Here is a 140,683-nt window from a genome sequence, read left to right on the forward strand (position 1 = left end):
TTTTTTTGTGGCCACACACCCACTGTGTCTCTCTGTGTGTCCAAATTTCCCCAACCCTATTAGATTAGGGACCACATAGACAGCCTCATTTTAAGTGAATCACTTATTTTAAAACCCTATTTTCAAATAGAGTGACATTCTGAGGTACTGGGCAGGGGTTGGGTTTCAACATACAAATTTTTGTGGGGTGGGGGAGGGTAGTGGGGGTACAATTTAGCCCATAACAAAATCAAACACCAACCAAAGCTTATCGCTGGGCAAGACTGCGAAGACAGGACTCCCAGGAGGGAGGCATCAAGAGCTAGGTATTCTGGGAGTTTCCTGAAAGAGAGAAACTTGGAGTTTTGGTCAAAAGAAAGAAAGGTAATAACAAAGGGCCAGGAAGTCCATGCTGAATGTATTCTCAGGGGCAGCCTGCGGTGTCTCGTCAGCTAAGGGTCCCACTCTTGATTTCTTGATTTCACTGCCATTTTGCATTGGAAAACAGGTCCCCCAAAGAGCTGGGTCTCGAAATGCGTGGTGCGACAAGCAGCGGGGGAGCAAGCCCCGGCAGCCCTAACAGGGGGTGGAGCTTTCTTGCAGCCCTGTGGGCAGTGTGCCTCTGCCCCCGTTGGTCCCGCTCTGCCTCAGACCCCGCCCAGTAGCCCCGCCCCACATGCTGCCCCGCCTCGCCCTGGGTGGTGTCCTTAGCCGGGTGCCCGAAGTGTGGTCGCCCGCCCGCCTGGCTCCACTGGTCTGGCTGAGTCAGGCTCTGCTGCCAGTATGGTGACCCTGGGACAGCTGAGAATGGAGACTGGCGACAAACAGAAGAGAGAGAGGAAGGGGTGTGGCCAGGTTGGGGAAGGAGGGTTGGACCTGGTGACTGGCCAACCAGGCTTCCATGGGAGCCTTATTTTGAAGGACTGTGGGATCTAAAAGAACTTGATGAACTTCTCTGGGCTGCATTCATCCAAAGAAAACTTAGGGTACATTTGGTGTGTGCCAGGTGCTGGGGATATGGTGGTGAACAGGCCCCATGGTGGCGACCAAACCTTGGTTAAGGGTGTGAACAGGGAATCCCAGTTTTATACCCTACTGACTGGGTGACCTTGGGCAAGGTAATCAACTTCTCTGTACTAAATTATCCTCATGGGTAATTTGGGAGTAACACCTACCTCGTAGGGCTGTGAGGATTAAATATATGCATACGTGTAAAATCCTAGGAATAGTGCCTATTAAGCACTATTATTAAGTGCCTGAGAACCTTCATTATTAGCTGTTGCTATCTTTACCCTCCTGGAGCTTGTATTCGCTGACTTTAGTTTTAAAATTTCTTTTCCATTATGAACTGACATATAAAAAAGAACATTAATGCTGTGTTCCCACCATCCTATTTAAGAAATAAAGCATTATAAATACATTCTCTTTGCCCTAACTTGAGTTAAGCCTTGATATTTCCTACACCAGGAGCCTCCAACCCATCCTCTACAGAGCTCACCGTGTGTGAGAGATCCAAATAAAACACAAACTGGACCCGGTCATAACTTTGCTTGAAAACTTCCACCTAGAAGATAAAGTCAGACGCACCCCCTTGACGTGCAGACCCTTCACCTCTGATCCTTGCCCACACTTCCTGTTTGGTCTCCGGCACTCATTTTGGTAAGTTCCTCTTACCATTTCTGGTCTTCGTATATGTTGGTCCCTTGGGCTGGGGTCCTGTGCATTCTCGCTCGCTCGCTCGCTTACTCATTCCAGGAGAAGTGCCATCCTTTGATTCCACCCAGCCTCCTGAGACCTTCCCACTGGTGTGAGTGAGCGTCTGTCCTCCCCTAGCCTGGGAGCTCCTGGCAGCAGGCCATGTGCTGACTCATTTTCATCTGCTCCTGGTAAAGAGAAGGCATGTACCACACTCCACGGTTGGGTTGGAGCTGTGTCTGGGGCACCCTGCTAGGGTGTGGTAAGGATGGTCATCCAGTGACTCCAAAGCCATCCTTTTCATGGGGAATTATAGTCCCTCTGCGGTTAAAACCACTGCGGAAGAATACAGAGGTCATTAAATAGGGTCCCCATTGTAAAGCCACTCCAGCACAGTGCCATTTTCTTTCCGTGCCCACTTGCCCCTCCCAAGCCCGTGCTAACTCTTTCTCGCTTCTTGCTCCATCCCTGTCTCCTCTCTTTGAGGACACTGGGTCCCTCCTGATGAGTAGATCTTCCCCAGGGACTGAGATGTAGGCCATGCAGTGACTGTGGCATGGATCCAAGAGGCTTGTGGTTTTGGGCAAATCAAGTGGATGCCAAGTCTGGTCCCAGAGAGCCTGGGTTCTAGGAGCAGAGAAGAGATGCTTTCAGAGGAGAGGCTCCAAGTCTGTTTCTGTCCTGTCAGATGTATTTGCGAAGCAGAGCCTCATCACAGAAAGAGGGGGGCCTAAGTCCCCATTTAAGTAAATGGGGAATAAATTGGTCAGTGCCCTCAAACTTCAGGGAGGGAGCTGGGAGCTGGGCAGAGAGGGCTGGGGGAGAGGACAAAAGGGACATGTCTATGTCTCTATGGATATTTTGAATTTTGTACTGTATTCACATCCGACCTATTGTTTTAAGAAATGAAATCCTACATTGGATGGAAATCAGAAGAGCTAGCTAGCTTCCAGTATTGCAAATACAAATTACCAGTCTGCTCACCTTGGTCTCTCTGAGCCTCGCTTTAATAACCACCCAGGTCCCAGCTCAAAGGGTAGGCATAAGGGAGACCTTTGTAAACTTGGTGGGGCTGGGTGAGCTTAATTGGTATTTACCCTTCCTTCAGTTTATGTCCTAGACAATAACTGAGCCCTTCTCTATGGCCGCAGTGCATAGGTCTCTCTGTACAAGTGTGGGTGTGTATGTCTGGGTGTGTGCTCTTCTGGACATGTCAGGGTGGCCTGTGGGATGACTATGAAGTTGGCCATTATGGGGTCCCTGCCCGAAGGAGCTTCGGGCACAGTGGGACAGGTGACCAAGTAAACACTTTCCTCTAACACCCTTGAACTCTATAAAAGGCCAAGTAAATGCATGAAAAATGTGATGGATAGAGGAAGGGACATACATTGAAGCAGGGGCCTTTGCATTGGCTGTTCCTCCTGCTTGGAATGCTTTTGCCCCAGGATCCTCAAGGCCCACCCCCTTGCCTCCTTCAATGCTTTGAGCAGATGTCCGCTTCTCAAGGAGGCCCACTTGACCTCCCCCATTGAAATAGCAACTCCTCCCTGCACACCCCAAACTCCTCTCTCTTATTTTTAGCCAAAGTCCTTATTTTCAATGGCAGCGAAGTTACCTATACTGAAAGTAACTTAAAATACTCTGCATTTTACTCATTTTAATTGTCTGTTTCATTCACGTCCTTCATTAGAATGCAAGCTCCATGAGGGAAGGGACCATGTGTGTTTTGTTTACTGCTGTGTACCACCCCATTCCACCCTGGGCCTAGAACAGTACCTGGCCTAGAGTAGGACCCTTGGTTCCTGTTTGGGAGTATGGGGGCTCGGGGGTGGGGCTCGGGGTGGATGGCAGAGCGGCCATGGCCATGCCTGGGGAGGTAGCCAGAGGCCCAAGGCTATGGCCATGGACAGAAGGAGCGCCCTGTGATGTGGGCACTGATGGAGATGTGGATGGTGGATCGGGAATTCTCTAGTGGGCATGAGGTGAAAGACGTGACCTGGAGAAAACCTGAGACACCTTGGGGACCATTCTGTATGCTCCCAATTGCAGCTCAGTGCCTATCCTTTCCCTTATCCTGAGAAATGGAGCCTGTTGCTATGAGGGAGGGGAGACTCAGGGGCCCCGCTGGTTTGTTGGGGAAGGTGATGGTGGACACATTTGTGAAAACCAAATGCCACTGGCAGGTCCCTTGCCTATGAGAGAGTACCTATGGGGGGCAGTGGGCGGTGTTGAGAAGAAAAGAGGCAGCAGAAGGCCCTGTGCTGGTGATGGCAGTGGCTGGATTGTAGACTCAGAGCAGAGATGTTTCTGTGAGTGTCAAGAGCAGAGAGCAAGGCCCAGGTAGAGGGCACTCTTGGGACCAGAGGCCAGAGAAAGAAGGAAGCAGACACTGAGGCCAGGTTGGGAAGGGCCTCGAAGGCCAGGCCAAGGAGTCAGGAGAGAACTCAGGAGGTCTAGGGATCACACGAGCATCTGGAGCTGAGAGCAGAAGGTGGCCAAGGAAGGAAGCCATGTCCAGGAAGAATTGCCATTCAGGGGTCTTTACCAGTCTTTACCGAAGAGGGGGAGGAGACATGCTCTCTAAGGCTTGGAGACTAACAAGGGGGTAGAGTGGCCATTTCACCTGGATGGCCCATTCCTTTACTGTATCAGGCACTTAATGAGTCTGCACTCTATGCTGGGGAATGGGGGTGCCATGAGGAATCCGTCCTAAACTTTGACCCCACACAAGGGAGAGGGTACCCTGGGAGAGATGTGACAGGAGGCTGTAGTTATGCTAGCTCAGAGATTAGGGAGGGCTGCCCAGATAGGAGGCATCTGAACTGGGCCTTGAATGGTGGTGAGGGGTTTGAAAGTCAGCTGATCTGTGAGAGAGGACATCTGACTCAGAAGCTACAAAACAGGGGGCTTTAATGGGCCCTATTACACTGCATTCTCCTAGCAACTCTCAGAAGAGGGAGCCAAGGCAGAGGGGAGGATTTATCTTAGGGGTAAGGATATAAGGATCTTGGGACCAAATCTAGAGAGGGTAAGGGCCTAGCCCTAGGTCACTAGCCTGAAAATAGCAGTTGGTTGGAACCCAGGGCTATTGGACTCCCAGCCAAGTGCTCACCCTGTGGGTCCACAGCTGCCTCTGGCTATTTGGAGTTTGATTCACTGCGGCTTTCCAAAGTGCTGCAAAGAAGCTGTCAGCTCATCTTCCACCCCCAGGATCTTGATCTGCCTCTGCCTGACCCCAGCGAGGATCCAGGACACAGACCAGTGACCCAGTCTCAGCTCCTCAGTGGTTGGCCAAGGGCAGGCAGAGGCCAGGATGGAAAAAACTCGTCAGACTCTGAGTCTGAGGGCTTGTGGCTTGTTTCGGCAGCGTCATGTCCTGTCTATACAGCCTTCAAAGCGTGTCACCTACCTGCCCTTCCAGCCTGCTTCACCGTCAAACGGGGACACCATTAGCCCAGCATTTCCCACCTTCGGTGAGTTGAGAGACTGAGGACATGGTGGGTGTGGCCATCCCAGAGAAGAGTTAGCTGGTATTCCTTTGAGGGACTGGGGGTTCCCTGCACCACTTGAATAATGACGAGAATGCTATCACCCTCCTTCCTGCAACCTGACTTTCTCTGAGCCCTCACCAGGTCCAGAGCTAAGGGCTTTCCCCATGGTAATTCATTGACTGGAACGTGGGTTGGAAAACACTGGAAGGAGCAGCACTACTGTCCATATGTACAGTCTATGAAGATGATGATGATGACAAAGGGGGTTCCCAAAGCACTGTGAGAAATGGATTCAGAAGTCCTTGAGGGCAATGGAGAGTTTTGCTGACAACATGGCCCTACCCCTTGGCACAGCTCTGGTCCTTTGCTTCCTCCGTCTCAGTGACTGACATGCTCCCTGCACAGGCAGCCAGCTCCCTACCCTCAGCCCCCGACCCCTGGAGGAGGTATTTAGGCCCCGAGCCAGGCCAGCTCTAGGATTCCTATTCCCGGGCAGCCTGGCTGTAGCCCCAGGAGGACAGCCAACAAGGGGCCCAGCGGCTTATCGCACTGCGGAGAGTCTCCAGTGGGCAGACTGTCTCCGCTGCTGCTGAGCCAAGCTGATAATGAGGACAGACCCTTGTGTTTACTGTGGCTGGGAGAGTGGGGCCTCCTGGGGGCGGCCCCGGCTCCTCTGGGAACAGACTGTCTGTTTGCTGAGATACCATCGCATTCCTGCAGCCTCAGCCACCCCAGGATGGATGGGGGTGGGGGGGCGGTGTGCAAGGGGAGGGGAGGAGGAAATAGGACAGCTGCTGGCCCTCTGTTCCCCTGGGGCCCTCACTGAGAAGGCTGCCGCCCTGGGTCCTCCAGGGGGGGTCTATGGTTTTCTGGCCTGCTTGTTGAGTACTTTGGAAAGCTCCTTATTAGCCAACGTGGGTACCCCACTCTACAGTTTACAGAGCGTTTTCTCAACAATGATCTATTTTGCTCTTCCAGATAACCTTCTGTGTAGGTAGTCTGGGGTGCTGAATTTCCACAGAGGAGAGCTGCCTAGCCAACAGCGAGTATGGCCATCGTTGGAGCAGGAGCCCTTGAATGAGCCCCAGCTGACCAGTTCCAGCCACTGGGAATGCTTACCGTATGGCGGTGACTGTCAAAAGCACGTTAGATGCATTAGCTTGCTTATTCTTCACCAACAGCCCTTGGGAGGTAGGTGCTGTCAGTCTTACAGATGGGGAAACTGAGGCGGATCCAGGCAGAAAGTAGGAGAGCTGGGATTTGAACTCTAGTTAGCATGACTGGGCTACAGATGTGTCTGGCTGAAAGCCAGCTAGTGACACTGGCTTACAGAGGCAGGGGCATTTCTGACGGCAGAGGCGGCCTAGCAAAGCAAGAACAGGCTTTGGGATTAGGCCTGGGTTCCACTCCCAGCACTGACACTAGTGAACCCTGAGGCCTCCCCTCCCCTGAGTCTCCATTTCCTTCTCTGGAAAGTGGAAATAAGACCTGCCTTAGCAGTGGGTGTGAGACGTGATGGATGAGAAAGTTCTGGTACATGGCAGATCTTCGTTAAATAATTACTGTTATGACTTTGATGGCTGAGGTGGGGAGGCGGCCTGCCCAAAACTGAGACTTCAGAAGAATATCTCTTCAAAGAGAGGCCCAGTCTTCCTCAGCTATGGGAGCACCGAGGAGGGAGGATCTCTAGAAGGGACCTAGTGACTTCAGAGGAGGCAGCATGAGTGTATGTTTGGGACCCTGACTTCAGAGACTGATAGACGCAAGTTCAAGTTCTGCTATCCAGCACATGCTCTTTGGGTGGCTCCTTGGAGAGCCTTGGGGAGTTGCTTAATTTATTTGAGTCTATATCAGAACACTCATAGAACCTTCCTCATGGGAGTATGAGAATGGGTGGGATCAGTCAGGGAGAGGAGACCTGGGCACACTGGTGGGCACATAGCATGTGCTCAACAAAACATGGCCGCCATCAGCATTCATGGATGGGGGGGGTGGTAGGTGGAGGAACGGCCTCCGGGGAAGGCACTTGTGTATGGTGTATGGTGCCTGGAACCTGCGAGTACTGTTCGGTTACATGGAGAGGAGAATTGCACTTGCTGGTGGACTTGAGGTTGCTGGTCAGCCGACCTTGAGGTGGGGAGATTATCTTGGCTTGTCTGTGGGGACCCATTGTAATCACAAGGGTCCTTACGAGCAGAAGGAAGAGGGAGAGAGAGAACTCATGTCAGAGTGAGGAGGAGAAAGACCCACCAGCCATTCTTGGTGCTGAAGGTGGGTGAAGAGGACATGAGCCAAGACCTGCAGGCTGCCTCTAGAATCTGGAAAAGCTCCCTTGAGCCCCTGGAAAGGTTTACAGTCCTGCCGATGTTCTGATTTTAAACCAGTAATACTCATTTTGGACTTCAGACTTCCTGAACTGTAGGCAATAAAATCTGAGTTGCTTGAAGCCGCCAAGCTTGTGATCATCTGATATAGCAGCAAAAGGAAATTAATACAGTGTATAAGTTGGTCCTCGATGACTGACAGGATGATAACTGGTGGAGGAGGAGCTTAGATGTATGAGAAGAAGAAACTGGATCCAACAGCCTTTAGGCTAGAAAGCACAAAGCATTTTCGAGGACTGGTGGGAAAGCCTGTTTGGTTCTTTGCAAAAATGGACATTTTTCCTTGCCCATATCTTCCTTGCAATGTAACTAGGCAGCTCTTCTCAACAAGACATGGCGTGTATCTCCCCTGTGCCTTGAATCCGCACTTGGCCCTGTGGCTTGCTTTGGCCAAACACATGCATGTTATGAGCCCAGTCTTAAGAGCGATCTTACACACTTCTGCACTCACTCTTGTGGTTTGGAAACCAGTCTACGACCAAGCTCAGGTGTGAACTGCAGCCTCCAAAGTGGCTCCTTATAATCCCCACCCCCTGAGTTGAACGCCCTATGTAATCTCCTGGACTCATGCCTCCCTTCCAACGCACAGAATACAGCAGAAGAGATGAGTTGGAGCTTCTGAGATTAGCTTACCGAAAGACTGTGTGACTTCCATCTTGCTTTCCCTTTCTTGCTCTCTTGCTGGTTCAGAGGGAATCCAGATGCTCTGCGGGGAGTGCCTATTGGAGGACCCCATACCCCATCTGGCAAGGAAAGGGTGCCTCTGGCCAACAGCCAGCGGGACCGGAGACCTACCCAAATCTTTAGGAGTGAGCGAGGAAAAGCAGGTCTACCCCTGGAGCCTTGAGATGGCAGAAGCCCTAGCCAACGCCTTGACTGTAGCCCTGGGACAGTCCTTGAGCCAGAGATACCTGGCTAAGTGACACTAGGCATCCTGACCCCCAGGGCCTGGGAGAAAATACCAGTTTGTTGTTTTTAGCTGTGTAATTTGCTCTGCAGCTCTAGACAACCCTGTATCTAGTATCCCACCAGACTGGTTTGCTGGGTGATGAGTGACATATGACCCAGTCCCTTCCTTTCACCTAGACAACCGCTAGACAAGGGAGTGAGGCCATCCTAGACCCGCTAGTCCTTAGCCCACCTGTCAGCTGCTGGCAGATGCGTGAGTGAGCCAAGCCAGGATCATCTGAGTCTGGCCCAGAGCTGCCAAAGTTCCGGCTGACCTTTGACTTGGTAGCAATAATATACATTGTTATTTTAAGCAGCTGAGCCTTGGGATGACTTTGTACCCAGCAGTAGCTGACTGATAGAACCTGTCTAGCCCGGGGGTCCTGCGTGCAATAAGAAATGGGGCTGGGAACCTGTGTAGCAGCCTAAATGCATAGGGCTTTATGGCCAAGTGAGGGCATTTGGAGTGTAGTTAGCAGGCCATAAGGGCAGGTGTGGAGTAGGAGAATACGATCCTGATCAGAGCTGTGGTTGCAGACATTTCTTGGGGCAGTGGCCTGCCTCGAAGGCAGGGAGATCACCTAGGAGGCTGCTGTCACGCAGCAGATGAGCCGTGATGGAGGCCTGAAATTGGGACAAGGCGAGGAATGGGAGAGACCAGTAGAGGCAGGATCAGCGAAGACTGTTCTGGATTGGGTTGGGGGCAGGGTGACGGGAGAGTCAACACCCAGGTTTTGTTCCTGGGCACCTGAATGGTTGGTGGTGCTGCTGCCAAAGATGGGGCGGTCAGCATGGGGGACAGGGATATGCCACCTACCAGGATGGACTGAGGGTGCCGTGCAAAAGAGACCTCTGGGAAGAGGCTCAGGAGACTGTCCAGGCTTCAAAGGGAGCGTTATCCTCTGCCTCGTGTACTGTTTGGTCTCAGGAAGGGTAGAGAATGCACCTTCGGATGGGCAACTGAGAGAAATGGAGAAAGGCCTAATTACAAGGGTGTGTAAAGGGTTTGGGCATTGCACAGAGCTGGTGAATGAGCCTGGGCTGGCAATGGGGAGCAGCTGTTCTTACCCCTTAGGTTGGAGAAGCCCCTGAGCATAGGAGCAGGAATGAGAACCAGGAGAGAGTGCATGGAGAGGGCTGCCTTACAGGAGTTGTGGGCCCATGCCACCCAGCAAGGAGGACACAGAGGAGTGAGCACCCTGGCCGCTCCTTCTTCCTGCCTGGGAGTACTTTCTGATGTCGCCCACTGGCTGAGTCCAACCTGGAGGCCAAAGGCAAGGCTGCGTGTTGATGCAGCCCCTGCTCACCAGCCTCCCAGGACGCCGAGGAGGCCGGGTGGGGGGAGGGGTTAGCAGAAGGCACCTAGCCACCTAACAGAGGAAACTCCTGTAGCTAAAGTCCATTGGTGACCCTGTTCTGGCAAAGGAGATTTGGGGTGATATTCGCTAGGAGTTTCTGGGAAAAGTTTCTTGACTTTTAGGAAGGAGGATGTAGGAGAATTGTTCTTCATTGTGTCTGCTGTGCTGGCCAGAGCTGCAACAGCTCTCTTGCCGTGATGGGGGAGCCAGCCACAGTTAAAACCAACCCACTGAGGATGGAAAAGCAAAGAGACGGAAAGAACCGGGTCCTTGATGACCTTGTGGAACGCCTCTTAGAACCTAGGGTTCTTTTTTTTTATCCATGAAATAATGAAAGCATTATTATTATTCTTAGCATAAGAACCACTTTGAGTTGGATTTCCCATTACTTGCAGCTCAAAGCTTCCTAAAGGACAGAGCTGTCCCCCACCGTCTCCAGGCCCGTGTGCAAGGGCTCCAGGCTCCCGCAGTGTGCTAGCCAAGCCCTCCTATTTCCCTCTCCTGACAATGGGCTTGCAGCCACCACAGCAGATTTGATGCAGAATTGCAAATGCTTTTTCAGTCTGTTATGAAGCATCTGAAGTGCAATGGGCTCTTCTCTGTGGTGCTGGCCTGTGGCTGCAGAGAACGTCCACAGCATGTAGACCTCCACAAAGGCAGGAGGATGGGGTGGTGGGGGCCACAGGCCTTGTAGGTTGTCAGAACCAGCTTCAAGGCTGAGTCGACTGCTTTCTAACTGCGTGACTTTGGGCAAATTAGTTAACATCTCTGAGTCTGGGTTTTCTCCCTGGAGGTGGTAAGGGTTGAATCAGACAGAAGAAAGGAAAACCAGTCAACCCTGACATGAATCCTAGACCTGAGAGACCACCCTCTAAAGACTTCCTCCCCTTCTCTCCCTATTCCTTTCCACTGCTGGGTTGGATATGAAGGAGGTTGAGAAGGGTCCAAAGGGATATTGGCAAGAGAAACAACTCAGTGAGTTGACCTGCCACACAAAACAAAATGGGGCTGTTCTCCTCTCAGGGAGAGGGGTGAGCTGTGCACAAGTAGGGAGATCTGAGGTCTGCGGTCATCCCAGAGAGCTGCACAACCAGTAAAATGCCTTACCACCTCCAGGGAGAAAACCCAGACTCAGAGATGTTAACTAATTTGCCCAAAGTGCATGTGTTTGATGTATGAATGTGTGAATGAGTAAAAGTATAAATGGGGGGAGAAAGAATGAGAGGGCTAGAAAGACAGGGAAATTTCACCCACAGGAAGAAAGACTGATAGAAGACTGTAAAATTCCCCAGGATAAAATTTGCCCAGCTGAAAAGAAATCCTCATTCTGCTACTAAAGAGAAAGAGGGAGAACTGAGGTTGCCATAGGCATCTACGAGTCTCTACCAAGGGTTTGCAGTCCTGATTGCCTAGACCAGAACAACAGATACTTCGCTTACACTGGGCTCTCCAGTTTGCCACAGACCCCTCCACTCCCTAATGCCTCCCCCCAACCCTTGCCAGTGTCAGCTACTATTTACCAATGGGCTCATGCTGGCTTTATCTTTTCTTAGTGGGATTAATAGAAAAAAAGAAATATTTCCTATGTTTCTATTAGAAATCAAAAGAGCAAAAGATATACCAACAGAGACACATATTTCAAGAAAAATGAGATTGGAAGCCTATTTCTTTGGGGAAGAGAAAAATATTCCTAGCTGTGCATCATGCAAACAAGGTGTATTTAAAAAAAAATGTATCTTAACACTATTAAGAAACAGCTGACTTGCTTTTACTCCCCACTCTGGCCTGGCAGGCATTTTACTGGTTGTGCAGCTCTCTGGGATGACCGTGGACCTCAGATCTCCCTACTTGTGCACAGCTCACCCCTCTCCCCGAGAGAAGAACAGCCCCATTTTGTCCAACCCCTCTTACCCCTTGTTTGGAATGCTGTCGCCCTTCTTTGTGTTTGGGGCTTATTTTGAGCAAGTTCAAAACCGTCTTGCAAAGTTCAAGATCATTATGGCAGGCAAAAATGCAGTGAAATAGCACACCACTGTCAGTTAATTACTAAAAATCCTTTAATAGCTGACATTATTATAAATTATATACCCATTATGACAGGGACAATTGGGCTCTCTGTTTTTCTTGCCCTGCATTGGAACCCCACACAATGCCGGCTTGTTGGGGAGAGTGACCTGGGTGCACTTGGAGGCAAGTTGGGAGTTTACATGGGCTACCTATGCTGACCACAGCAGCCTGCGGGCCTCTGAGGATACCCTGTCCCTGGGTGGGGGTGAGACCACTGCCTGACAAGGCCCCAGAATCCACCTGTATCCATTCCTACCTGCTGCCCCCTGCTTCTGTGGCTGGCTACAAGTCCCTTCCCTGTGGGCCTCCCTACTCCCTCTGTCCTGTCCCCTGCTCCCCTCCATGTCTAGGCTTAGCTCAAAGGACTCCTCCTCTAGGCAGCCTCCCCTGATTCTCTTTCCAAAGCTCCAGACACATGGTAGGCTGGTTCTTATTTATTATTTATAATTTTTTAATGATTTTATTTATTTATTAGAAAGTGGGAGGGTGGGGGGCAGAGAGAGAGAGAGAGGGAGGAAGAGACTCTCAAGCAGACTTCCCGCCAAGCAGGGAACCTGACACTGAGCTCAATCTCACAACCCCAAAATCATGACCTGAGCCAAAAACAAAGAGCTGGACGCTTTACCAACTGAGTCAGCCAGGCGCTACAGTATTTGTTTTATTTTTGTCAGGTGCACCTTAAGTGTCAACTTTGATGATTTTTTTTTAGCTGTGAACACTGCATGACCCCCACCCAAATCAAGATGTAGAACCAACCCCAAAATGTTCCTGTGCACGGATATCCCCTTTGGAGCTTGTAAAAAATGCAGCTTCTCACTGAACCCAGAGATGCTGAGTTAGTGGCCCAGGAGGGCAGGGTGACTGCACAATATCTTCAGGTGGAGGGGGCCCACAGCCCCTTGGGGAAGCCCATTTAGCGCTTGGTGGGAAAGTCCTTGGGTCTTATAGTCTTTCCCCTCCTGTTAGCTGGGAGACATGCACTGGTCCTTTCCGTCAGTGTGTCTGTCCAGCAAGTTTCCAGGCTGGGAGTGGCCCCCACAGCGGGCATTGTGGCTGGCTGCCATCTGAAGATGCTCAAGATGGGGGCGCTGTCTTTAAGAAAAGTAACATTTGCCCCACTGTCTCCGGCAGCCACTGAGCGCCGTGGGCTTGGATGTTGTCAGGGTGAAAAGCTGTCCACTGGACGAGACAGCATTCCCCAGCTCACTCCTTCCGTGGGCAGGAATCCCACGCAATGCTCAGCCCTGCCTCCTGTTAGAATCCCCAGGGCGGGGTTGGGGGGGGAAGCTCTAAACAAAAAAACAGGTCTGGTCCCACATCAGCTCCAGTGGAGGCCAGGCTCTAGTAGTTTCTAAAGCTCCCAGGTGATTCTAATGCCTGGTCAATGATCAGGACCCTATGCAGAGAGGCCTGTCTCGGAATTTTAAGCTATCTTCATCTGACTGTGGTATGTGTCCTTGATGCTCACCTACAGAGGTCTCCCTCCAACCTGGGGACAAATCATCCAATAACATCGGGCGATTATCAAGCCCCTAATCCTCATGGCAGCACTACATGTTAGCAGTGGGGAAGTTGAACTCAGGAAACTTTAGTGATGGCCTTCAGAGCCCCAGGGGGTAAGGCAGAAGCAAGGATAGGGTCCATGTGGCTTTCCCTGGCCAGGCTGCCTCCAGCAGCAGTGCCTGCTTACTGACCACGAGCCAGGCCCAGGGCCAACTTTATCCTTAGGCCTAGAAAGACACAGGCCTAGGACCCCACGGTAATTTTACGGGACTGATGAAGTGTTTTCAATTTGCATTTTGTCTGAAATCAGAAAAAGAAATGACTAATAATGAATGTATCATAATGAGTCTAGCCTGGATTACATTTGTCTTTATACCAATATTTTTGTAAAATATACTTCCTTTTTTTTTTTTCTTTTTTCAGTGGAAGGGGCCCAGGAAGATGGAAGTGTCCAAGGCCCACAGAAGTCACAGCACAGCCCTGCATATAGTCCTGGGCTCTGGAAGGCAGGCTCTGACAACTGTGTCCCTCAGTCCCTTCCCCAACAGAGCATGGCTGGTGTTAGTGGGGCCGGGGGTCAGAAATGTTTATCACACACTTGCTGGCTGCCTAGCCCTGGGGAGGAAAGTTGAGCATCGGTGGTGCCCTGGTCAGCCTAGGAGGAGAAGATGTACATACAGGGAAACCAAGGGCAAGGTAAGACAGGACACACTCTCCAACTGTGGTCAGTCTTACTTGTATCTCTTCTTGTGTTTGTCATTTTGTCTGTCACTGGGTCAGGCCCTCTTTGGTTATAGCATTGTTTCATGTCTTTGATTCTTCAACCATTTTTTTGTTGGTTTATTCCTTTCTTCAACCAATGTTTATTAAATTCATTATTCAGGTTTTTTAAAATTTTATTTTATTTATTTATTTGATAGAGAGAGACCACAAGCAGGGGGAGTGAAAGGGAGAGGGAGAAGCATGCAGAGCTTGCTCCCAGAACTGTGGAATCATGACCTGAGTAGAAGGCAGATGCTTAATTGACTGAGCCACCCAGGCGTCCCTTTATTTTTATTTATTTTTATTTAAAAAAGATTTTATTTATTTATTTGACAGGCAGGGGTCACAAGTAGGTAGGGGGTGGTGTGGGGGGGGTAGTAGGCTCCCCACTGAGCAGAGAGCCCCATGTGGGGCTCAATCCCAGGACCCTGAGATCATGATCTGAGCTGAAGGCAGAGGCTTTAACCCATTGAGCCACCCAGGTGCCCCATTTTTTAAAAACATTAAAAAAAAATTTTTTTTTCCAGGCATCCCTTTAATTCAGGTTTTTAAAAAAGATTATTTATTTGAGAAGGAGAGAGAGAAAGAGAGCAGGTGCATGAGAGTGGGGGTGGGGTGCAGGGGGAGGAACAGAGGGAGAGAGAAACTCAGTCAGACTCCATGCTGAGTGTGTCAGACCTTAAATGACTGTACCACCCAGGAGTCACAATTTAGTTGTTTTTTTTTTTTTTAAATATTGAGGGCACCTGAGTGGCTCAGTGGGTTAAAGCCTCTGCCTTCAGCTCAGGTCATGATCTCAGGGTCCTGGGATCGAGTCCCGCATCGGGCTCTCTGCTCAGCAGGGAGCCTGCTTCCCTTCCTCTCTCTGCCTACTTGTGATCTCTCTCTGTCAAATAAATAAAAATAAAATATTAAAAAAAAATATTGGAGGGCACTTGGGTGACTCGGTTGGTTAAGTGACTGCCCTTGGCTCAGGTCATGATCCCAGAGTCCTGGGATCAAGTCCCATATTGGGCTCCCTGCTCCTCGGGGAGTCTGCTTTTCTCTTTGACCTCTCCCTCTCATGTTCTTTCTCACTCTCTCTCTCTCTCAAATGAATAAAAAAAATCTTTTAAGATAATATTGGATTTAATTATTTTTGAGTGGGTAATTCTTCCCACAGTGCAAAGATTGAGGAGGTACCAAAGAGGGCAAACCAAGAGGGCAGGATGCAGGAGAGAGAGGGTGGCTTCTTTTGGACTGAACTTGGGTCTTGCTTAGATGTTGTACCATGTGTGATCAACACCTATTTAACAGAATGACTTAAAACAAGCAAGCAAGCAAACAAAACAACCAGTTTTGGGCTGAAAAATAATCTTCATTTCATTTAGCTGCCACCCCCAGCCAACCTCTCCAACCCCACAGACATCCACCTTGATTGGCTTATCCTGTGTCTTCCCAAAGACATTGTATGCACATGCACACTATCCTTGAAAAAGAATTTACGCAAATTGTCGCATCCCGCCTGCATTGTTGTTGGTCATTTGGTATCTTTTCATACTGAAGGCTGCCTCTTTTTAACAGCTGGATAATATGCCATCATTCATTTAACTAGCTCTCTACTGATTAACTTGTTCACAATTGCTTTCTTCTAAAGTGACCTGATAGGAGGTAACTCCCCATTCTTGAAGCAACGCAGAGGTATACATAATTTCAGTTACGAGCAAGCACATCGGGATGCTCTCTGTAGAAAGTCAAACCCTAGGGTCAACAGCTGTGGGAGGGGAATTCGGGACAGCTGCTCTGGGGAGGCCGGTTTGGCTGTATCTATCAAAAATGAAATCCCTACCCCCCATTTCTAGCACCTCCTGGGTGCTAGGGGAGGGCTGGAGAGATGCGGGGCACTCGGCTGAGCTCCTGAGGGGCTCTCAGATGTAGACAAATCATTCCCAGTCCTGGGAAGGAGGGATGGCAAAAAGCAAGGAAAATAGCCTCAGTCCTCTCCCTGGGGAGAGAGGAAACATTTGTTCAGGGGGAAGGAAGGATGGGCATTCTGGGCAGAAGGTCCAGCATGTGTGAAGACTGGACGTCACAGAGGAAACAGGGCATTGTGGGGTGTTCCGAGGAGCAGGCCCTCTCTTGTTCAGGGTCCATGTGGGGGGAGGGGGACGTGAGGTGGGACCTGTGTGGCTCTCTCTGGCCATGGTGGTATGGCTGAATGCAGACATGGCTTTGAATAAATTCCGAGTCCTGGAGGGATATTACACAACTGTATGTATTGTCACAAATGCCTTTGGCTTCTCGCAAGTGCCCAGGAGAAATGTGTTGAAGTGTAACTAAGCCATATCCGTGGGCACTGGACTCCAGCGAGGGTCCCTGTGTTCCTCTGAAGGCTGAGGGAGTGAGCCTGGGCCAGGAGGCCCCGGGTCAGGCCTGGGGTGGTGGTCTGATGCTGCTCGTGCTGCCATTCTTTGGAAGTCTGCCTTCTCTGTCAAAAGCTCATGGGAATCTTGCATTCTATTCCTTGATATATCTGGGTTAGCTTTAATATTAAACATGGACTACATTACAGTGTAAAAATAAATTTCTCCAACATTTTGGAAAAAAAAAGATTTTATGTATTTATTTGTCAGAGAGAGAGAGTGTGTGTGTGTATGTGTGCAAGCAGGGGGAGCAGCAGGCAGAAGAAGAAGTAGGCTCCCTCCTGAGCAAGTGGGACTTGATCCCAGGACCCACAAAATGTGACCTGAGCTGGAGGCAGACAGAGCCACCCAGGCGATCCTCTTCAACTTTTTTTTTTTTTTTTTAAGTAGGCGCCACACCCAGCGTGGAGCCCAACACGGGGCTTGAGCTCATGACTCTGACATCAGTACCTAAGCTGAGATCCAGAGCTGGACGCTAACTGACTGAGTCACGCAGATGTCCTTTCTTGAACATCTCTGAGTCAAATGAACTCTTTGACTTCAAGAAGCCCCCCCAGTCGCCCAGCCTGAGAAGGATGTAGATTACCTAGGGGTGGGGTAACCCAGCTGCCTTGCAGTAAATCCACAGTCCTCACTCTGATCTCTGTGCAGCTGCCTGCAGCCCTCTTAACAATCATGAGACGTGTAGCACTTCACTCATTCATGCCTTCATTCATTCATTCTGTACTTGCAGCACTTCACTCTCACTCATTCATTCATTCATTCATTTTGTATTTCTGAAAGCTGATAATGGGCAGGGCGCTGCCTTCTCTGCTGTGTCATCCACAATGAGTTGAGTGAGAATAGCAGCTCTAAATGCTTTGCATAATCTGGGTCAATACTCAGATTTGACCCTATGAGTTAGGTCCAGTTATCAAGGATGGGAAGCTGAAATAATAAGTAAGCATAGGCAAAGGGACCAAGGCCACTCTGTAAGGGGCAGAAGCAGAGTTAGAACCCAAGAAGTCTGACCCCAGAGCCTGCCATCCTGGTTTCGTCACCACATCCGCTGTGCTATTGGGTTGAGACACCTTAAGCCATGGGAAGAGGGACAGGGAATCCCGGGAGTCAGAAAAGCCTTGGCCGGATCCCTGGCTCCCTGCAACTGGCTATGTGATCTTGGGTAAGTAAGCCTCCTTCTCTGGTACTAGGTCATCTCTCCAGGCACCTCCATCCCTGCCCCCTTCTGCTCTGCGCTGGTGAAATGCTGCTTGGAGAGTGGTGGATTTGGTGCAGCCCAAGGGGTGTGATCTTTAGCACAGGAAAGGGATGATTCTCTGGGTTCCCTTAACACAGCCGGCCTTCTTTCTCCAGGTCATGTCTCACCATGGGCTGCTGAATCCTACTGTGTGGCACAACTTAACTCCTCTCACTCCCACCTCAGGCAGGTAGGTCCGCTTTATAGATGAGGAAACTGAGCCTCCGGGGCTAGTTTTAACCACTCTGTTTACCCAAGTTTGTCCTGGTAAAGACTGACTCCATGCTCATTTCACTAATCCCAGCTACCATCATTTACTGAGCACTTACTAGGTACCAGACCCCGTGCTAAGCATTTTAATCTTGAAAACAGTCTCCCAATATTTTTATTACTGGTTACGTCTCAGGCTCCCCACCTGGAATCTACCATCTGGGCATGAGCATAGCACCTAGTTAGAGGGGTAATCCTAGGAGGTAGAGGAAGTTGCCCGAGGCCACACAGCTAAGAGGTCGCTGAACAGGATCTGAACCCTGGTCTGTTGGGCTTGACAGAGCAATGGTAAGGGACCACCACTCTGTGCTTGGTTGCCTGGAGGGGCCAAGAGTAAATCCAGCATTCAGTGCATGGGGGCTATGGGAATGGGTCCCCTAATTTTAGACAGGAGCTAATTATAGGTAGGAAAAAGAAATCATCCTTTCTGCGAGAAAGTAGTAAAAAGGCAAGCAAATAAATAAGCAAAAAATCCTGTAAGTGGGTGATTAGCAACTGGCTGAATCAGCGTCCTCAGCATTGCATGGAGCTAGGTGGTCCCCAGGCTAATTCTAGATGATGCGCAAACATATTTTATGTATTTACTTTATTATTTTAAAAAAGATTTTATTTATTTATTTGACAGACAGAGATCATAAGTAGGCAGAGAGGCAGGCAGAGGGAGGGGAAAGCAGGCTCCCTGCTGAACAGAGAGCCTGATGTGCGGCTCCATCCCAGGATCCTGAGATCATGACTTGAGCCAAAGGCAGAGGCTTCATCCACTGAGCCACCCAGGTGCCCCTATATATTTACTTTAAAGTGATAAATATAACTAGCACATTGGGACACCATGTATATTATTGCTTACGACAAGGCTAAGTAAGAGTGAATTGATTTTAAAAAATTAAGCAAATAAGAGTCAATAACATGTGTTCACCATAGAGATGTTCTTTCATACTCAGATCTGTAACAGCAAATGATGCTGGCTCCGTCTTCAAATATGCCCAGGATCCAACCCAAGCCAGCGTGGTCTCTCCAGGGACAACCCCCCACCAAGTCCCTGCTGCCGGGTCTGTCCCCTTCACGCCAGTCTTCACATGGCCACTAGAGGGAGCCAGCTAAAACAAGGCAGAGCATGTCCCTCCCCTTCTCAGAACATCCAGGGGTGCTCTAGGTGCTCAGGGGACCAGCCAAAGACCCCACAATGGCCTGTGTTACCCTTCGATCTCTCCCCCAGTATTTCTCACCTATTATCACCTCTCTGATGGTCCTGGAACACATCAGGCACATTCCCACCTCCGGAACCTTGTACTTGCTGCTTTCTGTGTCTTGAACATTCTTTTGCCGGTAGTGTCGTAGTGGTTCCCCCACCACTATCAGGACTTTGTTCAAATGTTACCTTCCCAGGAAAGCATTTCCTGACCACTTTCTCTGAACCATGCCTACCCTCTCCAGGCATTCCTCTCTCCTCTTCTCTGCCTTATTTTTAACCTCGATCCCTTTACCTTCCCAAACACCATATACCTGATTGTTTTGTTTATGGTCTGTCCTCCCACTAGACTCCTTGAGCTTAGGAATTTTGTGTTTTGTTTATTGCATGATCCCTAGCCCTTTAAGCAGTCGCCTCTTCCCACCACCAAGAAGCAAGTGCTGCCTTGTATGATTTCTGCTGTTTCATGCCTTGTGTCTTCCCAGCTGACATGGAAACTTCCCAAGGGCAAAGGACCATGTTTCCTTTTCCAGGACCACGTGTTAAGAAGATGTAGCTCCAGCATCCCTGGGTTCAGCTCTGAACCCAACTCTGCCACTTATGGGCTGGGTGACCAGGGACAAATTACTCAAGCTCTCTGTTTCCTTCTCTACAAAACAGGTCTAGTAAGAATGGTAACTTCTTCACTGTCTTATCTGGGGGGGGGGGGGGGCTTGATGAGATAGTGCATATAAATGTTTGGCACAGGATGTTACGCACAAAGCTTGGCAAAGTGAGAGATTTGAATTCAGCCATCTCCCAGATTCTTACTGAATGCCTGCTATGTGCCAGGTGTTGGGCTAGGGACTGGAGAGAAGGAATGGGGTTGTCTTGCATGAATGACCTTTGTTGATCGCCTAGGGTGGTCTCAAATGACCTTTGTTGATGGCACAGGGTCTGACTCCCCTCCCTCAGTGCTGCTGCGGGTGGCTTCATAGTTTCACCGTCTCTCTCCACATGGGGCTTACGTTCCAGAAACAGAGAAGAATGGACACAGAATTGTGTGGTTATGAATTGTGCTTCACTGTAAAGAGAAGCACAGGGTGCTTCCGGAAAACACTGGAATAATGGACTCTGACGGGTTAGGATTCGTTCTTTGTGATGTGCTTTCTGAGAAATATGGCTGCAGAGACCTGAGGAGTGGCAGCTGGGACCCCCCTCTCCTCCCCTCCTACAACCCCAGGTAACTAGAGCTTGTGTTCCAGAGGGCGGTCTAGGACCGTGCCCTTAGGCCCTAGTTCATAGGCCCTGCCCTACCGGGCTCTCACACACCCTCTAGTGGTTATAGTGCAGGCGGCGCTAGAGGGGATGGGCCCTGGGATTCCAAGGACGGTGGAACTGTCACTGCCCTTCCCTTCCTGATACTCTCTCCACTAACAAGCATCTTCCTGTCATGACTATGGGTCCTCATGTCATTTAATTTTGGCAGCAGCCTCAAACATGATTCTTGTTTCCATTTTTATAGATGAGGACCCAGAGGCTCATAAAGCTGAGGGAGGTTTAGGAAGGTCAGGACTAAACTCGGGCCTCCCAGACTCTGGTTTCAGTGCTCCTCACGTGGCATCCAACAGGTGCCTAATGCCACCCCACCCCTAATGTCACAGCTCTGCCTGAGCAAGAGCAGAAGCCAAACTTTGAGTTATTGCCCAGAGAAGAAGGTAGCCATCCATAGGATGGTAACCCATCTCCAGTCTGCTGCCCCATGACCATTGCTTCCCACATGCCTGCAACCCGCCCCCCAACTGGTTGGGTTCAAATCCCCCCTCTGCAACTATCTAAAAGCTTGTGCCAGTTAAAACCTCTGTGCCTTAGTGTCCTTATCTGTAAAGTAATGGTAACAACTATCTCTATCCCTAAAGTGTAAAGTGGCCTGTGTCACCCCATCATACTTTGATTCAGCAGGTCCAGTGGACCACATTTGGAAAGTCACTGCCCTGGAAGGGTGTGTTCTGGCAACACAGACCCACATACCACTTTCTAGCGGTTGAGAGTGAGCATACATACTGGTTTAGGCACTCTCAACACTATCTTCATGTCAGTGGCAAATTGAATGGCAAGTTCCTGCACCTCAGTTTCCTCATCTGTAAAATGGAAATAGTAATAAAACCTAGGAGGATTGTTGCGGGAATTCAATGACTGAATCCTTAGCATGCCTGAAACCATTGCCTTGCTGGTAGTAAGGAGTCATTAAGCACGAACGATTGTTACTGCAATCCACAGCCAAACCAGCAACTACCCCAATAAAAGGAAATATTTTACATTGCATTGAGTTTCTTTTTGTATCCAACCCCCACCTCCCACCAGGGGTGAGAAATGACTGAAAGGGACCACGAGAGGAGCTTCTAGGTGCTGGTTACGAAAGTGCTGTATTCACTTGGGAAATTTCATCTTGCTGTTCACTTGGCTTTGTGCGCTTAAAGTGCAGTATCTCCCAGGATCTTCACGGTCCTGCGAAGATCGTCATCTCCATTTTTCAAACAAGAAGCTGACAGCGATTTTGATTTGGTCAAAGCAGCAGGGGATGGGGGTGAGGAAGCTCCTTTCTAGAGAACCACCAACTCTCCCCGAGAGCACGGCGCCAGCAGTACCTGGCTCTAGGTAAAAGCAAATGGTTCTGAGTCGTTCCTGAATGTACTGCCCTTCCCCCAGTGCTCACGCAGGCTCGCAGCCCTGAAGGGTACTTGCAGATGCACACTCAAAGGGCCAGCCCCACCCGTGGGCACCCCTGGGGGAGACCTGCGCGCGGGGACCCCGCGGGGGAGTGGCGCCCAGCCCCGGGCCAATGAGAGTAGCGGAATTTCTTTCATTCAGTGCGGGGCCCGGCTCCCGCCCGGAAAGGGGCGGGGCGAAGTGCCGGGGGCCGGGCCGCCGCGCGCCGGGGAGGGGGCGGTGCCCGCCCCAAGGCCGGACCAATCGGCGCCGCGACCGGGGGGGGAGGGGGGAACCAGGCCTTTTTTCCCTCCGCGCGGGACCAATCCCGACTTTACAAGCTTGAACTTTTGCCACCCTCGGACGAGCTAGCGCGCCCGAGGAGGTACCCCGCCGCGCCGGCTCCAGGGGCAGGAGCGGCCTTAACCCTTCCCGCGCCGGGAGGCTCGCTGCTACCGCCGCGCCCCCCCCCCCAGCCAGCCCGGGGCCAGGCGGGGCGGGACCCTGCCCCCAACCCACCCCATTTCTTTGGGGAAAGCACGACCCCTACCCACATTCCTCTCGGTGGTGTACGGAGTCAGTTGGGGAAAGGGGAGGAGGAAGCACCCGGCCTCGAGGGGGCCCGGGACGCCTGGCGGTCCGCCTAGCTCCGAGAGAGGGCCGTGGCGACCGTGAAGAGCCGGAGAGGGGACACTCCCCGCCTCTACCCCATTCCCTGTAACTCCCTACCTCGCGCAAGCCTGGAGCCCCCATGCGCCAAGCGTCCCACGCCCTCCGTTTGGCCCAGCAGAGCGACCCCTGACTGCGCAGGGGATGTGGAGACCTTGAGCCATCGCGGAAGATCCCGCTACCCCAACAAATCAGCCGCTCCCCAGCTCCCAAGGGACTGGAGCCGGGAAGGCACACACGCACACCCATATTTATTAGCCTTCCCTGGGATGGGGGTTTGGACCAACTCGAAAGTGCAATGTGTGTTTGCAAGTTTGTGCACAAGCCAGGGAGAGGCAAAGCGCTCCATTTGCATACAAGTCTCAGTGGGTCCACAGAGTCCTCGCGCGCTCACCCCTGGTTTGTGTAACTCGCGCGTGTGTGTGTGTGTGTGCGCGCGCGCGCGCGTGTGCTCGCTCGCATCCGTGCCCGCGGCGCAACGCGGGCCAGAAAGCGGGCGGTGGGCGCTGTCAGGCTCGGGGCGGGGGTGCCGGGGCGAGCGTGGGGCGGGAGCCCGGACTCGGCCCGCCCCGGGAGCCGGCCCCTCGGAGCCTCGGGCCCTGCAATGGGACGTGTTCTCCTTTAAGAGTTAAGAAACTTGAAACCTTGTTTGCGCAACAATCAGCGCCGCGGAGCCGCCAAAGTGTCTAGACTGGCATATGATGGGAGGCAGCCAATGACTCCGCGGCGCTCCTCCGGGGGCCCTCAGTGTGCGTTTGAGGAGAACAAAAAAGAGAGAGAGCCGAGCTGGGGAGCGAGCGAGGGAGCCGAGCCGAGAGAAAGAGCCGCCGGGCGCTGCCTCGCCAGACCTCGCAGGGACCGTGGGGCCACCGGGAGGCACTTTTTGTGGAGGGGGGAGGGGGACGACCTCTGCAGCCGGGGCGCCCCGGGCGTCCGAGCGCAGCGTGGGGCGGGCTGCGACCTCTGCCTCGGTGGATTGCATTTTTAATTAAGGATTCCCAACAGCTCTTGGGATTTTTACAGTTTCCACTCAAGTATTGACACCCGCGTTCTGGAGAAACTTGCTCCAAGTGCATCTAGCGCCTGGGACCTGAGACGGAGTTGGCTTCTCGTGCATGCAATTCCAGGATTTTGGTTTTGTTTGGGGTTCTTTTTCTTTCTTTCCTTTTTTTTTTTTTTTTTCCTTTTTGCAGGGAGTAAGAAGGAAGCTGAGGGTATCAACAAGCCTGCCTTTCGGATCCTGCAGGAAAAGCCCATGTAGTTAAGCGCTTGGGTTTTAAAGGCAGGGCTGCCCCCGACACGTCTGGGGGGTTCGGCGCGAGCGCTTTGTGCTCATGGACCAAACGCGCAACTTTTGAAGGCTCGCCGGCCCATGCGGGGTCTTTCTGGCGCGGCGCCGCCTGCAATCCCCCTCCAGCGCCGGGGCTGGAGTTGCTGAGTAGCCGGGCCGCCGGGGTCCATGTAGCCGCTGGCCCCGCGCGGACTGCGGCTCGGCGCGCGCCTGCTCCCCGCCGTCCCGGCCCGGCGAGCTCCCTCATGTTGCAGCCCCGCGGCGCCCCTTCGACGACAGGCTGTGCGCAATCTGCACGGCGCCCGGCGGCGGAGCTTCATGTGGGGCTGCGGCCCGCGCAGTCGGCGCCTCGCTGAGGGAACGGACCCCCGGTAACCGGAGACCGCCTCCCTCCCACCCCCGGCGCCAAAGGATATCGTATGTTCAGGTCCAAACGCTCGGGGCTGGTGCGGCGACTTTGGCGAAGTCGTGTGGTCCCCGACCGGGAGGAAGGCGGCGGCGGCGGCGGCGGCGACGACGAGGATGGGAGCTGGGGCAGCCGAGCTGAGCCGGCCCCGCGGGCACGAGAAGGCGGAGGCTGCGGCCGCTCCGAAGTCCGCCCGGTAGCCCCGCGGCGGCCACGGGACGCGGTGGGACAGCGAGGCGCCCAGGGCGCGGGGAGGCGCCGGCGCGCAGGGGGCCCCCCGAGGCCCATGTCGGAGCCGGGGGCCGGCGCTGGGGACTCCCCGCTGGACGTGGCGGAGCCGGGAGGCCCGGGCTGGCTGCCCGAAAGTGACTGCGAGACGGTGACTTGCTGTCTCTTCTCGGAGCGGGACGCCGCGGGCGCCCCGCGGGACGCCGGCGACCCCCTGGCCGGGGCGGCCCTGGAGGCGGCGGGCGGCGGGCGGAGTCGCGAAGCCGGCTCGCGGCTGTTGCTCCTCGAGCAGGAACTCAAGACGGTCACGTACTCGCTGCTGAAGCGGCTCAAGGAGCGCTCGCTGGACACGCTGCTGGAGGCGGTGGAGTCCCGCGGCGGCGTGCCGGGCGGCTGCGTGCTGGTGCCGCGCGCCGACCTCCGCCTGGGCGGCCAGCCCGCGCCGCCGCAGCTGCTGCTCGGCCGCCTCTTCCGCTGGCCCGACCTGCAGCACGCCGTGGAGCTGAAGCCCCTGTGCGGCTGCCACAGCTTCGCTGCCGCCGCCGACGGTCCCACCGTGTGCTGCAACCCCTACCACTTCAGCCGGCTCTGCGGGCCAGGTGAGCGCGCGCGCGCCGGTGGGGGCTGGGGGGTTCCCCTTCCCGCCCCTTCCCGAGGCCTTTTCGGGCCAGAACACCGCGGGCCGGCGGGCGGGTGGAGCTGCGGCTGCATCCGCGGGTGCCCCTGGAGCGTGGGAGCCCCGGGTGGAGGCGCCGTGCCGGGCAGGACAGCCCAGGAAGTGGCACACGTGTCAAATGGCACCTTTTTAAGACTTGGGCAAACTCGAAAGGGTGGCATTGGAGTTTCTCTGCAGCTTCAGGGACCTAATGTAGGCTGCAGCTTCATAGACGGTGAAAGAGGAGGGCAGGCCTAGGAGAAACCAAACGCAAGTGTCGTCCAGTCCCCCCCCCCCCCCTCATTTTACCCTCAGTCCGTGCCCAGGCCTGTAGCGTTTGTGTGCATATGCTTATCCCTATGCTGCACTTCCCTATATCCAGGTAGACACAAGTTGTGAAATTGGGCGTAGGAAATTCATATCTAGAGTCAGAAGTGTTCATAAATTGTCACATTGGTTCCTTTGTGCAATTTGAAGCAAAGCTGTCTCCAGGTGGAGATCACCTTCTTGCCCTGGTTGCTGGCAGCATCCCTTGGGTGTCAAATATCAGCCGCTCCCCCCCCCCCCCCCCCCCGTGGTGGTCATCACTGTCAGTTCTGTGTACAGTCTTTCTAGAGTTGAGGGTCCTGGAGGCGACTGCAGGTGGAGGAAGCAAGGAAGCCAGATAATTTATTTACCTCTGAGACCTGCCTCCCTTCTTTGTTCTCTTCCTGGGATTTCCCCCGCACACACCCCACCCCCAGCCCTGCTTACTGAGCAGGCCCTGGATTCTGGAGCAGAGGTGAGGACTGCCAGACGGCCCCCGCCCCACTCTGACCTCTGCAGTGCATGGCTCACACATTTCAGCCCATAGCATCTTAGGGGCGTGAGCATTTGGTGGCACTGGGGATTCGGTGGGGGTGGGACTTCTAGAAGATTGAAGGCTGTTGGGCCTGGGTAGGCTCTGAGCTCCTCCAGCCTATGTCCCCTTTGGAGAGTCAGCATCCAGCCTGGGGGCACATAGTGGGTCAGATCATAGATCTCGAGACTCCCAATGTGGAAGGGGACGGTGGGCCCAGGATTTGTCCCAGATGTCTTGTTCACATGTGGGGGTGGTGGCTGGGGGGAAAGGCAGGTGTAGCTGTCTTGGTGGTTCCTGAAGAGAGAGCACTGATTGGGGGGTGGGGGGAGGTTGGGGAGAAGGACCATGGATCTGGCTGCCCTGATCCCTGCATGGTCACTCCAGGCCCGACTCAAGGGCTTTTGGCAGTACCTGTGGCCCATGGGAGGCTTTCTGTGCTCCTTGTTCCTCTTTGGGACAGCTTCTCCTGGAAGTGTCTTCCTCTTGTATGGTACCCCGTCTCCTCCCTCACTCTGGGGCAAGGGTCCCTGTTGGTGGTTGCTCTGTCGCCGGTCATTTTTGGTGCATGGGAGGTAATTGGTGGGGCCCACTTTGTGCTTTCAGCAGGCCCTGGCAGCTTACTTTCTCTCTTACCAGTGTGCCCACAAATACATGTTGAGCACTTACTGTGTGCCAAGCATGGTGCTGGGTGCTGTATAGCAGAGAGAGTAGAAATATGAGTAGGGTGCCCTCGAAAAACAGTCTACCCGTGGGAGATGGGTCAGAGATGGGGGAAGAAGGGCCAGGTCTTTAGGTCTGAACTATCTGAGTGCTGTGGGATGTGGAGGATAACAGGATCCCCTCCTGGAGCTCCATAGTTCTGTCTGGAGACAGCCTTGGAGGGTGGGTCAGGGAGGTGGGCCGTGGAAGTGGGCAGAGAGGAGGAGAAGAGGGCCCGCTGAGAGTCAAGGTGCCTGGTCTGCTCAGGTGTGTGAGAGCCAGAAGGGATGCACACCCCTCTCTCCCCAGCTTAGATGCCAACTTAGATGGTGGTTTGAGTTTGGCCAACTTGGGGATGGGGTACAAGTTGAGGGGTTGAGCTGTAGTGGAGCAGTTCTTCCCCATAACCCTGGTCCCAGGGTCTTTAGTAATTTAATAATTTTGACCTTGGATGAGTAACCTGCCCTCACAGTCTCCCTACTAGTTCTTGGGAGGCTCTAGGAAGATTCTCCATATCTGATTCTAGCCTGAGCACTGGCACTTGACTCCCTCCCTCCTCCCCAAAGGAGGCACTGTTACAGCCTGGTGTCCGTACCCTGCCTCTTTGCCAGCCCTCTCCCCTCTCCCCATTGAGGCCACCCTGGGGGTAGGTGGGAGGACAGATGGCCTGGGAAGAGTTTTCAGGAGGTGCCAGGTTGACCCTCTTGCTTCCTCCCCTGCCCGATGGTGTGGGCCGCCGGGACTGAGAACTGGGGAGCCCTTTGCTGCCCACTCCACCCCTGCTGCCTGGCCGCCAGCCTGGCTCCTAGAACTGGGCGGGTACATAGCTGGAGCTCAGCCGTGCGCATCCTGATAAGGAGACTGCTCCTTCCAGGGCTTGAGGGGGAAGAGGGCTGGGGCAGTGGGGTGGGCAGGCAGACAGACAAGACAGATGGACAGACAGACACGCTTGGGGAGAGGAGGCACCTAGCTGGAGAATATAGCAGCATACTCAGCAGGCCAACTGAGGGGCACCCACCAGTTGCCCCAGTGCCCACCTGACCCCCACAGGGAGCCCAGGTGGCCAGGAGGCCCCTTTCTGGGCAGTGCTGACTCCTGCTGCTCACAGCAAACCCTGATCCCATCCATCAGCTTGCTCTGGGACCCTGGGGCCAGTTCCCCTCTTTGGACCTCTTTTCACACGGTGTAAAATGAGATGGTGGGCAGAATCCTGGGGTCTGATGGGCAGATTCCAGGCAACCCAGGCCTTCTCCCCTGCCCTCCCCCATGCTTGTCTCAGAAAGTGGGGGTCCTCCCTCCTTTCGTGGCTCTGTCCTGCACCTCCGTCCCTGTGGAAGTCAGGCCCCAGCTGCCCTTCCCTCTTGTGTGTCTTTCTGTCCCGGGAAAAGCCAGTTCGCTGAGCTTGGTGCCTATGTGGACGGAAATGTGGAGAAATACTTTAATCACAGTTCTAACCTGTGTTTATATAGCTCCTTTCTCCTGAAAGTATCCATTAACTTTGGAATAAATCTCCTGCTCTTTGCTCCACCACTTTTTTTTTCTGTAATTATATTCAGTAAATTACTATTATCCAAATTGCGCCAGGGAAAGAGAGCGAGAGCGAACTTCTGAGCGACTGGAGGAGGCCGCCTAGGAAAACACAGGGCTCCCAGGCCAGGACTATAGGAATTAGAATGGGCTAAAAAGTTTTCCTTTTATTTGGCCTGGCATTATCCCTTTGAAATGAGATCAATTTCAAGTTGGGCTTCCAAGCCCCTGCCCCGCCCCTCTGGCGGCCCCTCGGCCTGCCCGCCCTGCTCCTCAGAGCTCCTCCTTGGAGGTGAGGAAGGGGTGATAATGTGCTGTTTGCCTCTTGCTGGCGCCAGCCGGCCGTGCTGTTTATCTGGCTGCCGGGGGAATCTGGGCAATTAGGCTCCGCCGGCCTTAAAGCGCCAGGAGCTCCTTTTTTTGAGGCTCCCATCCCCGGCTTGAGCTTGAGCCTTCAGGTTCTGGGGGTGCAGGGGACTGGTGCTTGGGAGGCCCCCTCCCCACCCACAGCCACCCCTGGGAGGGGGGCAACTGGGAGGCCCCTGGCGTCATGTGGATCCTTTCCTAAGGGAGATGTTGGGCTGCAGAGCAGGGGTGGAAGGCTTTGTCCCAAACTGAAACCTTACCAGGCTCTGGGAGAGGCTGGGAGCTCTTCTGGCTTTAGAATTAGGGTCTAGATCCCAAGAAGGCTAAGTACCCCCTGGGGGCTAACCAGAGGCCCGTCTGGGCTGGGCTGAGCTGAGCACTAACCTTCTGGTACCCTCGGCCCCTGGCTGACTGCTCTTCAACTTCTGAAGGAAGTTGGAGGAGATTCCTGAAGTTGATGCCTGAGGCTGGAGTGTCTGATCTCTCTCTCTCTCTCTCTCTCATCCAGTTCTTTCAGAGGGTCCCCAAGGGTTCTAGGCGCTCTCCCCTTCGAGTTTAGAGCATCTAAGTTATTACTGAAAAATTAGTATGACTTTTGGAAGCCCTAAGGTAGCTCCTAAAAGGGGACTGGATGGAGGGCCTGGAGGCAGCCCACACTTGGCCTTCTGACCTTTTGTCTCTCACCTGAGTTAATGACCTGGGGCTTTGATGACCTGGCGATCCCTTTGCCCAGATCGATCCCTTTGCCCAGATCGCCCAGATCCCCCAGATCAGCGGGAATGGGAGGCGTGGGAGTGAAGTGAAGATGCCAGTTAAAGGTCCCCCAGGACTGTACACAGCAACATTATTCCTAATAGTCAAAAAATGGAGAAAGTCCAAATGTCCATTAGCTGAGGAATGGCTAACCAGACATGGTATATCCATACAGCAGAGTATCATTCAGCCATAAAAATGTTCCATCGATGCTGTTGCGCGTGTGAGCCTGGAAAGCATTGTGCCGAGGGAAAGAAGCCAGACACAAAGGGCCACATAGTATATGAACCTATTCGTGGGAATTGTCCAGGATAAGCACATCCATAGGGACTGAAAGTAGATTTATGGTGGCCTAGGGTTTGGGGTTTGAGGGGATAGGGACTGACGGCTAACGGGACAGGGCTTCTTTGGGATGAGGAAAATGTCCAGTAATTACATGGTGGTGTTGGTCTCACAACTCTCAGTATACTGAAAACCCCTGAATTATACACTTTAAGAATTTTTTTTTAAAGTTTTATTTATTTATTTTTTATTTGACAGAGAGAGAGATCACAAGTAGGCAGAGAGGCAGGCAGAGAGAGAGAGAGGGGGAAGCAGGCTCTCCACTGAGCAGAGACCCCAATGCGGGGCTTGATCCCAGGACCCTGAGATCATGACCCGAGCCGAAGGCAGTGGTTTAACCCACTGAGCCACCCAGGCGCCCCCTGAATTATACACTTTAAAAGAGTGAACCTCAGTATGTGAATGAGAACTCAGTTGTTTGAGAAAAGGTAATTCAGAATCAGTCCCCACCTGGCCTCCTGCTTTGTTTCAGAGAAATAAAATAATGTCTCCTGCCTTCGGATGTAGCCTTGGACGGGTCCTGTACCTGGCTGGACCTCAGCTGGCCCAACCAGTTAAAAGGAGCAGTTGAGCTGGGTGAACACGTGACGTTATAAATCCCTGGGTCTTGGGGTGGAGTTTGTAGGCCTTCCTACTTTTTGCCCAGGATGGAATTTAGCGCTCAGCTCTCAGCCTCTGAAGTTGTTGAGCAGCTCTGTGCAAACCATTTTGTTGGAGCAAACGGGGGCCTGGTCAAGTCCCTCCTAAAAGCTTTGCAGTTCTCACGAGCTGGTGTGAGGGACATTTCTAATTTACAGATTTGCTTTCTGCTTCACTCACATTAGGAGACACCCAGACCGGGAGGGGCCATGGGTGGCAGGAATCTCGGAAGCAACCTCCTCTATAGCCTTTCTTCCCCTCCACGTTTTGGGTCTCAGATAAACAGATCCTGGGAGAAATGGTGGGGTTGATGACAATGGCTTGACTCCAGCCACCACTGCCCATTGCTGCCAAGTTTCACTCTGGGGGGACAGATCCGGGAGGGCAGTTGTCCAGAGTGCCCCACCGTGTGTGGCCTGAGCCTCAGCCAATCAGATTTTTGCAAAAGGAACCCTAACACAAGAATTACAGGCCTTCCAGTAAGTGAGTGGGGGCGTGGACAGGGCCTGAGACCAGGGATCAAGAGACCTAGCTTCTGGCTGAGGCTTTGGCTCTATTGTCAGTTTGCTGTGTGGCCCTGGGCAGGAGCGGGGGTGGGAGGGGGTCACCTCCTCCTGTCAGGCCTCTGTGATCACTGTATGGGTAGGAGCGCCTGCCTCAATTCTCTTTCCCTGTGGAGCTTTAGGCCTCCTTGCATTTTGCCTCTTGTCCTGAAAGGCTGGTCCTCACTCAGGTCTTGTTTCTAGTCCCTGCACAGCTTGAGGACCCGTGGGTCAAGTAAGTGGCTGCTACTGAAGGCAAATTGTTGCCTTCCTAGAGCCTTGTTGGGGGCTCCTTTGGGTCACCCTTTTCAGCCTCTAGGTCCTCATTCTCCGCACCTGTGTCTGCAGAGGCCCCAACTTCTCCATTATCCTGATTACCATTGTCTTTGTCTGCACATCATGTTGACCAAGCACTTTGGGTGCATGTGATGGCCTGATGCCTGGGGTGAACGAGTATAATACGGGGGTGCCTCTTGTTCCCTGTGTCCTTGGGATGTAGAGTCGAGTCAGGGCCTAGGTCCAGATTCCAGTTTCATCATGATTGGCTGGAGGGGACCCTGGGCAAGTCCGTCTTCTCATCTGTAAAATGGGAATGACAACGGCCATCTTAATTTATTTTTGAGAAAAACGAGTAGGCACCCAGAGTGTGATTAACCACACTGTACCTAAGATCCAAAAGAATGATATTACTTACAATAAATGAAGTTGAAAATGCCCGGCATGGAGAAAGACACAGGGTGGGCATTCAGCAAATGTTTGCCTCGGTCCCAGTGGCGCTTCCATGATTCACTTTTCCTTCTCCTAAACTCTGGTCCACAAAAGAGTCCCTGTTTCTAGACCTCAGAGCCTTGACTTTGTTGAAGTAATTTCAGGATGGAAAAGCTGGGTGGGGAAGAAGGGAAGCTGCACTGGGTGTACGGAGCAAACCAAATGCTCCTACAACTAATTGTGCCTTATTATAATTGCGAAAAACACTTATTACCCCTTGTGTCATTACTGATACCTGCCTAATAATAGTTATTACTGCTTTACTACCACTGAGAGTTTGTTTTAGTTTGCGATTTGATGGTGTTTAGTTTCATTTAGGGAAAATGAAGGGTCATTTCATTCATGCAAATTGTTACTTAGTTTAGCAAATTGTTACTTCCCCTAAAGCAAGAGGCTAAGGAATTCTTCTGAAGACAAAATATATGTTTTTAAGGAGGAGTATTTTAGGCAAATGAAAGGAGACCAAAAGAAAAATACCGTAGACAATAAGGAATCACAGAGGGTCTGAGCTGGGAGGCCACGGAGAGCTTGGGGTCCGCCCCTTCTCTTTACAAAGGGGGAGACTGAGGCCGAGAGCTAGCTGGAAGTGACTGGCTTAAGGTCTCCCATCTGGGGAGCTGGGTTTCCTTCCTGGCTTCTAGCCTGTCTTGCCCTTCTGTCTGCCCCAAAGAATGTCAGTTGTAATGCAGCTTATTTGGGAAGGAGCTTCTGTGTCTCTCATGCTCAGTTCTGATTAGAGTTGCCAAATTTAGCAATAAAAGGACAGAATGCCTAGCTGAATTTGAATTTCTGATAAAAAAAAAAAAGAACCCATAACAAAACACAGCACATAATTTTTCAGCATATGTATGCCCCTAATAGTGCAAGGGACATACGTATACTAAAAATGATGCCGCATATATCCCATGTTTTCTTAGGCAACCCCAGCTCTTACTTTCCCTGCACCCATGTGTCACGTGTTATCATGACAGCAGTGTTTGTACAGGTACTTTTGCAGAAGACCAAGAGCTGTTTTACATATATTATCTGTGTTTGCCCTCCTAGCGAACCTGGCAGGTCTTTATGATTATTAACCCTATTTTAGAGCTGAGGAGACAGGCTCCCAGAGGTGAAGGAACTTGCTTGAGGTCATACAGCCAAAGGGGCCAAAGGGAGCCAATGAGGGCTTGAATCCGGGTCTGTACCCCAAGCCTACAAGCCTCACCTGTTGAGTAAGAGACGTGCTGGGAGATGAGAGTTTCCTGGGGGCTGGGTTGAGTATTTGAGGACACCAATAATCAAAAGCAGGTCAAACCCCCACGTGTGACCTCCCCTGCCCCAGCCTTGACGTGTTGTGTCTCCTGTCTTCCAGAATCACCACCACCCCCCTATTCTCGGCTGTCTCCCCGCGACGAGTACAAGCCACTGGGTAAGTGTGTGCTCCTTCCCACCCAGCTCCCTTCCAGTCTGGGGGCGCCCAGCCTCAGTGCGTCCGGGCTGGAGGGGAGGGCTGGGAAAGCAGGCCTGGCTGCCTTTGCGACGGGACGATGGGATGAAGTTTTTACAAACACACCTACAGTTGGGCCAGAGGAGACTCGGGGTCTATAGTGGACTATTTACATCTCGAAATTCCTCCGCTCATCATTAACCTCTCTGTGACCTTTAAACATGGGCCTGTGGGAGATGAATGGGTTTTGGCTTAAGTACCTCACTGGAGATGGGTTGGGTTTTCTTCCTTTTCCTCTCCCCCCTCCCCCAGCCCTTGGTTGCTCTCCTTTGAGCCTGTGGTAATTAGCACTATGACAGATAGGAGAGCAGGAAGTCACCTGAAGGGGAGTGGTGTGCCCCCCCCCTCGCCCCCGGTTAAGCCAAGAAGTTCTCCTGGGCAGAAACAAGAGTTGGACCGTGGAGAAACCTGTGTGCAGTCCTGTCCGTGTGCTCAGTGGAGATGGTCATCCATCCTTTTAGGCGGGTCCCATTCGGGGGCAGAATGGGTTTTCTGGAAAACCTTGGGGCTAGATGGGCAGCTCAGATCCTGGAGTAGAGGCATGTGGTTTTGAAAGCAATGGCTTGTTTTCTGGCCCTGCTGTACCCTCCCCGGAGGATCCCAGGGGTGGGGCCCATGAATTTGGCTTTACCAGTATCAGGAGAGGGACTCTGTGACCCAGGCCGTTCCCATGGGATTCAGGCTCTTGAACTCAGCTAGCTCGGCAGGGATGCTCATACATTCCACCAAGTGACCACAAGAAGTCGGTTTTGTTTTGTTTTGGGTAAAGACCTCTTCCCAGTAGCCTGTGTCAGCATCGTCCGGGAGGTCACTTCGAAGTGTCCCAGACTCTCAGGCATCTGGGCCAGTTTGCTTTCCAGGCCCCCCTGGAAAGTCAGAGGTGCCCACCAGGTCCATTCAGGAGTTTGACCTCTTCTGTCGAGAGGGATAGAGGCTATCCCATGACGGTGTGTGAGTCAGTGGTTTAATGATGGCAGCTTCCTCATTGTTTCTCTCCACGTCTGGTCATCCCATGGAGGGAGGAGCTTTATTTAGTTCTCCAGGGACCTGAAGAGGTCATCTGGTGGGACCCTGTCACTTCGCAGATGAGGAATCTGGCTGAGGGATGGAGAGGGCCCCCCAGCTAATGAGCAGCAGGGCTGAGGCGGAAACCCACTAGCAGCCCCCTGTTTGGGTTTGGCCGTTCCCCATCCCTCCCTCACGGGCCTGTCTCAGCATTTCCCAAGTCAACATAATTGCACTAGTCGCTTAGAAGATCCCTAGTTCCATTAGAGGAAGGAAAAAAAAAAAAAAAAACACCCAAATGTTCTCAGTAAATGTAGCCTCTCTGTTTGAAAGTCAAGGATCATTGCCCTGAGGAATTGCGGGTCAGCCTGTGATAAAGCAGCAGAAATCAGGACAGTGCCTGGCCCTGCCGAGCAGCCATTTGGAAATCAACAGGTGTCTCGGTTATTTTACAAATGAGACAACTGAGGCCTAGAAAGAGGAAGTGACACTCGCTGGTAGTCACACAGCTCAGGAGTCTGCAGACTGTGGCCCGCCATCTGTTTTTGTATGGCTCGTGAGCTAAGGATGGTTTGCACTTTTTTAGATGCTTAAAAAAAGTCAAAAGAATACTATTTCCTTGTGTGTGAAGATGATAGGAAATTCAAAGTCTAGCATCCGTACTAATAGGCCTGTGGGAACATGGCCGTGTTCCCCTGTTCCCACATCGTTTCTGGCTGCTTCTGACCACACGGTTGAGTCGCTGTAACAGAGATCCTGTGGCTTGCAAGGCTGAAAGTTCTATTTACGATGGGGGTCCTTTGCAGAAAAAGTTGATGAGCCCTGATTTTTACGACTGGTGATGGAGGTGGGACTCAAACCTGTGCCCCCAGCTTCTAGGCAGGGTCTCTCCGTGCCGTGATCAAGGTCGGAAGTGTTCTTCAAGGTCATAAGAAGCAGTAGACGGGAGGCTTTGGAAGAATGCACACAATAGGGCCGTCCCACTTCTGGGACCCTCACTCACAAAACTGGCCACGTGGGCTTTCTAGCGGCTCCCTTGGAAGTAAGGTTCAGCCCTTCAGACAGGAAGAGGCAGCAGGACTCAGGGTGCTGGGGCGCCTGGGTGGCTCAGTGAATTAAGCCGCTGCCTTCAGCTCAGGTCATGATCCCAGGGTTCTGGGATCAAGCCCCGAATTGGGGTCTCTGCTCTGTGGGAAGCCTGCTTCCTCCTCTCTCTCTGCCTGCCTCTCGCCAACTTCTGATCTCTGTCTGTTAAATAAATAAATAAAATAAATCTTTAAAAAAAAAAAAAAGACTCAGGGTGCTGAACACTTTGGGACCGTTAGCTATGAAAAGCAAAACCCTCTTTAAGAACCTCCCACTTGGGCATTGTGGGTATTATTTTTATTTTAAAGAGGTTTTCCATCTGTCCTATTTCCCTCCTAACACGTTTTACTAGCAGATAACTTTCTCGTGCCCTGAAAAACAGTCTGAGCTATTTTTTTGTATTATTTTCTTTCCCTTGCATTGTTGCTTTTTCATAAACAAAATTGGTTAATGTTTCATCTTCCCGTTCCTCAAACCTTGTGGTAAAAGGAGAAAAAAGAAAAAAGTCCTACAGGATTGAATGGAATTCTAGCTCGCCAGGGCCTTGGCTAACGGTTTCTGTGCCAGGAATCTCCAGCTTGGAGTGGTTCTCCTGAGCGAGGTGGGACCAGCTGAGCCAGACCTGGGTCGAGCTGGGTAAGAAGGTGACGAGCTGTCAGCCTTCCAGAACATGCCTTATGACTCCTTCACACGGGCAACACCTCATGGCTGGGAACAGAGGAAAAATGTTGCGAGTCTGCCTGCCCAAAAAGGCATGGGCTTGTCTGGGTAGCAGCTCAGTATTCCAGAGAAAATGTGCAAAAGATTTTCCTTTCCCCATCTCACTCACTGCACAGACAGGGGAAAACAAATAACACAAGCCATATGAAGTACTTGAAATTACTTTAAAAAAAAAAAAAAGGCAAAAAACCAGTCCAGGCATTGCAAGTTGCTCTGTGAGCAGGTCTGGATGTTAAGAAGTGGAGGAGGGAAGAGGGAAAAAAAAGTTAATCTGGGAGCAAATGCTTGAGCCGTTAATTAGAGGGGTACAAGTGGGGCAGAGTGAGGGTGGCTGGTAACTTGTTAAAACAGAGCTTCCCCAGCTCCAGCGAGGAAGGAAGGAAGGAAGGAAGGAAGCAAGAAGGAACAACTTTAAGAATTTTAATGGTGGTAATTAAGTGCAGCAACTATGAATTGTTTAGGGGCTTAATTTAACCTTACCCACAGAGGCTCCAAGTTGATACTTGCTTAGTCCCCTGAACTTGGGTTATTTCTGTGGTCAGAGTAGTTGAGACTTTTCAGGTGCCAAGGCTATAAGAGTCAGCATTTTCCAGAGGAGTTCCAGGGCTGGCTGGCCTGGTCTCGTGTGATCATGGGACGAGGTTACAGAGTGTCATCCGAAAGCTGGGAGGGACACAGTGCCCTTTGCAAGCACTTACTTGTGAACACGCATGCATGTGCGCTTGCCCACATACGCGCGCGCGCGCGGGCACAGAAGAAAAGAGAGGACTGCCCCCACAGCCAACTAAGTTGTCTTTCTCTTTCCTCCGTAGATCTATCTGATTCCACATTGTCTTACACTGAAACGGAGGCCACCAACTCCCTCATCACCGCCCCGGGTGAATTCTCAGGTTGGCATTTCTGTCCTTGCACGGTGCTGTTGTGTTGAACTTCACGGAAGGGGACAGGTTGGGGGGGAGTTTGATGGAGACCTTTATGATTTCTTCCCTCCTTTTCTTTTCCCCTGTTCTCCACCTCTTGGATAGGAAGGCTCAACGGTCTTCGTCCCCAGCATCCATGGGGTTAAGAACCATCTGTATGAATGAGATCTAAAGATGGTCACTTTGAAAGTGCCTTTTGGGCCACACGCTCACCAGTTGTCTCCACCTTGTCTCTCGTGGGACTGGTGAAAGCCTAGCACGGCTCTCCATCCCTCAGTTTAGCAGGGAGAAGCCTCTTTTCCCAGCTGCTGAGAGGCTACAAAATGCATGTATTTGTATACATTTATCTTTGTGGCTTTCTTCTCCTGTCCGCCCTCTGGGGAAGGACTGACGTGGAGGGTCAAGAGAAGGGGGAATGGAGTGTGGATGGAACTAGCTTCCGGGGAGGGTCTGGCAAGCGAGGAGTTGGCCAAAGGCTGGTGGTATCCATGTCTCTCTCTGAGCAGTGGATGCTGGGCTAGGAAGCAGAGATAACCCCAGTTTGGAGTTCCCCAGGCCCCTGCAATGAAGAGTTGGCCACAGGGATCCTCCCGTTCCTGGGAGTAGCTAAACCAGGCTTGCCTCAAGAAATGAGAGGCTGGTGGTGACCTGGAGACATCGCGGGGCCAGGAGGGATTCTGGTGCCGAGGTCTGTGGGACCCTTTGGGAGCATGGTGGATGGGTGTTCTGGAAAGACAGCTGGGGCTTGTGGCATGGGTGTGCATGCACTGTGTGGCGTGATAGCCACTGGGTCCTAAGTGGACATGGCTGGCTGTCTGGGTGAGCACTTCTGTTTGTGTGCGTCCAAGCTGTCCTTCCCCTGCCCCATGCCCATGGCAATAGCAGTGACCATAGCTGTTGATGGAGTGTTTCCTTTTGGCCATGTTGTCTGCTCTGGCGTTGTACGTGCATCATCTCAGAATAGCAGTAAAGTACTCGCCCTGGGTCACATAGTAACAGAGCCATTTGCCACCATGCTACTGTGTTCCTGACTGCTGTCCCGTCCCCCTTTTCTGCAAGGGCTAAATGTACCTCCAAAGCCTGCATTCCCCATATGAAGTTCTGGCTGTCATTCTTGCCATCCCCTCCCCATGACTCTAAGAGGGACGCGATGCTGGCTGCCTGTGGCTGCCTGGCCATTACCCAGGTCCTAGCCCTTCCGCATTCATTCTGTATTCCATCACAACCGTGGGAGATCCCACGAGGGTGCCCGTTTCTGTGATAGGAAAACAAGAAGCTAGAGCAGGAAGTGACTTGCCAGGGTCCCGTAGTGGGGCTCATGGCTCAGGTACTGGTGTCCCAGTCTTCAGGGTCCCCCTTACCTTCTGGTCTTTGGTGGCCCAGACTGGTTGGGAGTTTCTTCTATGCCTGTGGGCCCCTACTTGGTGATAACGCCTGAAAGACCTTATCAGATGAGCACAAGAAGTTAATACTTTAATCCATTCTTTTTCTTCTGTGCGTACGTGGATGAAAGCCACATATAATTTTAAAGCAAGAGGCTTAACAGTGTTTCTGAATGCCTGATTCTGTGCCCCTGCCAGCCCTCAGAATGTATTTAATTTAGGTGAGTACATTGGCATGGGTTGTCTAATGGATGAGTAGTGTTTCGACATTCTCTGCTCCCCCTCCCCCTGTTAATGGTGGAAACTCCCATTTGCAGAAATGCTTCAGAGGGCCGTGGTTTGGGTCTGTTTACGGATATAGTCTCTTTGGATCTCTCTCTGTCCTCCCAGAGTGGCCTGGGTGTGTGGCTCAGGCAGGATCGGAGCAGACCCCAGAGTCCCTGCTAGAACCAGGAGAGAGCACCTTCTGGAGGGACATGTCCGGAGACCCTGGGGGCTGTTAGGTTTGGCCCCGGGGACCAGAGTCTGGGATTACCACCCAGTCATCCCCGAGTGGTGTGTGGTATCGCCAGTGAGCAGACACCCCTGGTGCTCTTTCCTGTGGGTGAGGCCCGCATGAAAATCTGGCATCCAGTGGAATTCTGAGGAACTGGGGAGGCAGTTTGGGGTTTCCGAAGTGGGGGTGGAGGGATCGAGTGGGGTCTGCTGGGCTTTGGTCTGAGTTCGAGGTTGTCTCAGGAGGTGAGCGTTCCCCATGTAGTCACCCAGGCACCTTCTGGGGACGTCATGCATCTCCTCCCACTCTGGGGGCTCTGGGGGCTCGCTGGCCAGCTTTTCCAGCTTCCTTGAGCTGTGGGATTCAGAGGACCGGTGGGTCGGCACTGCCCTCGCCTCCTGGGAGCTCCTAGGCTCGGGGCTGTCGTAGCTGTCATCCTGGAGGACAGGCTCCGGGAGGGAGGCCCTGCAGGGTGATGGGAAGCCCTGGAGAGGTGACAGGTCTCCTCCCTGGATGGAAGCAGGATTCATCCGGCTGAGGTGGAATGCGGGGCTTGCCCAAGGGCAGGACGGGAGGTGAGGTCAGAAAGCTGAAGGGCCAGGCCAGGATGTTTGATGTTCAAGGACAGATAACGCCCCTGCTGACAACAGTTGACACTTACTGACACTCCCTGTTTAGCTCTTTGCTAAGAGCTGGTCATTCTCCACCTCCTGGACTCCTTACCGCACCCCAGGGAGACAGGTGTGAGTCCCCCTGTCTTCCAGGGAAACTGAGGCTCTCTGCTGGGCCAGCTGCCCAAATTCCTGAATTGTAAGTGGCAGGCTCCAGCTGGGAGCCTGAGCGGTGTGACTGCCCAGCCCTCCTGCCTGAGGGTCCTGCCTGGCATTCCAGCTAGGGCTCCCAGCCCCCTGGGGAGACACACCCTGGTGGGGGATGGGGCAAGGGAGAAGGATCGAAAGAATCTGGGGACAGCCTGGCCCTGTTTAGGAACTGGGGATGGGGTGCAGGGATGGTGAGAGGCCTAGAGCTCAGCACCCATCCTTGCCACCACGCAGGAGGGTGCAGACTACCCCGAGACCACGCCGGCCGGCTGCCCCGGCCCCTTCTGACTCCCTGAGTCCCCAAGAGCCTGGCCCCTCTCTGGAGCAGAGTGTCTGTAGCCCCGGGACGGAGCCCACTCCTGTTTGCCTTGCACTATTTTTATCCAGCTCCAAAGTCTCCGCTTCACTTTCCTGTACTGTTGTTGAGGCCACGTCGGGGATGGTGGGCATTTTGAGGTGCTTTCATTGCCAGGGCAGGCAAGGACATGTGGGTGGCAGGGTAGGAGAGGGACTGGTTACCGCTCTCTGCAGAGTGGTTGACAGGACACTCGTCTGACCTGTTAAGGATCTCCTCGGTTCATGATCCTTGCTGAACGGAAGCCGGAAGCTAGGAGGGGACAGATGACTCTACCAAGATTGCTCCGTGAAGGGTAGAACCCAGGGCTTCTATGAGATTGAAAGACTCTGACGCCCAGAGTCTCAAAAACCTAGAAGTCCCCCTTTTGGGGTGCCTTCAGAAGCTCAACACTCTGGATTCCTGGCCTAACTCAGGGCCTGGGATGCTGCCCTTGACTAGCTAAAGTCTCCCCTCAGGCTGTCCTTATGAGCCCTCCCTGTGGCAATACCTCTGTCTTTCTCCTGTTTTTTGGGTTTCAGTCTAGTTTGGGGAGGACAATGAGGTTAGCTGGTTAAATTCATACTAAGGTGTGAGTGGCTGGGAGACAGCCCTTGTTGGCAGTATGAAGGTAGACTAGGCCATAATTCAAGGAATTGCGGGAGGAAGGGCCAGCCACATAGACATGGCCATTCTGAGGTTGAGGAAGGGGATTAGGGTTCTCTCGGCTCCCGGGGGCTCTAGGCTAGAACAGGATGTGCACTGCACAAGGAGCATTAGGCCCTTTGAGGAGCAGCCAGATGAGGCCCTGTGCTGGGTGCTGAGTGAGCGTTGGGCTGTTGAATGAGAGCCTGAGGTGCTGTGTTGCTTTGAAAGCCAGACTTGCTTCATCTGGGGGCTGCAGCGCTGGGCTGGCGTCTTCAGGAACCGGTGACTCCTCTCTGGTATCCTAGTGCCTAATGGATAACTGTTTGACGGCTTTATTAAGCACCCACGTGTGCAAGGTGCGTTGTCAGCTGCCAGTCATCGGGACTGAGCTGTCCCTTTCGCTGACCTTGGATGTGTTTGCTGGTCTCTCAGTTGTCAGAGCATGCTGTTTCTTTAGAGCTGCGCCAGTGAGGGTGAGCCCCTCATTTTTAGGGGGAAGAGTCCATCAAAGGAAGGGAGCTGCGGAGGATCACGTGGTTGGGAGCTCAGCTGCACGTGAGTGTCTTTCCTCTACCAACCAGACTTAAGCTTCTCGAGGGCACAGTCCATTCTCCAGGATTCTTACATTCTGTACACGGGCAGACTTGGGGAACAGAGGCTCAGAGAGATTAGGAGAGCAGCTGAGGGCCACACAGCAGGCATAAGCAAGAAGAGCCAAGTCCCCACCTGGGGGGGGGGGGGTCCACACTGCCCAAACGCCTGCCTCCTTTCACCTCTGTGGTTTCTGAAGAGGAACCCTTTGGGGTTGGTGCTATCTGGTGTTCATTGTCAGTGTCTACAGAAGCATGGAGAGGAGCATTGGTGGGCAGCACTGTTTCCTGCTGCTTCCTCCTTCTAGGACCCAAGTTGCTCTCCTCGGATGCTCCCGTCTCACAGACCCTAGAGCTCCCTGTTCTTCAAGTTCAGTTCATTCAGCCGGTGCTGAGGCTCTTCAGCAAAATCAGCTGAAGAGTGTGGGCTGCGCACCACGAGGCCCTGAGTTCAAGTCCCAGCTGTGCCCTTTCCTGGCTGTGGGACTTTGGGGCAGGCGCTTAACCACCATGAGATGGTGCCTGTGAATCAGCCACAGCTTGGCACATAGCATGTGGTGGATGTGGGCACGACAACGTGGCAGCCGCTGTGCTTACAGCTGGGAGCTCAGAGACACACAAAGTACATGATCTCTAACCTTGTGTGAAGACACAGTGATAATGAGAAGTAGTAGAAGATGCAGTCTAGAGGAAGAGATTAATGATTGACTCTTGGTGTGGTGTGGAGGCAGCCCAAGAAGACTTCCTGGAAGCAGTGATATGCCAGTTGGGTTTTATGGGATAAATAGGAGCTTATAGAAGAGACAAGGTTTGGGGCTGGGTTGATGTGTTCCAGGTAGAAGAAATAGCAGGTGCCAGGGTCTGGAGGTGTGAAAACAGCTGAAGGCTGAGAAAAGCAAAGGAATTTAGGAGGTCAAAAAGCAAAGCACCAGGTGTTGGTGGGAGTTGAGGCAAGGGGAGGCCAGGGCCTGGGTAATATTTTTTTTAAAACTTTATTATACCATAGAGTGTACAGTATGTGTCCAGCTCAGTTTTTACAAACTGATCCCACCTGGTGACAGAGTCCGGATAATGTCACTGTCACATGAAAGTGCTCAGGACCTGTAGATCTGGGGTGCTAAGCTCATGGTTTAGGAGGGAGGGTGGGGAGTGGGGGAGTTTTTGCTGCAAGGGGGTTTCACTTGGTTTTGGAGAGTGGGAAAGAAGTCTTATTCCGGGGTTCAAGGCAGATGGTAGCCTGGCACAATTAGGCTTGAACCCAGATGCATCCCCATGGACTCAGAGCTGGCTTTTGGGTATGGCCCATACTTGCTCTGCCTACCTACCAAGTCAGGCTCCGGCCTGGAGGTGGTGGGCCAGGACTGAAGCTGGGCTCCCGGGTCAGGACCAGGTTGCCATGTCCAATTCAGAAATGGCCCCAGACTCCTTGCCCTCTCTCAGGGCAGGGGAGTGGCGAGAAGGACCATTCACCTCTGGTTCCAACATGGCCAGCATTTGGAACTTGCACCAAGCCTCTCCTGTGTGTTTTGGTTTTTTTTTACCTTTTGACCAAAGGGAGGGAAAAATGCCTCTCCTTAAAAACTCCAGGGCAGGGCGCCTGGGTGGCTCAGTGGGTTAAAACCTCTGCCTTTGGCTCAGGTCATGATCCCAGGGTCCTGGGATCGAGTCCCGCATCGGGCTCTCTGCTCAGCAGGGAACCTGCTTCCTCCTCTCTATCTCTCTGCCTACTTGTGATCTCTCTCTGTCAAATAAATAAATAAATAAAAATCTTAAAAAAAAAAACAAAACAAAACAAAACAAAAACAAAAAAACTCCAGGGCAGGTCACCCAAAGACCCATTCTTCCCAGGCTGGTTGTTTGAGGCTGGAGAGGTGGCAGGGGTGAAGAGCAGCAGAGACAAAGGTGATTCTAGCAGTCCCAGGGGACCAGGCAGTTGTGGGGCAGGTCGGGGGAGGGGGTCTGGCCAACCTGGTTTGCCAGGAAGCAGGATTGGATGGCGAGCAGCATGCTGGAGTGGCTTCCAGGCCTGGCTTGGAGATTTCCCCAGGGACGTGACTTCAGGCAAGCACCTCCCCTCTTTGATCTCAGTTTGCTCAGCTGTATATTGGGCCACTGATCTCAAGGAGCTCCTTGGTAATTCTGTGTTCCAGGGAGGGTACCAGTTCCTGGGCCTCGGGGTTATGCTGGGAGCTGGGGCTTCTAGCCTGCCGTATCCGAGCTTCCCCTCATTGTCCCAAAGCAAAACCACACCTGGGACAGGGCCATGCAGGGGGAGGGGCTTCGTGTCCTGCACCCCACCCCCAACCCCAGAGCAGTAAAGCTTGGGGACTGGAGTAGGGGTACACTTGACTGATGAAGAATCCAAGGCCCAGAGGGGGCAACTGACATGCCTAAGATCACACAGCCTTATACCCTCTGGGGTCCCTGACAGAGGAACTTAGGGCTGGTGTGTTTCCTGATGGTTGGCTTTGAGATAAGGAGTCAATGTTTTGATCATTTATTAAGAACCTACTGCATGCCAGTGGCAGGTGATATAAAGTGAAGAAAGCCCATACCTTTCCTTTTAACAGCTAATGATCTAGCAGGAAAGGTAGGCAGCAAGCCGAGACTGGATGATTGCTTGTGCCAAGTGCTGTGGAGATAGGGGCAAGACTCAGCACCAGCACAGAAGCAGGAGCAGGGGATGCTTGCTGTTGGGATGGGAATGGGATGTTCAGGGAGAACATCAAGGAGAAAGTGATTCTGGGTTGGGTTTTATAGGATGCCTAGGAGTTCATCAAGAAGACAACAGGGTAGAGAGATAGCCTGTCGGATAGAAGGAACAGCTTGTGCAAAAGCAGAGAGGTGTGCAGTAGCCCTGTGTTCTGAATTGGTTTGTGGCTCGAAGGTTAATATTTGAGAGATGGGGGAACGGGGAAATATGAATCCAGAGAGATTGTCCTGAATCCACCATTTGGGTGACCTGCCCTGGAGTTTTTAAGGAAAGAAGGCTTTTTTCCCTCCCTTTGGTTGGTCAGAACTTAAAAACACACACAGGAGAAGCTTGATGCAAGTTCCAAATGCTGGAGGAATGGACTGGAATAGAGAGACTGTGGTCACTGGGGCCAGAGAAACTCCCGGATATACTTGGCTCTGGACCTTGTCTGGCATCCAGCACAGGACTTAGCCCATAGACAGAGATCACTATAGAATAAATGAACGAAAGAATAAATGACCTTTTTTTTTTTTTTTTTTTTTTTGCCTGGGACAAAGGGATCCAGAGTGAGAGAGAACACATAAGATGATGACACTTATTTGAGAATCACAGTTAATGCAGAGCTCTGTGCCAGGTTCTCTCCGAGTGCCATGCCTTTATTCATTCATGGAATCCTCCCAACCGCTCTGTGAAGTCGCTCCTTTTAGTAGCCAAATTAAAGGAGAAGTAACTGAGGCTCAGAGAGGGGGAATAACGTACCCAAGGTCATCCCACTAGAAAACGGTAGAAGTGGGATCAGAACTCAGGCTGTCTGGCCTCTGTGGGATCCCCCGTGTCTGGCACGGTACCCTCTCTGCTCTCCCCGGAACCATGCAGGACCGACACGGTTCCTGCTCCCTGTGGCACATCTGTTCCCCCCGGGAACCTGAGATCTGGCATGAACAACTCTCACCAGGTCCCGGAGCAGCTCTGCTCATCTGATGGTTGCTGGCTGAACACACCAATGACCAGTGGCATGCAGGTGGGGGTAGGGAGCAGGTGTCCGAGAGGGGTGAGGGTGGGGCCTGTTCCTGTCCCGGGTGGTTGGCTTGAGCTAGAGGCAGCCAGCGCCTACCCTACCCCTCACTCCACCTCGGGCAGCCTGTATCTCTGGGAGAACCAGCAGGTTTTTGGAGGAGACCTGAAATTCCAGAAAATGCACTTGGTTGCATCTAGCCTAATCACAACCATCTGTCTGCCAGGCTCTGTGGCTCGGCCTCCTCCTGTACCCCCTGGCACGCTCTCCCTGGGCGTCTGTAACAATCGGGAGCCGCGCTCGAAAGTTTCCTTGTCAGGGTAGAGTGGCTGTTGCCAAGAGCCTTCTTTGATGCAGAAAATATATCCTGAAGGTACTTTGTCAGATGTTTTTATATTAAACATTCTCCCTCCATGGCCCTTGGCTGCCAAGGGAAGCAGAGATGCATCGCTTTCCCAGCTGCCCTTTGTGGAAAGAATTCCTGGTGTTTTATGGGCCCTTTCCCCACACCACCCCTGTCAGGGCCTGGCACCCTCAGCTGGAGAGGGGAAGGCCTTGCGGGTGGCACCCCTGCAAAGCAGGGGCTGCCCTGGCCCGAGGGAGCGACGCTACCCTCACCCGGTGGTAGAAGCTTCTGGGTTTGGAAAAACAGAGGTCTCATATCTGGAGCAGACATTAAAGCCACTGCCCCAGACTGCAAGGTGAACCATTGCCAGGACTTCAACTGATCTTTAAAAGGAGAGGTAGGAGCTCAGAGATAGGAGCCTGGAAACCATTTCAGTCTCTCAGAGTCGTCCAGAGTTGTGCCCACACAGGACAGAGCTGGGAGCCACTAGGCTGGTGGGCCTTCTGTGGCAGGTGCGGGGAGAAGGTGGGGAGGTGGGTAACTGTGGGCAGCAGGGAGTGTCAGGAGCGAGGCAGGGGCCGAGTACACCTGTTCTCCCTCTGGCTCTGGCCTCTTAGGCTGAACGGGCTGAAATGGGGGCACCCAGAGGCACCCTTGTAGACAGGCTGTCCGCAGCAGCCCATCAGGATGTATGTATCCCAGCGAGTCCCGGACTGTGTCTCTCCCCACCCCTCCGCCTGTCTCTACTCACCTTCTTCGGTCCTCTGGTCTGCCGCCATCCAGTGCGGAGGCGAGAGGCTCCCGGGTCGCCGTGTGGGGTCCCAGCCTTACACTCAGTGGCTGTGTGGGCTTCTGCAAAGCTCAGATCGGCTCTGGGCCTCAGGCTCTGCCCTGCTGGGCCGAGGGATGGGGAGGGTCACTCCAACTCACCCCTAGGAGGAGAGGGGGCGCTTTACAAAACACGGACTCCAGGCCGCTCTCAGGGGGCAGAGGTTGGGAGTGAGGTTTGAGAATCAGGGCCTGGGTCTTCTCTACCTCGTGCCCAGCTCAGGGCCTGGTATGTAGTAGATACTGGGATTGTGTCTGTGATTTACAGAAACCCTCCAGCCCCCCACCCCAGAGGGTTTAAAACAGAGTAGATTTCATGGGGATGCCTGTGGCTTCTCCACACCCCTAGACTCTCATGTTGTCTGTCTCGGGCTCAAGGAAACCCTGATTTGGGTTCAAGGAAACCCTGATTTAGGTTCAAGGAAACCCAGAAGTCCTGCCTCTGGGGCACTCACTGCTCTTAGATCTGAGAGAGGAGCTGAGGATGGCAGAGAGGGCCCAGCGCCTCCTACCAGGCTGCCCAGCTCTTGTCTTAGCTGCCTGCCCTGTTCCGCACAGGGCAAAGGCTGGGGAGAACCCCAGGGGTTTCCTCTTGAGTTTAATAGTAGTGCCGTACCTGGCTTGGGGGGCCGGGAAACCCAGCTCCCGGTCCTGGCTCTGTCCCGCATCTCTAGGTGGTCTCAGGCTGCTTCTGTTTGGCTTCTCCATCTGTAAAATGAGTCCATTGGTCTGACTTATTGGTTCTCAATCCTCTTTGCACATTAGAGTGCCCTAAAGAGTTTCTAAAAGGCTCAGACCCATTCTGGAGTGGTTGTGGAGAGACCTACCATCAGGATTTAAAAAAACATTCCTCAGGTGACTCTGATATGCTGCCAGAGCTAAGAACCCAGGTCCAGAGGGACTTAGAGCGTCCAGGCCTCTTCCCCTCAAGGCAGGAGCCTGTTCCATAGCTGGGCCCCTAGCCTGTACTCCATCACTTCTGGGGATGGGTGCTTAAGGCGTCTTAAAACAGGTGGTATAACTCCCAGTTTTCGAGTAAGAAAACTGAGTGTGGGAGGTGGTGAAAATGATTTGCTCCAAGTCAGTCAGCTAGAGGCGAGCAGATGTCTGACGAGCTCCTCCTCCACGAGGCGGGTGTAACTTCCAGCTTCTGCAGTAAGGCGCCTTCTCCAGCAGCTGGAGGCAGCCCCACCTGAGCCCTACCCTCATTGCGGGGACGCCTCCCTTGGTGTGAGTAAAAAGGAACACGTTCCACTCAGCTCTGCCCAGGCCTGCTTCTGGACCTGGAGGTCAGGTGTGGAGTCAGGTGTATGGGTGATGGGCTACTCGGGGACCCTGCTGGGCGGGGGTGGAAAGCCCAGCCTTGGGGGCCAGACTGCTGTGTACATCACTTAGCCTCCCTTTTGCAGCCTTACTCCACTTCTCACAAGCAGGCTTGGCAACACCTCACAGACCCCACGGAGGCCCCCTGTGTAGGGTGTCTGGTGCGCATTTGATTTTCTGTAAATGGTCATGAGGTGACTTGGTAACCGAGTCTCAGCATGCAGGATAGGATTGCATGAAGGACAAGGTCCCCAAGGTAGCGCCTTCTCAGGAAACTTAGAATCTAATTGGAAGGATGGGGGCCGGGGGAGAATATCACTTCCTAGCGAGGCAGTTACGGTGAATGCTACTTCCTAAGGGAGCAGTGCAGGCTGGGAGACAGCAACTTCCCAGGGCGGCTGCAGGGGATGCTGGGAATGGAGCTGGGGCTAAGGTCAGACAGAGGGTTTCACCAGGCCACAGGGGAAAGGGCATCCCAGGTCTCAGGGCTGCTGGGCAAAGGCAAGGCCATGTGAAGATGCTTCTCTGGGAATGGGAGTGACCCTGGCAGGGCGGTAAGAGGTGAAGCCCATGGCAAGGCCTCGAATGCCAATTCAGGGATGGCCAGACTTTTCTCTGGGGTGAGCCACGGCTGGGTGCCCCAGGAATACTTCTGACAGATGGGTGGATTTGACTGTATGTTTCGAGGATGGGTTTGTATGGCCCAAGAGTATACAGTTTTATTTGTTTAATGTAAACTTTTTATTGATGTATATATGTGCAGAAAACCACATATATCACAAGGGAACAGGTTTTCCAGACTGAATGTGTTTGTGTTACTATCGCCCAGATCAAGAAGCATAATGTGACCTCAAAAGCCCCCTTTTATGTGCCTTTCCAGTCATTTCCCACTACCCCACCCCTTCTGCGTGGGTTCTGTTCTGACTTGAAATACCACAGGCTCATCTTCCTCTTTCTGAAGCTGGTACAGATGGAAACCTATACTCTGGGCTCTTCTTTTTTTTCCTGTTTAATTGAGGTATAATTGATGTCTGCCATTGTATTCGTTTGAGGTATACAGCATGACTTGGTATATGGTTATATTATGAAACGATTAGTGCATAAATTTAGCCAACATTCATAAACACTTAGTGACAATTTTTTTTTCTTGCGATGAGAACTTTTGAGGTCTACTCCCTTCATGACTCTGAAGTACACAATCCAGGAACATTAACAGTGTTGCACATTTTATCCCCCCCGGGATAGTTATCTTCTGACCGGAATCTTGTACCTTTTGAGCACCGTCCTCTAACCCCTTGCTTGTGGTAGGCACCCACCCACAGAACCTGTGGGCTCTTTAACGTGACAGAATGTTCTCGAAGCTCTCTATATTGCTGTGAATGCCTGCGGTCCATCATTCATTGCTGGATAGTATCCCATGGGCCCATGCCTCGGCTCTCCTAGGCTGATGGAGCCATCTGACTACCGATAGGCACCTGGGCAGTTCCCAGTTTGGGGGCTCCTACCCATGAGGTGACAATAAGGATTCTCGGGACAAGCCTTTCTGGGGACATGAGGACATCTAGCTGGGAGTGGGATCACTGGGCTGTGCATTACACGAGGTCAGCTTTATTCCATTTGCTGCCTGGCTGTTGTACCCTTCTAGGATGAACACTAGTTCATCCTACCCATTTTACAGATGAGATCGGAGAGGGGTGGTGTCTGACCTTGGCCGGCACAGCTCCCAGTGGATTCAGGGCCCCATACCCTACCTCCCCTCTTCACCCCTAGGGTAGGATTTTTAGCTCCCTGCCCTTCCCGAAGGGCCTGGGTGGTGCACGCTGGGAAAAACAAAAAGGAGAAAAGAGTGAAAGGAAACCAAACATTGGAAAAGAAGTGTGTTTCCAATAAACTGGGCCTTTCACCGGTAGCCAAACTATTACATTCCTGGGCCCTGGGAGCTGCCGGCTGGGTTTGCTCCTCTGGGCTGTAAATCTTGCCGGGCGTCGGGCTAGGACTCTAGCAGCATCCCTGGGACACACAGACAGGCAGTGTCCTTTGGGGACTCAGCTCCTGGGGCGTCGGGGTGACCTGTCGTTGTTTGGGTGGGCTGGCTCTGTCCCAGGGGCGGCCTCTGACAACAGAGCAGCCGAGCCCTTCTGAGGGAGCAGTGTGTGAGTTACCATAAGAGATTTTCTTTGCCCGCCCACCCCCTCCCTTTCTTGGGTGCTTTGATGGGTTTGAGGTGTTTATAGGCTTGATTCATGACTGAGTTACCAGGGTTTTCCACGGAAATAACTTATTAAAGGGGCCGTGCACACAGCGACATTGATGTCTGCAGAGGGGTGCGCATCAAAGGCGGCCCTCCTTCTGGAGCCAGGCAGTTTCACTGGCCGCTGCTCAGCCACGGTCCAGGAGGGGCAGGAGGGGGTGGGTCTTAGCTGCAGGAAAAACACTTGGGCTTAAGAAAACACTCCCCAGACAAACCCAAATTCAGGTCCATGGAGAAAAAAAACAAAAAAGGAGAGGGGAAAGTGAAAGCCCAACATTCCGGGCCAACCCTCCGTTGGACCCTTCTGCCCAGATGTGGGGACGCATGTGGGTACCCGGCTGACGCATGGTGCCTGGACCTTCTGCTGTCATGCCTGCACCTCCCCTCGGCCCCAGGCTGTTGCTTGGAAGGCAGTGCCAAGGCTGCGGGCTGCTTGCTGCTTTTTGCCAGGGATTGGGTGGGGGAGATGTAAGGGCTGGAGGGATCTTTTGGTTCTCCCCTTCCTGAGAGCTCCTTTCCTTTGACTTAATCACATCTGATTTGCCCTTTGAGGCTGACCAAAAGCCTTCCTTTTCCAGGAAGCCTTCAGGGATTGGGCAGCCCATAGCGGCTGCTTTTTTTTTTTTTTTCTTTATTCTCAACATTCAGTGGTTTTCACCTCCATACTGTTCCCTTGCCAGGATTCAACTTGGCTTTGAGTTTATCCCTTGTCCTGGAGCAGACTGTGTGAATGCCTTCTAGACAGGACCTGGGTCTACCTCTGTCCCTCGGGTGTGACCAGGAAACTAGTAGCCCTGGTCCCTGGTCCCCATCTCATGTAGGAAGACATGGTTTGGAGACATCCCCTGAAATTCAGTCCTGGCTCTTTCACAGAAATAACAATTGTCAAAGAAATAGTAATAATAATGGCCAAAATTCGAGGGTAGAACATGTGGCATACACAGTACGTGTTTCTTGAGTTCCTTATGACCTTTTAGTAAGGTAGGTTGTATGACTTCGTATCCCATTTTATAGATGAGCAGACTGAGGCTCACAGGGGCAAAGTCATTTGCCCCAGGGGGACGTCAGGCTAATTAGTGGTAGAAGTGGGCTTTGAACCCAGATCTGGCTGATGTCAGAGCTTGTGTCCTTGGACAAGTCGCTACCCTTCTCTGGGTGGAACCACCCCCTCATTTTGTCCATGAGTTCACAGACTGGTTGCAGAAACAAGACAAGCCCTCATGGGGCTGCACAGGGTTTAGTGTTTGTTTTGGTTTATGAAGATATAATCTGTATACAGTAAAACTTTTGAAAGTGTACTGTTCTAGGAATTTTGATAGTTAATGTAACCGCTGCCACACAGTTAAGATACAGAACATTTCCATCATCCCCAGAAAGTTCCTTGGTGTCCTTTTGTGGTCAGCCCTTAACCCCAGCCCCCAGCTGCTGGAAACCCCTGATCTGATTTCTCTGGAGTTTTGCCTTTTCCAGAATGTCCTACGAATTTAATCATACAACAGGTAGCCTTTTGTACTTTTTTTCTTTAACTCAGAAAAATGCTTTGAGATTCAGTCATGTTGTTTCGTGGATGGGCATTTGGGTTATTTCCAGTATTTTTGTCTATAAACATGTGTGGTCAGGTTTCTTTGTGAAACGTTCATTTTCACTTCACGTGGGTAAATACCTAAGAGTAGGATTGCTGGGTGTTTAGTATAAAAGAAGATTTAACTTTATAAAAAACTGCTCAACTGTTTCCCCGAGTGGTAGTACCATTTTGCAATCTCACCAGCTGCGCCAGGAGAGTTCCAGTTACTACTCTGTGTCCTCACCAGTGCTTGGTGGGGTCAGTTGATTTTTGTTTGTTATCCTGATAGATGTGTAGTGGTATCTCACTGTGGTATTAATTCACACTTTTCTAATGAGTAATGATATTGAACATCTTTTCATATGCTTGTTTGCAATCTGTATATCTTTGGTGATGTGTCTGTTCAGATCTTTGCATCTTTTTTTCTATTGGGTTGATTGCTTTCTTATTGAATTTTGAGAGTTCTTTATATATTCTGGTTCTCTGTCCTTTAAAAGATATGTGTTTTGTCAATACTTTCTCCTAGTCTGTGGCTTGTCTTTTCACTTTCATAATGGGATATTTTGAAGAACAGAAGTTTTTAATTGTGCTGATGTCCAGTTTATTAATTGTTTCTTCTCATGCTTTTGTGTTCATAAAGAACTCTGCCAAACCTATGGTCATAAAGATTTTCTCCTATGTTTTTTCCAAACATTTTGTAGCCTTAGGTTTATATTTAGGTTTATAATCCATGATAAGTGAATTTTTGTGTCAGGTGTGAGATAAGGGCCTGGGGTGTGTGTGTGTGTGTGTGTGTGTGTGTGTGTGTGTGTGTAAGTCCACTTATTCTAGTACCATTTGTTGAAAAGACTGCCCTTTCTCTTTTGAGTCTTCTGAGTCATGTTGGCCCCTTTGTCAAAAAATCAGTTGATCTTTTATGCACATTCTCCTTCTGGACTCTACTGTGTTTCATTTTCTATCTGTCTTTCCTTTTACCAGTACCACCCTGTCTTGATTACTGTGGCTCCGTACTAAATTTTTAAAGTGGTTAGCATGAATCCCCTGACTGGTTTTTTTCCAGAGTTTTGGCTATTCTAAGCATTTGCATTTTTCTGTTAATTGTACCATCAGTTGTTGATTTCTACAAAAAGGCCCGCTGGGATTTTGATTGGGATTGTATTGAATCTATATATCAGTTGGGCAGGACTGACATCTTGACAAAATTGAGTCTTCCCATCAATGAATATGGTATACCTCTACATATATTTAGGTCTTTGATTTCTCTCATCAGAGAATACAGATCTTGCACATCGTTGTTAAATTTTGCCAAAGTAGTTTACATTTCTTGGTAGTTTTATAAATTGTAAATAATTTTCCAATTATTACTAATATATAGAAACACAGTTTTTAAATATTGACTTTATATAAAGCACAGGATTTTAATGGCTTGGGTGCTTGGTATTGGGTACCATGTTTCGGAGGGAGAGTTGCAAAATGGAGATTTTTTTTGTTCTCCTGGGCTCTCAGGAATGTCACCTCTGTCCTATGACATTTTCTAAGATGGTCAAGTGTGAATTTTTCCTACTAAGACATGTGGCATCTTGGGTGAGTTGCCACAGCCTCCGTCTGTGAAATGGAAAGCGTTAGAGAGAACTGGATCGGATGACCCGATGAGATCCTTTCCAGCTCTGAGCTAGATGTTCACACTAACTATGGGGTGGGAGCTTTGGAAGGGAGCTGAGTCCTGATCTGAGGGAACCCTCTCTTTATTGCACAGAACTGGGAGGGGAGGATATGTGCCTGGGGTCCAACAGGGGCTGACCCTGACCAGGGGATGGATCTCCTGTTCTCAAATCCAGTCCCTTACCACCCCCCACCCCGATTCGGATGGGGAAAGACAGTGCAGCAAGACAGCCCAGTGGGAGATGACTCCACAGCTGGGAGGGAGGGAGAGGCTGGGGAGGCGGCCATTAGTGCTGGCAAGCCATGAAGCTGCCAGGCGCTATGACCCTCAGAAGTGGCCAGTTCACGTTTGGCTGTTTTCAAAGTATAAAAGCACCATGCTTGGAAAAGCGGGTTTTGGCTGACCTCACCCCAAGTGTGGAGTTTAAAGGCCTTTGTAACTCTTTGGTTTGGAACCGGGTCTGGGCATGGCTGAGGAAAGCACTGGAACCCATTAGTGCTCGTTCCAGTTGCTCTGCCTTGAGGAGAGGGAAGCAGCCTCCTCTCCCCTTAGCACTGCAGACAGCCCAGGAACCTGAAGGGTACAAGCAGTGGGGAGAAGGGAAGGGAGAGGTGGCAGGTCCATCAGTTATCGAGGACCTAGCCTGGCCTTGGTTGGATTGTGCCAGGAGCAGCTCAGCTTTTAATGCCTGTTTGCTTTGATATTCCTGGTACCTCTCTGAGTTCTCCCATTCTACAGATGAAGAAACTGAGACTCAGAGAGGTTTCATTTCTCCACCAGAGTACATGTGGAGCCAGTGAAGGAGCTGTGAGTCAGACCCAAGTTTTGTCTGAGCTCAATAGCTGTTGGACCAGGGCTGCTGATGGGCACAGGTTTTCTGTTGGGGTGAGGAAAATGGCCAGGGACTCGATAGTGGTGATGGCTGAAGAACGTGGTGAGTGTACTCAGTGCCACTGAACTGTATGTTGAACAATGGTTAAATGGTGGTTAATTTCATGTTAATGTGTATTTTACAACCATGAAGGAAAAAAAGCGCTGTGTGTCCTTTTCATCCATGCTGCCTCTCTCCACAGCAGGCTCCTTGGCCTGGGCGAGTGTGGGCCGTCACACCTGTGCCTCCTGGTCGGTGGGAGTGTCTGGGCTCCAGGCAGAAGGGCAGGCAGGGGCTTTGGCCAGTGGAGAGCCGCAGCTGGGTTGGCTGTTGATGCCATCCTCTCCTTTAAGGATAGAAACTTAGACCCTGGCAGGATCCCCAAGAGGATGCTGGGACACTGTCCCAGAGCTCTTGATCCACACAAAAGAGGTGGGACCTGGGGTGACCATGGCTTGCTGGCCACCAAAGCTGTGCCATAGTCCAGGGCTGGGCTGGGGCCAGAGCGGCTGCCCTGGTGCCCGCCCGGTTGGCCTCTGGTCCCTGTCCCTTGGCACTGCTGACACTTAAAGCTCTTTCCCCCACAGGGCCTTCCCCTTTGGGAGGGAAGTCAGGGAGGGAAGTCAAAACCAGACTGCCCCCATTTTTTTGGAGATGCATAATGAAGTACGTAGGGGAAATGATATGAGGTACTTCAGCCAAAACAAACAAGCAAATAACTAAATAAAAGGGGCTCAACGAAGCCATATTGGTAATTGTTGAATCTGAGTGAGTCAGCTTAGGTTGGGTTCTTAGAAGCAGAACCTGCGAGGGGGTTGTGCACACACATGGCTTATGGGGAGGCATGTTCTCAGGAGAAGGGCATGAGGGAAGCAGGACGGGGCAGCAAGGATGTGGCCTCAACTGGAGGCCAGCCTCGGGCTCCCCCATAGGGAGCTCTGGAGTTGGCACTGTACTGCGAGCCAAGGAGTCAGCCTTCTGTTCCCACATCGGTCGTTGGCCATCAACACACGCATGTGTGTGAACACATACGCACACATACCCCCGTGTTGGGGGGGGGGGCTCTAAACGGCTGACCAGGACACTGTTCCCATAAGGGGAATCTGGGAGCCATTATTGGCCCCGACCTCCCTGTAGCCGGGGATTAAAGGAGCCCCGGGTGGGATAAGCAACAGCACCCACTACTTGGATATAGATGGGAGTCTCTAGTCTCTCTACTTTGGGGGTATGGTTGAAAATTTTCAAAATGGGAAAAAAGAAATCTCTGCTGAAACAAGCTTTTGAGAAGGAAGGAAGAAAAAAGGGGACTCGTGAGGTGCCTGGGTGGCTCAGTGGGTTAAAGCCTCTGCCTGAGCCTTCGGCTCAGGTCATGATCTCAGGGTCCTGAGATCGAGCCCTGCATCGGGCTCTCTGCTCTGCGGGGAGTCTGCTTCCCTTCCTCTCTCTGCCTGCCTCTCTGCCTACTTGTGATCTCTGTCTGTCAAATAAATAAATATTTTTAAAAAAAGGGGGGGGGGAGTCGTGCCCGCTTGTGCTGGCTTTATGCCAAGCACCCCACTGCCTTCCTCCGCCTGGGTGATTTCCCTGATCCGAATGGAGTAGTCGAGACTCAGAAACTGAGTAGCCCTGAGTCTAGGGGTTGCCAGATTGAGCAAATAAAAATACAGGCTATCCAGTTACAGCTGAATTTCAGATCAACAGCAGCAACAAGTTTTGTGGAAGCATGTCCCAGGTTGTGTTTGGGGAAAGTTGTCTGTTGTGTACCTGAAATTCAAATTCTAAGGGGCATGTTGCGTTTTGCCTGATGGCGCTGCCCAGGTCAGGCATCTATAAGGTGGGGAGCTAAGAATTACAGTCAAGTGAGGCTGATGCTAAAGGCTTATGTTTTTCAACCTTGAGGAGTACAGCACTCACAAAAGATGTTTGGAGGCAGCGTCTTGCCGGGGCCTCATAAGGGTGCTGTTAAGAGCAGAGCCCGTTAGGATCATGTGGTGGGCTCTGGAAAATTCTGATGCCTCGGTCCTGCTCCAGACGAACGTAGTCAGAGTCTCTCTTGCACCCCTCCACCTTTTTGAAAGCACCCCAGGTGAATGGAAGGTTCATTGGCCTGGGCCCCCAGCTCCCCATGTGCACGGACCTGGAAAGGCATATACTGGAGACCAAGAGGAACGTACCCCACAGCCCCTGCCCTGTGTTGGGCCCAGGAATGTGTTTTCGAGAGGCAGGGAGCCTGGCCCCGTTGGCCACCTTCCCCACTTCAGCATCCTCCCACAGGCTCCCTGTCACCTGCCAGCGGAAGTTCGGCCTGGCACACAGGCCCTGCCTCGGCCTGCTGCGTGCCAGGCTCTTTGACGGCTCCCTCGCCGTGCCATTCCCTCCGCTGGGAACGCCCCACCGGGCTGTCTTTGTCCACCTGGCCAACTCCTCCTGTTCCTTCCCAAGGTCCAGCTCACATGCCACCCCATATCGGGAGCTTGCCTTGCCCCCCACAGCAGAGCCTGTCACCCCATCCTCCAGCACCTTGTGGCAAAGACTCAGCGATAGTGGTTCACGTCTGCATAGGAACAAGCGAGGGGTCTGCGGGGCCATCTCACCACTAGCTTGGTACTTGTCCGCGTCTGATGGGTGGTGCTTGGCACGGCGAGGCACTTAGTAAATGGGTATTGAATTGGAGGGAGAAGGAAAGATTTTGTTGAGGGAATGGAGCCCCATCTTTCCCCATAAGGGTCCCCTCTTTCCTTCTGCTCCTCTCCTTGGCTGACACTTAAGATCATTTGCCTGGAGCCTAGGCCCTGTGCAGCCCAAAGGTAAACAGGTTTATAATGACTTGAGGGGAAAAAAAAGCAAGTGAGCCAGGAAGTTGGCCAGTGCCAGCTATGGGCCTGGGTAGGTGGAAAAAGGCCCCTGTGGCAGGCCCTGAGCCTTGGAGCTGGGCCCCAGTGGCCTGGGCTGAGCCTCTGCTTCCCAGAACTCCTCTGGATAAACACGGAAGGAAGTGAGGGGGGCAGCCTCCCCCTTTCTGAAACAGGCCATGGCCCAGAAGGAGGCTGAGTGGTTGGGGAGGCGGGGGCCAAGACCCCACTTCGGAGAGGCCTAGGGCGCTTGTGCTTTTGGTATTAAAAGAATTTTTTCTTTTTTTGAATTGTGGTAAAATACACATAACAAAAAACTTACCGTTGTAACCATTCTTAATTGTCTAGTTCACTGGCCTCAAGTACATTCAGGTTGTGATGTAGCCACGAGCACCGTCCGTCCGCAGAACTCTCTTCGTCTTGCAGAAGGAGGGCGGCTCTTTGAAGCCTGTTCCATTCTGTTGAAAAATGTAACTGAGAAACAATGTTTTCCACTACCGGCTAGGGCTGAGGCCCCGGGTAAATACAACAGCCCCTGCCCTCCAGGAGCTCTCATTCTTGGGGGTGTGGGGGGGGTGGGCAGAGAGGACCATGGCGCCAGGGGAGGTCATGCAGGAGAGGTTGGCGAAGACACAGCTGGACGTGTGGGGCAGGGGGACGAGGCCGGCCTCGGGCTCTGAGTGCGGATCGTGTGACCCCCGTGAACATCGGTGGGGGGGAGCGTGAAGCAAGTGTCCCAGCCATCCCACAAGTTCAGAAGGAAAACAACACAGCCACCTTGCTCAGCTCCCTCTCTGCCCAGGTCTCCTGCTGCGTGTGTGTGTTCATTATGACGCCGTGCCATGGAAGATGACGTTTTCTTTGCCACCTTCCTCAAGGCCTTTTGGATTAGTATCACTCTCCCGCGTGGCACCCCTCCGCCTACCAAAGTTTCCCGGCCTCCCTGCTTTCCCAGGGAGCAGTTCTGTGCGGGGCTTTGGCTGCCTGTGGGTGCAGAGGACATATTCCCAAGCCAGGCTGGAATGTGGAGGGAGCAAGTCTCCTCGTTTGGAGCAAGGTCACGGACAGTGGCTGTGGGTATACTTATGTGGCGCCTTCGAAGCTGTGCAGGTGCTCCTATGGGGACTGGAGGCCCTCACTTGGCAGCAGACGGGACCCAGGTGTGCGTCACTCAACCTGGAAGACTTGAGGACACTAGAGGTGGCCAGTGAGTGTCTGGCATCATGTGTCCATCGTCCCGGGGCCCCAGATGGCCACTGATAGGACCTCCTGCATAGAGAGCCAGGGGTGTGGGTCCCAGTTTGGCTCCCTGGTCTTTCTCCTGGAGACAGAGGCAGGTGGCACTGTTCTGGGACGCGGCTGTGCAGGGTGGAGGGCTCTTGGTGAGGGAGAGGTTTGGGAAGGGCTGCCGGCAGCATCATTTTGGTTAGCCTGCATGACCTCTCCTGGCTTTCGTTTTCCAGAGAAATGTGTGCCTTATTTATGGACAATTTGGAAAGCGTAGAAAAATGGGAAGAGACGCAAGGAAGGGGCCATAATCCTACCCTCCAGAGATAATCACTGTTAATATTTGGCCTATTCTGTTTAAATTTTCTTTTCTGTTAATAAAATATTTTTTATCCTGCCTTTCCCCCACAGCATTATATAAATATTTTCCCGTGTCATTAACACTCTTCATAAACATTGTTTTTCACGGCTGCATTCTATTCCAGCCTGGGGATCTATTAGCACTGACTTAGCAGCTGGTAAGTCAGACACCTGGCCCCCCCAAGGTGGGAAGATGAACCCCAGCTGTGAGGAGAGCCCTGCCCACGGGGTGTGCTGTGGCTCTGAACTCCTTGGGTTCTCTTTGGCCATTCCTCTGGGCTGCAGTGCCCCCGGCCAACCCTGGCCCCAGGGAGGTAGACGTCCAGCCGGGGTGGCATGACTCACTGCCTCCTTCAAGCTTCAGAGCCCTGGGCATGAATGGAGGGGCTCATCCTGGAAGCCTTCCCTGGTCACCCCAGCCTGGGGTGGCAAGTGGATGTTTGCTCTCCTCTTTGAAAGCCCCGTAAGGGGGAGCCTTCGCACACCCTGCTCAGATGGTGTGTTTGTGGGGTGAGTGTCGTCCTTGCTGTGCCTGGCCTTTTTGCTTCATGGATTATTGGCTTTAGAGGAGGGCCTTGCCATTCACTAGCTGTGTGACTTTAGACACGTACCATAACCTCTCTGAGTCTTGGTTTCTTTGTCTCTAAAATCAGTGATAATGCCCTGTTTTTCCTGGTTCATTGGGCAAATGAAAAGAGAGAATCTATCCCCGGTGCCTACTCTTGTCCTAGGGAACAATGGGGGATGCTTGGTAAGTGGTAAGGGTTGTTCTGAGCATCAGCTATGAGACCGTACTGGCCTCTCGTTTCCCCTTTCAGCCGCAGGAACGAGCGGCCCTGCGGGGAACGGTTGACCCGAACTGCCGTTGACCTAGCTACAGTTGAATGAACTATCTTTGCTCCCTTTTCTTCTGCCCACACTTTGGTCGGGGAAACTGAGGCCACCCTGAAGTTCTGCCTACACTCCATGACTCTTGGCAGATCCCTGGAGGGTGGCTTAGGGAACGTCTTTAGGGATTCAGGAACACACTGGATACATCAGTTGGTGAGCCAGGGAAATTAGCAGAAACGAGCTCATTTCGATAGCAATGAGCTGAGTCTCCCTCCAGCTGCCAGACATTTATGAGGCTGGCTGGGTGCCGGCGGCCCGAGGCCTCCAACGGCCCCCATCCTTCTGCCTTCCGGCTGGAAATAATTCGTATTTAAAAAATAACAATAATAAAAAAAAGAAAAATCTCCGTCTCCTCTGGCTTTCTGATTCCTTCAGGCCCAGGTGGGGAGACGGTGGATGCCTTTGCTCTGTGAACTCTGTGCAGGGCAGTCAGACAGGAAGGGTCCCCAGTTGCCCCTCCCATATCTGCTAAAAGGTGGGGACACTCCACCTACCTGAGCAGAACCGCCAAGGGACTTTGCCTCTCAGTGACCCTCCCTGTAGCAAACCCTGTTCTTAGGGAGGGAGGGATTGTTAGAATTCCAGTAGGATCCTGCAAGGGCTTTGGGTCTTTTCCCTGCTTTGCGCCTCAGTTTCTGCATCTGTAAAATGAAGAAGAGATTGACGGGAGGATGTGTGACTTTCAGGCCTAGCATTATATGGACACCGGGGTCCCAGGGTTGAGTGTTTCCAGTCCTTTCTGAGAACCATAATTACCTAGGGCATGTGTCCCGTGCAGGTTGTCTGGCCTACTAAGTCACACTCTCTGGGGTAGGGCCCAGCACGGTACATTTCTGGGATAAATTTTTTTTTTTATTTTTTAAAAGATTTTATTTATTTATTTGAGAGAGAGACAGTGAGAGAGAGCATGAGAGGGGAGAGGGTCAGAGAGCGCAGACTCCACATGGAGCAGGGAGCCTTATGCAGGACTAGATCCCAGGACCCTGAGATCATGACCTGAGCTGAAGGCAGTGGCTTAACCAACTGAGCCACCCAGGCACCCCTGGGGTAATTTTAAAATTGATACTAAATTAACCTAATATACAACTCACCACGGTAACCAGTTCGTTGGTTCTTGGGATGTTTTCCGGGTTATGCAATATCACCCCTATGGAATTCCAGAAGGAATGTGCATCTTGAATAAGGGCCCCCAAGAGATTCCCCCAATCCCTCGGGGGGCCTCTGCGAGCCAGTGTCCCTGAGGGCTTGAGTTGGACCCTTGGGTGCCAGGCAGTGAAGGCCACTCTCTGCCAAGAGAAGCAGGTGTTCGAGACCTCCATGAGCTAAGGTACGAGGTCCCTTAGAGGAGGAGGCCAGGGTGGGGGAGGGGGGCCGTGTTCCCCACCCCCAGCTTCTGAGGGGAGCAGGGGCTCTAACCCCATCTCTGTCCAGTGCATGTCATACCTCGCAAGCCGGTGAACCCTCCCTTACTCAGTTCTGGTGACCCTTTAACTCTCAGCTTGGGATTCTGAGAATGGCTGGAGCTGCTTTGGGCTCACAGCCAGGACCCTTGCACAGTTATGGCCCACGGGGCTACTCCCACCCCAGGGACCCCCCTTCTGTTCTTTCTCAGCCCACCCCTGTGGCTGTCAGTGCCCCCTCACTGCCCTGCTCGTGCACCCCTGTTCCAGACACTGTGACCCACCCATGCCACCCCCACCCTCTGTGAATTCCCCTCCAAGCAACTCGGGGCCCCTGAGAACTTTACCCCTTAGTGGACAGGATTTCGACACAGTGGTCACGGAGTCTGAGGGGTAGGGGCGGGGTACTGTAGTTTGCACCTCTTCAGTGAAGGGGCCAAGCTCTTTCCCTGGGTGCCCCGCCCTGACCGAGGTTGTGTCTGGTGGTCTCTGGTGGCCCACTCTCCTTCAGGCAGGGAGCTCCTGCACAAGGTTCTTGGTGGCCCTCGAGGCTCTGTGGGGTGTCCAGCTAGCCCCTCGGACAGAATGGGACTCTGCCCCTAGTGCTCTTGCTGGGTGACCCTGCCCCTGGCGTGGGGGTGGCCAGATGGCTCTGTGCCCCCTCCCTGATGCACCTTATGGCTCTCAGGGTCATCATGGCTGTCTGACCTGTCCACAGTCAGCGCCTCTTCCTAGGCCCCCAGCCTGACTTAAGGAAGCCCTGGGGATCAGTAGACGTGGCCTTTGCCTCTGGGCTTGGGTGGTTTTACTGAGTGCTTGTCTATATCATCTGCTCTGAAATTCTTTCCTTGGTGCTCTAGCAGGTCTGGCAGTCCCTTGTGGCTACCCTTCCATGGTTCACATATGGTGGGCCACACTCCTGCGTGACCTTTCTCTCCATGGGCCTCAGTTTCTACATAGGACACCACTGTTCCTTTCTAGCCCTGCCCTTGCATGAGTCACCCCTGCCCTGGATGTGGCAGCTCCCAAAGGAAGGCTGAGCAGCTGGATGGACATACCTGCAGGGTCTTATTCCCGTGGGATTCCCAGAGCCCCCTGCAGTTTGCAGGGAGAAAGGTTGGGGGCTCTGGGAAGGGCAGTTTTCTGCCAGGGTCCCACCCAAACCCCCACTCCCAGCCAATCCCACAAGGTTGACTGGAGTGGCATTCTCTTGGGGTGGCTGCTGGTAGAGCTTGGATGGTGCACAGAAGCGTCTGGGCCGGCATGGAGTCAGTTTCTGCCATCTGGAAAATGGGTCTCTACCTGAAAGGGCTTTTGTGAGTGGGAAATGAGATGATGCATGGGAAGACCCGAGCGGATACTGTCTTCTTGGCCGTAAACATCCCTGATATCCTTCTTACACAGACGAGTAAGGGCAGCTCCCAAAGTCACCCTGTGGCTTGTTCATACAGCCCGTTAGTGAAGGAGCCAGACCCCAGTTCTGCCCGTTGCGACAGTACTTCCTCCTCCTTGCCTTTTTTTCTTTTTTAAAGTAACACGTGATCGGTGCAGAACATTTGGAAAACAAGCATGAGGGAAACCCAGGTTATCCTTAATTCTACCACCCAGAAAGGAAATCATTATTATTTTTTATTTGACAGAGAGAGATCACAGGTAGGCAGAGAGAGAGGGGGAAGCAGGCTCCCTGCTGAGCAGAGAGCCCGATGCAGGGCTTGATCCTAGGACCCTGGGATCATGACCCGAGCCCAAGGCAGAGGCTTTAACCCACTGAGCCACCCAGGCACCCCGGAATATTGTTTTTCTTGTTCTCTTTCTTAGCAAAAGATGGGCAGCAGAAATCTGCTGTATACCCATCTGTTGCCAAATGAAAAGAAGGTAGCCACACGCACAGTGCAAGTAGCTGGGTGCTTGGCAACATCGAGAATGTTTCCTTAACTAGGCACATATTCTGTGTGACTTTTAACGGGTGCTTAGTATTCCAGCTCACAGCTGTGAAGCATTTACTCACCGGTCCCCGGGCCTGGACATGGAGGTTGTCACAGCGATTTTGTTTTTCATTTTTTAACGATCATAAATGCTGTGGCGGCGAGCATCCTTGTGCCAATGTCTGTGTGCATCGCCGGCTGCTTCCTTAGGGTAAGTTCCTAGAAGCGGGACTGCTAGGTCAAAGGCTATGCACGTTTAAGGTCAGAGTGCCCTCCAGAAAGGCCATATCCGTTTTCTCCCTCAGCAGCCGTGGAAGAGAGAGGTCCCGGATCTTGTAACTCACAACCCTTGCTATTTCCAAACCGTGAGCCCAAAAAGAGTTGGGAAAAAAAAAAAAAAAGAGAGAGAGAGAGAAGAAAACCACCGAGCTGGGAGCGACTTCCTGCCAGAGGAAGGGAGGCATTTGGTAAATAGACCACTCCCAGTTTTTGAGTAGATGCTCTGAGGCCTGCCTTCGGGCCAAGCCACTTAGGAACATGCAGAAAAGCCGAGAGCTGGTCCGTGGTCCCATCCACTGGGACAGGGAAGGCGGTGAACACCTGAAAGGCCACGGGAGCGTCAGCCCCGGGCAGGGGACAAGTTCAGGCTGAGGGCAGGGCTCCCGCCGGCCGCCAGGGGCCACCTCCATCCCTGGCATCTGGTTCAGTGCTTGGAAGGACGAGAGGGGTGGTGAATATTTGTGGAATAACAAAAAGCAGCTTGTTACTGACCAAAGCCGGCGTGAGCTCTTTGAAGTAGGGTTTGAGTCTTGTTGGCAGCTGGCTCTAACTTGAGCCTAGAACGAGCCTAGAATGGTGCCTGTTCTCTATAAATACTGTCTGGGTGAACCAAGGCTTCACGGGGCAGATGAGTCCAAGAAGGTGGTGAAGGCGCTGTCCAGCTTTTGTCACTGGGCTGCTGCTGCTCCATTCCCCAGCCCTCCCGTCAGTGCTGGAAAGCATGGGTTGGGGATCTGGGTGCCTCCACTTCTGTGTGAGTGGGCTATTTGCTCCCCTTCACCCCCTTCTGAGCTCGACTTTCTCAGTGGCCTGGACTTTGTTCTCAGGGTCCCTTCTGGCTCTCCAGATGAGACTCTCGGTGTCTGTGGACAGGATGGAGGCAGGGAAGAGTGTCACATCCAGTAAGATGGGGGCTCCTACTGGTGAGCTCGACTCAGCCCTGGTCCTGCCCCAGCCCTCAGCAGGGCCCTCTCAGGTGGCTGGTGGCACTGCCCTGAGGAGAGGATCTGGAAATAAGGTGATCCAGCCCTTCTCCAGCAGTGTCCTCCTGTTTCGAATAAGGTGGTGGATTGTTTGTTTGAGAGAGGAGAGGCCTCGGCTAAACATCCTGGTTTTAGAGTCCTAATTGCCAGCCCCTCCACTCCTCACCCCTGCCCTCCATCCCTGCCCCCCCCCCCCCGTGGCTTCTTGGGCAAGCCCAGGGCTCTGCCCCTCAGCTTGACTCCCCCACAGCTACCCTACCCTGTTCCCCTCCTGAGCCCCACAGTAAAACTGCTCCTGGTGGCTCCCTTCTCCCTTCTGGCCTCTTCCCCTCCACTTGATAACCCACTCTGCCCCTCTGCTGTGAGGCTAAGAGAAGCTCTTCCTACTGGAGGAATGCATTTTGCCACCTTGGACTTGTAGCCTCAAGATCTGCGCCCTGACCCCATTTCATCAGTGAGGACACTAAGCACCAGAAAATCGAAGCTTCTTGTTCAGAGCCCCTGGTGCAGCAGCGGCCTGGCACAGCACGGAGAATCAGCCTGGGGAAGCCGGGGTCCCAGCCCAGCCTCTGCTTCCTGCCTGCAGTGGGACTGTGGACAAGTCCCCTTTCCTCTCTGGGCCTCAGTTTGCTCATCCATGGAGTGAGTGGGTGCGTGGTCGATGAGCTCCGGAGCTCCTTTCCGCCTCTGCTGCTCTGTCTCTAGGTGAGGATTACACAGCATCCGGCACAGGGGGCGGGGGGAGGTTCTGGCAGTGCCTCCAGGGCCTCGTGGCACCCCCACCCCTCCCTTGCGCCCCACTTCCTGCAGCCAGTTTGGAGCCAGAGACAAAGGCCTGCTCTGGGTAGAAGGTGCGGCCCGTGGGGATGTGCGCCGGTGCCTGGCTGGCGGGCCCTGATAAGAGCCGAGGCTCCCTGTGAATCAGCGGGAGGTGCTGGTAGGGGGGAAGATAGGGTGCACTGGCGCCTGTCTCACCAGCCTCTGCCCATTGCCCCCTGCCCCAGGACCTCCCCAAGCCCCCTCATACAGTGAGAGGTTCTGTGGAAACATTGGACCTGCAGACAGCAAGGGACACAGCAGCTGTGTGACTTTGGTGACTCTTGTCCTATCACCTGTCTTCAAGGCTGGGAGTTCTCCGGCCCCCGCAAACCTGGCATTCAGAAGGCCACAGGACTCTGGGGTTCTGTCCTGGCATGTGGGACGATGTGTAGGGTGGGATGTGTGTGGTTTCTGGGAGTTAAAGGCAAGCTGTTTGTTCCACATCCTCGAGGACCCTGACTTCACCCTATTGTTTGTGATGCTGGACAGAGAGGCTCTGAGCTCCTCTCTGGGTTTGCCCTGGGGTGGGGGGTTCCTGCGGTTGGCAGTAGGGACCAGGAGTTGGGACTGATATATACCTGCTAATGAAGAGGCATCCACTCATTTGCTCACTGAGGGAGGATGTCATTTTGGGACAACCTCTTACTCCATGGCGGTTAAGATATAACTGCACGGGCTTTTGTATCTTAAGTTTTGTCCAGCCGAGGCTTGGCCATTTCTGCCTACAGCCGACTTCATGCCCTTCCTGGGCATGGTGATTAAACTGTCCCATCAGCGATGGACTTCAGTCTGACAGCAGCTAAGGGAGTAAGTGCAGGCGGGCCTGGCCTCCAGACGTGAACTGTGATGGTGACTCTCTAGTGAATCCAGTGTCTCCCCACGAGGGAATTCATGAGACAGTTGTGTCAGAGTTAAGTGTGAAGAATTGAATTCCCCAGAGTTGGGGGGCGGGTGGTGGTGACCCTCAGAATTCGAAGGCCCTGGCTCTGGAGGGTTCTTCTTGTTTTAAAGCATAAATAAGAGAAGGTTATATGCAGGCTACTTTCTGGGAGATGCAGAAGCATGTGGATGTTTTGTATGTCAGTTACTGGTGTGACAACAATAATAATGCAAAATTCCTCTGGCCCGGTTTTCAGTTTACAAAGAACAATTCAAGGATCCCATTGATCTTCTGTGAGAGGCTCTGGCCAGGAAGACAAAATTCTTAGCTCCACTGGGCAAGTGGAGAGACTGAGGCTTAGCAGAGGGCGCACGGTTTGCTGGGGTTTGCTGGGGTCGTGCAGCCAGCCAGTGGGGTGTATGTAGATAGATGCGTCTTGCGCCTTCTGGCTTCCAAGGCCTGACCCCTTGCTCTCCCTGCCCCCAGGGCCTCATCTGCCCCTCCACCCCTGCTCCGCATCCTGATCCTCAGCCCCCTTGGTGAGCAGGAAGCTCTGACCAGACTTCGTCAGCAACCCCGGGGACAGCAGCAGGTCTGTGAGGTTCCCTGGCCGTGTCCCCCAGTGGTTGGTGGACCTCATGGCCGGGCCACCGGCACCCTCCTGCCCACCTGCTAGCTTTGCTTCTTCACCTGGAGATGACTCACAGTAGGCTCTTCTTTCCAGGTTTGTTTTTTCCTTCACCAGGTTTTCCCTCTTAGTCAGGTAGACATTAAAAAGTTGCAGAGTGAGTAGAGTGAATTTGATAGAGGTTGAACAGAACACCCCCCCCCCCTTGGAATGCAGGGCAAACGCAGGTGACTCGGGGAGGTTTTCTGGTGGTCACTTCTGCTCAAGCCACCATTTCCCACAGAGGGTTGACTGTCCTGCATGGGAGCCACTTGCCTGCCCTTCTCATCCCTGCAGATGTGGCAGAAAGTATTCCCCAGGAGCCTTTTGGGTCCTCCCCCTCCCCTCTGCCCCAGCTCTGGACCGTTTTTGGAGGGCACACACAGCTACCCCCAGACCCTAAATTGCCCCCCCTGAATCCAGACCTCTCCCCAAATCATGAATCCCGCCCGGGCTCCATAAATCACCCTAAGAGTGCATTCCTTGGGGGATTTGTAAAATAATCAAAATATTTGGGGAAAAGACCTTAAGATTACTTATGGCTATTAGTGGGATCCATATATTTTGGCACCAAGCATGGCTTAATTGAAAAAATATGTGTGCTTGGTGATTTCTTTCTTTCCTTTTTTTTTTTCTTCTTCTTCTTTTTTTTTTTTTTTTTATAAGGAGTAATCCCAGAGAGAAGGGTGGTTAGGGGAAAAAAACAGGGAGGAATTGAATATCAAAAGGGTTTGTGTGGCGGAGCTGTTTACAGAATTGTGGAAAATATAATGCTAAATGGAAAGTAAGCCCTGCCTATATAGTCCGGGATTATTAATAGAACTGAATTACCACGCACATAATGAACCTTTTAAGAGACCTGGGACAGCTTTCCCCGTTGCAAAACTAGTTTCCTTCGAATAGCACCATTCACGCTGCTAAGGGCATTGGGTTACAACAATAAATAAAAATGAACAGTGCCCTGAGAAATTCAAGGAATGCACAAACGTTTCAGTGATTTAGTATGAGAAAACACTACTTAAACATTTAATTGAATCGCGTACTTTCATCTTTAAAATGTGAGCTTTTGAACTGCCACCTGAACCTTTCTCTTCACTTCATTAGCTTGCCAGCCTCCTGGGGGGAGGGGTCACGCTCCCACCCTTCCCGGGGCTTTTCCCCTTCCCTGCAGCATCCCAGCTCTCTTTGGCCCGAGATCATCAGGAAAAGGAGACTGGACCAGGAGTTGCCTTGCAAAGCTGTAAAGAGAGCTGTAGAGATGAGGTGGGCTTTTCCAAATGCCCCGGCTTGGTGTTGGCTTGGGGAGCCTGCATCAGTCACTGCCCCGTCCTGAGACTCAGTTTCTCCTCTGTTGAAAGAGAGACTCAGATCAGATAGGGGCTCTGGATCTTTGTCCTAGGACACGTGCCTGGTGCCCAGGTACCCCAGGTGCTAATGTGATGCCTCCTGGTTAAAAATGATTGAGGTAGGAGCTCCTGAAGGCCCTCCGGGGGTTGGGGTCGGGTGAGGTGAGGCAACAGGAGGTCACGGACACAGCAACCACAGGGCACTTCCTGGGGCAGGGCTGTGTGCTTAGTGCTTGCTACAAAGTTGCCTCATTGAATCCCCCTGGATTAGGGACTTTATGACTCTAATCCCGGGAGGTGGGTCTGGACTGATACCTGTGGAAGGAGGCCTGGCCCCACGCCGCGTGCCGGGCGTTGAGTCTGTGTGTGTGCATAGTGGTTCCAAGTTTCCGGGACAGTGGATCCGGCGAGGGCCTGCTGACACTTTGGGCTCAGCGTCAGAGAGCCGGGGAAGATCACGGGTCTGCAGCACACGTGCCACACTTGGCCAGGTGCTGTGCTTCGAGGTTAATGTGTACAAATGAGAAGCACACGTAGGCAAGCCCTTGAACGTTTGCTGCAGGTGGGGCTGTGGGTTGCTCCTCGGAGGTTAACCGATGGCCCTTCCCGGGTGCCTGGCCAGCCCCGGGCTTGCTCTGAGCTGCTGTGGAGGACGCAAAGAGGCTCTGCTCAACCCTGCCCTTGAGGGGCTCCTTCTAATCTGTTTTTACAAGGCAGAGGAGCCATGTGACCTTGGCTAAGTCATCTGTCGGGAAGACTCATAACCTTTTTCTAGATGCCTGGGAAACCCCCCTGGCACCAAATATCTCTTTTTTGGTGAGAACCTTCATGAACTATTTCATGCCTCACCTCCCAGCTAGAGTGGGGGCTCCTTGGGACAAGGACAGGTGTACCATGTGGCCAGTCTACTCAGAGAATGGGTACTTATGGGCACCTCTCAGGAGCTTGGCCTGTGCCTGGCACGGGGGTGCAAAGCCGAGCAGACCCAGCCCCTGATCTGTGGCACTTCCTGCCTGTCCAGGAGCTTGGGCTGGGGAATAGCTCCTGCAGGCTGCGATACATGTGGTTCCTGGCCAGTGTCTTCTTAGCTTGACTGTTCCCAGAAGCAGACCCTGAGACAACAATTCAAGTGCACAGTTCATTGTGGGGGCGGGGGGGTGTGAGGGCTGGACTCAGGAAGCAGCAGTAGGAGAGTGGGGAGGGGCAGTGCGGGGAGCACGAGGAAGCCAGGTGCCTCTGTGAGCACTTGGAGCTGAACCCGGCTGTGAACTTGGGAAAACAGTATCCAGCTCTCCTCAGGGTTATCCCGCCTGAGGGGTGAGGGAGCTGGGGCATTCATCCTCCAGGCCTGGGGTGTCCATTTCTAGCCCTTGGCGGTCATCGGGCAAAGCAAGGTGGCCAGGGCGTGGGCTTCAGATAGAAGCAGGTGTGGGGGGGCACCTCGGTGGCTCAGTGGGTGAAGGCCTCTGCCTTCAGCTTAGGTCATGATCCCAGGGTCCTGGGATGGAGCCCCGCATCGGGCTCTCTGCTCCTCGGGGAGCCTGCTTCCTCCTCTCTGCCTGCCTCTCTGCCTACTTGTGATCTCTGTCTGTCAAATAAATAAATAAAATCTTAAAAAAAAAAAAAAAAGAAGAAGAAGAAGAAGAAGCAGGTGTTGGCATGAGGAAGCCAGGCCGTGCACCAGCTCCTTGAGGGCGGAGGGGCAGTGGGCAGAGCACCAACAGAAGCCCATCTCCTTCAGCCAGCATTTCCTGAGTATGGGCCATGTGGTGGCAGGGGGGATGGGTTCTGTCGCTGCCTCTAGGACACCGGGGTTCGTAGAAACTAAGACTGAAAGCCAGGTCTCCCGCATGCCAGGGCCACACTGCCTTCCTGACAGGACCGTTTTGTGTCCAGGTCAGAGCGGATTGGGAAGCTGGCCTGGAGGCTGAGGGGGGGTGGGGTGTGGGGAGGTGCCTCCCGGGGTGGAGAGGAACTGGTAGGCTCTCTGGCTGTGGCACCCATATGTCCCGTGCAGGTTGTTGCATCAAGATACGCAGCTTGCTGGGGGCCTTACACACTGAGCTCGAGCTCTTGGTTTGTGCAGTCTGTATCTTCAGTGCCTGAACCAAGCTGGCCATGGAGCACGATAGCCATGCCGGAGGGGCTTTGGCTGTCAGCCAGCCCAAAGCTTTGTTTTGTTGAGAAGAGGAAACGGTCCCAGAGACACCAGTGACTTCCCCGAGTCACACAGTGACTTCCCCGAGTCACACAGTGACTTATTGACAACTAGAAGTTCAGCCAGGCCCGGGATGGCCAGCTTGCTTTTCTTCCTACTCCTTCCGTAGGAAGCTGCTATGTAAAATATGTTTTATTGTAGTTGATTATAAACAATAAAAACCTCTTGTGTTTAATGGTGCCTTTTTCTTCTTCTTCTTCTTCTTTTTTTTTTTTTTTTTTTTTTTTTGGATGGGGCCTTTTGTTAAAAAGCAGTTTACAACCCAGCATTTCATTGGCTCCTTAGGAAAACTTGAGGGGAAACTGGCATCGCCCATTTTCAGGCTGGGGTAACTGAGGCCCAGGAAGCTCGCCTGGATCGTGGGAGGCCATGGGCCAGTGCTCAGAAGACAGGTTCAAGGCTCCTGCTGGCCCTGGCTTCTAGTGTCTCTGCTGGGCGACACATCACCTCTGTGCTCTGAGTTCTTTGCTTCGGCTAGATGGTCTCCTACCACTCCCCTCTCCCCGCCACAGCTCTGGCCTCTTCTCTCCAAAGGTTCACAGTTAATGGAAGCAGATACCTAATTGAAGATTATGCCCAGCAGTGTGTCATAAGGGTTGACAATGGATTGCTGTGGGATCCCAGCAGGGCTTGCCTAGGTGAGCGTGGGGAGGCTTCATGGAGGAGGTGACATTTCACTCTGGGTAGGGGGCATGTAAGGGACACTCCAGGGAGAAGGTGTCAGGGGATAACAGTAGCATTTGCCAGACATGTAGCACAATGCACCATACTTTATGCATGTTGTCTTACAGAATTCTTACAACAGACAAGCCCGGAAAGGTGGTTTAATTATTACCATTTTGCAGATAGGGACATTGGGCCCCTGAGAGGGGAGATAGCTTGTTTAGGATCTCAGGTTTGGGATTTAAAGCCCCTTGGCTCCCTTCCACCTCTCCCCAGCCTCTTGTGCCACTGCCACAAAGGCCCTGAGGCCTGATCAGACCTTCTGGGCTCTTTGAGGGTCTGAGATCTACAAGAGGTGGTGAGGCTGTGAGGGATGTTGGAATAGGGCATGCCCGGGGTGGAAGGGCACTGAGACAGTGCCCCCATTGGTACCAGCCACCTTGTCCCCTCATCCTAGCTGTGGGATCTGGACAGAGTTGGGCCTTCTGTGAGTTGGGACATCTCTAAGGAGCCCCAGAACCCTTAACACTTACCTCCCCTTGGGCACCATCTTTTCACCTGCCTACTCCTCCTGCCTTGGCTCCCCGGGGAGCCTCAGACATACTCCAGGGGCAAGCAGGTATGGCCAGCATGGCCTCAGCATGCCTACTCCTCCCCTCAGTCCCTGGGCAGCCTTTTCTAAGGGTCCTGCTTCATGGGCCTGAGATGCCTTGAGCTGATGGCGCCTGACGTCAGCCCACAGACAGGGTACTTGAGGCTCTAAGAAGGGAAGTGACTTGCTCAAAGTCTCACTATACTGGGGACTGCGCTGGAACTACTGGGGATCCCTGGCCAGGAGCGACTGGGGTGGACCTCTAGCCCGTCACCATGGTGGGATGGTTAATGGGGTCTAGTACTTGGCGCCTTATACAGCTCACGCACCCCCGTTCCAAAGGTCGTCACAGACTCGAGGTGGAAACTTCCAAAATGTTTCTCTCCTCTTCCTGCAAGGGCTTCCTTCCTCTTTTGGAGATTTGTGGGGACAGGGTTTTGCTGAGGGAAAGAGCCCCAGCTGGGTGATGCTGGACTTCCATGTCCTCGCACCGCTTCCTGGCCCTGCCCACCTTCATCATCATCAGGGGTCCCAAAAGTCAGCAGGTGGGGGTGTTTGGGAGCTTGTGCTTTGGAGTCACGTGTCAGGCTTGCTACGTACTCCCCATGGCTGGTCACAGGCTCATCTGTCCTATAAAAGTCTGGATAATGGTAGTGTGACCTCGCGGGAATGAGTTAACAACACATAGAATATAGTAAATGCTCCATAAACAGGCAGTCACCCCTTATCTCTCTCCATCTGCCTCTCGTGTTGTGCCGACTCTGTCAGCAAGCGGGCGGGCCTCCTGCTTGTGCCTCCTGAAATCAAAGGCAGAGGATGAGCTCAAACTCCTACTTGCAAAAAGGTTGGTTTGCCTGGCTGCAGGGGACACTCCCTGGGTAGTGGGCGGCCTCTCGCTGCCCTGCAGGAGGGCCTGGCCACCCTTCTCAATAGATAGGGGTTCACACTTCGGTCTCCCCGACCGCCTTCAGCTTGCCCACAGACACACACAGTGCACCCCAATTCCTCACAGGAAGTACGACGGGTGGGACTTGGCAGGAGCTCAGTAAATGCAGGTGCCTGTTTTATTTTCTGTCCCTCGGTGGTGGTGTTCCTGGGCGGGTGCCCTCTTCACCAGGCATTTTGTAGGGCGGTGCAGGCTAGGTTGCCTACTGGCTGTTGAGCACGGTGTTGGGCATTTTATACAGAGTGTCTTCCTTAATCCTTACCACCGTGTATTGGGGGAGGGGTGTAGTTCATTCTAATCCCCATTTTACAGGTGAGTTCGCTGAAGTTCAGAGAAAAGACCCATGTCATTGCACACGTTAAAGGTCAGTTTGAGACAATAGTGCAGAGGACAAGATGAGCCCTTACAGCTCCCTGCAGAGGCAACAGTGAGGATCTGGGGGTCAGGGGAGCCTCTTTGGTGTGGGGGTGCACCGAGGAGGTAAGACTTGGGGCTGGGGAAGGACTGCTTTGTTCTCATCCCTCATCCCTCCTCTGCCACTCCGGTGCTGTGTGACCTTAGGCAAGCCGCTTTCCCTTTCTGGGCCTCTAAGGATTATATACTCATTCCGCCCATCTTCTTGGATTTTCTGGAAGCTCCGGCAGCAGATCAGTTGTGTGCAAAAAGGAACTGTCTTATATTGGTTCCAGTACTGTCCTTATTCTTCAAAAGCTCCTTAAGGGTGTGGGGGTCATGGCCCAGCCCTGAGGGTCACTTTCCTGTGGAGCAGTCACCACCAGGCTGGGGATCCGACAGAAATTCCTGTTTGCTCACCGGAAAGTGCCTTGTAGGCCCTCGTGGACTCCCTGGTGCTCTCAGCATGCGTGCAGGGTTGTGCCCGCCCCGAAGCCTACAAACCACGGTCACTCTTGTGTTGTGAGGCCTCAGTTTCCTCGTTGGTCGCAGGAGAGGAGACACCTTGGATCTGTTGGTTTTTGAACTTTGGGGGGCACTGTTACACAGCATGAAGTGTGGAGGAGCTGTACTTGTAAAAGCACCTTCGAACCTGGGCTTCTCGGCAAGATTCTGTGCTGGGGAGCAGCAGCGGGCAGCGTTCTACCGCTAAATAGGAAAACACATTTGAGGAACCAAGTAGATGATCCCTTCCCGACCCAGCGTCTTTTGATGATGAGCATATTATTCTGCTAAGCTCATGCTTGGTTGACCCTCCAAGGAACCCCAGAGCAGGAGGCTGGGGCGCTGGTAGAGGATAGAGGGCAGGATCCCAGATTGCTTTCCAGTCTGTGAAATGGCCACAGCAGCTGTCTGCTCCCATGCACAAAGGGCCATCTGGGCTTTGTGGGTGCTCTCCACCGACCTCCCGGCACCCGCCTGGGCGAGCAGCCACCCTCTCCCCCGTTTTAGGGACGAGGGGCTGAGGCCCAGAGAAGGAGGAGCCCTGGCTCAGGTGAGGGGCCACGTGAGTGGCAGCACAAGGCGGTTAATCCCTCCTCCCTGGGTGCATGGGGCTTAGCCCCCACCTCTGTATGGGGCTTCAGGCCAGGGGAACCCACAGTGGGGTTAAACAGAAAGGCCTCCTGGAGGAAGGAAAAGATTCCCAGAGTTCTGTGCTTCAAGCCATTTTGGTAAAAAAAACCTAATTAGAGGTGACAATGGTGACTTTGTCTGTGTGCTCACTTTTTCCTCCCTCTTCCCCACACCTCCCCCTTCTCCTCTGTCCCTCATTTGTTACATCCATGGGAAAACTAGGTAACGTTATAATTACTGAAAATATTGTGGGTCTGTGGAAGCTAGGGGGAGGGGCATGCCTGGGAGTGCAGGAGGCCCTTTTCAAAAAAAAAAAAAATTTTTTTTTTTTTTTTTTTTTTTTTTTTAGGTTTTATTTTATTTTTTTCCTTTTGTTTGGAAACGGAGCCCTTTGCAGTCATGCTGTCACAGTTAAAATAAGGTTTAAATTACAGGCCAGCCCGTGGCTTTTCCCCTTTCTTTCAGAATTTTTGCCAACTTGCAATTTACTTAATGAAATCCTGCTATTCCGTTTAACGGGGATATTTTTTGCAGATGTTGATTTAACTTAGCTTTGCAAAATATGTGAACTGTACCGTTTCTTTTCCTATTTTTAACGGTTTCAGGATTCTAGTTCAGCAACTCCACGGGCTTTGCCATGCCAACAGCGGTGTTTACTCCCATCCCTTGAAAATATTTGTTTTCCATTGCTCTGTCTGCCCTCCCCTCCATCCCACGTATCCACAGAGGGGAGGGGTCCCATACCACGGCAGAATCTTCCAGTGGGGGACTCCATCAGGTTTAGGAATGGGCGGAACGGGACTGATGGAGCTGGAAGGAATATCAAAGTTTCTTCTCGTCCGAACCCCTTGTTTTCAAGAAATGGACACTCAGAGTGGGGAAGCGACTTGCCTCAAGTCACACAGCAAATTAGGAGCAGAGTTGGCTTGAGGCATAAGCTGGCTTCCCTGGACAGAGGTGAGAGTGGGGGACCGGGGGTTCTCACCTCATGGCTGTTTCTGCTCCCTAGGAAGAAACTTTTCTCCTCCCAGGGAGCTTTGGGCTTGCCCCTCCCAAGTTGGGAGGGAAGTTCTGCTTCGGGTCTATCTGAGGCAGCTGTGCATAGTGGAAAAGTCCCTCACCAAGAGTCCTCAGCCTCTTGGGGTTTGGGGCAGAGCTTCTGCTGCCAACTAGCTTCTGTGACCTGGGAACCTTATTTAAATCTCTCCAAGTCTCAGTTTCCCCATCTTTACTGTGAGGGTGGTAGCCCTTGTCTCCCAGACTGTCGTGGATGAGCTCACGGAGGTGAGAGGACAGGAGACAGTCTGGCGGATAGCACAACAGGTGTCCAGGGAGTGCTTTTCTGCAATCCTCACCCATTTCCAACTCCGATTCCCAGAGCAGAACGTGGGGGGAGAGGTGTCTTTGGGCGTCCGGCAGCTATGTCAGAGATGGCAGGAAATGCCCCTTCCCGTTTCACTGGAGACCTCCTCCAGCCACCCTTTCCTTGAGGAGGAGTCACCCAGAATGACAGGGACTCACGTGGAGGCAGGAGACAGTGGACAAATTCTTTAGCACAGTGGGGCAGAGGCCCACAGCCTGAAGCCAGGGTGCCACCCCTGATGGCTCCTGACGGGGGAACCTCCCCCCCTCATAGGATGGGTCTGTCCCTGATCCCCCAAGCCGAAGGGGGGTGTTGCTGAGGCATCTGGACTCTGACCCCTCTTGGGGCCTTGCACAGGGTCTCTTGGAGGTCTCTTGCTTCTGGAGGGAGCCGAAGGCCGCTCTGGGGGTGGGGCTGGCAGGAGAGCAGGGGCGGTAGTTCGGAGCTGGGGGTGCGGGGCCGGGCCTGCCCCGAGCACGCATTCCGCACACACGCCCTGGATGCCGGAATGTCCACGGAGCTGAAGGAAGTGCTGGCAAGACAACAGAGCCGCGGGGAAGGCAGTGGGCCGGGCGCTGGGGACTGAGCCCTCTGGAAACCTGGAGATGGCCTGGCTGGGACCAGGGTGGGAGGGACGGCTGCCGGGGCCACCGGTGACCTCAGGGAGCCATTGCCCAGTTTCTGGTCAGTCTGACAGGGCCGGGGGACCCTCCCTGAAGCAAACTGTGCATTATGTGAACTCCATTTATATAAAGTCGTTGTTGTCTTTGTGTCTGCGGGTGGAGGTGGTGGGAAGGAAAGTGTGACTGGAACTTTTGTTGACCGAAGAATTCATCATACTGACCCTTGTATGTTCACGACTCTTGGGTCTCTCAAACTCCTTTTGGCTGTTAAATCTAAAATCACATGTCATTGCATAAGTCATAGAGTTATGTTTTCTTTATATAAATTTCAATATATACTGATACAGCAGAAGTCTTCCTCGCCCTGCTCCTTTTCCTCCTGGGACTTAACCACTCTAAAGAACAAACCATGGTAGATTTAAAACAAAAAACAAACAATGGGGCGCCTGGGTGGCTCAGTGGGTTAAGCCGCTGCCTTCGGCTCAGGTCATGACCCCGGGATCGAGTCCCACATCAGGCTCTCTGCTGGGCAGGGAGCCTGCTTCTTCCTCTCTCTCTTTCAGCCTGCCTCTCCATCTACTTGTGATTTCTCTCTGTCAAATAAATAAATAAAATCTTAAAAAAACAAACAAACAAACAAAAACGAATAACCATATGGCAAGTCTAGACACTAGTGCGAGTAAACGGGATAGACGCTTTCAGCTCTATGCTGGATTTCCAGAAGAGACGCACCTAAACAAAATTATGTAAGTGGGTCAAGATGACAGAAAATGGAAAAGGGAAGAGAAACACTAAAAGAAAGTAGGTACAACAGTATTAATGTGAGACAGTAGAATTCCAGGCAAAGAGCATTAAAAGGAATGAAGAGGCAAAATTTTACAGGGATGAAGGGTTGGCAGACTTCGGTGAAGGGCCCAATAAGAAACATTTTCAGCTTTGCAGGCTCTGCAGTCTCTGTTCCACTCTCCACTCAGCCTTTGTGGCATCCACAGACAATGCATGAAACAGTGAATGTATCCGTGTTCCCGTAAAACTTTATTTATAATAACAAGTGGTGGGCCACATTTGGCTTTTGCTAACACCTGACTTATATCAAAGCTAAAATAACCAAGAACCTTTATACACCTAACAGCGTAACTTTGAAATCTCTAAATCAATGATAGACAAATAAAAAAGAGTCTGAGAAGCCCTCAGAAGGTTAGGGCTTGATGACACGTTGCTTTCAGAAGTTGAAAGATCCAGTAGCCAGAGACACAGAGAATCATGAACAATACTGTAAGCTTGTTGATAAATACATATTTACAGATGCTTGTCTCATTGTACTATACCAGGTCTTTGCTCACACCTTGGTTTTTTTTAAACTAGTAGTCAAATGTGCTTGACTAATAAAGATCAGGAGCACTCAAAATGTGCTTGACTAATAAAGATCAGGAGAAAAAGCTCCTTATCTTCTGCGCTGAGTGCTTTGTATGGTCCTAGATTTCCCACTTGGAAAATCCACCTATCTTCTTGTATCAGTCATAGCCAATAGTAACCAGTGTTCTTGTCCTTAATGAGCGAGTGGTCTTTTGGGGTGTGCACCCATGAAACCGTGGGGAGCTGTCAGGGCCATGACCCTCCTTGCCTACCACCTTTCCATGGCTCCCTGTGTCCATACCACAACACGAGTGGTCAGCCCTAGTCCGATGGTGAAGGTCTTGCATGGTCTGGCCTTAGCCAACCTCTTAAGCTCTTTTTTTCTCCGTGTTGCCCTTCCGTGTTGCGTGGTCCGGCCACAGGAAGCTGTTTTTGCCTTGTCTTCTCCTGGCTGAGTGCCTTGACCCAGGCCATTCCTCACCCCCCAGAGCATTGCTTTCTTTCCCCATCTCTTCCAGCCCCTCCCACTGAGCTGTCCTTCTCCCCTAGATGGATTTGGGGGTCTGGCCTTCTTGGCTTCACACCCCTCATTTATAAATGAGTATAATGATGCTCTTTTGTAGTTGTGTCCTCTCTTCCTTAGGACTTGGAGCTCTAAGTCTGGTTTCCTGACACCCCAGGAGAACAGGGTTGTGCACAGTGTTAGTTCTAGAAGGTGCCTGTGGGAGGAAGGCAGCGTCTGTGGAGAGCCTTGCTGCCTGCTACACACCACTGGGAGTGAAGAGGTCAGGCTGAATGTTTATGAATCCAGGCACCACCTTGGATTGGCCAAGAGGCCTCAGTTCTCTCCTTCTCTGTAAAATGGGGCACTAAATAGCATTAGCTATTTAGTGGTGGGAACTAGCTGTGCCTGGTATATGGTCAGCTTGCCAGAGATGTCAGCTATTAGTATGGAAGTCTCCAACCAATGGTTCCTTGTCGTGGGTATTCTGGATCCCATTTCGCAGACGGGGAACCCGAGGCCCAGAGGGGCTAAGGCCATCTGTCCCAGACACACAGCTAGCTGGGATTTGAACCGAGGTCCTTGATTCCAAGTCTCACATGGAAGTGCACGCTGACCCGAGGCTCTGTCCTCACACACACCCAGACACACTGAGTCAGGGCCATCCACTGTGGCTCCAGAGTGTCGCCTTTCCTGCCGGTCTCCCGGCCTGGCGCTGGGACCGCCACATCTGTCTGATTCTAGGAAGTCCTTTTGGTTCGGTCTCCTTCCTGCCCCTGTCATTCCTCGCTCGAGAAAGCCAGGTCTCTCAACCACCATGCCAGGCTGTTGAACCCTCCACTCTTGGGATCATGACATATCAGCCAGAAAAGGGGCCTCTTAAATCTTGTTAAAAAGCGTAGGTTCCCGGGCTCCACCCAGGAGCCATGAATCAGAAACTCCAGAGGCGGGGCCTGGGAATCAGGACACCAGGGCCCAAAGTAGGAGGAACACAGGCTCTTTTAACCCTTTTAGTTTTCCAGGTGGGAAGCTGGGGCTCGGAATGGGGTCCATGTCGCGGCGAGGTCCAGTGAGCCTGGGAAACTGGAAAGCCCTCTATGGACCCTTACGTGGGCAGTGGCTGCTGCCCCTTCCCAGTCCTGTCCCCATGCCTCCTTCCCCACCCCCAGCCTTGACTCTGACTCTCGAGAAGCCCTGTACAATGGAAGTGGTTGCGAATGGGTGTGCAGAGACCTTTCTGGAAACGCAGGCTCTCTGCTCGCAGACTTCCTGTGTCTTACAATGTTATCTTCAGAATAGGAAACTTTGCCCCATTTTTGCAACGCACATCCTTTGCCTGAGAGTCTGTGGTGGTGCCGGCCAGCCAGGGCGGGTCACTTCTCAGGCGGGGGCGGGGGGTTGCTCTGACAGCCGTTCGAGGAAGGACTCTCTCCCTGTTACCCACAAGAACAAACAAACAGACCCTTTTGCAAAAATAATTCGTGTTGGCTGGCCTCCTCAGGATTATTTGTTCCTGGAGCCCCGTGGTATCGAGGACTGAGCCTTTCCTCAGAGACGGGGTGCCCTCGCTGTGGGGCCCGGCCCCGCTGCCTGACCTCTGGCAAGTGATTTCTGCTCTCTGAGCCTCAGTTTCCCCTTCTGGAAAGGGAGGGCGTTGGACCCGATGGTCTGTAGCCCTGAAGCTTAGCAAGTCTCTATGAATCCTTTGATTTCCCCCTCACTTCCTCCAAGTTTCTCTCTGAAATAAGCACGAGGTTGCTCTTAGACAGTATGTCCTGCCCCCCCCCCACACACACACACACCTGCCCCAGCACTCTGTAGTTTTTTAGAGTTTCCACCAATCCAGGAGTGGTGTGCCCCCCCGCGCCCCCCCACTGCCAGACTGTCGCAGACCTGTTAGGCAGGCAGGTGGCTTCCCCAGGTGACCGAGCCCATCCTGAGTTGGGAGCAGGGCTGTCGGGGGTGGGGCCTGTCCCGGGCTTGCCCTCAGCTCCAGGCCCAGGCCCCAGGCTCACTGCCTATAGGCCAGCCGCAAAGAATGTTTATGCTGTTTCTTTTACTCCTCTCAGACTGGAAGTCTTAGGGAGGGCTATTTTGGTTTGAGGGAAGAAATATGTGTGTAGAGCCCGCTGAATAACTTGGAACTGACCAGAAGGAATGATGTTTACAAAAACAAAGAGTCTCTCTGATTTCCTTTGACATCTCCGTCATCTTGTCCTCGCTTCGGCCTCCAGCGCTTCCCTCGCCACGGAAGGACCCGTCTTCCAGGGAGCCTGTGCTGTTGCCCCCTTGCACACAGTAGGCGCTTAGTGAGCCCGAGGGAAGAGCCAGCCTCCTCAGCAAGGGCTCTTCTCACATCTCCGCGGTACTTCTGTTGGCTGGACCCCAAACCCACAATGAGTGGTTCCTGAAAACATCCGACCCACTCTTTCCCCTCAGGGAATTTGCTTCCAGGGTTTTGGGGTGGGGCTCCACATGTTGGGGGGGAGCGGGCCCCCTCTCCCCCCACCCTGGGGCAGGGCCGCTCTTGTGGCTGGGTGGGAGCGGTCGGGAGGGGGCGCTTTGAGAAGGTAGAGAGGCTCAGACTGGCAGGAATGACCTGCTGCTAGGTTGTGGTTCTTGGTGGGTCTCTGTAAGTAGGTGGGTCCATCTGCTGGTTTTACGGGAAAGGCCAAGAAGAGGGCAAGGGTTGAACCAAGTCATGCTCAGATTCCAAACGTCTGGGTGAAGTTCCTTCATCTGTGGGTTAGTGGCAGAATGTCTGTCCCATTTCTGGTCGCACGCACTTACAAGCCCCTGCCTCAGTGTTTTTGCTGGTCTGAACTGATAGCAAGTTTTGAAGCCCAAGAGGGAGGTGCAGAGGAGTTGGGGCAGCAGAGAAAAAGCGCCCAACAGGATGCCTGGCTTCCCTGTCCCATAAGCTGTCCCTGTCTCCCCAAGGGACATAGCAGAGAGAGAGGCCCCTGCTAGCCTCGGGAGCCCGTCTTTGGCTGGTTCCATCACCCAGCATCTGCTCTCAGGGTCTTGGTGATCCAGAAGACCACAAGGCCAGTAGCCGTAGACTCCATGTGGGCAGTGGTCTCAGGGGAGCTCTATGGAGCCCTTCCAGAACTTGGAGGCAGAAGGTAGAGGCAGAAGAAAAATTTTTCTGGCCCGGAGACTGTGCCTGACTCCTGGCCCAAGGTCAGTGCCACTTGCAGGGGCTCTGCATTCCTCAGGGGTCCTTTGGCTGGCGGGCTGCAGGGTAGCGCCAGGACAGAGGCACCCCAGGGAGACTGGCGGCTCTGGGTCTCCCTGGCACGGCTCAAGTCCCCACGTGCCTGGAGACACAGGCAGTTGCTCCTGACTCGGTGGCCTTGGGGACCCGCCCGGCCGGAACCTGCCATTCCCCCATCAGTGCCGCCTCCCCGACTTGGCAGGGCCGCCTGCTGGAGCTGGAGCGGCCCTCGGTATTTCCAGCTTGGCCCTCTGCCCGCTTCTCTGGGGCCTTGCAGTCTGTCCCTCGCGGGCCAGGACCAACACACCCTCTCAGCTTGACTGCTTCCCAGCCTTACCCAGGGCCTCTTCCTGCCACCCTGTACTCCTGGGACTCTCACCTTGCCTGCTCCCTAGAAGACAGTATTGATGCCCCAGAGTTGAAAATGCAGCTGCCTCTCAGGAAGAAGGCACGGAACCTGGCTTGTGTGTAAATCACCAAGGCCATGACCGACCTTGGTTCCCCACCTGCCGTGGGCACCCGAGGTGTTTTGACACCAGCTGGGGCCCCTCCCCACCTGCCCTCACGTGCACTTGCTCCAGTTGGCTGGATCCCCGGGCCTAATGCCCTAGGAGACACTGCTGCTTTAAGATGGGCATGGAGATAACTAGGGGGCGAGCTGGTGGGCTGGAGCCAAGGGCCACCACTCCTCCCTCAGGCAGCTGCTCTGAGAGGCCCTGGGGGTGCCAGGGGCTCAGCTATCCAAGTGGCTTCCCTTCCAGATAGCTAGAAAGGCAACAGCGTCAACTTGGGGACTCCTCACCAGGGCAGGCAGATGGGATGGTGGGCGACAGACTGGAAAGACTGCTGTCTAAGAAACCATGTTTGGTGATTTTCAACCAGGGCAGACTGGAAAGCTCATGGATAATGTTTCCTGTTGGCGGTCATTTGGAGATGTGCTCGAGTGGGCAGATAAGAGCGATCTGTAATTGGTATGTCAGTTGTTTATACAGCCCTCGTAGGATAAACAGTTCTCCTGAACCTTATTTATGTTTTGCATTTGTTTATCAAAACTTCTTTTTTAACTTCAACCCAAGCTGCTTTCGGAATTATTACAAACTCTGGATTTGCAAGTCCTAATTAATGGTGCTTTCTTGCATGTGCACAATAGTTTATCTCGGGAGCATGCATGCTTTGTCCAAGAGCCTCAGCGCTTAGGGTAAGGGAAGCCCGAAGTGTCCTTTCCTCCTCAGTGTCAACATTATGTGAAGACTCCAGGGACAAATCATATGTCTTTATCAGATCAAAAACAGACATGTTACAGAGTAGATGAAGCATGAGATCTTTCCTAGACCATGCCCACTGGTATTGTCCCCGGAGCTTGTCTGGCCTGTGGACACTCCGGGTGAAGCTGGCATATGGTGGGGTGTGTATGGGGCCAGTGGAAGGAGGAGAAAAGGAGAAAGATGACAGACCAAGGGATACCTGATGGTACTTTCCAGCGACAACAGATGTTCTTTCTTGTTTTGTGACCTGATGTTTTCCCTCTACTGCTTTTATCCTTCCCTGGTCTCGTGGCTCACTGTCGACATTCTGCCAGCCAGCACTGGCGTGAGCCTTTCCACATTACTGCTGATCAGCAATGAAAGATCCTGCTTGGTCTAAGGATGCGGCCCTGATCCTAGGAGACCCAGGCTCTCATTTCATAGCTGGTTCTCACTACCCCCCAAGGTTGGTCACTTTGTTCTGTGGATTCCTGGATTTCTTGGGGTGTTTACCCATGCAAAGGCCTCCCAGAGACTTGACCCAGATAAAGACGGGCCCATATTCCCATCCTCTTCCTCATTGTCTTTGCAGATACCCGAATGACTTGAATAAAACTGAGCATAACCGTAGGGTCCCCTGCCTTGTGTCACCCACCTGCCTGTCATTCTTCTTCCAATGAGGTTAGAGCAAGAGAATAGAGGGAATGAATGAGAAGCAGCATCTTCCCCAGCCCAGCCTCTGATGGCCTCTGGGCTTCACATCTTGGGGTCCTCCTTTCTGGCTAGTGAGAATTATCAGGGGATAATTCGGTGCACACACTGACAGCAGCCTTGCATGTCAGGGAGGGAAGAGCTTCCCCCCATGGCATAGACGAGAAACTGAGGCATGTCACAGTTTTATGGTGATGGGTGATGGTGGCACGCAGCTTGGGATGGAGCCAGAGAAGGAGACTTCTGGACGTTTGGGTTTGGTGCTGTTATTTTTCACTTTGGTTTAAAGTGTCTTTTCTGGCAGCGATGGCCAAAAGATAGGGCTGGGACGTTGTGGGAGGCGTGATGCCGCTCAGTGGGCCTGGCCTGCGAGCCCCAGCTGACCGAGGAGGAAGTGGTTAGGCGGCCAGGAATGCAACCTGCGCCTCCCAGATTAATTAATAATTGAGAGCTGGCCCCCAGCCAGGCAGAGCTGCGAGAGAGATAGAGTGAACAAAGAGTGGTTAACTCCAGTGCGGGAAGGAGAAGTTCAACTTTGCCTGTGGCTAAGAGGGAAATTCACAATGGCCATGATTTATGGGCTGAATTATTTGGGATCCTCCTTAGTGGGCCCGATGTGGGCATGTGCTCCAGGAATGTAGACGCTGGCAGCCTGCACGGCCCTTCGTGCCCACTGGAAGGGAGGAGGAAAGGGTGGGGGGCTGTGGGGCCGGTGCCAGCCTTGGTGGAGGAGGCGTGAGGCACACCCGTGGGAGACAGCAGGGAGAGGGACTTGGCCCTGGGCACCTGGCCCAGCTGGGTCTAGGCTGGAAGTTGAGTGCCCGCTGGGACACACTCTTCTGAGAGGAGGCATGGAGGGAGCGGTGGGTGTGGAGGTTTGGCTGCCTGGAATTGCAGTTGCACACTTTCGCCCGTGTGACCTTGGGCAGGGGGCTTAACCTCCCTGAGCCTCAATTTCCTTCCTTGTAAGATTATGCCTGGATTGTTCGCAGGGTTAAATGAAATGCTCAGGAGCAACTGGATTCCCAGGGAATGACTGGAGATGAGGCCTCAGTGACAGCCCGGTGATGGCAGAGGATGCCTATGGCACCTGTAGGCAGGGTCGTCACTTTGCAGAGCTCTGCTCGTGTTTGCCGGGCTCACGCGCAACCGTACAGACACGATTATTCACCCTCCTTCTCTAGGAGTCCCTTCGCGCCTGCCCAGGTCTCAGCAAAGATACTCCTTTCTCCCGCTAGCACTTGGGTCCCTGTGACTGCAAACAGCCCTCCACAGGGGGAGGCAGCTCTAGAAGGCACTGGGCATTGCCATGAGTTGGGTTCAGCCCAGATGTCTCCCTGGGCTTCTTGTCAAGGATTATGAACTTGGTCATGGCACACAAGCCCTATGCCCCTCTGAGCTGAAAAGTGAGCCCTGGCAGGGGCGCCTGGGTGGCTCAGTGGGTTAAAGCCTCTGCCTTGGGCTTGGGTCATGATCCCAGGGTCCTGGGATCGAGCCCCGAATTGGGCTTTCTGCTCAGTGGGGAGCCTGCTTCCTCCTCTCTCTCTCTGCCTGCCTCTCTGCCTACTTGTGATCTATCTGTCAAATGAATAAATAAAAGTCTTTAAAAAAAAAAAAAAAAAGTGAGCCGTGGCAGACCAGTTAGAAGCACAGTTGACAGGACCATTGCTCTCGTGACTTGAGTCCTGCCATGTGAGGCCATGGGTGCACAGACACAGGCCGAAGGATTACTTTGAGAAATACATAACTGTTCCAGAGGTGATGGCTCACCTTCCTGAGGAGCCTGGCAGGAGGCAGTGATGGTAGAAGGAGCCTCAAAAGATGCAGACAAGCCCTGCCCTGCTTCCTTGTTAACCCGTGAGGACCAGGGGGCAGTCAGCCCACCCACCCCTCTGAGTTTTAGATTTCATAACCTAAAATAGGGTCACTTATGAATGATGGGCTTGGAGGATCAGAAAGCCCTCCACATTTCAAAATAGCATCCCATCACCACTGATGGGGGAGAGCCACCTTTCTTGGCCTGGGCTCTCGGGGCTGTGGGAACCAAGCTTGGCCTCCTGAGGCTGTGGAAACCAGTACTGGACTTGAGGTTGGAGTGTGGGGCCAGGGCTCTGGGACTGTGTCCACCTGCTAGCCTGACATGATGGACTGACTGGCTCCTTCCCTCCCCTGCACCTCCTGCCCCAGACCTGACAAGCCAGCCCGTGACAGGCAGCTCGGAGCCTGGGCCGAGACGGCTTCAAGCCGCACACGGTAGCACGGCCACAGATGGGAGACCTGGTCACAGGCGTGAGCCACTGCCAAGCCTGCGGGTCCTTTTGCAACATTTCTGCAGGGAACATTTAAATCTCCTGTTACTGTGTTCTTTACGGCAAATACTAGTATTTAATTGTGGCTTAATGATCTCTCCAGTCAATATTAGTTTTTTGCTTATTACAAAGCCCTCCTGTTTGTTCTAGAAATATGCAAGAGTGATCCAGGCAACCCTCGCTTTAAGAAAATCCACCAGGTTGGACTCTGCGTTCACTGAAGAGGTGTGGTTTATGCACCTTTGTGTCGCAAAAGGATATCTTAGAAAAGAGGATTTAACAAGAGGATTATTTTTTGAATCGAATGCCCCTGCCTCTGGTACTTTATTTTGGGGTTGCTTATGGCAACCTGCGCCTGTAGTGTAAAGTCAAGGCAGGTGTGTTTGGCAGAGGTCACATGACACTGTCTTGTTGGTAAATAACAACAGGCTGGTGTTAGATGAAGTGTATTTTTTTTTAAGGTTTTATTTATTTGACAGGGATCACAAGTAGGCAGAGAGGCAGGCAGAGAGAGAGGAGGAAGCAGGCTCCCCACTGAGCAGAGAGCCCAATGCACGGCTTGATCCCAGGACCCTGGGATCATGACCCAAGCGTAAGGCAGAGGCTTTAACCCACTGAGCCACGCAGGCACCCCAAGATGAAGCGTATTTTTGAGAGCTATGCAGAGAAGACAACCAGCCTCCCACCCTGTTCTTTGGCTCTTCCATTCAGAGCCATCCCTTCTGTTCCCTTCACCCTCGTGGACTTAGCAAGTCAGCGAAGTGACTTGCTAGACAGATGACTGTAGGCTGTAGGCGATTTGGGCGGGGGGTACCGAAACAAGCCTTGTGCACAGTGAGCTGGTCTGGGATTCCATTGGCCGGGCTGCTTCATGAGGATCCTCAAGTAGAAATGAAGCCTCGCCCTCCTTGCCTCAGTGTCTGGGCCTCTGAGCATCCATGTTGTCATCTGTCAACTGGGAACAGGTGTGGCTGCTCACCTTTTTCAGACCCAGGGAAGACCCAGGGATGACCCAGGGATTTCCCAATGGCTCCCCGAGCTCCCAGCTGTAAAAGCCGTTTGGCACCCCACTGTGGAGAGCACCCTGTCAGGCTCGTGGTGCCGGAGCCCAGGGGAGGAGAAGCAGAGCCGAGGGCAGCCTCATCCCGGGCCAGTCCTCTCGCGGGTGAATGGGTTGGACCCACGTGCCCTCCTAATGGCAGCATCAGACAGGATGTGGTCACACCCAGGGTTGGAGGAAGGCTTTTCCAGGGGAGTGACGACGGGATCCTGAGTGAGCAGGAGTCTGACAAATGTTGGGGATTAGGGGAGGAAACTGTCGTGAGGACCTTCGCTAACTCCCCTGGAGTGAGGTACTCTGCAAGGGAAACCAGTGATCCCTAAGACTCCCTTCTTGGTGTGCATCTTGGCGTGCCTCACTCCAGACCCGTGCTCGGGTGGGGCCTCTGCTCCATCCACTGCACAAACACACACACACACACACCCGCCTTCACCACTGAAATTCTAAATCCTTTTTTGAAGAAGGCTCCTCACCCAATGCAGAGCCCAACGTGGGGCTTGAACTCCCAGACCCTGAGATCAAGACCTGAGCTGAGATCCAGTTGGACGCTTAAGCGACTGAACCACCCAGGCGGCCCCAGAATAATTTTTGAACAAGGAACCCTACGTTTTCATTTTCATATTGACCCCCAAAAGTACGTAGCCGGTCCTGGCTCTCAGAGATGGAGGGACCTGCCCACAGACCAGTTTTGCAAATGGGTAGTCTCAGGAGCCTGCCAGATCAGAGGAGAGTAGGATGGACAAAGTACACAAGAGGAGGGTGTTAAGGCACAGGGAGTTAAGGGACCCCAATGGCAGGAGGTGACAGAGCCAGGGATATGAGGGGTCCAGGCTGTGGGGGGCCTCACCTGGTTATCCCTCGGGCCATTTCTTTCTTTTTTTTTTTTTTTTAAAGATTTTATTTATTTATTTGAGAGAGATTTATTGAGAGAGATCACAAGCAGGCAGAGAGGAGGAAGCAGGCTCCCTGCTGAGCAGAGAGCCCGATGCGGGGCTCGATCCCAGGACTCCGAGTTCACGACCTGAGCCGAAGGCAGCGGCTTAACCTGCTGAGCCACCCAGGTGCCCCCCTCGGGCCATCTCTATACCAGCTTTAGGTTCCTGCCCCTGAGGGCTGAGACAGGCTGATGGAGGGTGATTTTGAGGTACTTTGCTTTTATGGCGTTATGTTGGGTCCAAGCAGAAGTCCGGGGCAGGAGGTTTTCCAGTAAAATTGTATTTGGGAAAGGAAAGGAAAGCAAAGGGGTCCCACGTTCTCCCGGACCCTGGAGCTCCCCACCACCTGCCATAGACTGCACCCCTGCACCTCTCCCACATGCCCAGGCTGTCCCCATCTGAACCCCCCCAAAGGTCGATTTTGTTCTCTGTGGTCTCGGATCCAACAGGGAAGTCAGGTTGGGTTGAATCCGCCAATGTTGGCACCTAAAGCTTGAAGATGGAAACCCAGCTCATGGGGTGCCTGGTTGGCTCAGTTGAAGTGTTTACCTTTGGGTCAGGTCATAGTCCCGGCGTCCTGGGATTGAGCCCTGCATCCTGTGCACGCGCTCCCTCTCACACAAAGAAATAAATAAAATATTTTAAAAAGAAGAAGAAGAAGAAAAAATAGAACACCCAGCTCCGGGGACCGAGAACCCTGGAGACCTGGGAGGGGCCCGGTTTGTGTGTGAATTCGGGAGTTGGGCCATGAGCAGGGCCCACCTGCAGGCAGGGAGGACTGGGGTGCCTCATAACTGCCGCCTCTTTCCTGGGGACCCAGGTGGTGCGCAGCTTCATGATCTTGCACAAATAGTGTTATTTCAGAATCTTTCCAGGCACAATATGAAAAGCAAGGCTTTCCCACCCCAGTAGGTCTCTGCGTAAGAAAACAAACAAACAGATTCAGAGTCGACTTTGTGATAAGACAAAAGAGGACTTGGAATGGGAGCAAAGTTCAGAGGCTTTTGTTGCAGAAACTGGTTCCTTCTTGAAAATGGGGGCTGATTTTCTAAGCTTCTTATCGCTGTCTCTCCTCTCGGCAGACCTGTCTCCTGTACTTCGCTCGCAGGGCCCAGGGAACCAGAATTCTCCCCGACTCTGGACTGGGTCCCAGGCCTGCCTCCTTGGGGGTCTTCTTCCGCCTCTGGCTTAGGTGACTGGGTTTCCTTTAGGAGGGCCAGGCTGGTCCAGGCAAGTGCACGGTGTTTCTGGTGTCGTCTGGTTCTCCAGGCTCATGGCAGCCTCCGGGGTGGCCGTGGGAGGCTGTAGCCTCCCGCAGAGTGTTGTAAGAAGGGAGCTTGGACCATAGGGCACAGAGACACAGGGAGAGAAGCCTTGGTACAGGGAGCCTGAAACAATCTCACCGGGGCAGCAGAGCGAGATGGACGCTGATGGCAGCAGGGCCCCAGTGTTGCCCCCCTGGTGGGTCTCCCTGAAGCAGTAGGTCCTGGAGAAAGTGGGGTGGGGTTGCAGGGGGACACGGAGCAGGCATGTGTGTTAGGGCCCGGCTGGGAACTTGTTTTCTGTCAAGGGTGCCCCAGGAGTTTGCTTTTCAGAACTTGTTTGAATACAGCACAGGAAAAAGGAGTGGAAACCTTCCCCACCGCGGCCCAGGCTGCCACTTTGTTCCACCAGAGATGCGAGGTCAAGCAGGCCAGGGACAGGGCACGGAGGCTGGAAGAAAGGCCTTCCTGCAGGGCCCCACAGGCCTTTCCCTAGAGAAGGCCGGTTATGGCCTGTGTCTGCCACAGACTATCCTAGCACACCGCCCCCAACCCCATCCAGGGTGGAGGCTCTGCGGACCACCCTGAAGAGCAGAGGGAGCCGATGAGGCAGCATGAAGGACCCAGTAGAGGGTGTGAGGCCACCCCTCAGGACTCCCACCCCGCATTGCCCTGTGGCCCCACCAACCCGGGTTCTGTCCTTGGAGAAGGGGATGATTCCATCTCTTGGATGGAATTGGCAGCTTCTAGAGAGAGCATGGATAAAGAGCCTGCGTGCCTGCCCCCCACCCCCACCCCAGGACTCCGCTGGGGTTAGTATCCCTTCCCCAAAACCACTGTTCTGCACTGTAGCATCTAGAAAACGCTCATCGGGTTTTGGAAGGGTAGAGGGGGTGTGTGAAAACTGAAACACTAAGAAAGTATGTATGTTTGCGGGACTCTGTAGGGGGCCGTTGGTAGCCGTTGTGCCGTATGCTGTATGCTCTCCGAAAACCGCACTGCCCTCCTGGTAATGGTAAGGTGGGCAGCACGTGGTGGGGTGGTAGCCCACCACAGTGCCACATCCAAGGATTCCCCCCTTTTTTAAAAAGATTTTATTTATTAGAGAGAGGAGGAGAGTGCACGTGACTAGTGGGGGAGTGGCAGGCAGAGGGAGAGGGAGAGGGACATGCAGACTCCCCACTGAGCAGGGAGCCATGACCTGAGTTGAAGTCCAACGCTTCCCTGACTGAACCATCCAGGCACCCCCAAGGACCCCTTTTTAGGTCGAGTCTTTATAGAACCTTCCCCTGCCAGCTCGGAGTGGACCTGGCTGGGTGGTCCCTGATAGTGGCATTACCCTGCTCTCCTCCAGGTTGCAACCACCGGGGTAGCGCAGAGTCCCCTGTCTCAAAGCCCAGGTAGTCGAGCTCAGATCCCAGTGTTGCAGCTTCCTAGCTGGGGGCTGTGGACACGTTACCTGACCTTCGGGCCTCGGATCCTTCATCTTAAAATGGGAGTGACTGAGAGGGCTGGTGGAAGTGTAAAAGTGACTCGCCAGATGTTGAGATAGTGCATTTAAAGTGCTTTGTATTCTGCCTGGCATCTGGCAACGGTTCATTAAATGGTGGCTGATATATAGTATTATTAGTGTTATTGGCTGGTTTATTTTATTACTACTGCTGTTTCCCCTTACTTCTCAACTCCATTGGCATGTCTTATCTCTGTAGATATTATTACCTAATGCGAAAACCTTTATGAACCAAAGAGCCGACTCAGTCTGTTAAATAATGTATACAAATAATATAGAAAGATAAGATTGACAGTGGTTAATAATGTTAGTAAGAATAGGGACAGCTGTTACTTACGGAGTGCCTGTTGCGAACCAGGCATTAATTTGGTGCCCTTGAAGTGAATCCCAGCAGCCTGACTGAGGTAAGCGATGATTGCATCCCCATTTCACAGATTAGGAAACTGAGGTCCGGGGAGGTGAAGTCGTGTACCCAAGATGTCACAGCTGGTGAGTGGCAGAACTGAAATTCACATGCAGGAAGCACTCATTGCTCCTGAAACCACGTTCTTAAGTCTAGCCCTGCGCAGGAGACCCCCAGTGGGTCCTGGCCTAGTGGTGAATTTCCAATGTGCCTTGGCAAGTCGCTTTACGTCTTCCGGCCTTAGTTTTATCCTCTGCAAAGTGGTCCTTTTGGGCCACACGGCCTGTGTGATTCCTGGCCTCCCTCCTCTCCTGCTGTCATTCCCCCTTGGCATTCCCATCTCATCCCTGTCTTGGGGGTGGGCGGGGGGAATCCCCAAGCAGAGCAGCTGGCTGGCCTACTGGCTGCGGGGGGGTGGGGGGGATGCGGGGGTAGCCAGCGCCGTCCTCGGCCCCGGAGATTGAGAGAGCCCCTGAGGTGGACCCTGGGCAGGCAGCAGCGGTGGCCAGACCGCCCGTGATGTAATGACCGATTAGGAACTTCCTCTTGGAAGCCTGGCTTCCTCTAGGAGCCAAAGGTGCTGGAGCTGAGGTGGGGGGTGGGGAGGGGCGAGTGGGAGCGAATAAGAGGAAACTCCTGTCAGCTGGGCCCTGCTTTTGGAAAGAGTTCAGCGGAGATTCGTTCTGAGCTGTTGACCATTAACATGACATGGCGCATTCCTTCTCTGCTTTTACTGCCAGAGCCCAATGGATAAAGGAATGGTCTCCCCCTCCCTTAACAAAGGAAAAAAAAAAAGAAGTAGAAAAAGAGCCTCTAATGAATGCTGCATCTCTGAACTTGCTGCAAAACCCAAAGCCATTTCTGCAGCTTAAAATGACAAAGGAAGGTTAAGTGGAAACTCCTTTTCCCCCCTTACGTTTGATTACAAAAACTACTTATCTAATGGGCAAACAGGGCTTTTAAAGGGGTGTTAGGTTAACCAGATCCAGGGCCACATAATTACTCCCAGGCCTGGGAGCCGCAGATGAAAAAGCTGCCGGCTGGAAGGGAACTTGAAGCCACAGGCATGACAAGGGACAGAAGAAAGGAGCTTTCCCGGAGGGCTGGAGGCCCCAGTGCGGCCTGTGAAAAGGGGACTGGAAAAGCCAGCCCTCTGGGGGCTCCTGTCCAGGCTCTGCTGCCAGCTTTCTGGGTGACCTTGGGCATGTCACTTCACCTCTCTGGGCCTCTGAGTCTCCCTTCCCAGCCCTCGGTGGGGTCGGGGTCTGTCTGCCCTAGCTCTCTCTGCTCATGTGAAGTGTGGCTGTGTCAGCTCTTTCTGTCCAACCCCGGGGAGAGGCAGGGAGGCTGCTGTGGCCCCAGACGGCTGGGAGGCAGCAGCAAACGCTTTGAACACTGAGGCGTATGGGCTAACCCGCCAAGCCCCTGGAGACCAGGAGGACTCAGGGTTCCAGCCTGCCAATGCTCTGAGCCTTCCCATCTCACTCTCTTAGAGCCTGAGGAAACAGAGACTTGAACCTGGGTACATCCGTTCACAGGATGGCCGGGTCCGAGGCAGTTTGGGCAAACTGAAAGGGGGGTGATCACGAGGAAAACAAGCTGCATTGCGTATGCTCAGACTTTTGGAGCGTGCAGCCCACGGGGGAGCCCGCAGGAACGTTCCTGCCCCTTGTTTTGACAGAAAACTGCTGATTCGAAGAAGCTAAAGGCTTTTCTTGGGATTTGAGCTCTTCCCGCCTCCCCCAGGCTGCAGTCAGCTCCCTTGGTGCCCACCCCCCGCCCCAATTACATGGGAGGCGGAGAGGAAGGAATGCCAGCCATCAGAGGGGTTGGCTTGGGCACAGGGGAGAGTGCCTCTTGTGGGCCAGTCTCCTCCTGCCCACCACAGGTGTCCACCACCCTCTGGTGGCAGGAATGTGGGCACCACGGGGAGGTTGGGTCACCGGTGCCTTGTCTGGAAACACAGGGGCTGTCCCCTGGGCCACCGCAGAGCCCTGCTGAGGCCATTCCAGGGCAGCCATAGGGAGCTGCCCTAGCAGCACATACTCCTGCTTTCAAGGCATCATAGCTACACTTAAATGCACCACTCTTCCGAGTATAGGTGGTGCCTGTGGATGTACATGTACGTGTACACCCCAGTTGCCATGGTACCAATCCAGATGTCAAACATGACCATCATTCCAGAACGTTCTTTCACACCCCCTCCCAGTCATTCCCGCTCCCCAGAGGTAATCCCTGTTCTGATTTCCATCACCGTAGGTTCGTTTTGTCTGCTCAAGAATGTTATATAAATAGAAACCAATAGCCTATCTTCTGTATCTGGCTTCTTTCACTTAGCACAACATATTGGAGATTCACCCGCGTTGTTGTGGGTTTCACTAGTTCGTGCCTTTTTATTGGTGAGCTGGATTCCGTCCTATGGATGTCCCTTAGTTCTGTGTTTCCATGATCTTAGTCTGTTTGGGCTGCTGTAACAACAATGCTGTAGCCTGGGTGGCTTAAAAAACACTTATTTATTTCTTACCATTCCTGAGGCTGGGGAGTCCAAGATCAAGGTGCTGACAAGTGTTGGTGTCTAGTGAGGGCCCAACTCCTGGTTCATAGGTGGCCGTGTTCTCGCTGTATCCTCAGGAGGGCAGAAGGGGTGAGGGAACTCTTCTGGGTCTCTCTTCAGGAGGGTTCTACCCTCATGACCAAATCACCCTCCAAAGGCCCTGCCTTCAAAGGCAATCACACTGGGGCTTAGGATTTCAGTATCTGAATTTCGGGGGTTCACAAATACTCAGTCCCTAATATCCATTCTCCCGTTGATGGACATCTGAGCTGTCTGCCAAGTTCAGGTGATTCCAAGTAGAGCTGCTGTGAACATTCACTAAATCGCAGAAATCTTGAGCCCGTTATTCAGATGGGAAGCCAGAGGCCAGGGAAAGGAAGAGAGACTGCCCGGTGCAGGCCCCGAGGCAGGATTCCTGACCCCCCAGCCTGGGGCCGCTCTGCCAGGTCCACCCCATACACAGCGCCAGACCGCGCCTCTTCTCTCCTCCCACCCCCAGCCCAGAGCCCTCCCAGCCACAGGACCCAGAGTCTGGCTGGGAACTAGGCCAGGCCCCGAGCAGGGGGTAGTGAGCAGGAGTTTCGGTCAGAGCGCGGTCATCTTTGATGTTGTTCACTCGGCTCTGACTCCCTGGTATTTATTTGCAATTAAGGAGCTGGTTCCTAATTAGGTTGATGGCGGGACCACAGCCTTGGAGCCACAAGGAGAAAAAGATCTTCTGCAGAAGACTGTCCCCTTGCGCCCGAGCAGCAGCTGGGCCGAGGACGAAGAGCAGAGCCACAGAGTGGGGCTCTGCCACTGTGGGGAGGGCAGAATTTGGGGGGCTGGCCTTCTCACTCGCAGAGAGCTGGTCAGCTTTGTGTCCACCACAGTTCATGAGACCCGAATCCGTGTGTGTGTGTAAGTAAACAGCCACAGTGGCCCTTGACTTGGTTCTAGACATTCAGCCATGCCTTGCTCCATTCGTTATTCCTAATGAGCCCCCCTCTTTAACCTCAGGCTCCAAGCTAGAAACTTACTCTTTCCATCAGTACAGTGCTGTACAGTTAGTGAGGGGCACTGCCATCCACTATCCTATCATAACCTCCCATGGTTGTGACCCCCGAAACCCCTAAGGGGCCCCAGCCTGTGAAGGGTTAGGGCCAGCACTGGAACCAGTAAAGAGACAGCTACTTCTTTCTGCACCTGATTGATCTGCTGCTGGAGTTTCCAGAAAACCCAAAGATTTCTGGGTCAGGAATAAGTCCGTTTTACAAGTGGGCAGACTGAGGCTTAGGGACACTTCAGTGGCTGGTCCATGGCCTCACGTCCAGTCAGTGGCAAGAGCCTTAGGTCTGTTTCACTCTGAAACCCTTTGGCTCCTGTGACAGGCATTAAATTAGAGTTCTAGGGTCCCAAGTTCTGGTCCCAGTGCTGCTATCTGGCTCTTGTGTGTGCTTGGGTGAGTCCCACTGGACCCCTGGGGTGCCATCCGTGGGGCACAAGGACATTGGATTCAATTAGTGGTTCCCACAGGCCAGTCTCTGCACTGCATCTTCACTGGTTCACAGTGAAAGAGATGAGAACATTTCTTATATCTAATCATGTTAACTTTTACATTTCTGATTTAGGTCCTACCTGTTTCATTAGTATCAAATTATACTTTCTTTTGTGCTAGTAGTAGTCGACAGTCTTGGGGTTTTCAAGAAGTCTGTACATGACAAAATAAAACAGTAGTAACCCAGTACATTCACAGTCCCTCTGTTGAACAATGTATTGGTTTGCAAAAGCCCAAAGTGTTGGGGCTCCCTGGACAAGATGACATCAGTGGGTCCCTTAACCTCTGGGGCCCCAAGACCCTAAAAGCTGGGTGGGGACAGGGAGACCCTCAGCATGGTGATGGGCTCACTTGCTGGTTTGTTTCTGGGAGACTTCAGACCTAAATCCTTGCCCACTGTCCCTCGGGGTCCGAGAGCCCCGGCCCTACCTGCTGGGCAGGATCCAATGGGAGCTGGGGGTGAGAGCACTGGGCTGATCCTTAGGATGAATTTTATTTCCTTCCTCCTTCCCTTTTAGCATGTTCTAAGAGCACCCTGGGGATACATGCAGTCTTGGGACAGAGGTAAAGAGGATTGAGGCACACCCCTTCCTCCTGGAAAGTCTAGACCAGCCAGGGGCACTGACCAACAGCACAGGCACCTGCACAGGCATCAGGAGTGACTGCATTGAAGGCCGCAGGTGCATGGGAGGGGGAGATCAGAGAGGGCTTCTCAGAGGCAGCAGTCTATCTTCTGGAATTTGGAAGACTTGGCCAGGAGCCCAGGTGTGATGAAGTGTTACCCAGTCTGCTTAACCATAGAGGCTGCGGGAGGTGAGGCCTGGCCCAGGCAGTGTCTCTGAGCCAGACAGTTGGGGCAGGCTGGGCCCTAGAGGCCTAGGATAGCTCTGGGGTTCATCTTCCAAGCACAGGATCCAATTCCCATGAGGAATGCTGGAGCAAGGCTGGGACATGGGTACTGATGACGTGGAGGTAGATGATGAGGGGCATTTGGCTTGGCCTGGGTAGGAGGAGCTAAGAGGAGAGGGTCAGGAAGTATCCCCCTCAAAGGCCTTCAGTTCCATTACTCTCAACCCCCCTCCTCCCTTTCCTGCCCCTCCCCCAGATTGCCAAAGTGCTTCTTTGCCTTTTATGATGGAGGGACTCCACCCTGGGGCAGAGCTGCCACTTTATGACTGGGTGGCCCTCTGAGCCTTATCTGTAGAGCTGGGACAGTAGTAAGCCTCAGTGAAGCTGCAGTGCATTCTTGGGGAGCGAAGGCCTTTCTTTGCGGGTTGGGGGGGGTATGACTCACCTGGTAGTGGGTGAGCACCTCTAGGATTCAGACCATGACAGCAGTCTGGTTACACACAGCAACACTGAGGCTTGGGGAAGGAGAGGATTTGCTCAGTGCGGGGGCTTCAGCAGGGAGTCTACCCAGAGTGTGGAGGAGAGCCCCCCACCACTCCAGAGTGTGGCCTGGCACTCCCTCGTGTATACCCTCCATCAGCTCATGGCACCTCCCTGGGCCTCAGTTTTCTCACCTGTGAAAGGGGCTGGTAACAGAAGTGATCCAAGGCTGTTGGGAGGAAGGGGACATACGTTGCTTCTCCTGTCCCCCAACATTCTCCAGGCACAGATGTTTGCTCCCCTACCTCTCTGTTTCTAGTGCACTAAAGGAACTCTCATGGCTCATGAGAAGACTGGTCCTGGGGTTTCACGGCCAGGCTGGGATGGCACTGCTTTGCTTCCTCTTGGAAACTTCCAGAGCTGTACCGGATGATGGATGGATGGAGAGAGGGGCCGTGGCTTGCAGCGTACCTGGCTGCCCACCTGCTGGCACTGGCCTAGTTGCCAGCAGCCTGGTCGCCCACCCCACGCCAAAGTTGTTTCTCTACCTGCTGGCCAAGGGCAAGTCAGCTGAGGGCAAGGACCTGGGTCTTTCCTCCCCTCCTCCATCCTCCCACTGGCCAGAACCAGGAGGAGCCTGGAGGGGACTATGAGGCAAAGTAACACATTCTCAGGGAGTGGCCTGGGGACCTGTGTCTGGGACCTCGACGCCGGGCCAAGGGTGAGGGGCACGCCCTTTGGGGCTCTGCCCAGTCCCAGGCCTCAGCAGAGCTGGCAGCCTACAGGAGGCCCTTCGAGGAGACAGTTTCCTGCTAGGTGGCTAGGCGGGCCTGCCAGGGCCTAGGAAGATCTGAGGGGCCCTGTCACCCCGCTGCTCTGGGGCTTCTTAGGCGGGGCTGGGCTGAAGGCAGACAGTTGACCTTGCCCAGGCTCCTGAATGAGATTGTTAGCTGTGTTTTCTTCCTGGGGTTTGGTTGGACTTCGATCTTGGAGAAGCTACGCCATAGAGTGCCTTGCTGTGCTCCCATGATAGTCTCGGGGGAACCTCTCCCTCTGAGTATGAGCCCCATCCAAGGGCTGTATGGGAACATGTCCCCTCATGGGGTAGCCCACCTGCTTCTCAGAGCTGACCTCAAAGGAAGGGCCAGATATGTGAAAGCTTTAGAATCTGAGAAGCTGCCCACACAGGACAGCAGCAAATAGGGGGTTGCCCGCTGTCCTTGAGGGGCAGCCCCTCTGACAGGCCCTGGCCTCTGTGTGACCTTCGGTCTGGTGTCAGAAAATTGTTCATCTGGACATGCACATGTGCCTCAAGCTGGAGGGGAAAGGGATTCCAGTCATCCGGGCCACCCCTTTGCTGTCCCTTTGCTGGGGAAACCGAGGGCCAGAGAGGGGCAGCACACACCTTTTGAGAGCTGGTGATCTCTGGAGCCCCGGCTTTAACAATGTAACAATCAAAGCAGTTGAACAATTGCTTTAACAAAAGCAACTTTGCTTTAACATTCAGAGACCCTCAGCTTTCCCATGTGGCGGAAGGGGCTGCAGTTGGGGTGAAAATCTGTACTTTGTGCCAAGAGAGACTGGGAAACTAGGCATCTTGCTCAAGTCTTGCTCAAAACTGGGAAGGGGTTCTGGGGGCCAACTCCCCCACCCTACCATGTCTTCCTGTGCCCGAGTCCCCTTTCGAGTGGTGATGTATGCCCCCCAATAACTTAATCCCATTCTGTTCAGGTTGAGGCTTGGGCAGGCAGGGCTCAGGCCCTGTGTGGCCTTTGGCAGGCTGCTGGTGGTGTCTGCCAGGTCTTGGATCCTCTTGTGTAAAATGAGGAGAAGGTGGCCTCGACCCAGAGTGATGGGAGGACCCAGTGAGTCAGGTGTAGCCAGAAGTACAGTGTGCAGCCCTTCCTTTGGGCGTGTGTGTGGGGGGAAGGGGGGCGGTTATCCCTCTCCTGCTAACTTGAGCTTGGAAAATTCTACGGGCAGGAGCCGGGTGCAGTTCCTGTCTGCGTACCCGGAGCCGGAGCACACAGCGGGTGACTTGCCTTCTCCGTGGGCTCCTAAACTCGGGTGCTCCCCTCGGCGGGTGTGTTAGGGGTCTGTTCTCCCACGAGTTACAGTTCAGGGCAGCGCTGCCCTCAGGTGTGCTGAGCGCTGGAAACCCCACCGTACTTTATATGGAAAAGCCAAGCCGCCTGGCCAGGGGAAAGGGAGCCCCTGTGCCCCCCCCCCCTGCCGCCCACTTACCCCCTCTCCCCCATGCCCTGTGCTTGCCCCGCAGACGCCAGCATGTCTCCGGATGCCGCCAAGCCGAGCCACTGGTGCAGCGTGGCCTACTGGGAGCACCGGACCCGCGTGGGCCGCCTCTACGCGGTGTACGAGCAGGCCGTGAGCATCTTCTACGACCTACCTCAGGGCAGCGGCTTCTGCCTGGGCCAGCTCAACCTGGAGCAGCGCAGCGAGTCGGTGCGGCGCACGCGCAGCAAGATTGGCTTCGGCATCCTGCTCAGCAAGGAGCCCGACGGCGTGTGGGCCTACAACCGCGCGGAGCACCCCATCTTCGTCAACTCGCCCACGCTCGACGCGCCCGGCGGCCGCACCCTTGTCGTGCGCAAGGTGCCGCCCGGCTACTCCATCAAGGTGTTCGACTTCGAGCGCTCAGGCCTGCTCCAGCACGGGCCCGAGCCCGACGCCGCCGACGGGCCCTACGACCCCAACAGCGTCCGCATCAGCTTCGCGAAGGGCTGGGGGCCCTGCTACTCGCGGCAGTTCATCACCTCCTGTCCGTGCTGGCTCGAGGTCCTCCTCAACAGCCACAGATAGCGGCGGCCCGCGCCCCACCCCCACCCCGCGCCCCACCGCCCAGAGACACAAGCCCCCCCCCCCACGGACGACACCCCTCCCCCCCAAATATCATCTACCTAGATTTAATATAAAGTTTTATATATTATATGGAAATATATATTATACTTGTAATTATGGAGTCATTTTTACAATGTAATTATTTATGTATGGTGCAATGTGTGTATATGGACAAAACAAGAAAGACGCACTTTGGCTTCTAATTCTTTCAATACAAATATATTTTCTTTCTTCTCCTCCTTCCTCCTTTATTATTATTCTTTGGTTTTCGTTTTGTTGTGTGTTTGTGGTTTTGTTTCGTTTTGTTTTGTTTTTGTTTTTGTTTTTAAGAAAACGATACAGCAGAGCTAGGTGGAAAAGCCTGGGTTTGGTGTATGGTTTCTCCCAATATTAATGCCCAGACAAAAAGCTAATACCAGTCACTCATTGATAATAAAGTATTCGCATTATGATTTTTTTTTTAATGTCTTCTTTTTAACAAAGAGGGATGTGCCGGGCTCCTGTGGGTCTCTGACCCATCCAGCATCCTGAAACTTGATCTCAGTCTTTTACCAGGGAAAGAGTAGAGGGGATAAATTGAGAAGGGAGGAAGGGCATATGTTTACTGTTGAGGCCAGAGAAGGTTCTGGTGCTCCCTCCCGCCCATGGCTACATTGAATCCTCTGGATGGGGCGGGTGTATATGGCAGGAGAGGTTCTCCCAGTCTGATGGAGGAGGCACAGGTCCGTGTCTCCCATCTCTGCATTGTGCACAAGCTGGAAGAAGACGCTTATTTTCACCACTCTGGGGTAATGGCCCGAGGAAGAAAAAGATAATGGGCCTCAGGCCCACCTGCTGCCTTCAAAAACCCACCTGAGCCCCAGGGTGAGGGTCTTTTTAAGACCTAGACAAGCCACTCTCCCACCACTCACCAAAGAGCTCAGAACTAGGGCCATATGGGGTTGTATTTATGATTTATGCAAAGGCAGGTTGGTTGTTTCTACTCTATAAAAGGGAAAAGTGGAGATTCTGAAAGAGCAAAGGACTAGCTCTTAACAGATTAGGGTTAGAAGTCACATTTAATTGTAGGACCAGAGCCATATTAAATGAGTTTTCTCTCTTGAGAAAACTCAAAAAAAAAAAAAAAAAAAAGAAGAAGAAGAAGAAGAAGGCTTCTTTGGCCAGATAACTAAGGGGAATGTTACATTGTATATCTTCTTTCTTGGAGATTTACATTAGCATATTAAGTGCTCAGAGAAGTCATGTGTATTATCTATTGCTGCGTAATAAATTATCTTAAATTGTAGCAGCCTGAAACTAACATTTCTTATCTCTCACAGTCTCTGTGTTCAGGAATGCAGGAGGCGCTCAGCTGGGCGGTTCTGGTCCAGGGTCTCGTGAGGCTGTAGTCAAGCTGTCCGCCAGGGCTGTAGTCATCTGAGGCTTGCCTGGAGCTGGACGACCCGCTTCCAAGCTCGCTCACGTGGCTGTTGGCTGGAGGCCTCAATCCCTCACCACACAGGCCTCTCCACCGGCCTACTCATGACATGGCTTCCCCCAGAGCAGACGACCCAAATGAGAGTGAAGCTGCCATCCTTTATCACCTTGGCTCGAAAGTGGCACGCATCCCTTCGCCACATTCTGTTACCGCTTGAACCTTTCTCGCTGACGATGAGGGAGGGACTGCCCGAGACTGTGACTGTTAGGAGGCGGGATCATGGCTACCACATCCTCTGAGAAATACACCATTTGACTTTGTTTCCCAAAGTTATTTACCGATGGACTCTTCCCCACCCCAGCTAATCCTGTCCCCATATTGGAGGCACACGGGTGCCTCTGATGTTGCCAAGCCCTGGACACACCAGGACGCCCCACGCCGAGGCCCTGTCCTGATGATGCCCACTCGGGATCTGGGTGTAGGGTCAGTGCTGGCGGGGTGGGGGGGCTTCAGGCTCAGGCAGCGGAGTACAAGATGAAACAAGGAGCCAGTTCTGTGGAGGCGTTAGGCTCCCGTACTCACGGCCAAGTGACAAGGGTGGTGGGGAGGACAGGGGCAAAGGGGTGATGCAGTGAGACTGGAAGAGACCAGGAGGCATCCGTCGTGTGCAACAGCTAGGAGGTGGGGACAAGTGTCTCCAGACACTCCTGCTCTGGAGCCAGGTTTAAATCCCGTGTTTGCCACTAGACATTGATTCTAGAATGATGCCTTAAGGGCCGCATGACATTGATTCTAGAATGATGCCTTAAGGACCATACTGTTCAAGGAAAACCACCCTGCCAGGCCAGACTCTTTCACTCCCAGCTGCCACCCTCAGGCCTGTGCCTGAGGACACAGGCCCCATTCTGCTCTCCTATATTGTCAGGCCTTGGTCCTCCTTTCGGGCACTGAGCCGAACCGAGCTGTTCGATGTGAGGCTGGGCAAGGAGTCACTGGGTTTTTCTTCGTTTTCTTCTTCCTTTTCTTTCTTCTAGGCAATAACTAGTAATAGGCCTTGTTGGTGAGCCCTTTCTACACGCTAGGAACTGGTCTCCAGGAGCATCTCTGCCCGCATGGTCTCAGGCATGCCCCCTTTTCAGATGGAGAAACTGATGCTTACATGAATGCTGTCATTTCCCCCCTATCCCTGGGGGAAGGAACAAGTCCTCTGTGTCAGAGGCCAGCTTCAGGCCCCTCCTGGGTGCTGGTTATCCTCGGCTGGGCGGGAGCAGGCCTGTCCCTCAGGGACAGTCTACCAGAGGAGATTGCTGAGTTCCTGGGCCCCGGGCCATTGACCTCACAGCTCTTGTGCTCCCAGGCTTGCCCTGTCCCGAGGCTGAGGACCTCCCTGAGGTCCTTGGGCGGCCGTGAGTGTCTGAGACTCCCCTTCCAGCCCCTGAGTTTACAGGTGGGGAGTCCCAGACACAAGAGACACAAGAAGCCGAGTGGCCGAGGTCACAGAGGGGCAGCAGGATCCGCCCCTCTCCCTGCTCTCCCAGTCATGGTAAGGTACTTGCAGTAACTCTGTGGTTTCCCCCAGACCACCCAGGGATCCAGTGACTCAGGCTCCAAAGGAGACACTTTCTAAACAAGGCCGGGTCTCTGGAGAGTGTGGTGGGAGCCTGGTCCCAGCAGGCCCTGGGAAGCGAGGTGGGTGGGGCTCAAACCCAAGCTCAGGCCTGGAAGAGGGGAGGGAGGGATTTCCTGCTATTCCTAGGCTTTTAGAGACCAGAGACTCCTTCCACTGCCCCCTCTCCAGTCCCTCCAGTCCCTCCGTTGCCTTACTGCCTGGGAGTGGGGGGTAGAAGAGGTTGATCTAGAAATGAAAGAAACATCTAGGAAAGGGGAGGGGTGGGCCTAGAGGTCTTGATTCATGCTTCAGGTGACAAAACCCAAGGCCCAGAGAAGGGTGTGTGCAATTAGCCTAAGGTCACACAGCAAGGTCAGGGCAGAAAGGAGCTGAAACCTCCGGTCTCTGGACTCCAGGTCAGGCTGCTTCCTGTGTGTGCGCGCGCAGATTCCTACAGTGCTCTGGAGGGTGTGCACAAGCCTCTGTTCCCCTCGGAGAACTCCCCTCCTGACCTCCTACCCCTGTCTTGGAAGCTCCCTGCCCCCACCCCCTACTCGCACAGTTCAGGGGGCTTAGTGCCCACCGCTGCCTTGTCCCAACCCTGATTCAGCTGCTTACCAGTTACCAGATCTGAGGTAAGTTACTTAAACGTTTCTGTGCCTCGGTTTCCCCATATGAATACTAATGAGACTACGCACCTCCTAGCTGCCTGCTGGGAGGACAGATGAACCAATGCTTGTTACGCGCTCAGCACGGGCGTGTATTAAGGTCTCAGCAAGTACACTTACAAATTAGACTCATTAGAATCATCTGGAGCCCGGAAGGTAGTCCAGGTTGGTCCGGAAAGCTTGGCTGGGGACAGAGCAAGTATTAAGGACTCAAATCCAGGTGCCTTAACTTGCTGTTGGCATCGGGCAGCCACCCCACCCGTGTGAACTTCTGATTCCCCAGAGAGAAAGGACATCCGTGATCCACTGGGTAGTCTCTCGGGGGCGGGGGGACACCAGTGGTTCCCCCAGACACTGCTGCGGCCTCGTCACTGGGCCTCCTGCCCTTCTCCTGCCTCTTCCAACCTACTCTCCACACGGAGTGATGCTGCATTGCCAAATCTGGGGGTAACCTTCCTCCTCAGGATGGTAACGTCCCTATATTCTCGGGATGGAGAATCCCCTCCTAAAGTGGCCTGGAAGACCCTCACCCCAAGGGAATCTGGCCCCGCCCTATCCCTACCCGGCCAGCCCCTTTCAGACAGCCCACTCCAGACCTCTCTCCCTGGGCCTTTGCCCAAGCTGTGCCCAAGCCGTGCCCTCCTCCTGACCCGGACCCTGCCTGCCCAGTCTGAGCTCTGGCCACACTGCTGCCCCTTTTCTCTTTCCAGGGGATCTCCTGGATGCCAGAGAGCTCTCGTGTTCCATTTGTCAACATGGCCCTGGGTCAGCCCCGTGCCAGGCACAGAGGATGGACTCCCTGGATGTTTGTGGAATAAAAGAGTCACAGAGGTAATGGATGGGGCATGTTTGATAAATTCTAAAGGACCAAGTGGGCATCTAGAGGGGTGTGTGTTGTTTATTCTCCTGTGTTTCCACAACAACCCCAGCTGCCTGCTTATAGACCCCTGAGAACCGTCACTTATCCTCAGGTTCCAGGTTCTGGGGGCTCATGTCCTGCAGTCTTATTCTGCCCTCTCAGGGGTGTGGTAGCAAGAATTCCCAGTTTCGGGGGTATTCTTTTGATGCCTTAGAATACAGACTCAAAGAACGTCCAAGCTGGAAAGGCCCTGAGAGTGGCTCTGGTTCCATCACTGTCACAGAACTAAGGTCCAGAGATGGACAGTGTGCTAAACGGGGTCACACAGCCAAGACAGTGGGGGCCAAGCCCTTGACTTGGAGCTCCTTCCAGACCTGGCCTCTTTGAGGTGCTGCAAAGGTTTCTGTGAAGCCAACATTGGCCTGAGCAAAGCAGTTGAGAGGCAAGAAGGGTAGAGGAACAGATCATTTTTGGTTCTGTTTGGTTTTATTTGTGGTAAAGTAGATACAGCATAAAATTGCCTAGTTAAACCATTCTTAAGTATCCAGTTCAGTGGCATTAAGTACATTTGCATTGTCGTACAGCGATCACCACCGTCCACTTCTAGAATGTTTTCATCTCCCCCATGCTTTTTTTAAAAAAAAATTTTTTTAAGATTTATTTATTTATTTGACAGAGACAGCGAGAGAGGGAACACAAGCTGGGGGAGTGGGAGAGGGAGAAGCAGGCTTCTCGCCGAGCAGGGAGCCTGATGTGGGGCTCGATTCCAGGACCCTGGGATCACAACCCGAGCCGAAGGCAGACGCCTAATGACTGAACCCTCTAGGAGCACCCCCTGCCCCTGCTCATTTTTATGTTACTGTGGTAGAATGAGCAGAACATAAAATTTGCCACTTTAATCATGTGTTAAGTCTAAGTTCCAGAACACTGAGTGCCTGCTCATCGCTGCATTTCCTATGCTTTTTAATAAAAGGCCAATGAAGACTAAGTTTTTAAAATTCTGCACCCTGGGGGTGCCTGGGTGGCTCAGTGGGTTAAAGCCTCTGCCTTCAGCTTAGGGTCCTGGGATCGAGCCCCGCATCGGGCTCTCTGCTCGGCAGGGAGCCTGCTTCCTCCTCTCTCTCTGCCTGCCTCTCTGCCTACTTGTGATCTCTGTCTGTCAAATAAATAAATTAAAATCTTAAAAAAAAATAAAATTCCACACCCTGAGATTTTGAGGCTTTGGCTGACTTCTGGCAGCTGTATGACCCAAAGGAAGCTGTGTGTCACCTTGGCCTGGTTGGGGGGGTCTGCTGCAGGTGCTGGGGAAGGGGCTATCCAGCCCAGGCTGACCACAGCCTTGCTGGCTGACTGTGTGCAAAGCAGCTCCCAGGGAGGCTGGTGGAATATAGATAAAATGCCTAGAATTCCCAGCTGTACAACAGGGAGCCTATGGGCCAAGCAGAGGTGGTAAATGGTTTTTAATGTGACCTCCCCAGACTGGGGGAGACCTGGCTGAGTGATGCTGTGAGGGGGCTTGTGTTCTCTTTGGGCCTCAGTTTCCCCTTGAAAACAAAAGGTCCAAACTAGATGGTTTCCTGCTGCACACCGCAAAATCTTAGGACTCAAGAGGGGCAGATGGAGCCGACTTTCAGACTGGACCTCCTGAGAGGTTCTGGAACAGTTGCTGGTAACAGAATATTTACTTTGTTTGGCAATAGGAATAATAATGTTATCATTTACTGAGGGATGTGCTCTGTACTACCCACTTTGCCATCATCTCATCTAATCCTTATCCCTGTTTTATAGATGAGGCTCAGAGAAGTTAAGTAAGTTGCCCAAGGTTAAACAGCTAGTAAGTTTCAGAGCTCCAATTCCTACTTTGATCTCTCTGGCTCCAAAGCTGGTGTTCCTACCCCCTAGCCCTGAGGGTAACAGAATGCAACTTGATTTTCCACAGCTGCTAAGAATGCAGGCTTTGAAGGTAACTCCCCAGGCTTCGGGCCCAGCTATGCCTCCCACTGAGCGACCTGGGGCAAGTCACTTAAAATCTCTGAGCCTCTGTTTCCTCCTTTGTTAGAATGGACATAAAAATAATACTCACCTCACAGGGTGGTTAGGAAGATTAAATTAAATTAGTTTCTATGTGTGAAGCAGTTAGAACAGGGCCTGACTGTAACAACTAGCATTTGTTGAATTCTTTGAGTATCTTTTTTTTTTAAAGATTTTATTTATTTATTTGACAGAGAGAGAGAGATCACAAGAAGGTAGAGAAGCAGGCAGAGAGAGGGGGCTAAGCAGGCTCCCTGCTGAGCGGAGAGCCCGATGCAGGACTCTATCCCAGGACCCTGAGATCATGACCTGAGCGGAAGGCAGAGGCTTAACCCACTGAACCACCCAGGCGCCCCAATATCATGTTTGTTGCCAGCTTTTTTTTTTTTTTTCCCTCTTTTGGTCAGTTTTGTTTGAACCAGCAAATTGGAAATGTTTATTTTTAATAGTTTCGCTTTCTATTCCTCATCATCGAGCAATGAACAAAACGTAGCTGTAGGAATGTTAAAAAAAAACACACACAAAGGACACTGCAGGCGCGCACGCAGCCCTAAAGGCATTTTCCTTACTGTTTTAACAAAAACATATTCATGTATGATCTTTTGTAGAGGAGAGAAAAAGTCTCTTCCGTAGGTCATTCAGTGTTGGCTGAGTTCCTTAAATTCTCTAAGATGAGGGGCACCTGGGTGGCTCAGATGGTTAAGCATCTGACTCTTGGCTTTGGCTTAGGTCATGATCTGGAGGTGATGGGGTCCAGCCCCAGAGCCACTCTGTGCTCAGGGCGGAATCCGCTTGAGTGCTGTCTCTCTGCCCTTCCCTGCGTGTACTCCCACTTTCTCTCTCTCAAATAAATAAATAAAATCTTTTTAAAAAATTGGTCTAAGATGGGCAGCATTTTGGTGTTTTCTTTTTTAATATTTTATCTTCTTTGAGAGAGAGCCCACGCGCGCATGTGCGCTTGTGCAGGAATGGGGGAGGGGCAGAGAGGGAGGGATGGACAAGCAGACTTCTTGCTGAGTGCAGCGCCGGAAGCAGGGGTCAGTCTCGTGACCCTGAGCTCAGGACCCTAAAGTTCAGGACCTGAGCCGAAATCAGGAGTTGGATGCCTAAATGACTGAGAAACCCGGGCACCCCATTTTGGAGTTTTCTGTATAGAAAGTAGACCCTTTGGAAATGGTGACCCCACCCACTGCTGTTTCCTAGCCTCCTCTACTGGAGGAGTAAGGATGGTTCCATTCTTGGCCCTGACGCAGCAATTTTGACTCTTTATGAATCCTCTGCTTTGTGCTGCCCCAAATATAATGTCAATGAATGTCAAAAACCACATCAGATCTCCAGAAAGCCAAGTGGCGCCGGGTCTGCCTTGGTGACAGGCCTCGGCTGGCTCCTGGGCTCTCCTGGCTCTGGGGCTCCAGGGGGCTGAGGTCTGACCCCCGGGGCCACTCGGCCTCATCTGGGACCACGGTCAGGATCTCTGCCACGTCCTCACCATGCTAAAGGGTGTCCCCGCCATGGTTTGCAGGGAAGAAGCAGCAGCTTGAGGGCTTTAAGTTGAGGGATTGTCAGTTCACATAGCTGGGATCCCATTCTGTCTGGGTCCAAGCCTGGAGAGTCCCAGAGGTGCTCTGCGAGGGGAGGGCTCTGGCTGGCCTGGCTCCCGCCCAAGCAGGCAGTGTCATTAGACATCTTCTGGGACAGTTTCTAGGCCTTGGGGGTGGGCTCCCAAGGGACCAGAAGAAGCCACAGGCCTTTGAAGTGTGTCTGCTCTTGAATTTGCCAGGGTTGGGGGGTGGAGAGGAGATTTTTGGGACCCTAAAATCCACAGAGCCACTGAAGACCATCTTTTTTTTTTTTTTTTTAAAGATTTTATTTATTTATTTGACAGACCGAGATCACAAGTAGGCAGAGAGGCAGGCAGAGAGAGAGGAGGAAGCAGGCTCCCTGCTGAGCAGAGACCCCCCCGCCCCCCCCCCCGATGTGGGGCTTGATCCCATGACCCTGGGATCATGACTTGAGCTGAAGGCAGAGGCTTTAACCCACTGAGCCACCCAGGTGCCCCTGAAGACCATCTTTAAACACAGAAATTTTGCCACTTTTCTCCCCAAGCCTCATGCCAAAGCTGCTGCTGCTGTGGAGGATGGAGGACCAGCTTTGGAGAGGAGTGAAAGCCTGCGAACCAAGGTTTGACTCCTGCTTCCATCATTTCCCAGTCTCCGTGAACTTGGGCATTTCACGTGCCCAAGACGTGTATGTCTTCAGGCACTGGCCTTCTCATAGGTGAAATGGTGAGGATATCCTCTATCACGTCGGGACCAAATGAAAAAGCATGGAGTGTTGGGAGCCAGTTCTCCACGGGTCTCTCTGGAAATCTTTCAAGCAAAGGCACTGACTGCCTTTGTTCTAGATGATCTCTTCAAAGAGGCACTGCAGCCCACAGCCTTAGAAGGTGACCCTTTGTGCCGAGGGTGGGCATGTTGACTACCCACTGTCGTAAGAGTTTTGGGTTCCCGAAGCTCAGGGTTCCTCCCCTCTAAAGGACCCCACCAACTGTGCAGGGCTCACCTTCCCTCTTTGCACAAGGAAACCAAGGCAAGTGGCAGGCTCATGCTGCTAGCTGTGCTGTAATAGAGACCTGGAGTCTCCAACTCAGGAATCTGCAGTCCTCCACCAGCAAGCGGGAAAGGGGGCAAGCAGACTTGTTGTGTTGCAAATAGGGCAAAATCTGAGATCGTCGCAGTCCTTGACAGTGATGAGGATGGGGCGCTGGAAGAGGAAAGATGAGGGCATCCCAAGACAGTTAATGGGATTTTGGGAGGAGTCCATGAAAATCAGCACCAAATACGTTGCCTGAATTGTATGGCCAAGTGGGCAATCAGTGACCCTCTGTTTTGCTGCCTTTGGATGAGGAGAACCTGGGGAGGCGGTCGCAGGCTGAGCACTGGGAAGAGGTGGCCCAAATCGTGCCCTAGTTGTGGCTGACTCTCCTCTGGGTGGTGGGATCTCCTCACCAGTCTGTGCCCAGTCTCACTTTCTCCCCGTGCAAACAGCTACAACTAGGACCTCTGCTCCTTTAGGATAGCAGTTTCGGATGGGCACTCACACCAGGGGACAGGAGGGAAATTCATGACTGCTGCTGGCAGAAACCCAAGGTGTTCTTAGAACTTAGGCTGGTTCCCTTGAAGACAAGGGTGTGGGCTCATCACACCGTCTAAGAAGAAGGATGACCCGGCCCCTCTTGCAGTCCACTGTGCTAACTTCAGATCCAGTCAGAGACAAGGAAAGGTCCATCAGTGGGTCCTGCTGCCGTAAGGGAATGTTGACCTTCTTGGGAAAATTAGCCCAAGACAAATTCTGAGAGGAAACCCAAGGCTCTGAGGTCAGGTTTGTGCTGATGGTGCCCACTAACTGCTGTGGCTGTTTGACCTTGGTGCCAGCTCTCCAGAACCGGAAATGGGCACTGTCACCCTTCCCCAGGGACGGAAGTCAAGATGATTCTCACAGCTCCAGCCAACCCTCCATGAAGCTCCACGTCTTTTTCCTGTCCTTAGGGCAAGCCCATGACCTGGCTATTTCATCTACCACTTGGAAAACTAGAGGCTGGTAGATTGAAGACGCACCTCTGCAGGGTCACAGACTGGGAAGAGGTTGTTGACGCTGTCGATGGAACAGTGTGGGTCATTCCTGCAGACGCCCACGGGGAAGGGGCCTGTTTCTGTTGAGACCGACTGCATGGCTGCCTTGGCCCAGACGGCCCCCCATGGCTACCTGAACCTCTCATCCTACCAGATGTGGTCAGACTTTTACCCTCAGAGACCCGTGCAAGTAAGGGACTCTGAGCATCTACGCTGTACGCCATGCTTGTAACCCTGGCCAAAGGCTGACCTGGCTGTCTCGCCGTGGGTGTGGTCCCTGCCTGCTTCAGGCAGAGTCACTGCCCCGAAACTTTGACCCCGTCTTCTGACTATGGGCGGGTACCTCCTTGCTGTTAACCCTTTTCCAGGTAATGGTGGTGGCCTTCCAGTCTGCTCAACCAGCCAGTTTGAGCCTCAATATTATGGCTCTTGAAACGAATCGTGTCATGCTTTCAGCTCTCTGGGCCATGTGCAAGGTGACAATGGTGTGCCTTTTATCCCAGAAGGCACTCCACAGAAGCCTGACCGTCAAGGTGTACGGTGACCTTTCCGGCTCCCTCCCATTCCCAGGGATGGTCTTGGTGAGTCAAAGTTCCCCACTCCGTTTCCCTCACATTCCTCTTGGTCCAAACTCCTGATGAAGGCAGGTTGGTCACTGATTGTGGCTGTCCCCAGAAAGGGCTCCTCTGTGGGGCCATGTCCTGGGGAATGACCAGGGTGAGAAGGGTGTGGGGTTACAGAGACCCAGTTTGAGAAGGTGCCATCCTGCCCTAAGCATTCCTGGACACGCTGCTACTTACATCTCCCCAATAGCCAGCCTCCTTATCACCACCTATGCTTGGCAGTCTGGCCAAAGGAGGATTCAAACAGAATTCTGGTTAAATTTTATAAAAATGTCCCATCACTCTTGTACCTGGTCCTTCGGAGAGAAAGGTCTGGGTACAAATAGGTGTGCTTGGAAAAAAGGTGAAGTGCAGGGGCGCCTGGGTGGCTCAGTTAGTCAGGTATCTGACCCTTGGTTCTGACTCTTGGTATCCAACCCTCGATGTCAGGGTCATGAGATCAGGCCCCACGCTGGGCTCCATATTCAGTGAGGAGTCTGCTATATTTTCTCTCTCTCCCTCTGCCCCTCCTCCTCGCACTCGCTCAAGGTCTCTCTCTCACTCTCTCTCTCAAATAAATAAATAAATCTTAAAATAACACAAAAAAGGAAAGGTATGTAGGCACTCAAAAAGAAATACTGGCCGTGGAGGGAAGGGCACGAGCCCCAGCCCCTGGGAAGGGAGTGTCTTGTATGTTGGGATCCCCCAACCTAATGGACCGGGCCCCTGCAGCCCTCCCACACTCATGCTGGCACCTTCTGTTTCCTGACTGCTGGGTCAGCCATCCCCCAACAGTCAGCTCTGACTCTGACTTGATAGCAGAAGGTTTTCTGAACCTTCCTCCCCAACCACGATGTTAAGAGAAACAGTGTAAAAGAGTCCTAACTCTGGCACCCCAGATGTCTGCGCCAGCCCACCCACACCACGGTGCCAGCATCCGGTGGGGCTGGTGGATGCCACCTGCCACCTGGTGTTGACAGACAGGACACACAGGGCTGACTAGTCCTGGGAGGTAGTCTCCCTAAAATCAAGGTAATTTGTTACACAGCAATAAATAACGAATACACCATCCATGCTCCCCTTTCACACTCACCACAATGCTTCAGCATCTGTGGGATGATGCCTGCTTTACCGATGAGAAGCAAAAGCTCAGAGACGTGAAGCCGTTGCCGAGGGTCACACAGCCAAGTGGTAGTGCAGGTTGTAACCAGGTCTGCCTGCCTCTTGTGTCCATGTGTTCCAGGTTGCACCTTGCTAGTTTTCCCTCCTTCAAGGTGCTGGGGTTCTTCTTTGACTCGTGGACACTGGTCATAGAATTTCATGCCCCTCAGCCTGGCCCCTAGTTCTGGACACCATGGATGAGAGGCTTAGCAAGCTGGGGGAGCATGGAGTAGCTAGTGGGCTTCCTAATACCACCTCCCCATATGGGGAGGCTGGCCTCAGTTTCTTCATCTGTGAAATGGGTCTGAGACCCCAGACAGGTTGCAAAGAACCCATGAACTCAGGAGCTGAAAGTGCTTTGGAAAACTAGAGGTACAGGGGTGCACATTGATGTGGTCTGAGACATGGCTCAGGAGGAGAGAATGAAGGGCTTGGTGGAGGGCCTGGGATGGAAAGGAAGCAGAAGGGGCCAATCAGACATGGGGTCTGGGCCGGGATTCCCTTATGAGCTGTTGTCAGCTGTGATGCCACCTTCCTTCCTGTGCCTGAAATCCTGAGCAGTCCTCTGAGGTACATGGTGCCTTTTCTAGACTCTCCTTTTAAAACATCCCCCCTCCACCGCTGTAGAGCAGTGGGATTGTACTTACACAGCCCTGAGCCCCTCCCACGTATGGGAAGCTCACATACATTATCTAATGGGATACTCACACTGAACACGCACTAACCCTTTTAATGTATCTGTGTGTCCCGTTTCACAGGTACGGACAGATGAGGCTCTGAGGAGTCATTTGCCTCAGGTCTCATGGGAGATAAGGGACTGAGCCAGGGTTTGGAGTGAGACTGCCCTGGATTCAGAGTCTGGTTGCCTTTCGGCTCCTTGGTTTTTTATACGCTTGACAGACAGCCATGCTCTCTGAGATTGGGGTAGGGGCAGAGGGGGCCCACAGTCCTCCCTTGTGGGTGGGATTCCAGTTGCCCACAGGCTGGTTTTCTCTTCCAGGAGGGGCTGAGAAGGACAACCCCAGACCACATGGCTCTTGGCATCATAACCTTTCCGTGATGTTGCTTTAACCCCATAATGGGGCTCATAATGGGTCCATCTGGGAGTTCTTTTTGCTCCCCTCTATGCCTCAGCCAGAGGGGTCTTCTTAGAAAGCAGCCCTGACCAAGTCCTTCCCCTGCATAAAGCTCTCTGTAGGCTGCCCATGGAAGTCCCAAGCTCCTTACAGCACATATAAGGCCCTCCTTGGCCTGCAGCCCCCCAGCCCCTCTCAGCGGAACCTGTTCCCTAAATAAGAAGGTGCCCTAAATGGCTGAAATGATTTGTGACTCCAAGCTTCTGCCTATGCTGTTCACTCTTCCCAGAAGCCCTTCACCCACTTCCTTGCCTTGATTGTCAAACTCCTTTCTGTTCATTAAAAGAAGTAATCCTGGGGCTCCTGCGTGGCTCAGTCATTAGGCGTCTGCCTTCAGCTCGGGTCATGATCCCCGGGTGCTGGGATCGAGCCCCACATCGGGCTCTACATCGGGGAGCTGCTTGAGGGCGGTAACTGTGTCATGTTGATTTCTGGGCATCAGGCTCCACATCCGGCTCCCTGCTCGGCAGGAAGCCTGCTTCTCCCTCTCCCACTCCCCCGCCTGTGTTCCCTCTCTCACTCTCTCTCTCTCTCTCTGTCAAATAAATAAATAAATAAACAATCTTTTAAAAAATAAGAATTAAAATAATAAACGAAGTAATCCTTAGGCAGATTTCATGTATTTACCAGGAGACGTGCACGTGAAACAAAATGGCATATGGTGAGGATTGTCTCCTCCCCCTGCCCCACTCCGCCTCAGCCACCCAGACCCCTTTGGGTTACCTGTTTGTTGCCTGCCTTTGCATCCTCGAATGTTATCACGATTGTCTTTTGCTGGGCTGGCTGGGGAGCTGCTTGAGGGCGGTAACTGTGTCATGTTGATTTCTGGGCAGAGAGCCTGGGGTACGGTGGTTGTAAGTGGAGGATATGGTGCAAGCAAGTATCTTCTGATGGTGAAGGTGGAATGCCTGGGGCTGTTGCACTTCCCCAGGTCCCCTGGTGTTAGGGAAGGATGAGCAGTGCTAGGGGCTGGGGGAGATGGTGGGGGGAGGGGACACCAGCAAAGAGCTACATCTTCACCTCTAGCTATAGAGCAGAACAAATTCCAGATGGATGAGACTGCAAAATGTGAAAACAATGAAACCATGAAATAACTAGAATAAAATGTTGATGATTTTGATCTCTAGCTGGGAAGGGCCTCACTAAGCACAGCGGTAATGGAAGAAATGATCCCGGGAAAGATGTATGTATCTGCTTGCTTAAAATTGGGAACTTCTGTGCATCCAAATACGCCCTAGAGGGAATTAAAATAAAAACAAATATGTAAAGAGCACTTGCAAATCAAAAAGAAAGTAACTCTAAAAACCTCAATAGAAAAAACATAGGCAGTGGACCTGAAAAGGATATTAACAAAAGGAAAAATGTAAGTGGCTTAGTTTAGGTTTATGTTTTAAAGTAAGTAAGAGTATGTGGAACCTCGTTAGAAAACACAAGATTCTGTTGAAATAGGGAGATGGTGTTTTTCACTTACTGCTTTACTCAACTATTTATATGTAGAAAAATAGTGCTCCATGGGGCTGAGATCAAGTGAGCTGAACAGGATAAATGTCTTTCTATAGGGGGCGATGTTCAGGAAATCAGTTTCTCAGTACAGCTCAAAGCCTTAAAGATGTTTATGCCCTTTGTCCCAACAATTCTGCCTCTGGGGTTCTTTCTGAGAAATAGTCTTTTTTTTTTTTTTTTTTTTTTTTTTTTTTTTAATAATAGCAAAAACTCCAAAATGGTCTAAATAAATGATGGTACACCTGTATGACAAAATATTACACAGCCTTTAAAACTCGTGCTTAAGCGGGGTTCCTGGGTGGCTCAGTCATTTGAGCATCTTGGTTTCAGCTCAGATCACAGTCTTCAGGGTCCTGGGCTCAAGCCCCAGGTCAGGCTCCCTGCTCAGCAGGGAACCTTGCTGATTCTTTCTCTCCTCCTCTAGTGCCCTTTCGAGGTCTCTCTCTCTCACATAAGTAAGTAAATAAGTCTTAAAACAAACAAACAAACAAACAAACAAATAAACTTGTGCTTAAGTGTTAATGGCTTTTGCACCTGGGAGGCTGGGAGGGATACCAAGATGCAACTGGGTTTGTTTTCCTTGCACTTTGTCTTTTTCTGGACTATTTACCAGAAGTGTGTGTTTTTTTTCATGAAGAAAAATATCATGTTTTAGAATTATTTTTAATCACTCGGAAAAGTTATCATGTAATAAGACCAGATGGGAAAAAAAAGCAGGTGCTAAACCTACATACAGATAATATGATACTTAATTTACCTCTTTTTTTTTTTTAAGATTTTATTTATTTATTTGACACAGAGAGAAGGAGCACAAGCAGGGGGAGTAGAAGAGGGAGAAGCAGGAGCCTGGCTGAACAGGCAGCCGGATGTGGGGCTCGATCCCAGGACGGTGGGATCATGACCTGAGCTGAAGGCAGGCGCTTAACGGCTGAGCCACCCAGGCGCCCCTACTTTCTCACATTTTTCAAATCTTCTGCAGTGAGCATGGATGAGCTTTATTAGATCATGTTAAACTTTATTACAAATTATATAATTATAAAAACAGAGTCTCCAGAATAAACGTGGCACCAAAAGGGATTGGGCATTGAATCTAAATAAAACATTTGTAACTGCCAGTGTTCTGCTTCATTGAAATCTGACTGTGTGAAAGGATAATGAGTGAAGCCTCACATTTCTGTCATCCAGTAGTGCATTTCCACGCTTGACTTAACCCTTAGCCTCCCTTAACCCTTGTGGCCCACCCTGCAAGGTACTGAGACTAAGGGAATTCTGCAAAACACAGTGGAAAAAATGGACACACATGTGTACACACACACACACACACGTACGTCTGCTGGACCTTGAGCAAAGCCACAGTTCTGGAGGACTCCCATGCTGTGTAAGACCCTCGTCATGGCTTTTGATGACTGAGCCACAGCATGACTTTCTAACGGGGCTTCCTGCCCTCCCCTGGCCCAGTAGGCCACGGTGGGGGTGGGCAGGGCAGGGGTGGGAGGGGAGGAGAGAAGGATGCCCCTTGTCCTTGGGAGGTGATGGGGTGCATCTCAGCTTCATTTGGCTCTCAGGGCTACACCCTGACTAGTGAGACCCCTACCCTTCCAGATGGCCCGCAGAACCACCGGGGTCAGCCCAATAGCAGGCTTGGCAACAAGGTGACATGTTCCCGGAAGAACAGAAGACCACGTCCTCCTGATGCCTCCAGGTAACTGCTTTCCACTCGTTAAGTTGTAGGATTCACGTGTGATTTGTTTTGAGGGGCTCTTGGGATGCAGAGGATTCTCTGAGCCTCTGCACAGACACCCCAGATCACAGATAGACTAAGCCCTCCATGGGGGACTGCAGGGACAGCACATACAAGATGATGGGGCTGTGCTGTGTGGGACATACCGGTCGTACACACTGGAGGTCAGGCTACGGAAGAGCGTTTAAAAGAGAGAAATGATGATAAGAAATAATAAAGCAACTATCATTTATTGAGTACCTATTATGTGCCATGTATTATCCCATTAAATTATTCCACTGTCCTTGTGAAGGAGGTAGTGTTCTGCCCATTTTCTGGGTGATGAAACTGAGACTCAGGTGAAATGAGCTGTCTGGATACCAGGCAAGCAAACGGCAGCGTTAGGATTCAAATCCAGGGGCACCTGGGTGGCTCAGTGGGTTAAGCCGCTGCCTTTGGCTCAGGTCATGATCTCGGGGTCCTGGGATCGAGCCCCGCATCGGGCTCTTTGCTCAGCAGGGAGCCTGCTTCCCCCTCTCTCTGCCTGCCTCTCTGCCTACTTGTGATCTCTCTCTCCCTCTCTCTCTGTCAAATAAATAAAATATTTAAATAAAAAAAATTAAAGAAAAAAAGAATTCAAATCGAGACAGTTCTCTCTCCCCAACCTATGTTGAGAACACACCTGGCACATGTTGTTCTCCGAGCGAGTTGTTTGAAACAGGTGGACTTAGTGGATACCTACTGAATGCCAAGCCTGACGCTTTTATATGGTATCTGATTTAATTCCCAGGACGGCCTCTGTGCGGTACGTGTAATTATTGGCATTTTACAAATGAGAAAACTGGGGCTCAGAGGTGTGTCCAAGATCACATAGAGCCAAATAAAGGCCTTTTTAACAGAAGCTTTATGGGGAGAATGAGTCAGGAGCAACTGGGATCAGAGCCCCCAGAGCCGGAAGAGACTAGGGAAGGGGCGGGGTTCCTCGTGGGACTCTGTCTCCACCCACAGGAGGCCTTAGAAGGTCCAGGGGTAACTGATTTTGGACAAGCCCCACCCCAGCTACTAATACCTACTGAACAGGGTCATGAGGGTTAAATGAGATACGCAGGAGTGCCCTAGGCTCCCGGGAGACACTGGCAAAGGTGAGGTTCCGCTTCTCCTGCCCACTTTCTCTTCTACTGGCCTCCGTCAGTGGGTCCCCGCCCCTGGGGGGCTGGAAGCCCACCTTGCCTATCCCTATCCCTGACCCACACCTGTAGGTCCTAAGGATTCCTGGGATGAGAGCCAGCTTAGCAGCTTCCTGGCTCTTTGACGGCCTAAAGCTCACGTAGGCTCTCTGGGCATCAGTCTGGACAACCAGGTCGGGCTGGGGTCAGGGGGTGCTGACTAGATGCTTTCTGGGAGTCTCCCCAGACCCAAGTGGGCCCTCCAGCCCTGGCTCTTTCCCCCAGCCTCTGCTGCCATCATGCTGAGCTTGGGGACAGGCAGCTACCCGCAGAGGCTCTGGAGGCCAAGGCAGTCTCCGGACCATGGCCCCGGGAACTGTCCCTGAAGGCTTTCTCAGAGGGACGGCCCCCAAGCACATTCCAGGTGACATACCATTTTCCTTTCTCCCACAGCAACTGGTGGGGGCCCTCCCACTCCAGCAGGGGACAGGAAAGTGACTCAGCACCCCAGCCCCTTCCTCAGACTCTCACACTCACAGCCTTGCTTTGGAAAAAGGGTGGTTTTCATTTCTTTCCTCCCCCCCGCCCCAAACACTTACTTGTCTGTCCCTGGGCTCTTTTTCCCATGGGCCTCCCTGGTCTGGGCCAGGAGTCCGTGGGCAGCCCTCCTCCATCCTCTCCTGATGGAGGCTCCTGCCATCCGGGCGGGCTGTGTGGCCCTACTGTGCGTGGTGGGAAAGAGGCCGGACTCTGGAGGCCCCAGCTGGCCTCCTATTATATTGGCTTCTATTAAACTGAAACACATAGCACATCTATTACACAATAAACCACAGCTATTTCATGGATCAAATTAAGTTTTATTTGGGCAAATTACAACCTTTCCTACAGTCGTGCCTTTGTGAGGCCATTCCTTTTTAATAAAAGCAAGCATTTTGGGGCTGGCCTGGCTGGACCGAAGCTCCATGGTGGGGTGGGGGCTCAGGCCAGGGCTGGCAAGAGGGTGGGAGTGTGTGTGTGTGGGGGGGGGGGATGGGAATTCTTGGGGCCCCCCCTCGGGAATGGATTTGTCCATCTTTTCCTGCTGTCTTCCCATCCCAAGTTTACCATGGAAGTCTGCAGAGAAGTTCTCATTTAATAAGAGAAAGGCGGCGGCAGCAGCAGCAGCAGCAATGGGAAAGCATTTCCCGGAATCCAGGAGGAAGCGTGAGTCACGGGGCCTGCTAAGTGAGCCCTGAGTGGCCACTGCGGCCCCGGCCCAGGAGGCCTGGAGCACAGGGCTGCCCGCATAGACATGCCCATTGCCCAGGCTGACACAGGCTCCAGGAATGCAAACAAAGGTGGGTGGAGGGGCCTTCTGAGGGCGGGGGTGCTGGGCCAGACAAGAGGGGGCAGGCTTGGAGGAGAGGCCTGCTCAGGACCCTCGGGGCTCAGAAGAGCCCCTCGCTGGTATCCCTGGAGCCCAGGCAGGTGGGAAGGCTCCTGCCTCCTGGGGTGACACGGCCTTGCCTGCCATCTCCGGCTTCCAGGCTTCCTCATCAGGCAGGAGTTGTCCCAGGTCAGATGGGATCTTAACATGGGTCCCTGGACCAGCAGCAGCAGCATTCCCTAGGGGAACTGTTTGGAAATGCAGATTCTCGGGCCCCTCCACAGCCCTACTAAGTCAGAAGCTCCGGGGGTGCGGTTTTACCAAATCCTGCAGGTCATTCTGATGCACGGGCCGGCTTCTGGTCTACTGTGCTTCCTGATCTGTAAGTTACCTTCAAATCCACACCTGCCAGATATTCATTCAAAAAATTAAGAGGTACGGGCGCCTGGGTGGCTCAGTGGGTTAAGCCGCTGCCTTCAGCTCAGGTCATGATCTCAGGGTCCTGGGATCAAGTCCCACATCGGTCTCTCTCTGCTTGGTGGGGAGCCTGCTTCCCCTTCTCTCTCTCTGCCTACTTGTGATCTCTCTCTCTCTGTCAAATAAAATTAAAAAAAAAAAAAATTAAGAGGTAATGCTTACTGGGTGCCAGATCCCTGCCTAACTGCTTTGCATGTGTGAACCCATTTCATTCCCTGCCTGGTGAGGGCAGGTTCTGTGATCATTTCTCCAGTTTACAGGTGACCCCAGGGCTGCTTTGGAGCCAGAAGCCAGTGTTTGGGGATCTAGGGGTGATGGGAGGCGCTGGGCCTGATGCACGGACTTGGCCCGTGCTGGGTAACTGCTTTACACAGCAGACCTTTCCCTGTGTAGCTGGGTCGCTTTTCCTAAAGGCCCCTCAGAGGCTGCCCTGCCATCTCAGAGGTGGCTGTGGGGAGATCTCGCACTCCAGAATGAGGAATACAGAGGGAACCAGGCAGGTGGAGTGAGAGGAACGAGAAGGCCCAGGAGGAAAGTGTGCTGCGGAGAAGTGGGGCTTCCCAAAATCTTGTTCTCCATCCAAGGGTGGCCTCTCGACCAGCAGCAGCAACTTCCCCCAGGAGCCTGTTAGCCTTTCAGAGTCCTGAGCCCCAACCCAAACCCACTAAATCTGACTCTGCATTTTAACAAGCTGAGCGGGTCTTCTGCACATCTTCAAGCTTGGGAGAAGCCCCGGGTGAGGCGCAGAGGCATGTCCCCAAACCCCAGCCTGCCACAGAGGGGGACAGGAGGACAGGATCTGGGATCCACACCAGCCTCAGCCCAGCTCCTTTGGGGCCCCCTTAACACCAACATCCCTTCAGTAAACACTATAGCCTGAGGGTGCTGTGGGGAGTCCTTAAAACCTGCAGCCCAACCAGGATAGTGGGAAGGACTCTGCCTCTGCCAAGTATCCTCCTTCCAAGGTCAGGGATCTTCACGTCCTCTACCCTTTCTTCCTGGGTTCAAACCTAGGCTCTGCCACTTACTGATGGCGAGTCTTGCTGTAGACTTCCTGGTGCCCCAACTTTCTTTTTCTATAAAATAAGAGTAACAATATTTCCTAGATGATACATTTAGTGTGTGTGCAGATTAAATCAGTAGATACACATAAAGGACTTAGAGCAGTGCTTGGGACACGACTGCATTAACACAGTGTCTTTGCTTTCAGCCTTCCTTTGTTCCCTGGTCTGCGTGGCCCTTGGGCTCGGGGGTGGGGTGGAAGAAAGGGTTTGCTGGTGGAGGCATACTCAGTGCCAAGGCAGGGTGCCTGGCTTGGATCCTGGAAGTGACAGGGGCTCGTGTGGGGACAGAAGGAAATGTGTGTGTAGGATACCTCTGATGTGCCAGGCTTGGTGCCAGGCGTTTCCCTCCTCGCCGCAGTTGGAAAGTCTTGTTCCTTTCCGAGCTCGCAGAGGCTGGAGACCCTAGAAGTGCAATGAGCAGCCCAAGGTCAGTCAGTGAAAGGTGGAGCTTGTACTTGGCGGTTCAGACCAGCCAGCCAGACCTGCCTCACACCTACTTCCCATGACCCCATCCTTCTACCTCCACTGCAGCCCCGTCTGGTCCCTCGAGGAGGTAAGGGGATCCAGAAGACTAGAACTGGCAGAGGAGTGGGAAGGCCGATGGGGCCAGGGGACATGGTTCATGGCTCTTACCCTGGGGCCTCAGTTTCCCCACGGTGGTGCCTCCTTGCGGAAGCAGGGCAAGTGTACTGAATGGCCCTGTAGTGGGTTGAGCTGCTCCTGGATTCACTCTGCCAGCACAGTCTGCCTGTCCCCTGTCCCATGATTGGATGGCAGGTGTTTGGCGGATGTATTAAATTGCCAGCAAGGGAGGGGAAGATACCTCTGGTTTCAGCTCTGATGTATGAAGAGCTTGGAAATTGTCACTCTCATCCTCACAACAATGGAAAGCTGAATGAATTACAGGTCAAAAGCTTTGAGCTGCTTTAGAGAATGAGGATAAGTGGGCAAACTGCCCCTTGGAAACCTGGCGAGATGGGTTAACACGGAGAATCAACCACGATCAGCTTACCTGAAGCAGAAGCCACCAGAGCAGTTCTTAGGCACACTGAAGTGGTAAATTTTTTATCCTCCCTTGGCCAATGATAATTTTAAAAACACATTTTTGAGGTGTGATGGACATACAGAAAGCTGTACGTATTTAGTGTATATAATGAGTTTGCACCTGAGTATGCATCCATGAAACCATCAGCACCATTTATGCCATAAACATCCCCATCATCGCTGAAAGTTTCCTCCCATTCTCTTTACTTATGTGTTATTGTGTTGTTGCTATTAAATGGTAATTTGGATGACCTGCTGGCAGCTCTGTACGGACTGGGTTGAAAGTTACAAACTTGGCCCACTCCTAGGCACGCCTATACTTTCATGGGCTTTACCCCCAGGAGCCCTACCCAGTTCACATGGTGAAGATCAGAGAAAAACCCCTTCTGTTTTGGGCAGAAGAAATAAACACTTTGAAATATGCCCAGAGGTTTTTCCATAACAAAGACCTACCCTTCAGAAGAAACTGCTTTCCCAGAGCCTTGTCTGATTGGGGGAAGGACAATTAGAAATCCCAGCCCTTTCTAGCCTTCCCTTGTCATTTAAGGGGAAGACAAAAGGGCTAAGATATGTTCTGAAGGTCAAGCCTAGGGACTCAGGCCAATTAAAAACAAAACAAAACAAAAAACCCCTGAGATTTAATGATAAAGAGTACAGAACACTTTGCCTCTCCAACATTTACCACCAACACAGCAAGTCCTCAGTGTACTAACAGTGAATTATAACAAAAAGAGCTGCAAGACCCAGATTCTCTTTCAGAAGAAGTTCTTAGGGAAACCTAAAGACAACAGGGCAGGAAGCAAACAAGAAAATTCTAGGACACTGGAACCTCTGATACCTAGGGCTACAGCAAACCTTAAACATAGCCCAGCTCCTAGTCAAATTAGCATAAAGCCTCATGCTAAAATCACCTCGGTTCCTATAACCTGATATACCATGTCTAGCTTTCCACAAAAAATTATAAGGTGTGCTCAAAGGCAAGGAAAATTACTCTGGAGAGTCGAAGGAAGTAATGGAATCAGACTCAGAGATCATAAAGATTTTTGGAATTAAACAGGAGATTTAAAAGAACTATGATTAATATTCCAGTGGAAAAAGGAAATAACATACAAGAACACATGGGTAATGCAAGCAGAGAGATGGAAACTTTAAGAAAGAATCAAAAGGGAATGTGAAAATCAGAAACACTAACAGAAAGGAAGAATGTCTTTGATGGACCCATGAGCAGAGTGGACATGGCCAAGGAAAGAATCAGTGAGCATGAAGATATGTCAATAGAAACTTCCCAAATGGAAATGCAAAGAGAAAAAACAATGGGGAGGGAAAAAAAAGAAGAAAAGAAACAGTATCTGAGGACCGGGGGACAATTATAACAGGTGTAACCTGTGCATCATAGGAATAACCTGTCACCAAAACTAAGGGGATCTGTCACCAGTAGGTCTGCCTTCCAAGCAATGTTAAAAGGATTCATTGGAGAGAAGGAAAATATGTAGGTCGAAAACTTGGATCTACACAGAGAATGGAGAGTATCAGAGAAGGGATAATGAAGAGCAAATAAAATCTTTTATTTTTCTTATTCTTTTATTTTAAAGATTTTATTTATTTATTTATTTATTTAGAGAGAGAGTCGGGGTGAAGGGAGAGGCAGAGGTGGAGGGAGAGGGAGGAGAAGAGAGCCTTAAGCAGACTCCCCAGTAAGCACAGAGCTTGACTCAGGGCTCAGTCTCATGACCCCAAGATCATTATCTGAGCCAAAAACCAAGAGTCGAATGCTTAACCTACTGAGTCCCTTATTTTTCTTATTCTTTTATTTTTTTAATTTTAAGATTTTATTTATTTATTTGACAGAGAGAGAGCACAAGTAGGGGAGCAGCAGAGGGAGAGGGAGAAGCTGACTGCCCTCTGAGCAGGGAGCCTGATGTGGGGCTGGATCCCAGGACCCTGAGATCATGACCTGGTCCAAAAACCAAGAGTGGGATGCTTAACCTACTGAGCCACCAAGGTGCCCCTCATTTTTCTTATTTTTAATGGATCTAATGGATAGCTGTTCAAAGCAAAAACAGTAGCAAAAAAAAATATATTGGGTGATTGTTTCCTTTGGATAAGTGAAATGAATTCCAGCAAAGTTACAAGGAATGGGAGGGAGGGACTGGAGCATATTGGTATTAGATACCGTGAAGCAGTATCATGCTATTAAAAGTAAATTTAGATTTATTATAAAGGTTGTAAAGGTATGTTGCAAACACTAGGGCAACAACTAAAAAAAGTTTTTAAAGAAATTTAATTGATATACTAGGAAGGGGGAGAAAACGAAATCACAGAAAACCAGAGAAGGCAGAAATGATACAGGGAGATTAAGAAAAGAAACAAGTGCGACAAACAAAATAGTTAGAAATGTGGTCGGTACTAATCCAACTACATTAGTGTCACCTTAAATATGAGTGGTTTAAATATACCAATTAAAAACAGAGGGACACCTGGGTGGCTCAGTTGGTTAAGCAGCTGCCTTCAGCTCAGGTCATGATCCCAGTGTCCTCGGATCGAGTCCCACATCGGGCTCCTTGCTCGGCAGGGAGCCTTCTTCTCCCTCCGTCTCTGCCTGCCATTCTGTCTGCCTGTGCTTGCTCTCTCTCCCTCCCTCTCTCTTTGACAAATAAATTTTAAAAATCTTAAAAAAAACCAAAAACAAAAACAGAGGGGCGCCTGGGTGGCTCAGTGGGTTAAAGCCTCTGCCTTCAGCTCAGGTCATGATCCTGGGGTCCTGAAATCGAGCCCCACATCAGGCTCTCTGCTCAGCGGGGAGCCTGCTTCCCTTCCTCTCTCTCTGCCTGCCTCTCTCCGTGCTTGTGATCTCTGTCAAATAAATAAATAAAACCTTAAACAACAACAACAGACTATCAGAGGGATTTAAAAAAACAAAACTCAACTATCTGTTGTCTAGAGGAAGCCCACTTTATTATTTATTTATTAAAGATGATTTATTTGAGAGAGAGAGAGAGAGATTGAGAGCAAGTGAGCATGGGCAAGAGGCAGAGGGAGAGGGAGAGAGAGTTTCAAGAGTTTCAAGACTCCCCGCTGAGTGCAGAGCCCAACGCAGGTTTTGGGCTCATAATCTGAGCTGAAACCAAGAGTTGGACGAAGCCCACTTTAAAACTAGAGACACAGATACGTGAAAAGGAAAGCAGTGGTAGCTCCGCTAATCAGAGTTGGAGCAGCAGTGGTAATTTGACTAAGCCGACTTCAAGACAAGGAAATCGATCAGGGATAAAATGGGCAGTGCATCATGACAAAGGGATGGGAATTCTTTAAGGAGATAAAATAACCCTTAATGCACATGCACCTCAAAAGAGAACATCAAAGCACATGAGGCCAAGCACTGAGAGAACCGCCAGGAGAAATAGACAAGCCGCCGTTCTGTTTGGGGATTCACACGCCTCTGTCCGTAATGGACGCATCCCATGGGAAGACCATCAGTAAGGACATAGTTGGACGAAATAGCGCCATCAATCGACTGGATTCAGTTTATAGAAAACATCACCCAACAATGGCAGAATGCATATTCTTCTCAAGTTCACCTGGAACCTTCACCAAGGTAGACCACATACCGGACCACAGAACCAACCTTAACAAATGGAAAAGAGCAACATCTGGGTAACATCTGGGAGATAGGTTCCATTTCCTAAGAGACCAAGTTATTATTCAGGGAGCAGGGCCTCGGGAGGCCGACAGGGAGCCTGGGGTGTGATTCTGGCTCTTTCACGCACCTGCTGTGTGACCTTGGGCCAGGCACTTAATCTCTCTGAGCCCCAGGTTCTTCATCTGTAGAGTGGGGATGATCATAGTAACTACCTGATAGGTAGGATGTTATAAGGATGAAATAAGACATTCCATGGAAGGTGATGATTAAAGCCTTTCTCAGCTCAAGGTAAGGCCTCAATAAATACTCCCTGCTCATGCATGGTGTTAGTAAGACGGCAGGAACACGGTCCTGCTGTGTACCAGCTCCTGCTGGTCACTGGGAGACACAGACCTCAAACACAGGCTCCCCTCCCGGGCTCCTACCAGGAGATGCAACACACTTCCCACCTTGGGGAGCAGGTGTCCCCAGCTCCTGGCAGGGAGGGAGGCTCAGCTAAGTCCAGTGGTGCAGGGTGGGAAGGGTTTTTGACCCTGGACATTTGAGGTAGCCTCCAAAACATGGGCATCCTTTCTAAACTGAGAACACAGGTGGAGCAAGCAGAAGCAGGGTGGGTTCCAGAACCGGTGATAGCAGTCTGGTGGGGCTCATGGATCCCAGAAAGGGTCATGGCTGAAAAGGTCAGGGTGCAGAGGTTACTTGGCCCAGTCATCTTGTGAAGATGAGCAGACTGAGGCCCGGAGAGGGAGGAAGGGACCCCCCTCCCCACAACACTTGTCATACTACTCGTTTCTATCTGGGACCTAGCCGAACTCAGAGAATGAGAGTTTGGATTAGGGAGGAGGATAATTTAGTGACGACTGATAGTGATGACAGATGAATATGTGTTTGGCAGTCCTGCAAGGGCTTTCCAGGACATACACATACACAGGACATACATTTTGTTCTCAAAAGTAACCCTGTGAGGCAGAAACTGTTACTTCCATTTTATAGTAGAGGAAACAGAGGCATCAGTGCTTTTGGGATTTTACTAGACACTGTAGATGCCTCTTCTGCACCCACTCCTGGAGGTCTGTCTCCCTTGCTGGCAGAGCAGGAATGCTGTTCCTCTGTCTTCCATATCCCACAATTGGAGGTTCCCAGAGGAGGTGCTCATCTCAGCCCATCATAGAAATTGGGTGAGGGAGAGGATGGGATGTTCTGGTCCTCCTGTAAGTGGAGGGAAGCTAGGGGAATTCTTGAAGGAGTTCTTGATTGACTGAGAGAGGTGAGGTCTGGTGGGGGAGTGCCAAGGAGCACTGCTGGACACTGTGGTGTCTGCATGTGATGTTGGAACTAAGGAAGCCACCTTAGGTCCATGAGGAGACACATCTCAGAACACTGTGACACATGGAAGATGGCAGAGCAGAGGCGGGAATTAATGGGGTCCTGGAAGAGGTGTTTGAGCTGCTTGAATTATCTAAACCCAGATGCCATTCCTCTCATCTCCTGGACCCATGAGCTCTTACATCTCCTTTTTGCAATGCTGGTTGCATCAGGGTTTTCTGCCCCTGGACACTAAAAGCCTTCTTGTTGGTGTAAGGATAAACCCTAAATCTCTCCCCATGTCATCCAAGACTCAGACCTATGAGCTGTGTTTCTCATCAACATCTGATGTCTTAGCTAGAGTCAGGGACTTGCTAATCCCATGCTGGGCCATGGTCTTTGGGGCCTCTGGGCCTTTGCACATGCTGTTTTCTCTGCTTGAAGCACCCTCCCATGTGTCAGTTCTACACAATCACCCTCTTCCCTCTCTAGAGCCTCTCTCTGCATCACCTTCCTTGCGGAGTCCCACAGCACCCATCTGTGTGTCTGTCATCACCCGTGTTCTCACTTGCTGATGGGGATATCTGCTCCCTCTCCTGGACTGAGCTCTGGACTGAGGGCAAGACCTGTCACATTCATTTCTGTGCCCTTGTCACCTAGTGCACGGCCCGGCCTACAGCATACACTCTCTATGGGGCTGCAGAACGAACATGGGTATGGGGGCCCTCTGGGTGTCCTGGCTCTCGCAGGGGACCTGAGGGGGGTGATGCCCAGCTCAGTAGTCTTGGTACCAGCAGCCGTCATGGAGCTGCATGCTCCCTGGGGTCAGATGCCCCCCACACCCCCTCTCCTGTTCTCTTCATCATAGCCCCCCGTTGCCTGCTTTTACAGATGAGAAAACAGGGCTGCGGAGGGCTGAGGTGACTTGCCCAGAGCGGGGATTTCAATGCAGGTCTATTGGTCTTTCGTGGAGTTAAAAAAGTGAATGTACTGAATTGTGTGTAAATATATGATTGTGCGCGTGTGTGCGGGTGTTTGCAGTATGAGGGTAGGCATACTGGCACTTTAGTTTTCCAATTTTCTCGATATTTCTAATTTTGCTTCAGAAGCATAATGGGGAAAAATAAAAAATATATAGCCCAAGGTTTAGAGAATTAATGTTAGACTGGGCTGTGTGTCCTGAGGATGTCACTTTCTTTCTTTTTTTTTAAATATTTTTTATTTTATTTATTTGACAGAGAGACATCACAAGTAGGCAGAAAGGCAGGCAGAGAGAGAGAGAGGAAGGGAAGCAGGCTCCCCGCTGAGCAGAGAGCCTGATGCAGGTCTTGATCCCAAGACCCTGAGATCATGACCTGAGCCGAAGGCAGAGGCTTAACTTACTGAGCCACCCAGGAGCCCTTCCTCTCTCTCTCTCTCTCTCTTCCCTCCTTCTCTCTCACATTCTTTCTTTTTTGCCTGTCAGTGCAGATGAACAGAGAGCATTGTTTACCTTTTTTTCCGGCATTATTTAAGCTTCTTGTTCTTAAACAAAGTCAGATCATTAGGCTGCTGGGGTGTGGTTGGGGAGGTGGGAACACACTGAGCTCCCCAAACACAGCCCTTTCTTGTTTCTATAAAACTTTGTTCTGAAGGCTTCTTCAGGGCCAAAGAACAAGCACATAAACAAGATTAGGTTGTGACCATTGTGCTGTCTGCCCCTTGCCAGGCCGACCCTGGGTGGAGCCCCAAGACGAAGAAGGTCTGGGAGCACCGGGGAGCAGAGCCAGCACATCCTGGGATGGTGACCCCACATGCCCTGGCTCAGGCTCAGAAGTAGAGAGAAACAATTGGAGGGACCAGCCAGACTCCCCCCATCCCAGTCTAGCATCCCCAGGGCTCAGAGAAGGGAGCCCCTGGTTCCCTCCTCTATGAAATGAGGCCATTGTGAGAACCCACCAGGGCACACCCGGGCTTGGTGGGAGGGAGGACCAGGTCCGGCCAGGAGCTCAGGCAGTGTGGGTCCAACCGGCCTGTGAAGGTGGGCCTGGGGTGGGCAGGTCAAAAGGCACCTGTGTGGAGAAACCTTTGTTCTGTTGGTTGCTTGGGAGCCTCATGCCTTCTGTGAATCACTTCTTACAGCACTGGGGTTTTTCCCACCTCATGTTGAAGTCCTGTGAACCCCTAATGCCAGCTTCTGCTTCCTCCTGGGCGGGCCGCCAACAGCCGCCTGCCTCTCTAGGCCGTGGGAGCGACAGACGAGGAGGCTCAGGGTCCCCCTTCTGGGAGAGGGCCCTGCCCTGGATCTGCCAGACTTCGAGTGCCCCCTCAGCCTTCAGCTTTCACCCTAAGAAGTGGGACATCTGGCCTGAATGTCACGAAGGACCTACTGAGCTTTGGGGTTCCTCAGGCAAGGGCTGGGATGGCTGGGGGGAGGCTAGCGGGGAGCGGCGCTCTGTCCCGCCAGGTCCTCCCTCGTGGTCTCCCCACATCCGGCCCCGCTCCTCGACAGGGTTCGAGGCAGTGGCAGCTACTGGTTAACGCGGACCAGATGCAGCCCTTTCCCTGGACACGCTCAGCGGCCTTCCTCCTCGGAGGCCTGTGGGATATTTGAGACTCTGTGGAGTTTGGCTTTGGAGCCTGGAGTGGAAACCACAGCCCCATTACGCGGGCACATCTGATCTCCCTGGGAGGAGAGAGACGACTGGCCTCAGACAAGGAGAGACAAGCTGGAGGCCGCTGGCTCTGTGGGGAACAGTTTTGCCTCCCCATGGAGGACAGGGTCTGGGAGCCCCAGGGAGGGTGAACCCAGCATGCTTAGCCAGAATGGAGGCCTGATCTTGGAGGTGCTCGGCTCCCTAATCTCCGGGGTTGGCGGCAGAGGCCAGGGGCCTCCAGAGAGGAACTTGAGGTCCTGTGAGACCTGGACATCCACCGAGGAGCCATTCCAACTCTCGCCACCCCGGTCTTGAGAACGCATATACCGAAAGGTCTTATGTTTGCCAAACTCATCGTTAAAATAGAAAACTTCCATCGAAAGAGAACGACTGTCTCTCCCTCTTCCTCCCCAGGGCAGACCAAGCAAATGAGTTTGCACAAATGGGCAGGGAAGGATTCCAAAGTCACTGCCTTGTGAGACACCCCAGCTTCTATTACTTGCCCCCTTGGGTGACTTTGGGCCAATGACTTATTATCTCCAGCCTCAGATGGCCATTTTCCCAGTGAAAATAATGAGCCTCAGGGGCGCCTGGGTGGTACATTCCGTCAACTGACCGATTCTTGGTTCCGGCTTAGGGCATGATCTCAGGGTTGTGAGATCGAACCCTGCGACGGGCTGGGCACTCGGCACAGAGTCTGCTCGGGACTCTCTCTCCCTCTTATTCTGCCCCCCATTCCTCAGTGAGCCAGCTCATGCTCGCTCTCTCTTTCTCAAACAAATAAATAAATCTGAAGAAAAGAAATAATGAGCCTCACCTTGGGGATGGGGCCTCTCTGATGTGCATAGAGAGGCAAGTCAGTGTTACTCCCAAATGACATGGATTAAATCCTCCTTTCCTGTTTCTAAATAATCCAAGACCATTATAACTGCCCATCAGAACTGCGGTCGGCAGAAGTAAGCGAGACACCCCCCGGGAGTGGCCATGGTCCTGGCCAAGTTGGTCAATTGGCTGGCTCTGTGAGCATCTCTGGGCTTGAGTGATGGCTTGGGCGGGGCGGGGGGGGGCTGTCTTTGGAACTGCTTGTTCTCAGCCCTGTCATGACTCTCTGGGGCAGGAACCGGGGGCTGAGACCATCTGTGTCAGCCCTTCCGGCCTGAGCTGCTTTCTCTCCAGGAGTGAAGGCTCAGGCAGGGCAATGGGTCCCTAAGCTTCTGCTCAGCGCCCACTCGCCCGGGTACTTGGCTATTTCTGTAGGGTGTAGAACTGACTTGCTTGGTCACTCAACAACCTCAGTTTCCTCCTCTGTGAAATGGGGACACCAGTCCTGTTAGCTCCCTAAGTGGGGAGGAGTGTTATGGTGGGTAGGGAGAGTGATCTGGTTTGTTCATGTGATCCTTCCTACAGGTGTGGGGAGAGACCTCAGGCTCGGGGCATCAAGGGATGGGAATGCAAAGTGAGTTATTGCCCCCAAAGATCAACTCCTAGAAGAAGGGTATATATATATATATATATATATTTTTTTTTTAAGATATTATTTATTTATTTATTTGACAGAGAGATCGATCACAAGTAGGCAGAGAAGCAGGCAGAGGAAGAAAGGGAAGCAGGCTCCCCGCTGAGCAGAGAGCTGGACGTGGGGCTCGATCCCAGGACCCTGAGATCATGACCTGAGCCGAAGGTAGAGGTTTAACCCACTGAGCCACCCAGGCGCCCCTGAAGGCTATATTTCTAGGCATGGGATCTAGAAGTGGGGAGGGCAGGTTCCCTATAAGCTTAAGATTTGTGGAAGGAGAGACATTGGGCTTGGTAGCAGATCTTGAAATAGACATAATAAAGCCTTCTCTAGTCTCGCCAAACCCTCCAATGGGTCTCCATCCAAGTCCCCCTTCACCCTCCCTCTCATTTGTCCATGTGTTCATGCGTCCAGTCATTCTGCAAATACCCCACGAGCACCCTCTCTGTGTCTGGCAATGGGGATGCTCATTAAGGCTTGTACCGATCTCATCGAGTTCCTACGAGGATTAAATGAGGTCATATATACAGACTTTTAAAATAATGCCTGAGTATAGAGCTGAGAATAGAGCTCTACAATTCTGAGTATACATGCTGAGTACAGAGAGCCTGCCCTCATGAAGCTTTTACTTTACATGAGGGACAAAGACTTTTGCCAGTGAGTTGCACACATCAGTGCAAATGCACCTGCAACAGGCGCCAGGAAGGAAAGGGACGGGGTGGTGAGGGAGTGCCCAACAAGACCACCTCCTCCCAAAGGTCAGTACTTGCTGGGTATCTGGCAGTGACCTAAGTCCTTGATGTTGACTGACTGGCTCCTTGCTGTGTCCTGGAGGCCCTTGTCATCTCCATTTTACAGATGAGGAAACCGGGAGGAACCAAGATCTCAATTGTTCCCCCTTTTCTGTGCTGTAGGAGGGAGGCGGCTCCCCTTTCCCCCTTTTCTCAAATGAACCGAGACCTTAGTGAAAGGCAGATGTTTTTCTCAAGGTCATAGAGCTGGAATGGCTGAGTTTCCTAGTTCATCACCTCCAACCAACTCGGGACAGAGTTTTTAGTCCAGTGAAGATAAATCAGCCAGTTAGAGTTGGAAGATTGATTATACCTATGGCCCCAAAATTGTTCACCCGCCCCACGCCGTATCCCCGTGCTTTGCTCAGAAAATCTACAGTGCTCTCCTACCGGGGTAGAATGTTCTGTAGTCCTTGGCTCTGGACTCTGCCCTGTGATTTGCTGTGGCTGATGGGACGTTAGCCAAGCCCGTGCAAGTAGGGGCTTCGTGGAGCGCTCGCCTATTTCCCCTTTTGCCCGTCTCCTCCGCCACATGACTTTCCTTGAGGAAGAGAATATGGTAGAAGTGACTCCGTGCCTGTTCCAGGAGTAAGCTTAAATGGCCTAGGGCCTTCTGCTTTCTCTCTCTTTTTTGGAAGTCGGCTGCCATGGGAAGAAACTCGGGCAGACAGGACAGGGACCAGGAACTGCGCGGAAGGAGAGCGGAGGAACTCTAGCCCAGGGGCATGAGGGAGGCCCCTTGGACAATGGGGGCCAGCCGAGCTCCTGGCTGAACGCAGCCACGCCGATCCCGCGTGGAGCCAGGACTCCACGCAGCCCACCTGCAGAACCGAGAGTGGGTCTAGAGAGCGGTCATGTCAAGCGCTTGAGTTGTGGGGTATTTTTGTTAGGCGGCAGAGGTGACGGAGATGGGTGGGCTGGCAGATGCCTAGTTTCTGGGACTCTCTGGGACTTCTCACCTTTTTTGAGAGCCCTGAGCTCTATTCCCATGGTTCCCAGTCAACTGGCAAGGGCTTTTCTCCTGTTGTACTCTTGCTAGGGAAGGGGAGGGAGGGGAGTCGTGTGGTTTCCTTGCATCCCATTTTGAAGGTGTTGCCTATGACAGGCTAATGAAGCTCCTATGACACGAATGACAGTCTATGAGGTTGAACTCTGGGGTCAGTCAGACTCCCAGGATTTAAGTCCCAGCTCTTCCCATTTCTAGCTGTGAAACCTTGGGCAAGTTATGCAACCTCTCTGTGCCTCAGTCCACGTCTGTAAAATGAGTTTAATGTTTGTGCCATTCTCATCAAGTTCCTATGAGAATTAAATGAGGTGATATACACAGACTCCTCTGAAATAGTGCCTGACTCATTGTAAGCCCTCAACAAATATTATCTATTTTTTTAAAGGTTTTATTTATTTATTTGACAGAGATCACAAGTAGTTAGAGAGGCAGGCAGAGAGGGAGAGGGAAGCAGGTTCCCCACTGAGCTGAGAGCCCGATGTGGGACTCTATCCCAGGACCCTGAGATCATGACCTGAGCCGAAGGCAGTGGCTTAACCCACTGAGCCACTCAGGCGCCCCTATTATCTATTGTTTTATGACGACTATTACTGCCACCACTATTACTACTACCACCATGAGTCCCCTGGCTGCTGCTGCTGCTGCTAGGAATTCTAGGGAGTAGATTCCAGGCATTGTGAGCCAGATATTTCAGAGTTCTTGACCTGAAGATGCTCACAGTCTCACCAGCTAGAAGTAGAGCTAACACCTGAACAGGTACATTGTGATACAGAGGCAGAAAAATAAAAACGGGAAGAGGGTCAAGTCCGGGAGTGGTTTATCCTACCTGGGCATTAAGAAGGCTTCCTAAGGCAGCTAACGGTTGAACTGGGTTTTGAAGACTAGCAAAGAGTTTGCTGGCATTACCAGTTTAGGTTGATGCTTGGCTCTGTGTAAAAGCAACCAGCACCACCACCACCACAACAAAAATAACAGGAGCTTAAACAAAACAGAAGTTTATGTCTGAGCCAAGTAGAAATCTGGTGGTGGAAGACCCACTCTTGGGCTCCTCCTCCGCAGGAGGTACCCAGGCTCCTTGTAGCCTGTTTTTCCATTGTGCATAGCTTCCATCCCATACTCTCCTCCTGTTACAAGGTGGCTGCAAGAGCTCCGGCACCATGGCTCTTTAGGGACACTCCCAGATGTCTGCATTGCACTTACAAGGTATTGTCCAGGCTTCATCCCATGGCCGAACTAACTGCAAGGGAGACTGAGAACATATTCTTTATTCTGGGTGGTCTTGTGCCCAGCTAGCTAAGAAGTGAATATTCCATTACTTGGGGGGGGGGACCCACCTAGAACCTGGAGGTGTAGGTTCCCATGAGAAGGAATGGCATGTTCAGAGGTCTGTGTACATGGAACACATGGCTGGCTCTGTCTTCACCAGGCCTTCAGAGCGCCTCACTCCTTCTCTGTGGAGGCATTTATGGGTCCTATGACTTAAATTTCCGCCAGCACCCCCACCGGGCAAATACACCCGTTCCCAGCTCTCCTGCTACTCCAGAGGCTCCCTCCCAGTGATGCTTCCTGGGAGAAACTAAGATGCCCTTAGGAGCTCATGCACACTGAGGAGACGGAGCTGCTGAGTGGAGGGGCTGCAGAGAGAAGGGCCATAGCCCTCCCCAGGCCTCTGACCCAGGGCTGGGCAGACAGAACAGATGGCCGAGAGGGCCCCCAGGCCAGGGGAAGGCTATAAACAAAGGCTGAGAGGCAGCGGGGTGGGCACTTGGCGGGGGGGTGGGTGGGTGTCATCGAGGAGAGCCGTCCTGCTGGTTCTGGGTGTCTGAGGCCTGAGGACGAGAGCCCTGGTCCCTACAGATGACATCACATATGCGGGTCGTAGCAGGTCGGTACCATGGAGTCGCTGCTCTTGGAGAAGAAGGAGTCACAGAGGATGGTGTCTTGGTGCAGGTGGGAGGAAGCACAGCCCAGGCTCGAGGCTCGGAGGCAGAAGAGCAAGAGACTCAGTGGCAAAAGGTGTAGGTGTGGAAACTCTGGTTCTGCCTTTGACAGGCTGGGCGACTTGAAACCTCAGTTTCCCCATCTGTCAAGCGGTGATCCACTTCTCAAGGGCATAATGAAGGTTCTGGATGGTGGATGGGAAAGGCCTTGGCAAGAACTCAGTGCTGTGCCCACACACACGTCCCGTGGAGTCTTCCACAGGGCTCCATCCCCGGCCTGCGCTGGCACCTGGGCTTCCCAAGCCTCTGCTCCTGGCCACCTGCGCACCCCTTCCTCACCTCCCAGCCTCTCCTGTCCCCTTGGTCAGAGTTCTGGATGCAGACTCAAGCCGGGCCCGGATTCCATGGGCCTGGGATATGGGCAGAGGTGGCTGGGCAAGCAGGACAGCCGAGGGCTGGGTGAACTCAGGTAGGACTCCTTACTGACCCGTGTGCGGGGAGTTGGCAGGCAAGCAGGGTGCGAAGGGGCTCAGGGTGGCAGCTTCCGGGCCTGCAGCCTATGCCCGGCTGGGACGCATGTACCCACCCGATTCAAACAGAGTGCTTTTATACCCTCTACTACAAAGCAGAATGACAACTTGGAGGCTTCGTGATCTGGATTCCCAGTCACAGTGTCTGCTCTGTGTTAGTTAGTGGGGAGGGAGGGTATGTGTCCCATAGACAGAGGGCATCGGCCAGCCTGGAGGAAGTGGCCCTCTGCTTTGCTTCTTTAATGGAAGGTGTGGTGGGAGGGTCAGGGTCTGACTTGGTGGGTAAAATCTGGAACATACAAGAGACATCTGATTTTTTTTTTTTTTTTTTGGCTTAGTGTGGTTCCTTTGCTGGAACTGCTCCACACCCTCATTAACCACACGTTTCCAGCAGAATTTGCCACATTGATTCTCCCCAGGTGGTGAGCACCTGACCCACGCTGAGCCAGTCGGTGCCTTCTGCAGAGAATTTGGAATCAGAACCTAAAGACTTCAGGAACGGCCCACTGTCTTCACATCTGGAGGCCACGACAGGCTGGGAGCTGTTTTCCACTGCTGACCCGAGTTGCAGACAGAGCCAGCACCTGGCGGCAAGGTAGGAGGGAGGGGGCCTGGCTGGGCACCCATGGGACTCTGTGCCCTGATAGCACCCTTTCCTGAGGCCCGCTGGGTCCTGCGCTGGGATTCTAAGAGATGTTGCTGGCTCCCATCAGGAACTTCCCGGCTCCTTCCCGCAACATTTTCTTTTTCTTGCTGTAGTTAGCGTAGGTGAGCGTAGCGTAGGTGAGTTTCTCTTGCAATGAAAATAATCCCACCTGATACAAGCACAGTGAAATCTATTTTATGCGACTGCCAGTCCCTGAGCCCGCGGCTTCACCTGCATGATTTCGTTAGCTCCTTATGAGGACTGTGAGGCAGGCCTTGTTTCCAGCGAGAGATGAGAATACTGAGGCTCAGAGAGGCTAGGTGACTTGCCTAGAGGCACACAGCTGACAGGAACTTGAGTCTGGGCTGGCTGATTCTACAGGCCAGTAGACCTCTTCCTATGCACTCACCCCACCCTGCTTTTGAACGTCACTCACTGGCCTGGGAGTTCTGCTAAGCCTCCCGCTCAGCCTGTGAATCTCTGGGTTTATCCGACTCTGATCTATTCAGTAAGATTGTGCATCTCGAGAAAGAGCCCACTGATTGGGCTTTAAGTTTTCAGTACTGTGCTGGAGGTGGACTCCTGGGGGAGCCCAGGCAGAGCCCAGCCCAAACCAACCCCTAGACTGGGCTGGCTAGTAGAGGAGGCTGATACCATATTCTGCCACAGCTCTGAGGCCTGCCTGCGAGACATGGGGCTGGGCGGTCTGGGGCAGCAATGGTCCACCCCCAGACCCCAAGCCTAAGCCAGCCCCTCTGGGAGACCTTTCAGGACCCAGGTGGCCGTGACCTTTCCTCTGTTCTCCCCCACATTCACATTGCCATGGTCCCATCTTAGGACCCAGGAGTCCACTGAACAGCCATGAAGGACAAAGCTGACACCTGGGATAGGCTTGGCTCCCCTCCTCCCCAGAAATGGGCAGTTGACTTTAGAGGGTCAGATATAGAGAGAAGACCCAACACGGGCTGGGTCATGGGAAGATATGGGTCCCAAGAGAGATAGCAGGGGGCTTAGCATCTCCAGGAGGCTCTGGGAAGACTCTCAGGTCCAGGCCTAGCTGTGTGCAGACTGGTAGGCTCCCCAGAGACAGAGACAAGCTGTCCCGGCCCTTTGAAAATCTTCTAAAGTTCACTCATTTGAATTCTATGAATGTACAGTTTTCAGAAGAAATGGAGTCATACTGCATGACGTATACAATTTGTTTTTCCACTAAATAGATTGTGGATGTTCTTCCAAATGAACAGAGGTTTGAGTCATTCTTGTTAACAGTTGCCTAGCAGTCTACAGACTGGACAGCTTAAAGAAAACTTAAGACTGGTTTCATTGTGAATGTAGATATAAGAATTCTAAATAAAATATTAGCCAAAGCCTAATCTATCATGACAATAAATGAAAAGAATTCTTCATAATCCGATAGGAGCTTGTTTCAGGAATGCAAGGATGGCCAATATTGGGAATCCACCAACAGGGCCCATTATACTGACAGACAGTCCAGGGAAACCGTGTAATTCTCTCAATAGACAGTAGAAGAGGTTTGCATGCTGATGGGCAGCCCTTTCTGGTGAAGTCAGAAGGAATCCGAAAGATGGGTTGAATATGTCCCAAACACAACAGCAAACAGAGGGGGATATATACTAAAGACATTCTCGTTAAAGTCCAGAGCACCGTTGTCCCAACTAGAGGCCCAGGAGAGTGATCATGAGTCGGGCAGTGGTGGGGAGAAGCTGGTGCCCAGAGGCCTCTGGGGAAGGTCCACTCTCTGGAGACCCTCCTGCCGGAGGTAAATTTACCCGGAAGCTAAAGAAATCAGCCTTAGGGCTCCTTACTTCAAAGTCTCTGTAACCAAGTCTCCATTCATAATTTAGTATTCTTGGTCTTACAGTCCTTTAATTGTACGTGGCTCAGGCCCCCACACCCGGACCCTTCTCTGACTCTAGTTCAGAATGCCCCTCCCCCTGATTTTCATCCTGGCACCACCTTGAATCCCCAGCAGCCAGCCTGGGCCTGGCCGGGTGTGCAGAGCAGACTGTGGACTGAATGAATGAGGAAAGCAGAGGAATTTGTCCACTCCCAGGTTGCTCTGTGATCACTGGCAGAGCCAAGACCAGAGCTTGGGTCTCTCCCTGCCTTGTGGGGGGTCCTGCCCACGTCACCAGGCAATTGCTTGGCTTTGTTTTGCCCCATGATGTCTAGGAGATGCTAAAAGCATAAAAAAGGTTGAGTTGCAAGCTTTGGTGATTGGAAGGACACCCATAGGAGGAGAGATACCCAGGCTGCCCTGTACGTGGGGCTGCCAGCCGTGGAGACAGAGAGGTGGTGGTCTTGGCACTGGTTCTGGACCTTCCACCTGCAACCTCTTAGGGTCCCTGAAGTCAAGAGGCCTGGGAGCCACCTCCCGACACGCCCGCTTACCTCAGTCTTCTCCTTTGGAACTTTAAGAGCATGTTGAGTTTCTGACTCTGCTGGGGCAGGCTTGAGGCAGCAGGGACAGGGAGGACAGGGGACAAACATGGCCCTGTGCCTTCCTCTCTGAGGCTGTATTTTGTGTGTGTGTGTGTGTGTGTGTTTTAAGATTTTTATTTATTTATTTGACAGGTCACAAGTAGGCAGAGAGAGAAGGGGGGGAAGCAGGCTCCCCGCAGAGCAGAGAGCCCGATGCGGGGCTCGATCCCAGGACCCTGGGACCATGAACTGAGCCGAAGGCAGAGGCTTTAACCCACTGAGCCACCCAGGCGCCCCGAGGCTGTATTGTGTTAAGTGAAAAGAGCAACTTGGACAACAAGGGGATCCCGTTTTTGTAAAAAATAAATATGTATTTATAGGTGTGTATTCACATGGGCAAACATCTAGAAAGATACTTACGGAAAAGTTAACAAAAGTGATATCCAGGTAATGGCATCCTAGTGGGTTTATTTTTTTTTTTCCTTTCAGCTTTTCTGTGTTTTCTAATTTTTCTATAATGATTATGTATTACTGTGGAGGGGCAGCACAGAGCAGCGTTCAGGAGTCAGAATGGGGGGCGGGCGCCCGGATAGCTCAATCAGTTAAGCATCCGACTCTTGGTGTCCACTCTGGTCATGATCTCCGGGTCCTGGGATCGAGCCCCACATCGGGCTCCCCTCTCAGCATGGAGTCAGCCTGATGATTCTCTTCCTCTGCCCCGCCTGCCAACTCACTTGTCCTCTTTCTCAAATAAATATATAATTCGTTTTGAAAAAGTAAAAAAAATGTCAGAATGGGGTTAGCATCCTAGCCCTCCTTCATTCTAGCTATGCATGTGCACATATGTGCACAAGTGTGTGCCTGCACCCCTCTGAGCTTCAGGTTATTTATTTGCAAAAAGGAAGTGCAGGTGACCTTGACATGCTGCAGGCACTGCATGGGGAATCCTGCCTGGCCCCACCCAGGAATCAGATTTCATAGAACCTGTCATGGGGCGAATCCACTTGAGAAGCATTGGATTCTGGGTGGGACAGGGAAGCTATAATGAACATTATTGAGACAATGGGGCACATTTGCCTATGGACAGTACATCAGATAAAAGTATGAAAATGTTAAATGTCCTGAGTGTCATCACTCTGCAGGGATTGTGTAGGAAGATGGCCTCCTTCTTAAGAAATAGTTGCTGGGGGGCTCCTGAGAGGCTCAGTCGGTGAAGTGTCTGTCTTTGGCTCTGGTCATGATATGCAGGGTCCTGGGATCGAGCCCCGCGTTGGGCTCCCTGCTCACCTGGGAGCCTGCCTGTCCCTCTCTCTCTGATGCTCTCCCCACTCCTCACTTTCTCTCTCTCACTCTCTTAAATTGAATAAAATCTTAAAAAGAAATAGTTGCTGAAATACTTGGGGGAAAATACCATGACGTTGGCAACTTAATTCTCCGATGGCTCAGAGATAAAATAAATGTAGCAAAAATTAAAATAAATTAAGTTAAATGAACTAAAGTAAATGCACACGGCAGATCTTCATAATCACAAGCCACGGCTCCATCCAGCCTAGAACTGCCTCTGCCCTGCCTCCTCCCAAAAAGGCCCCTTTTCTTACCAATCTCTCCCCTGAGGCCCCTTTTCCAGAGGAGGTGACCCCAGAGAAGGATCTGCAAGGATAACAGGTCCGACCGTGGCCTTCTCCTAAAATTCAAGGCTTCCCCCAGACTCATGCTCTAAAAGGCCCCATCCCACCTCCATCCTCATTTGTCACACAGATATGCCACAGGCTGTCCTCTTTCTTGCAATTTGCTCCCACACTTCCCTTGGGATCCCTAGAATGCCATCCTTCCCTGTCTTACTACCTAAGTCCCGATTACCCTTCAAAGAAAGCCCAGGGATGTGTTCAGAGACCTCCCTCTCTCCCAGCTTAACGAAGAAGCACCCTTTCTTGGAATGACCGTTTTGCTGTTACTCTAGTCTGGGATGCCTCCGTCATCCTGTTGCCTCCGTGAGCCTGGGAGCTCCAATGTGCACGGATGGGGTATCCCGAGGATGTCTTGAGTGCCTGAGCCCTGAGACACTCTACACATGTTTGTTGACATGGATTTGCTACCATTTTGGAGACTAAATACATGTTGATATATATAGATAGACTAGAATGCTGTGTAGGTGCCAGAAGAATGACACAGATCAGTATGGAACAATCTGAGACAGAACAGTACATGAAAGAAGCAAAGTGTACCACCGTGAATGTGGAAAGCTACTATTTGTGTAAGAACAAAAAAAGTGTAAAGAAGATACTAGCAAAGGCTGCCTCAGGGAGCGGGGCTGGGGAGACAGGGATTGGGTATGAAGTTTCACATTTGTGCCGTGTGTATGTGAATTTCTTTTCTTTTCTTTTTTTTTTTTTAAAGATTTTATTTATTTATTTGACAGAGAGAAATCACAAGTAGTCGGAGAGGCAGGCAGAGAGAGAGAGAGGAGGAAGCAGGCTCCCCGCTGAGCAGAGAGCCTGATGCGGGACTCGATCCCAGGACCCTGAGATCATGACCTGAGCCGAAGGCAGCGGCTTAACCCACTGAGCCACCCAGGCGCCCATGTATGTGAATTTCTGAACAAATTTTACGATTTCTGATAGAGCTCCCACTCTTCAGGGGAGGTTGAGGAAGCCCCAGGAATTGGGTGCTAAGAGAAGAGGGGAGAAGCAGGGGAGCATCCTCCTAGGTGGAGAAGCCTGGGCGGCCTGCCTGTGGCTCTTGCTTAAGGTTCCTGACACTGAGCCCCTGGCAATGGAGGGGCGCAGCAGCTTCCCAGAATCCTCAGCGCCATGGGAGTCTCCCGCTTCCATGATGTCCCATCCTCTGGGCCTGCAGCAACTCATGCCACCCACTTGTGCACCTCTGCCAGACTCGCATCCTTGCGGGAGATGCCCTGCCTCCACTTCCACATGCTAAGTCCTGTTTGGCTTTCATGGTCCCCCTTAATTCTTACTCTGCCCCTGTGTTCTGTTGACCCCCTGTCAGAGGCCTCCCTCATGCCCTCTTGCTGCCTTGGCCCTCAGTGTTTGCCATGAAGTCCTTAGAGCTGAGTGGGCCCAACCATCAGAGTAGAAGGTGGGAAGGGCATCTAGAAAATTTTGGCTCTGCTGGCCTTTCTCAGACCCAAGGCCTCCTGCTGCCCAAGCCCTTTGCTTTCTCCTGGTGTTGGGACAAAGGACTGCCTGCTTCAAGCCTACACTCCCCTTTCACTACCCAAGGAGCGGTGGGAATGCTGTGCCTCCTGGAACCCCTTTGCAAGGGGAAAGGACTAGAATATGTGTAACAAGAAGCACGTGTTAAAGAAAATTATTTTTGACACTGGCTGAAATGGTTAAAACAGTGCGTAAGGAAGATTATATTCAGAAATATTGAGATAGGTAAAGAGACCATCACAACAGGGAGAGAGATTGGGCTCCACTCTGGACACAGCAAGGACAGCTGGGATTTCTGGCAACAAGTAGAATAAGGGGGCAGTGGCTGGAACATCACTAAGAGCTGACATCAAGGGTGTGGGGCTTCTTCCTAAACCGACTTACCAGGATTCTTGCTGAAGGCAGGAAAGGATGTTCAGATATCCAGGGTAGAGGGATTCTTGCTAACACTGGGCTGAGTGGGCCAAAGACAAGGCCCAAGGTGGAGGCCTAGTCGAGAAAGAGGCTCCGAGGAGCCTGTCTGAAGTTTGGTCAAGGAGACACTCTTTGTCACATGTTATAGGATCTTGGGAAAATCCCCCTTTTTACAGGGAAGGAAATGGAGGCTCAGAGAAGTAGCCCTTTGCCCAAGGCCTGCTTTAGTCCACCTTCCCCTCCAAAGGCTCAACCCCAAGGCTCCTGCTGCCTTTGCCCCTCGTCCACAAGCCACGGGGGGAAAAAGGCTCTGGGCTCCAGGCCTGACGTTGCCACTGACTCATTGCCATGTGACCCTGTGCAAATCCAGCCCATCTCTGGGCCTTTCAGGATGACCCAAGAACAAAGCCACTAGAGTCTTCTGGCCAAGCCATGGGAGCTGGTGAGAGGGGAGCCGGGTGGTCCAGGCCTGGGATGGGCAAGGCAATAATTAGCTGAGCGCTCTTCTGGAATGTTAAGTACCCAGCCCTGGAATGCAACTCCTGCTGGCTACAAATACCACCCCCCTCCCCATCAGACAGGCCCTGCAGGGAAGATAAAAATCAGGGTGTGCAGACACTGGGGACCCTGTCTCAGGAATCCCTCAAGCAAGGCAGCTCAGCTCTCTGACCTCTCCCAGGATCGCCCTCCATTTGGAGCTCCCTCCCTCCGAGGACTTTGCTGAGTGTGGCTCTGCCTCCTGGGGTCCAGGTCCTTGTGTCCTCCCCTCTCCATTGGTATGGGCTAGGTTTCGTGACTGCCTCCAGCAAACAGAATGCAGCAAAAGTGATGGAATGTCACTGCTGATATTAGGTTACAAAAAAGACCATGGCTTTCATTCGGGGCATCCTTCTGCTCTCTCTGAATGAAGCCAGCTTCCACGTTGTGAGCTGCCCAGCAGAGAGGCCCAGAGGACAAGGACCTGAGCGGGAGGCCAGCAGCCCGAGAGGCCGGCAAAATCAGTGAAGGAGCAGGCTTTGCAGTCTGGCAACCCGTGAGGCACGAGATCCTGCCGACGAGCAAATACAGCGCACGTGAAGCCAGTGCTTGCAGCGTGCCTG

At 52.4% G+C, this 140,683-nt stretch overlaps 1 protein-coding gene and 2 long non-coding RNA genes across 4 annotated transcripts; 2 read left to right on the top strand and 1 right to left on the bottom strand.

Annotated features, from left to right (window-relative positions):
- The first annotated feature begins 1,423 nt into the window (after positions 1-1,423).
- LOC131835230 (uncharacterized) lies at positions 1,424-7,596 on the top strand. The gene is made up of 4 exons (XR_009355113.1): positions 1,424-1,638; positions 5,042-5,147; positions 6,144-6,356; positions 7,363-7,596. It is a non-coding gene; the product is annotated as an uncharacterized LOC131835230 (long non-coding RNA).
- Positions 7,597-21,565: 13,969 nt separating this feature from the next.
- LOC131835963 (uncharacterized) lies at positions 21,566-23,150 on the bottom strand. The gene is made up of 2 exons (XR_009355430.1): positions 22,703-23,150; positions 21,566-21,918 (listed from the first exon to the last, which is right to left on the bottom strand). It is a non-coding gene; the product is annotated as an uncharacterized LOC131835963 (long non-coding RNA).
- Positions 23,151-23,328: 178 nt separating this feature from the next.
- On the top strand, positions 23,329-98,544 carry SMAD6 (SMAD family member 6). Of its 2 annotated transcripts, XM_059180890.1 has the most exons (4): positions 23,333-25,166; positions 33,051-33,107; positions 36,809-36,886; positions 97,512-98,544. In XM_059180890.1, exons 1-4 carry the CDS (start codon positions 24,353-24,355, stop codon positions 98,051-98,053), a joined length of 1,491 nt encoding a protein of 496 aa, XP_059036873.1. In that variant the 5' UTR covers positions 23,333-24,352; the 3' UTR covers positions 98,054-98,544. The 2 variants fall into 2 exon arrangements, with proteins under 2 accessions (XP_059036874.1, XP_059036873.1); XM_059180891.1 differs by lacking the exon at positions 36,809-36,886 and having other exon boundaries at positions 23,329-25,166.
- Positions 98,545-140,683: the final 42,139 nt, after the last annotated feature.

Source organism: Mustela lutreola, chromosome 7 (genome assembly GCF_030435805.1).
Source record: "Mustela lutreola isolate mMusLut2 chromosome 7, mMusLut2.pri, whole genome shotgun sequence".
NCBI classification, from domain to species: domain Eukaryota; kingdom Metazoa; phylum Chordata; class Mammalia; order Carnivora; family Mustelidae; genus Mustela; species Mustela lutreola.

What these genes read in the sequence shown, in the direction of transcription:
- SMAD6 (XM_059180890.1), top strand. Translation starts at nt 24,353, where the DNA reads ATGTTCAGGTCCAAACGCTCGGGGCTGGTGCGGCGACTTTGGCGAAGT. An exon ending in CAGCCGGCTCTGCGGGCCAG is followed by an intron (nt 25,167 to 33,050) that starts GTGAGCGCGCGC and finishes CCTGTCTTCCAG; the next exon opens with AATCACCACCACCCCCCTAT. An exon ending in CGACGAGTACAAGCCACTGG is followed by an intron (nt 33,108 to 36,808) that starts GTAAGTGTGTGC and finishes TTTCCTCCGTAG; the next exon opens with ATCTATCTGATTCCACATTG.